A 143,135-nucleotide genomic window follows, 5' to 3' on the forward strand; every position below is an offset into this window, starting at 1 on the left:
TATGGATTAAAAGTGGTAAAGGTAAAATATATTTTCAAGTAAATCACTTCCTGACAAGTGTGCATTGAAATAAAGGATTCAAAGAAATGTGTGGGTGACACCTAATGGACAAGACGGGAATTACACTCATACTCCATAATGGCAGATCCCACTCAGCCTCAGGTTTCTCAGAATGTAAAGCATTTCTACTTTGTTAAAAAAAAGTGTTTGTGGTGGAGAATGTGACAACATTGATGACAAACCGCAAACTATTTGAACTGCTTTTATTACCTTAGGTTATAGGATGACCTAATGGTGAATAAGAATACACTTTGTGGTTTAATTGTTCAAAACAAAAACAAAAACAAAACAAAAAAAAGACCTGACCCAAACTATTAACTTACATATGTACAGGTACTTATCAAAATCTCCCAAGATATTCATAATTCAAGAAGCAAAATATATACCAGAGGTGGAAAATCTTCACTGTCTCAGCATCATTTCCATGATCTACTACATGCTGGTGGACAGAATATAAATTTTCACATGACTTCAAAAAACTACAGGGATACTGTGCATAGCCATAGAGACATCGATGATAAATAATGGCATATGAAGAGTTAGCTGACAGTGAACTCATCTCTTATCCTAGTGCATCAAATCCATCACCCTTGTGGCAGGATATAACAGAAGACCAACAAACTACACATGACTTTACATATCACAGAATGAAAACATACATTCGAGCTGTTGTCACTGCTGTGATGGACAGTGAGTCTGATCACAAGGGTCGGGACACTCTGCCTCTACAGGCAGGTGGCTGGCGGGGATGCCTACTGGCGGACGGACCTTTCTTATCGGGCTGAAGCTGCGTGGAGATGAACCAGGGGAGTGAGCAGGTGAGCGGAGGGGGCGTGGGGGAGGACCTGGAAGGGGTTGTGGGAGCGGCTGTGCCAGGGGAGAGGGGCTGCGGGGGTATCTGCGAGGGGTAGACCAGATGGGTCGCTCAGTTCTGTTGGAGGAGGGGGGAAGCACTGGAGCATAGGTAGCAGGGATACTCATTTCTGATTGGATGGTGGCATTGCCAGAACATTCTTCTAACCGCTCCAGAGTCTCCTGAAACAAGACGAAGATACATGTGTTACAATCACCATCAGGTGTGGTGTTTAATCGATGATTCTCATTTTAAAGGAATACTTCACCCGCAAAATGACAATGTGTATCAATTACACACCCCGTATAAAGCTCAATTCATGAAGAAAACTTTTCTCGCATGCCTCCATGGTGAGCAAACAACCCAAAAACTAAAAAAAGTTCTTGACGAACTCAAGTCATAGGGGATTGTGTTTGACTCTTTCAAAACATCCATTTTTAATTCCCTCACACAACTCATGCAGGATAATCCGAGTCTCATTTAGTGCACTCAGTACTTTCCAAATACAGGCATTTCCACTAAATCATTACTATTTAAAATACTTCCACATAAATAGTCTCACACACTAACAAGTAGCACGCCTGGGCAAGCATATGTGTTTGAACTCTGCCAATGGAATGCATGAGCAGAGATCAAATGCAAGTGTTTTACCTAAATAGTGAGGCTTTAGTGAAAATGCATGAGTTTAGGAAGTACTGAGCATAGGACTTGATAAATGAGTCTTGAATTGTACTGTTGTGAGAGAGTTCTCACTTCCAACTCGTCAAATACTGCCGCTTTGTTTGTGGACGCTGGCGTCAGACACAGACGCACAGGGGCACCCTTCGCGGTGGTATGATACCCACAGGGCAATAGTAGTTTTTAATGCAGGTAATATAAAAAGTGCTATGTGTTTCCTGTGTGATAGTAAGCCAAACCATGATGTTGTTTTCTAAACCTAACCACAAGCCTACATGCTTTTTGCCTAAAGCTATGAAAATAAGCCTAAAAACAAAGTGTTGTACCTATGTTCAAAGTTGATTTTGAAAAAACACTGTATGCATGTAACTAGCAGAAACTGTACATTTCCTGTGAAAATGAAAGTGTATCTTGAAAAGACACAATACATTAAACAAGCGTAAATTGGGGGCGTTGGTGGCTTAGTGGTAGAGCAGGTGCCCCATGTATAAGGCTGTTGCCGCAGCGGCCCGGGTTTGACTCCAGCCTGTGGCCCTTTGCTGCATGTCTCTCCCTCTCTCTCTCTCTCCCCCTTTCACACTTCACTATCCTATCAATTAAAGGCAAAAAAAATACCCTAAAAAATATCTAAAAAACAAAAAAACAAACAAGCGTAAATTGACACATCCAAAATAGATGCAGGAGGGTACCCTGCACACCATATTTTGGTGGCTAAGTCTCCTGACAAAACAGCGGTATTCAATAAGTTGGGATGAGAACATTTGGAAAGTTTGTACACAGATGTTTTGATATAGTTTTGCTGTCGTTAAACACGGTTGCCTAAGACTTCAACACATCAAGATTTTTCTCAGTTTTTGGATTTTTCGTTGACCGGAGGCATGCATGAAAAACTAGTTTTCTTCACAAACTGAAGATAACAGGGGCTGAGTACTTGATATACAAGTGATCATTTTGTGTGTGAAGCATTACTACAGTACTAACAACAGCAACCACACCAAAAAACAATCAAACAAACAAACAAAAAAATTCACTGGGGCTCTATGAATGGTAATGCTCATCTGTCGTCAGTCCAAAAATGATAAGAAATTGCCTTGAAATTTTATAGTCAGATATCCCTGATGATCCCCTGACTTTTCCTCAAGCACAACTAGCATGTTGACATTTCTGCCTTATAGAAAATATTCTGACAAATGTTTTTGGATGGATTAGCACAAAATATTTGCAAACATTTGTTGTTTTCAGAGGATGAATCCCAATTACTTCAGTGATCCCCTGAGTTTTCTCTCGTACCATCATGAGATTGACATTTGTGTTATTTAGTGAAGCGTCTCAGAGCTGCTGACATGGCTACAGACTATCATTTTGTTTCATGGTAAAGCTGTCAGTGGCTCACACAGATTCTAATTGGAAATTCTGGAAATAAAAAGACTGACTTACATCTTCATTGAGAACATAAAGAGGCATGGGACTCCTCCGACCAAGTGTAGTTGGTTTGGGAACAACATCAACTGCAAAACATGTATATATTTATTTGGTTGACTTTCTGCTGAGAAGTTAACTTTAGTGTTGTGTGCGTTTAACACGGAATACAAACTGTAACGGTGTACACATTTAAAGATGATCAGCTGCAACTGTTGCTCACCATCGTGGCCATTTTCACTCTGCTCCAAATAGATGGGAGCTCTTTGGGGGACGGGTCGATGCTTCTTTCTACAGCAGGAAAAAAAACCACTATCAAAACTTTGCAGCTAAACTGTATTTCACATGAACTACAGTTCACTGTTTTTATCACTTTTTCACCAAATGTCCAGAGTACAGTAACACTGCTGAGCTGCTTGAGAGTCTTGTCACATCCTCAAGGGCAATATCAAAGCCAATGAGAGAGGGAGGGAGAGAGAGTGGAAGCAACAGAAGAGGGAAAAGAGGGCAGAGAAGAAAGAGTAGCTCTCACTTGGATGGTTTCCAACAGGCACACACTGTCACCAGGGTGATGAGGAGGAATATGCCCCCGGTGGACAGGATGATGTATAGCGAGCTCCGTCCTAAACCAGAGTGATACACAGAGGCAGACAAAGACACAGAAAGAGAGCAAGAAAGAAAAAGATGGAGAAGTTTGTGTCAGTAACAGCAGGGCAGTCTAATTTCCCTTTAACTGAACCACTGACTTGTACCTTTGCTCCACATTCAACTTCAAAACTTCAATCGATTTCTGCTTTCCTCTTTGACAGTGGAAAAGTACACTTTGCAGGAGGAGATAAAGTTGTGAAATAAATGTGTTAATTTGGAACATCCTCTTTTCTTTCAAACTTCAAGCCTGGCCAGGATTCGGAGCACGCAGAACATTTTTTTTTTCATGTTGCTTGCCAAGTCTTTTGAGTGTGCTGGCATGAATAAGGAGCAGTGAAGTAGCACATTAGGGTAGTCACTTTGAGACTTTATGTCGCACCGCTATGCATGCAGGGGGAATAGAGAGCAGTTTCAGGGGCCTGTAGCTGTCTCCTCATGCAACACATCATAGTGCAGCAATAATGAAGTCAGGATTACTGAGGTCCACTGAGGCAAAGCGTTCTCCCTCCCCACCTGCCTTCCTTTTCTGCTCCCTCCTCATAAATAACTGTCCATTCATTGGATTAGAGTGCCTCTCCCTCTCTCTCGCAGCCTGACATGTGGCCCTGCGTTGGCGCCCAGTAACAGTCACTCGGGGCCAAGTCTGCTGCGCTCACAGCCTGGATTTGCTCTTGTTGTAAACAACATTGTTAGAGAGAAAGGCATGCATGTGTACAGGTCAGCGTGAGATGATAATTGCTTCTGATAGCTGCTGAAAATGGATGTTTGTTGAACAATTAGCTAAAGTATACAGTTCCCACATTCATTTTCATATCGCCATTACACCTAGAAACCAGTGTTGGAATGTAACTAAGTACATTTGCTGGACTGTGCTTATTAAATATAGCTTTGAGGTACTTGTACAATATGATATATAACAATCTAACACTGAGAGGTCCTGAGAGGCAAGTGAGAAAAAATATTCTGGTGATCCATTTACTAAGTCTGATCCAAGCTGATTTCGCTCTTCCTGTGACTTAAGAGCAGGTGAAAAAAATGTTTTTGTCGTGACAATCTCTCTAAGTTGTTTCGTTTCATCTGTGAAACAGGTGGGAGAAAAGTTCTGCCAGGTGAAAAAAAAGTTCTGCCAGGATTATCTGTGGCTTGCTCTATCATTTTCAGACGCACTGACTGTGAAACCCATTTTTAAACAGTTTGATACACTGTTGGGAAGAAAATTTGAACTCAAATATTAAGCAAACTACATAATGAGAAAAAGACCATTAAAGTTTGCATCAGCTGGCTGCAAAGATATGTGACAGATTCCTTGTGCCCTTCAAACTGGGAGTGGATGCTGTACTCCACAGGCTGTCCCGGGTGAAAAATACACGTGCATACAAGTTTATTAGATTATGTTTTTTATTTCATTCACTCATGTTGTTTCCTGTTTTACTTTGAAACTCACATCTCCTCTTGTTTCAGATCACTTCACTTCCTGTCCCTGTGTGTTTTCCCTTCCTTTTGATGGCTTCACCTGTGTGTAATTGTAATTGTAATTGTATGAGTATTTAGTGTGTGTCTTGTTTTCTCTCAGTGCTTTGCATGTCTAGCACTCCAGCCTTTAGTTTCCCTGTGTCCTTTTCATGGTTTTTCGATTTAGCCTGTAGATTGACTGCCTCTGCCCAGTGGCGTAAGGTAGTTGGGCCTCAGTGCACGCTATTTTGAGGGGCCCTATTACGCCCTAGTTACAAGTTATGAAGCACACACACACACACACACACACACACACACACACACACAGAGAGAGTTTTAGGTGTATATATATTTTAGCAACAGTGCGCTTTTATGTTACATCCACTTGCAGATACTTGATATTGGACACATTAACATACATATTACACAGCAATCATCATTACATATCTGTTTAAGACAAATCTACAAAAGAAAATAGGAAATTATTAGTTTAACTTGATAGTTTTTTATTGATAAATTATAGTTTTTTAGTTTTTTATGTAGAATAAGTTTATAATATGTTATAGATTGACATTGCTTTACAAAACCAGAAAACCATGATGGAGATGGGTTTGCCTTAATTAGGGCATGAATGGAAAATAGCACCATTTTTGTTTTAATGTGAGTTTTTCTTTGAACACGGCCTTATTTCCAGGTGGCAGTCGGGCCCCTCCACCCCATTGGCCCCAGTGCAACCGCACTGCCTGCAATGTCTATATTTCCACCCTTGCCTCTGCCTCATCCCTATTGGATTTGTTTGCCTCCACCGATAGTCCTTCTGTGTACTGAACCTACCGTTTGACCAGGAAAGACTGTGTCCAGAGTCGTGCGCTTGAGTCCACTCTCTCCTGGCTCACCAGTTGTTGAAGCTTGGCGACACTTGCATTTCAGGTAACAAAAACAAGCATACCCAAAAACATTGTGCAGAAGGACGAAAAACTGTTCCTTTGATCGGGGGACCGTTACGAACTAAAGGAATGGACACATATTTAGACTTTATTATTGCCACAGTATGGAGTCACCACTATTTTTCTACCACTCATGTTCACCACGCTGGTAAATCATCCGCCAAAGCTTTTTTTTCTCACCTGTTTTCATGGATTTATCAAAAAAAAGAAAACAGAGAAATTAGAAAGACTATCTTGGCAAAACCAGTTCTGTAGTCATTAACACAGTAGGGAACATAATTTGGAAGAGACTTAGAAATTTAATCACCAGAATTTTTTTCTCACCTTGAATTCAGAACTTTTACTTGTAGTGAAGCTTGTGCTACTTTTACTTAACTAAAGGGTCTGAATACTTTTTTCCACCCGTCTGATGTTACTATACCATCATCTCTTCATCCTGTATGTAAACATGTATAACTTGAGGTCCTACCGGTGTAACATGCCACCTACTGTAGACAGTGAGCCTGACAGGCATGCTCTTCATGCTGCTGATGGGGTTCTCCACTGTGCAGACGTATATGTCATCATCTGACATCACAACGCGTGAGATGGTCAGCACCTTTTGGTCATGTGAAAGCAGCAGGCGTGTGTCATTGGTCAGCACCTTGCCTCCCTTCAGCCAACCGTAGATGGGCTTTGTGCCGTTATCGTGGGAGCAGTGAAGGTTAAAGTGCTCGCTGTACTCCAGGACAGACGAGGCCATCATCTGGATGTAAGGTCTGGACGTGGGGACTGAGGAGGGCGACAGGACAAAGACACGGGGGGTCTTGAGAGTGAATATTCGAAGACATGAGTGGATGGTTGATCTTTAGTTATGTAAGAACGTGATAAGTGTCTTAAAAAGAACAACACCAACACTGTGAATCACGTTCTGAATAGCTAAACTCCAGTATTACAATGACACTCTCTGGGGCATGATAATGTTTTTTTAATTTGTATTTAACTCCTCTTCAGTTTTCTGCTCTAAAATGCTCATATATTTTTGAATATGAGAGAACCCAGCTCTTTTAAAGGAAGATAATTCGGCATACCGTCCACAGTGAGCTCAATGTAGTGCTCTCCAGTGAAGGTGTCATCTGTGATGGAGATCTCGACTTCGTACGCCCCTTCGTCTGACAGCTGCAGGTTGTGAAGCAGCAGCGACCCATTCTCAAACACCAGGATACGGTTGCGGTACTCTGGCCTCAGGTTCCCTATGATGTCCGTTCCTATGGACTGCACAACGGTGATGGGTTTCTCTTTGTCCCTCTTCAGCTGCCACTTAATCACAGGCTTGTCGGAGCTGCTGCTGGAGTAGCTGACTGACAAGAGGGCCTCTTTGCCCACCGTGCCCCTCACCACCTGGGTTTGGCTGGTCACATTCACCCCTGACACCTCACCTGGAAATAAAGGCAAAGAGATGGGAGTGAGGTCATCAGCTGAGGAGAAGGTGGAGGGAAATACAAGAGGTTGTTTGAGGACAGTGTAGACAAAGGACAGTCACTTTGCAGCCTTTAATTCACCGCTGGCGAGCAGAAATCAGAGGAATCAACTATTCACACATGGTGAAATAATAGAGGACTTATGCAAAAACACACTAATTACTACTACACTAATCACTACAATTACTGCAAGGAAAAACAAATGAAAAATCAGGGCAGCAAAGGGGGATACAATGGCCCTGTACAATAACACAGTACAATTAGGCAGAGTAAATATAATATTAGGTAGGCCTGCTTTCATTTTACTTGAATATTCCTATTATTAGACATCATACTTTCCACCAGTGTTGCATGCAATAAAAATGTGCACTTTTTACTATGTTGTCAGAGTTTGAACTCCCCATCAGTCTGCTGGTTTAACCGTTGTAGGTAGTCAAACCATTAAAATTAATCTTACTTGATGATGCATCCACAATGAGTCAACTGTTCTTAATTGTTAATTGCTGATTTACTTCACTGGTTTTGCCAGGATTATCTGTGACTTGTTCTATCATTTTCAGCCACACTGACTGTGAAACACATTTTTAAACAGTTTTATACACTGCTGGGAAGAAAATTTGAGCTCCAGATATTAAGCAAACTACATAATGACTGTCACCAAACTTTACTTTTGAGAAAAAGCCCTTCAGAAAGTCACAAAGATATGTGACCCTTCAATTGTACTTGATTGTTAATTGCTGATTTACTTCACTTGTCATTTTTTGACAAAATCAAAACACTCATGACACAATGTTAAGATGTAAGATGGACTAACACATGATATCTGGCGGTAAAAAAAGAGTCTGCACACCAAGGTCCAATGCAATCATCCTATATTTTCATATATATCACATCACATCACATCATGCCAACACTACTTTTCCGGCACTTTTTCCACCACTGCTGAAGACTTAATGCTGTATAAGACACAGTTATTTTCAAAGGTGAACTCTGCAAATCTAATCCAATAAACCTTTTGACAAATTCAGCAAATATCTCCTCATGTGCTGAAAAAAATGGTGTTCGTCTGCCCTAGTTTCGTAAATAGGTGACAAACAAAGTAGCTGGGACCAAGCTACACACCACTATGCCGGCTACAGTCTCTCTTCAGTGTGCTCACCCACAAGAAATGTAGCTACACCATGATAGTCATGAAAGGTAGATAACATCAGAGATATTACCAAAGCCTGTGAAATCACTCAGAATCACTGACTCCACCTTTAAAGGTCCCATGTGCAGGATTTAGGGGGATGTGTGGGCAGAAATAGAATATAATATAATAAGTATGTTTTCTTTTGTGTATATTCACCTGAAAATTACAGTTGCTGAGTTTTTGTTACCTCAGAATGAGACGTTTATATCTACATAGAGAGCAGGTCCTTATTCATGGACACTGCCATGCTGCAGCACCATGTTTCTAAGGTAGGCCAGAATGGACAACCCCAATACTGGCTCTAGATAGAACCATTAAGCCACCGTAGTTACCAGCCCCCTCTGTGGCGAGTTGGAAAACACATATTTTTAAAATGAAAATGCTTAATTCAGTGTTTTCACTGGTTTAAATCACCAGGACAAATTTGTTTTGGAAAAGAAGAGACCTCTGCAGGTAATTTGGCTTTTGGTAAAAACCTCCTGAGCATCTGGATCTCAAGTTATCAGAGAAAAAAGGTGAGCATACAATCGCAGGTGCAAGGCTAACGGCCTGTCCTTGATGTGCTGAACAGCATAGGAGAAACACTAATACTGCTTTATTCAGTGCTTTTACCAGTTTAAATCACCTGGTCTGTTCGTTTTGGAGAGAAGGACATCTTTGCAGATAATGCAGCTCACAGTAAAAACCTCCTGAATGTCTGGATCGAAAAAAAGGTGAGCGCACACATTGGCCGGTGCTGGGCTACAGGCCTGTCTGTGACATGCTAAACAGTGTAAAACAAACACTGATTTGTAATGTAAAACTGCTTTATTTATTAGTTTTACTGGTTTAAATCACCTGGTCTATTTGTTTTAAAGAGGAACAGACCTCTGAGGATAATTTGGTGCTTGGTGAAAACCTCCTGAACAATTAAGACTGAAGGACTCCTCAGCTAGAGATCACACTTGGCACATGGGAGTTTCAGCTAGTTGCAATTTGCAATCCTTACCCCTAGATGGCACTAAATCCTACACACTGCTCCTTTAATTACCACCTTCTATGTAAAATCCACTGTTAACCAATTTTACACTCATGTAGCATGTTGGCACTAAAACATCTAAGAAATTTCAGATTTTTATTTTAAGAAGAGGCGTACAAGTTAAAATGTTTTAATACCTTTATGCTTTCACGAATGGCCTCCATTCTTTAAGCTTTTGCCCAAGATGTTTGGCTGCCGACTTGATGAATAGAAATTCTTTGCATTTCTCCCTTCAAACAGCCGTTAGTCAGCTTACTGTACGCTACACACGCCAACAAACTCATACGCACACATGTTGCTTTTCACTAATCACTTATCTGTTGCTCAGAAACTCCCCCCAGGAATTCCTCATGTGACCCCTCGCAGCGAACAAGCAATGCACTAATTTTGATTTGTGTTCCCCAATTATCCTCCGCCTCCCACAGGGATACGAGGAAAAGGTATTACAGTGCAAGCCACATTTCATCCTTTATGGACGAGCCCTGTCTTGGAAACCAAACACAGCGAAGCTTTTATGTTCACAATGGAGATTCCTATAACTCAGCTGTGTCGGGACACATGGAGGTCTAAACATTGGCTGCGGGCCTGCGAGGGGGCATCCTACTGTTATAGGGCCTCAGTGATGGAAAGATCAACCTAGGAGAGAGGGAGGAGAGTGAGAGTCGGCACTGTTCACTTTTCTTTGCAGTGAGGCAGTTAGCAGGGCATCGCCTCATTGCCGTGGTAACCATTTAGTGCGCCTGACAGGGGTTGCCAAGGCGATAAGACAAAGGGCATGATTGTTGGAACTAGTTTCCTCCCTTGAAAAGAGTGAGAGAGCGTTAGAGAGGGAGAGAAAGAGAAAGTCTTTGTCACTGGTGAAGTTGGAGATAGACACAGGATCCAGTGATCCTACCAAAACTGGCCTGGTTGGGTAAACTGGGCCCGTGGTACGGTCATGCAATTAAATCACACATTTTTGCCATTCTTTTACCCCTGATCTGAACTCGTCTAAAGCTTCCCACACTCCAAATAAAAAGTAGGCCCTGCCCTTTTCACCAGCTCTGCACAAAACGTGATATCATCACACTTAACCTACACATCCCCTTCTTACACATCTACAATAGACACTCCAGGCTCCTTTGAGCATGTGATGAGGGCCCAAATGAGAGCACCAACCATGAACGAATCCATTGTGCCGCCAGCCCGGGGAACACAAGTACAAGAGGCAACATCAGCGATTAACTTAACCTGGATTAACGTTGTTTCAAAAGAAGCATGAATGTGAGTTTTGATCTGATTTTTAGAAACCCAAAGACTGGAAAACAAGACAATTCTAAAAAGATGATAATTAAAATAATAATGAGCACAGGCAGGGTTTCTTTGCTTTTTAATAAACTGTCACAAGTTAATAAAAATCCACTTGCTGTATCATGTGAATCGTAGCCCAGTGCCCAGGACATTCTTTGTCCTCTAATCTGTGGAAAGCCTGACAAATGTTTGATCTTACCTGTGAAGAGAAGGAGGAGGAGGCCAAAGAGCGTCAGTAGCGGAGGAATGTCAGTAAAACTGTCGCCTGTAGAGGAGGTCTTCCTCTCCACCTTCATCTTGTGTCCTGGGCAGAGTCTTTCTCCCACTTAGTGAGCATGGTTTATCCACCCTGGGCACGTCTCTGCGGCTCAACACTCTCTCCACTGCCTGCCTGCCTGCAACACTGGCCTCTGCCTGGTCACACTGAGCCCCACTCTCCTCACAGCACCCCAGTCACAGCCAACAACAGCCAACTGTGCATGTGTGTATGTGTGTGTGTGTTAGTGTGACACAGAGACATAGTGTAGATGAGCTCCTCTCTTCCACTCTGCGTTTCCCTTTCAGTATGGAGCTCAAAGAAGATAGTGTTTGTGTATTTAGGCGGTTATTTATCTTAATGTATGTGTGTGTTATTCTTTAAAGCTTCCTGTGGAAAAAAAGTGCTGCTTTTTTTCCCACACTTTAAGTAAACCATTAAGGGGTCGAATTCAAAATTGAGTTCAGCGACTTTGCAAGAATTCTTGCCTGGAAGAACAACAACTGTACTCCAGCTCTGAGAGGAGAACACTTAAAGCTCTGAAATGTCTGAGTTTGAAAAACAACTCACTTCCCCCCTCTCTGGCCCACTTATCGTCACATTGTGCAAACTCCTCTCTGGACCAGAGCCTCACAATAAACTCACAATTTGTCACTTGGCAACCGGCCTTGTTGTTGACCCACAAGCTCATGCAGCCTCAAAGCATTTCTGCTGCTAGTCCCTATAGCACCTGTCAAGTGTATGAACATGGATCTTTACCTGGAAATGTGAGCTATGTATAATAAGAGCAACAAAATATGAAACAAAAAAAAAAGAGTTGTTGTACCTACTCTGCCCTCTAGGTGGTGTTGCAGCTACATTAAGGCAGGGAATTGAAGTCAATGCTGCCATCAGCAGTGTTGGCCATGTTTTGACTTTGAAGTTGTGGCTTGTTTACATCATTTTTGCTCTTTTATTTGTCATTTAAAAGCCCAATACACATGTGGGAAGCAAAAAAGTAGTGCACCACATGGGTCAAAAGGCGTAAGTAAAAGAAGACGACAATGCCAAAAGCTCAAAAAGTAAAAATACAATAGATTTAAATGCATTAGATCCACCTTCTGGCTGCCAATCTACCATTTAGTTTTAATTTTCTTGCAAACTTGACTGTCACTTTTTATTATATCCAACATAATGCCATGTAAATCCCCATATGTTACATCACTCATTCCCCACTCTGTTTTGGAGATTAACGCTTGTATGCATTGATGAGTCAATTGCATTATAAGTCATCTCCCTCACTTTAGAAAAGTCTTTTGTTTCAAAGTGAGGGTTTTTTTTTTCCCGAGCATTTTGTTTGACAACAAAAGGAGGTTTTATGCAGAGGAGGAAGCTGAAACGCGAAAGCTCCAGGAATGTGGGAACAGCTGCTGCTCACCACCACTCTCCCAGGGCTCAGACTACTGTGTAGTGGGCCATCAAAGCCGAACCTCTCCCCTCCACCTCTGCCCTCGATAAAAGCAGCATCTCCCTCTTCCTCTCATCTTCTAACGCGCTCTGAATCAAGGGGGACTCTTTCCACTCAATACAGGAAGAGAGCGGGAGCACAGACAGGGCCTGTGTGTGTCTCACTAAGTTTCGGGTGTATGTGTTATGACAGAAACCATTATCAAGTTTGATCCACAACAAGACTAATGTCACTCTGTGTGACTCAGACGTACAGATATCACATCATGATGCTGGTAACACATCTACTGACTGTGATTCCTACATGTTTTAACCAATAAGGAACAATCAGGTGTTGATCATGCAGCTGTGGCATTCAAGTCCTCTCATTACTGATAAGTTATGTAACCTCCTTAGTATTAAAGATACTGTTACTCCTAAAATGGCGAGGCCACTGGCATAACCACTGGAAAGCAGAAAATTGCGCCCCCTGCTGTTTGTCCTGACTTATTCATCTCTAATTATCACCCAGGAGACCAGAAAGATCTTTTCTCTCTGACAAGCTGTCTGAGAAAGAGCACAAACCAACCAAGCAGATCTTTCACATGATTTACTCCTAAAATAGTCCACGTTCGGCTTAAGTTGTAAAAGGGACAGAACCATTATTCTTTGCTTTACCATGTGCTTTACAAACTCGCACTCCTTCACATGACTCACATTAGAACCTATTAAGACCCAAAGTAACACAATTTTCAAACTCTTTTTTTTTTTTTAAACCTGTCTTTTCCTTCACTCCCAGAATTCAATCTACAGCACAAAGTGGGTGTTGTGCTATGTTTGGAGGTGTGCAGGTTATTGATTGTTCACCCACAGTCATTAAAGAGACAGGAGAACGTGGCCATGGCACCTCTGGGACTGAGTAAGAGAAAAGAGAGAAGCGGTCCATATAAAACCCGTAGAGGATGCTTATGTGAGCGTGGTGGAGGAGGATTGTCAGGCTGAGAAGGAAGCGCTTTGCACTCTGGCACTGCAAAACCACTGAGAGCAAGACTCATGTTGGTTGTTCCATCTCTGCAGCTGGTGACACAATCAACAACGCCTGTGTATATGTGTGCGCACGAGAGGGAGAATGAGTGACTTGAGTGGGATCTGCATACTAAAGTATGGGTTGTGTTTTTCCTGTGTGAGGATGCATGTGCAGTTTGACTTTGTGCAGAGTGCTGTATGGCTCAGATGTGTGTAGGTGGGCTGAGTGGGAGCACTGGGAGACTGAAGATGCTCTAGTCTGTTTCTCATAAAGCGCACAAGACTGCCTGGGCAAATGAAGCTAAAATTGTGTTGTTCTTTTGTGATTGAAACAACCTTATTGCAATAAAGGTGGACCAAAACAGTATTGCAACAGGCGCACACATCACTCAGTGGTGGAGTTGATTATAACAACACAACTGTGGATGGGATAAAAACATTTGTAGCTGAATGCATCCAGGCTTCGCAACTGCATACAATCTAATTATTTAAATGGCTCTATTTATTAGCTATTATTATGAGTAAAAACCTGATTAATTTGTCTCGTATAATTGACACTTGTAAAATAGGAAATGCACTGTTTCATGCTATGAACTATTCATGAGATTCCTTGTGCAAGAGGCCACACGGGAGACAAAACATTGCTCCAGCTTCGTGGAAACTGCTCCCTCCAATTAGCAGCCTCACTTATGTTGCAGTGACACACGAGAAAAGAGCAGCTTTGGCTGCTGTGATGTCGTAGGAAAAATTTCAAATTTAGCACTGAAGAATAGGGACGGATGTGACAGATGGCATGAAAGGTACTGTTTGAAACAAGCAGGTACTTAACCTGAATTAATGAAGTTTAAAACAGACATTTCACTGTATATTTAAGGTGGATTTATTAGTGTAATGACATGACTCTACAGCAAAGTTCAGCAAGGTACTATTCAGTTCGTTTTAAAGCATGACGGCTCTGCAAACTCTGACAATGGAATTTCACACACCTGATTTAACATACGTCAAAGAAGTCAAACCCACCAACACAACAGAGCATATTGAAGCAATGTCTCATAAAGTAATGTTGTACCAAATGCATCTGGAAAAAAGTGTAATTACTGCATGCTTACTGTTCTGGAAGATCAGATTTATAGAAAATGCTTGAAAAGGTGAAAAGAGAACCTATCGAGGCGACTGCAATCTGAATTAAGTAACTTAGAATAAATAGAACATACATAGCTATTTCTCCTTTAGTGTTTTAATCGTTTTTATAAGCAAGTCAAATCTGTAAATGTTGGTCAAGATACAAGCACATCATCAACAATGCAAAATAACAAATAGTTCAAGCCACTGAATACGCAAAGTCTAACGCTGATGCATACAAGGTCTATACACAGATGGTATGAACTGATCCATCCAAAATAAGCCCCGTTTAGCATTTAGAGGACATTCATTTTCACATTCACAGATCATCATCTAAAAACTAGCACACTACCAGAAGTTTCACAAGTACATGCAGTGAGTTGCAAATTCTGGGTCAAAGACATCCGTACTGATGAGACTGCTGAAGAAGCAGAGAAGGAGTGTTAAAGTTCACAAAATTCACATAACACACCCTCAAAACTGTCGGTTCATTTTCTACTGCTAATTTGTGTCGGAAAAAAGAAAATGACTCCTGGGGTAAAAAGGTGTGCCTGAAAGCCAGCCCAGCCAGCTTATGCCAGCCATCTCTCGCTACCTTGCTTCCCCTCTTTCTCTTCATCCAGGTCAGGACAGGGGCGTCACTGCTCTGGCACAGATGTGTCGTCTCTCTCTACTGCCCCCGATCCTCCTGTCTCTAAAAACAGAAACAGGCAAGGCGTAGTTAAACACTGCGGAGCCTGGAAAAAACAAAAAAAACAGTTTCTGCACACATGCTTGTCGTCAAGGTTAAAGGCTCTAAAGCATAGTCACAAACTGTAAGGTTACTGGTGGGTGGATCTATTATAAAAACACACTTGAAAAAAACTTTGAGCTGCTGCTTGAGTGGAATTGATTTTCAAAGGAAACTTTCCATTACAATCTGTTTGTAGAATTAATGTTTAGGTTTTTAGGTATTAAGCAACGCTAAGAACCTGACTGACATTACCGTTAAGCTCATAAACCCAGTACTGCTGTGAAAAGGGGGTCTCCCCCAGTGGGAGGGAATGCATGGTTCCAGTCCGACAGGTCCATTAATTCTGCTTGGCCCTCTGAAGCATATACTGTACCTGAAGCACCTGGAGCTATAAATACATCTCCTACATAAGGATGCAACCAGCAACTGGGTTAGGGAGAATCATTGACGAACATCCCTTGTGTCAGCCACACCCCCAAAGAAAATGCTGCTTTGTCTTTTAGGAAAGGTGAAATCTTGAGCTCTGGTTTCAAAAAAATTATCTGAGTGGACTTCTGAGTTACATTTCATACTGTTTCAGAGTGTGATTGTTTTCTTTTGTTCTTTTAGAGCTAAAAATAAGCGGTAAAATTAAATCTGAGTGCAACCTTCGCTTGAGTTGAAACACTGGATGCCCTCAGGAGAAAACAGTGAAACACATTTGGACTAAAAACACTGAATATACTGGATATAAATACATGTTTACCATTGTGAGAATGTAAGTTGACATTTTCCAGGTGACAAACATCTTTCCTCTCCAGCAATTTAACAGCGCAGCCACAAGCAGATTCATTTATAACCCCTTTAACGGAATAAGTAATTGAAAGATTCAATCATGTGTTGCTGGAGACCCTACGGGGTAATTAAATGAGTCACGCAGTTATGTATTGCATTAATCACACTTGGGATAACCCATAAGGGGCTCTAATAGGTGTATTTAATTATGTATAGCTTTTAAATGGTTTCTTCTCCCCGTGTGTATGATGGTAAATCAGTTTGTGTTCCTGCATTATGTGTTTGGCTCTGAGAAAAGGTCACAAATTGACCCTGTGACATCTTATCTCAAGATTCAACCAACAACATGATCATCAGACTAAGCTAACTTAAATTGCTTTAACGCTAAGTCTGTTTATGATCAAATAAGCAACTTAAACTTACCTTCCGTCACCTACTGTAGTTCAAGCTCCTGAGGGGAGCCGCTGCTACCGTCCTTACAGTCACTAGCCATAATGCCCCCTTTAACGGCATTATGTGACCTACTCTTACCCCGTGGTTCTACACTACTGACCTGTGTCCCCCTGGCTGCCGTTGAGCACATCCCCAGTGCTGCTCACCTCCTCCCCTTCCGCTTTGTCCTCCGGCTTCATCTTCTTACGGGTCATATGCCCACGGAAGCCAGCCTGGATCTTGGCAGCAGCCCTGTTGGCCTCGGGGTCATCCAGGGGGATATCCATGATGTCCTCCTCCTCCTGGGGTCGGCTGCACTCCTCCTGCAGAGAGGACCAGAGAGTAGTAGTCTGTCACAGAAGGGTAGCATATTACATGATCATCTGAGGGTGTTTTTTTTTATTGGAACATTGGTGAAAGAATCTAATCCTCAACAGATTGCAACAGCATATTTTGTTAACTGTATACGCTACAACACTATCTTTCAGACAGCGAGGGATGTGCGCTTGTTGCAAAGTGGCTCACCCTTATTACATGACTTCAATGGGGCTCTCAGGAGGTCACTAACCCACATTGCCACCTTTTTTCTCTCCCCTTCTCTTCTTGTCATATAATACACTGATGTCTGAGTCAGTCTATTTTGTAATGAATCATCATTGTCTGCTGTTTTTTTTCTTTTGCCATGGAAAAGATTTTTTTAAAATGGCATTAAACTGCTCACTGAGCAGACATATGAATTCCCAAGTGAAGTAACAGCCAATGATTTTACGATCATTAGTCGTTTATCACACAAAATAAACCAATCTGCGATTTTTTTTGGTGAGAAACAATGCTGGTGTGAAAGACTGCTCCATGTGTGATATTTCATTTGTAGCCAGTTCTTCTTGTTTCAGATAGACCGCAGGTATGGTTAAAAAGGTTTCTTTCAAGGGAAAAATAACTTTTGTCTCTGGGCAAAAAAAAGATGAACCAGCGAAAAAGTGGCTTTAGTCAAAACCAGGAGCTCACTCGGCGACTGAAAGTACAGCATCCACTGTCCCAAAGGAAACATGGGGTGGGCGGAAGAGAAATTCTGGCTTGTCATAAAGTGTCAGTGGAATAGCGCCAAGGCTGTCGACAAGTTATGTAAACACCAATTCAAATTCTGTGTCGAACACATATCAGCTACACCCCGTGCTTTGCTTATAGAAACAGATTGACATTTCACACAAAGGCAGCCCACAGAATGAGCCCACTGTCATCCCACTGCCTTGGTAAAGCAGTGCATCATGTCTCCAGTGAAACCCCTCCAGTGTAGGAGTGTGACCACCCACCTGTTCAGCCAGCATTCATTAGCCTCTCTGTCTGACTGCTCACTGAGCAGCCAGAATCCAGTTTTTTTGTTTTTTTTCAGCAGCGGCAGCAGCAACAGCAGAGATGCAGGACTGCTGCACTGGATTTTGCTGGCTACACACCTTCTCAGGGGGTTTATTGTTTTTATTGCATCAGGGATCCTTAAACTTGATCTGACACAAATTGATTTGAGATATTCTGATGCAAACCTGAAGTAATATGATGCACCTATGATGAAAATAGCTTCAAATGGTGTAAAATAGGACTTTATGTGGTGAATTTTGTGTCAAAAATTTACAATTTGTGAGTCAGAATTATTCAAATGGTTACTAATATATATTTTACTCTACTAAAAGGACAAAAACAAACACACACACGGCAGTATGCAGTTTGAAGGCAACTAAACACTTGTAAATACCATTAATATCCTGCAAACTGTGTCACCCAATTCTCCAAACTGATTTGTGATCACAAATATAAGAAGAATGTATTGAAAAAGTTAATGTGAAGCTTCTACTTACATTGTGACAGTCCATGTCTTACTCTCAGAGATGCCTTCAGTCTTCAGGTGAGCTGACCTAGTATGACTTGTACGCCTCGATTTTCTATGTGAACCAAGCAAAGCTCTCTTTAAATGAGTCTCCGGTATAATACAGATGCCTCACTGGCTCTTACTAACAATCACTGTATGTTCAGTAACACCCGCTCACGCACGGAGTGAGAGAGAGACATACAGTCACAGAGAGAGGAAGAGAGAAAGAGGGAGGGAGGGAAAGAGAGACCTCCTACAAACATGACAGCATGTGTTCCATCTTTTCAGTCCCATTAAGGCTGCTCACCTACTGTGTTCATATTACTGTTAAAGAGCTTAACCAGACTTCAATGTTCACCGGGCATCACCTAAAGACTTCAGAAAAGTCACTGAAACAGCCTAAAAATGTGCGCAGTTTCAGCGCTTCAAAGTTTGACACAAGCAAAAATGACAAGCTGATACAGCCTGGATAAAGTATAGGGAACCACAAAGTGACTGCCGTGTGCCGAGCATCATGAAAAAATCACAAGTTTCAGTGTTACAACAACTAACTCCACAAATAAACACAAATGACCAACATAGAAATACTATGTAAAAGACAGATGGTCGTAAAACAATAATTGCTGACTTTCAAATTCCACTAATAGCGAGGAAATAAAACCGTGTAAGCATCTTGGACTGTTTTACACTAGGAGGTGTTATAAATTTATTAGAGGCAGAGTGAGCTAACAACCCTCTCCATCCCTCTGATCCCAGCTGGTATGGCCGCCCACACTCCTCTGCCAGCCTCAGAGACAAGACGGAGAGGGAGAGAAACAGAAAACATCCATTTATCTGAGTTATGTATCTGACATTAACGCTCTCCTGCTGGTTTCCCGACCAGTCGAACAATATGTTAAGTTATCCTCACGCCTGATTTCACAAAGCTGACTTGCTTTATCAATCAATGCACTGTTAATTTGAAGGAACGAGCACCACTGTCTAATTAAATTAGCTGTAATCAGTCATGGTGGTAAGTCTGCTCATATTAGTCAAATCATTAGTGTATCTAACATCGTCTGTATTCTGCTGAGATGACAGGAGTGTGGGAACATCATTTAGGGCACTTGTAAACAGTGAGTTAAAGGCTTAGAAATTAAAATAAAAGACCAGACAAGGCATCTGCAGCTGGGTCACTGTTAGAATAGATGGCCTATATATTGTACAGTTATGTGGTAGCTTGGTTTCAGCTGAAATAACTTCCGCCACGAAGCAAGAGCACACCGAATAGCTCCACTGTATGTAAAAATACAGAAAGTGCTGTTTTAATGTTTAATCAGTCAGCAACTGCTATTAAAGGTAGATTACTGATACAGATGGTGCCTAGCAACTATCAGCATCACCATCTCCTATTAATTCCATGACGACACTAAGAGAGAGCAGGATGGTGAGGGGTTACCATGGAAACATTCTCAGTAACCCTTCCTACACTCCCCTCCCTATGTGTTTGGAGCCCTGTTGGTCCAGACAAATCAGACAGGGCTAACTGTGACAGCAGTAAAAATGTTAAAGGCCTTAATTCGCAAGACGAATCGTCCGGTCGGTCTTTTATGATGATGGATTACTCAATCAAGTTTCAATCTGTGGAGGCTGCGGTGGCTCCCAAGAGGAGAGTGGATCTGGCACTAACAAAGCCACAGTATTACAGTTTTATGAGCACGCGGCACAGCAAAGGCCTCAAACAGCATCTTCACACGCTTGTATGTGATCACAGACACAGATTATGGTGAAGTTGGAGAGGGAAACTAGAATTTCTGCACATTTCCCTCTCGATGACATCCTACTACTGTAAGTGGAGAGCGGATGTGTGTGTGTGTGTCCATTCCTCCAATCCACATTCCTCCAGTCCCTCCTAACTTGCCCTAAAAAGGGTTCAGGGGGTTGTCCACTGCAAAATTTGCCGTCTTTTTTTTTTTTTTTTTTTAATTTTTTTTATTTTATTTTTTTTTTTTTCTATTTTATCTCAATTTTTTTTTTATGTTAAAGGAACAGTATGTAAGATTTAGGCTGGTTTATTGGCATCTAGTGGCGAGGACTGCAAATTGCAACCAGCTGAAACTTCTTCCAGTTAGAATTCCTTCAGAGATTTTTAACAGGAGCTGAAATATTCGAAGAAGTCTCCTCCTCTCCCAAACAAAATAAAGCAGTTTCACATTACAAATCACTGTTTCTCCTACACTGCTCAGCATGTTGCAGATAGGCCACTAGCCCAGCACCTGCTAATGCGTGCTCACCTATCTTCTCTGATAATGTGTCCTAATGTGAGAGGTCACCGCCTCGCCAAAACAAACGGACCCACGTAATCCAGTAACAGCAACTGAGTAAGTGTGTTTTTCCAACGATGTCTGGCATGTTGGAGACGGGACGCTAGCCCAGCACCTGCTTATGTCCGCTTCCTTTTTCTTATAACTTAAGATTCAGACGCTCACAAGGTTTTCACCATGAGCTAAATTATCGGCAGAGGTCTCTCCCTCTCCAAAACAAACGAACCTGGTGATTTAAACTGGTAATAACACAGAATAAAGCAGTTTCACCTTCAAAGAATCTGCGTTCTTCTGACCCTCTGGTCATGGAGGGGCTGCTAACTACAGTGGCTAACAGGGAAACTTGAGTGGCCCCATCTAGAGCCACTGTTTGGTTTGTCTGTTCTGGGCTATTGTAGAAACATGGGGGTGCAACATAGTGATCTCTGTGGACGAGGACCTGCTCCCAATGTAGATATAAATGGCTCATTGTTATTTTCACGTGATTATACACAACAGTAAACATACTTATTATATTAAATTCCATTTCTTCCAATATAACCCCCTAAATCCTAAATATAACATAAATACTCTGCAGTTTTACTTTTGAATCCTTTGTTTTTAAAATCTCCTTCATTTCAACATCCGGGAATACTGTCACCCTTTATCTACCGGATAAACGACAGGAGAAGAGCAAAAAAACTACTTTTACTTTTTGTACTAAGGGTTTGCATAATGCCTAAAAAGAAGTGCAAACTTCTGTTGGCAAGTATTAATGCTGCCACACATAAGAGATTGGCATACAGTTGCGAATCTTCAGAAAAGTCAGTGCTGAGCATACATTGGTGACCTTAAGATACAACTATGACTGCATGATGTTGTTAGAGTTGAGTATACAGATCTTCGGATATGTGCCATGCACCTTTGGTCATGTCCCTTCAAAATCCATTCATCTAATGCTCAGAGGTCTGCCCTTTCCATGGGATATTTTTAAGGTGTGTGGCCAGAGGGTGAAGGAGAGTCATGGAAGACTGGGGATGAAAGCAAAGGAGAGGGCTGGGGTACCTGGGCAAAACTCTCAAGGGTCAGGGGAGGTTCAAGGACGTAGGCTGCAATGCCCAAAGGGCACTCTGCTCTAGTTCAAAGTTTATCAGAGCAACCACCATCCAGAAAATAAACTATTCTGGGGATATTTTCAATCACCTACCCCCAGAGACTCCAAGGGGCGGAAAAAAATGAGGGCCACTGTTGATCAGACTCGTCCTTGAAGGGTTTATTTATATAGGCTACCTGTGACAGGAATGGGAGCAGAGCAGACTGTCGCTGAAGACACCCCTGTCTGAAAGTGTACGAACATTTATTCTCAGCCTGCGTGTACAAGTGGAGGAGATGTGGTGAGCTGTTATATTCAAATCAAGTTATGGCTATAAATGGTAAAATATCAGGGCTATTTTTCCATTGGAAAAATGTCCATCTCTTGTGTGGGGTATATAAATGTGTGATTGCTGTTTTGATAAGAAGCATCAAACTTTACCTTGTCAACACTCTTGTTTTCAGGCTCTGTGGAGTCCATTTCAGGCCCAAGAGACACGTCTTCTCCTTGTTGGTCTGCTGCCAGCTGATCTTCATGTTGAGTGTGCCCGATGCTGCCCTCTTCACCCATTGCATCATTCTTCTCTCGTACATCAGAATCAATCTGTCCTTCTTCAACAAGTTCATCTGCTTCTGAACTTCTCTCCTTTGATGTGACCTCTTTTTCTACCACTGTCTCCTCCAGCTGTGACTCTACAAGTGTTCTCTGACTCTCCTCGATCTCCCCTGATAGATGTTGTGCACTTGCCTCTAAAGTTTCACTCTCCGCCTCCGTCCTGGCAGTTGATATATTTGACTGGAAAACTTGCGATGAAGGATTATCCGCACCACCACCATCAATCTCTTGATCCTGCACTTTGCTATAACCTTTTGTGTGGATGTCCTTTTTGTCTTCTCCAGCCACGTCTGTTGTCTCATCTCCTTTAATGTCAGGATCGTTTGACTTTGCCTCTTTTTCAGGATCCTCACTCCGGTGAAATTCGCCTTCACTTATCTTCTCACTATCTTCATTTTTATGATCGGTTTCATCCTCTGGGTTTCCTTCGTCTGCCTCGGTGGTGGGCTGATGTGACGAGCCGATGGTTTTAACACCTTCATGCTTCTCATCATCATCACTATCATTTACATTAGAATCATTTGAATCCACCTTCTCCTTCATTTTATCAGACGCCTCTTGCTGAGTCTGCATTTCCTCCAATTCTTTTTCAACTCCCATCATTTCAGGTTCACTTTGGTCTTGTGTGCTAGATATATTTTGGTCTGTTGCCTCTTCGGACTCTTCCTCCAGTTGCGTTTCTAATATCGTAGACTGTAAGCCCTCTTCCTCTGGCTGTTTCTCCTCAACCTCTTCAATCTGCTGAGCCTCTGGAATGTCTTCAAAGCTAATCTCAACCAAGGAATCTTCCATTGGTATAGCATTGCTGTTAAAACCACCCTTTATATGAGCTAAACTTTCATGTATTCCTCCAGAAGAAGCCTCAATCTCTGTTCCTTCCTCCTCCTTTGTTTCTGCTTCATCTTCTGCTTCACGTTGATTGCCCTCTAGGGTTTTAGATTGAAACGATGAGCGTACAACTGCTTCCTCAGGTTTGGGTGTTGAGGTGTCCTCTTCAGTGAGCTGTGTATCATCTTCAGCAGTAGCTTCTTCCATTGTTACCTGTGTTCCTCCAAGCTCTGTAGCACACACATCCACATCTGCTAGTCCAGAATATGGAGGGACCTCCACTGGTTTGTCATTGTCAATGTTTTCCTCTCCTTCTGAATCTTCAATCTCCTCATCTACAACTGCAAACTCTTTTTTATCACCTCCTACATCTTGTGCCATCCCTAACTCCTGAGCACACACATCTACATTAGAAATCCCTCTGAATGATGATAAGTCAGTGGGCTCTAACTCAGATTGAGGTTTATCTCGGTCTGAAGCAGAGCTGCTATCATTTCCATTAGCTGCCCTGTCAACTTGATCAAGTTCAGTTATTATTGGGTCTCTCTCCTCCTCTGTCACGCTCAGATCATCTGGCTGCACATCTTGGAGCCTGTTGACTGATTCCTCTTCTGAAGGCCCCTTTTCCACAACCTGTTCCTCTGTAATATCGTGTTTTCTTTCTTCGCCCATGCTTTCGCTTAAATCAGCCTCTTCAGAGACATTGGGTTGTGTGGTGGAAGCATGTGAGGCCTCTGCTGAATGACTGTGTTCGTCGTCAGTTTGGGACTCGTCAGATTTTTCTCTAAAAAATACCAATCAAAGTGAAAGACTTGGTGAGAAATGAGTGATACTTCTTTAAAACATTACAGAGTCATATTGCCTCATCTGTGACTGTCACTGGTGGTCCCTTGTCTTCCACACCTGCCCCCTCTTCTCACTCTTGACACTTCAAACCTCAAAGCGCTTGCCATATTGAGCTGGTGTTTTGTACTAGTTCCAGGCTTCTACTGTACAATGTATTTTTGCTCTAGAGGTTATTATTATTATTATTACTACTAATAATAAAAATTATTATTGTTGTAGTTAAATTATAGTGCTTATATGAGTTGATTACTTTCATTATGTTTATTTTTTTATTATTATTATATCTTATTTATCTTATCTTATTTATTATTGTTATATTTCTATTATATTTATGATATATTTCAAATTATTTTTATTTATTTGTTTTATTTATATTTATTACATTTTTTATACTTTTTTCATGCCTTTATTATTTTTTTCTATTCTATATTATGCTTCTATAATTATGTTTCTTGTTTCTTTTGCAATACTTGCCTTTATTTCATTTCCTCTCACTATGTTTATGTTATGCACCAATACACCAGAGCAATAAACTGGATTCTGATGTCTGAAAAGCTGAAGCGGGACATACGGCTATCTCATTCAGGACAAAAAGCAAAAAAACATAACTACACAATACCTCACACAGCAACTTCAGAAAAATGAAAAATACAGTAGTTTATTCTCATTTCTACGTCACTTCTCACTTCACTTGTTACTATTCTGTCCTTCCATGTCCGTCCTCTCCCTCTCTGATCCTCCTGGCTGCTGATAGCACATAAAGTGAGACTCACTTGGAGCTGGTCTCCTCTGCAGCAGGCTCTTCTTTAACACTAACCTGTTAGGAGAAAAAACAAAACAACAACAAGGATTAAATGGTGAATAATTAGAGAGACATAGATAAACAGAGTTAAGATTTATAGGTATGCTGAGAGTGGTGTCTTTGGTGAAGTACCTCAGTTGCCTTAAACGCATGGTTGTTGTAGAATCTGTCTTCCAGTTTAGCAGCCCACTCAGCAGGGTCCATGCCACTCTCTACAGGAAAACACAGACTCAGTTATTTGTCAGCAGTTAATGGTACTTGTCTCACATATAAAGTTGGAGTTACCTTCTCTTTTTCTGAGAAGAGCCTCGAAGTACTGAGCCGCATATTTCGGGATGTCTTCAGGCTGGTCTCGCAGGATTTCCCTGGTAAGCCCCTCCAGGATGGTACCAAATCCTCGAGGGACCCGCAGGTGAGTGTTGGAGAAAGGCACCGACATGTTTAAGGATACACTGGGAGGGTAACTTCTGTGACACTGAGGGAAAACGGACTGCAGAAGAAGAAGGCGAAGTTCTCCTCTGTTATTTACTTTCTGCCGGGTGCTTACACTGGAAGTTTTCACGGAATATGAGTTAACGTTAACTTAACGTTTGTAGTTAGCTAACTATGCTAATTAGCCAGTCGTCACACACCACTTAAACTGCTTAAATATATATTTAGCATATTTCAAAATGTCCACACATTAGTATGTTACTTTAAATGTCTTGCAATTCGTGCCTACCTTTATGTTTCTTCTGAATGTTTTAGCTGTCAGCTACTCTGTTTTGTTGATAAACGTTTCTAGGCAACGGCTCTAACTACGGATACTGACAAGGCTCAAGTGTAACAAAACTCACAAGACAGACTGGCTTTATTGGATTTTTATTGCAAGTCCATTATAAACACAGAGTAAGTCACAAAACAACACAAGAAGTACACATAAAATAGCATTACTTAAAAAATATGACTTGTATTAGCATGAACATCAAATACCAGATGTGTGTACATATATATACATCTTCTTCCCCTCCTCTCCTCTCCTCTCCTCTCCCAGCAGCAGCTGTCCTCAGTCAGGCATATGTGATGACTGCATACTCAGAGTTGGTGCTCATCTTGCGGCTGACCTGCTGGGGGACATGCAGTCTGTCAGCTGAGCGGGAGGCCTGCAGGTGAGACCTTGAATCATCTCCCCACCACTGGAGGAGAAGCAGAGAAAAACTCATGGACTGGCTAAGACTCTTGGGGACCTTCACCTAGTTAGTTTTATACTAAAATATACCCCTTATGTGGTGACAGCATCACATTTATTCTACTCTGTGCAACCACTTGTTCTACTACAACACAATTTGTCATTAGGTGTACTTTTTAAACTTGTAATCAACAGACCAACAGTGAAATCAGTGATGATAATGTAAAATTCAAACAATATATCCATTCAGTTGCCATTTTATTATGCGCATTAAGCTATTTCAACACATTTGCAATAAATCTTAACTACACTTGCATTTTTGCCAAAACCTTAATATTTAAAATTGAACTAAAAGTGAAACTTATTTATGCTCTCTTCAAAGCCAGAATCCAATATTGTTGTTTTTTATCAAAGCGGAAAATGCATAGGCTTCGAGCATACGACTGCATAAATGACACTTGGATTATACTGCACTAGTTGTGTGAGAGTTTGTAGACATATATTTAGATATAGTTTTGCTGTTAAATGTGGTCCCGAGCAAGTATGTTTGCTTTTTCCGTGAAGGCATGCGAGAAATCAGTGTCTTCTTCATGAATTCCAGGTTAACACAGCGTGACTAACTGGTATACAAATTGGAATTTTTGTGCGTAAAATATTCCTTTAATTCTATGCATACTGATATAAATGCCTCATAAATGGGCAACCTGTATGGTTATTTATACAGCTCCATATTTAAACAACTAACATACACTTAGATAGTGTTAAAATTGCAATTGCAATAAAAAGTGAGCACACCACATTTAAAAGTTTCTTGCTTGGCAACCTCATAATAACTAACACTCAGTATGCACAGTAGCTCCTTACTTGAGCTGTCTATGAAGCCTAGCAAAGTAGCTGGTCATTTATATAAGCTGATATATTCTGGGTATGCACTGTGTTTCCTTGTGCACCAATTACAGTAAACTATAAGTGATCACCACAACATCATTTACTTACTTTACATAGATTTATGTACATCATTTAAGATTGCTTATAGAACAGAGAAGAATAAACACTCAGTAAGATAAATAGAGACAAACATATTGACCCTGAAGTGTCCTCTCTCACCTCATTTTGATCTCCAGGAGTCAAGTAGCCGACCTGAGTGAGCTCTGGTGTACTGACACCTCGGACCGTGATCATTATGTCGGCATATGGGACCTCAGTGTCACTCTCGTTGTCTGGGTGAAAGAAATTATTCACTACGTTAGTCTTTGTATTATAGAAAGTCACTTAGAAAACAACTGTGATGACACTGCTGATCCAGAGATCAACTTACCTGGTGTAGGGATCCTCAAAGTCACTCTTTCACTTTGTGTCACTGACCCTGGGGAATATGACGGGTATGAATGGCAGGGCTGCAGTTTTCAGAGGTTAAAGTGAATTTTATTTTTTATATTATAAAGTGTTTACCCTTCACTGGCAAGAGGACAGCGTGAGGAGATAGTGGTGAGCTGAAATTGTAAAGGATAAAGAAATAAACGAAGTTGCACAATCATATATTTTAAAAGGTAACTGAACACAGATTTACACAAATAGATAATAAATCTTAAATTGTACTCACCCAGACCTGGACACAACAGGCTCCCCTGAAATGTATGACATTATTAACACAATAATATAGAGATCAAAATGTGTGTATTTTCATATTCAGAAATGTATGTTCAAAATGTAATATTTAGTAATCACCTTTATCGTTCCAGCTCAGTCTGTTCCAGTTCAGACACAGGTAAACGGCCAATGCTGCAAGCACCATGGCCACAGCGACGGTAACTGTTGCTAAAACCTTTATTCCTGTAAATTCTTCTGTCAGCATGGACAAGCAACAGTGTTAACACGGATTGTATTGAACTGAAAGGGCAACTTTTGCCTTTCAGTTTCAAATATAGATGTACATAATTATATAAAGTGCAATCATACATTATCTACATCAGTAAACTTAATGCATTGCTTCAAAGAGCCGTCTTACCTCCACTTGAATCGTTCGGCTTAACAGGGAGAGACGCTGAGAAATGTAGATGTAATATTTATAAATACAAGCAATGTGTGAATAAATAATGTATAGTTACAATCATAGAATATTTTATATCAGACATTTGAATATAATTAATTCAACATTTTAAAGTCCTCACCATTTTTAGTCCCAGTCTTTGGGGTAACTGTCCAGTTTGGAGCACTTGTGTGAGCTGAAACAAAACAAACCATCAAAATGAATTTATTTCCGCTTTGTAATATTTATAATCATCCCTTTATTAAAGACTGACTGAAGATATATGTATAGCCTATATACCCTGAAGCTGCAGTAAAACAACCAGCTCTGTTTTTTGTGGAACGTGAGGGTCATCTGTATCTTGTGTGTAGCAAGTGTAGTTCTTCTTGAGATCTTCAGTGGACACATTTGATAAATGAAGGGACACTGTGCAAAAGTTGCTTTTGCTAAGTGTCCCGTGACAGCCAGAGTTGTCTGATGCTTTACTCCAACAGCCGCGAACAAATCCGATGGAGCAATTGTAGGTGCAGTTTAATGTGAGAGAGTCCCCTAATGCGACAGCCAAGACATCAAAAGGCGTCTTCAGATAAAAGGAGCTCACAAAATCTGCAAAAAGAGAGGACATATTATTGACTTTACAGAAAAAAACTATTGAATCAAATACCGAGCACATTTTTTTAGATGAAAAGTGAATACATGCACATATAGTTAACACACTTAATTGCTAAAGTAGATATACATACCCGGTGTCACCCAAACAAAGAGCAGAGTGAAGTACACTGAGATCATCATGGTTGTTCTGATTCCTGCTGCCTCAGAACAAAACATGCAATCAAATAGCTTGTGCTCACACAGTTTGGTGATGCTTGCACCTGCAGAACAATACCGAAATACCAACACATATGCTTCAACCCTCGGGTAAGGGTACAGGAAGTGGTAAACAACAGGATCCAGAGCTGTGTAAAAATAATTCATAATTTTCCATTTATTGCACCTGACTTCCTGCAAAGGAAAAAAAAACTAATCTTCAACATGATAAAACAAAAATCCCGCTCTAACATATGTAAATAAACAAAATTTCACTTTTGCATTAAAAGTGCAAAGAATGCATTTTAGCAGCTGTCTTAAAAAAGAAGAAAACACACATGATAATGTGGTTTGCACAGACTGTAGCTTATCTGCAGATGCACCATTGCAGCTGCAGTGCCTGACATTCATACTCCACCAACATTAAATAATTTATTTTCAAATCCTCACACTCTGAAGACAAAGGGGATCTTTTGTGATACGGCTTTTCAACATTGGCGTGTGAATCCATTTAATTGATTCCAGAAATCCATCTGCTTTTTCATATCAGCCCCATATTTTCCTCTCTTTATAACCCCTAAATTAATTACACAGGTGACATAAATAATTGAAGTGATCCACTAACAGAGACAATATCTAGGTTAGCCTTTGCACATGCTCATGCATTATGAAAGTGGAAGGTACAGTTACAGAACACCATCGCACACCATTATCAGCTAGAGCAATCACATGGGACTCACATTTCGTGCTCTTGTTTCACTTTCAGTGACTGAGGGCCTCTCACTTTCATGCCTTTAAACAATCAGTCCTGTAGACTCAGGCTAAACAGGCTTGAATGATAATACACAAAAAATGAAACAGTGGATTTGATTAGAGATTCAGTGATAATGTGCTTGTGGAAAATGATGCACCTGTTCTGTTTTTCGGCTTCATGGATTTTTCTGCTGCTGGCACAATGTGGACTCCCCTCAGGTAAGAGCAATAATTATTTTGTTTTTTTACACTATATTTAAAAAATGCTATTTTAACAAGGAAGGTTGACAAACATATTAACTAATAACAGACTTCTACATCCTTCCTGGTATTAATTTATGTGTATAAGAATCATCTGAAGGGAGTGCAGACCTCCCCCTCAGCGAAGAGACTGACTTTGATCAGTGTCCAGAGGGAAAATACTTCTCCCACCAGCTTTGTCTGGAGTGTCCATCTGGTCATTTGTAAGTCATCAACCACCTCTGAACCTGTATACTCGTACTATGTACACAACGAAATACACCAATAAGACCTTAACATAAGGAGACATTTTTGCTCCTCTTAAGGAGATTCAATATATGAAATATGTCACTACTACTGAGAGATTTAACTGTAACACATATATATAATAAATGGACATATTTCTGTTTTCTAGTTGTCCTGGCAGTGTATCTGCACCTCATAGATGTCCAGCAGGAACATTCAACCTCTACACAGGGAAAAGCAGCATCAGTGCCTGCAAGGTAAGAGACAGCTGTGGATTAAAACCCATCATCATATGTCAAAGTTTTTTTTTTCTGCCCTCCTTTGAAAGCCAAAAAAATTGCATCTTGCACTTGATAGTTTTTCTAGCAGTAGATATAAATTAAAGACCTTTTTTCACAGCAATCATTTTGACTTGTCATAGCAGGGAAAGCTAAGGAAGTATTTTATATATTTATTTGTTCAACTAGAAAAATCAGCAACTTAAGTTACAGACAGATAACACAGAAAACAAAACACAGAATAAAAATGTGCAGCTCTAAAACATGCAATATAATCACAAAATAAAATTACTACAAAGAAAAGCCAAAAAGTGTGTTAATGTATACTAGAAGTGAACCATAAAAACACAAGAAAGGGCACTACACATGCTTACAAAGACCAACTAAGACACACTATGACACTGACATATAGAAGATTGTGTACAAAAATGCTGCAACAGTGCTTTGAAACAGCCGAGAGGAACCAAAGACTGCAGCTCAGCTTGCAGAAAATCCCACATATAAGGAACTGCATACCGAAATGCACGCTTGCTAAACTTTGTAAGTACCAGCAGTTACTGAAATGAAATTGATAAATAGTTGAATCTGTGATTGACAAGTCAAAATGTTTGCTGTGTATATTGACTTTTTTCTCATCATGTGTTTCTAAATCCGAAATACTTCACATATTGTCTTTGTTCTGTATGTTGTAGCCTTGTTTTCCAGGTCTGATCAGCTCAGAGGACAGAGCGGACTGCAGGCTGTGTCCTGCAGGTTTCTCATGTGATCCACCCAATGGGACCCTGTCTTTATGCCCCCCAGGACAATATTCTCCCGAGGGTGCCCTACAGTGTCTCACCTGCCCTGTAGATTCTATCTGCACCTCTGGATTTCCTGTTAAAGTAACTATTACAGCATACTATTTCAATTCAAATCCTTCGTCCTGTTGTATCTGAGAGAGAAGAACCGGTAGTAAATGGTTTGTAAAGTGTGCTCTAAAAATTGGAATTAATCTAAGTCGTATGCTTTTTCTCCTTGCTCCTTTATTCATCTCTTATATGTGCTTAAAGTGTGGACCTGGCAAGGAGCCCAACGTAAATCACACTGTGTGTAATGACTGTCCCCCGGGCTCCTACTCCACCGTGTGTACTATTCAGTGTGTGCAGTGTCCAGCAGGTAGTGCACTAATATTGATCTAATCTTAATTTGTGATTTAAAAGGTTCCACAGCCTTAGAAATGTGTCTTCTGCCTGTTACAGGAAGTTACTGTCCAGATAGTGGGATGTCACAGCCGCTCCCCTGTCCTCCCAGTTGGTCTTCCACACCTGGGCAGACTCACTGCCGTAGCTGCAATGATACGTCTTTGCTGTGTGGGGGAGCTGCGGCCCCCCGCTGGAGCCAGCCAGTCCACAGGTCCAGTCCAATCACCTGTCGACCAGGAACTTACAAAGACACGAGGGACGAGTCAGCATGTGTGGTCTGTCCAACAGGTCAGTGTTTATCACTGCGTACTGACATTTATGTTACAGTTTCCATTCCTCCTAGAGGAAGCCTAAAATGTATTTGTACACGTTTTTCTTGGCTCCAGGTTATTACTGTGTGGGAGGTGTAGCTCTACCATGTCCTGCAGGGACTTTTGGTCTTAAAGAAGGTTTGCAGAGGCTGAGAGACTGCACAATCTGTCCTGCAGGTAAAGACTGATAGTGCCAAACCTTCTAAATGGATTCTTTTCACAGCGTTAACTTTGGCTTGTCGAGGCAGGACAAACAAGGGTGTAAATAATAACATTGACAATGACCTGATTTCAATAAGTGTTCCAGTGCACCATGTCAGCGAGTGAGTGAGCAAGAACAATATCAGCAGAACTGGCTCACCTAAATGGAACAGAGCCATCACTGATGTTATAAAATCCACCTGTGCATTTCCTGCTTTGACACATTAAAATGTCTGCCATGTGCGTATGTGTGTAACAGAAGGTATACTTATACACTTATTTACTCAGTAACAGTTTCCAGGCCAATTTTACTCAACTAGTTGTTTTGCATGACTTTACCATACATACATACATACATATCCTGTAAGAAAAACAAAAATCATTCTTATGAACTTGTCTATAAATACATTTCTCTAGGGTTTTACTGTCTGGAAGGCAGCTCACGAAGACCCACCTCCCAGTTCCTGTGTCCGCAAGGCTATTACTGTGAAGAGGGCACCGCCACCCCTCATGGGTCACCTTGCCCTGCTGGCACAGCGGGGGAACAACTGGGTCAGACAAGTAGGGCAGCCTGCAAGAGATGCAGAGAAGGACGCTTCTGTCCTGCAGGTAAGTCTTAGCACTAATACACTGACATCAATGGAGCAACAAAATACTGAAAAATAGGTGTCACAGTAGGTAACTATAGCTATACTTGAAGGCAGAACAAAGTATGTGATGCATATGTGTGTGCATGCGTGTGTGACAGGCTCATCTGGTCCTGGTTTGCCCTGTGCTCGTGGGAGATACTGTCCTGCTGGCAGCTTGGAAGAAGTCATATGCCCCCGAGGCACCTTCACCCCCCATCAAGGAGCAATAAGTGAATTTATAAGCCTCATAATGACTGTTTTATACTCACCACTTATTCAGTAATATTTCAGTCTCACAGTTATTGATTTCTCCCCCCTGCATACTGAGTACGAGGCTCTGTCTTGGGTGCTTTAGTGAAATTATTATCTGAGAAAAGCCCTGCAGTCCCTCAGCAGCTCAGCTTACACCAGTGTGGTGCTATAGCAGCCTATCATAGCAAAACTCTGTAATTATATAAAGATATAGGTGTTGTTTCACTCCCATGATGAACCAGGATATGTGGACGAGAAATTGCAACAGATGGATGCCAAGAGGGCAAAGAGAGAGAGTGTTTAATTTAGCAATGAAAAAACACAACTGTTGGTGGCAAGCTGAAGCTGTGAGTCCAGTAAAAAAATAAGGGATGACTGTTAAGGGAAATCCAACAATGTGCTACATTAACAGGGCCTATAAAATAAGGGGTTGATTGCAAATATATTAAAAGATATCCTAATAAAGTCGACCAGCAGCTTGTTGTAAACCTAAATTAATCTTGTAACTATTCCCTCCAGGTGTGAAGGACTGTCTCAAATGTCCGGCTGGTTTTTACTGTCCTGAGGGGACAAGCGACCCTGTGCCCTGTCCACCAGGCTCCTTTAACCCCTTAGAGGGTCAGGATGAGTTGGCCGATTGCAGGGAGTGCTATGCAGGGAAGGCCTGCACACAGGTGGCTCTGAGAGCCCCAGATGTGGACTGCATGCAAGGGTGAGTAACCTCTACAGATTCAAGATAAGGTTTCCTGTGAAGCATGTTCCAGTGATACAATAAACTTGTGTTCTTTAGTACTGCATGTCTGATTTGAAGGAGTAAAAACTTGCCACTTTGTTGCCTTTGCCTGAATCCGATAAGGTTTGTGTGTCCGCCTGGTTCCTCAAAACCCAACGCTCCGACCAGTGCCTGCCCACCGGGGACACTGAGCAATCGCACTGACCTCACTGACCGCTCACAGTGTCAGCGGTGCCCAGCTCGATACGCCTGTCTTCGAGGTGCCATTTGTCTTTCACACATATGCATGTTCACTTGGCCTTTAAAAGTACTATTTAATATTTTATAGTTTCAGAAGAAATGAATGTAGTCACCTATGCCAAATTGTGCTAGACTTAAAGTGTGCATTAAGAATAGAATATACAAACTTCTGAGCTTACTTAACTACTAGAAAAATTAAATTAACAACTGCCTCATCCATGATGATAAATTCTTTGCAAGTTTTCCCACATTAATGCTTCTATTATTTATCCTTTATCAGGCACTGGTGGTATCCAGAGACCTCCTCTCTCCTGCTTTGCGGGGCATTATTGCCCCCCCGGCACTATGTTCCCCACCCAGTATAAATGTCCTGTGGGGACATGGAGTGGTCACAGTGGATTGGAGGCTGAAAGTGAGTGCCGGCCATGCCCACAGGGCTGGTACTGTTTGGCTGGATCTGGAGCTCCGTCAGGTCGATGCAGCTCTGGACACTACTGTCCTGAAGGTACAGCTGAGCGTGACATAATATAGGTATAATCTAAATTAAATTAATAAATGTGTTTACTGCTGTAGTTTAAAGATCTAACACACAAAAGTATCTTTAAATGAATTATGTTTTGCTTTTAAAAATACAGCTTTCTGTATGAAATCGATTTCATAAAATAAGATGTGATTTCTCCTCTAGAGCTGTAATTGTGAGTCATTCATGTGGATATAACTATTTCGATGTTGCATCACCAGGGACTGCATATGGCACCCAGTTCCCTTGCCCTGCAGGCACCTTCAGCATCCAAATAGGTAACAGATACAGAGAAGACTGCCTGATTTGCCCTAAAGGCTCATTCTGTCAAAAAGGCACCTCCAAACCTTCACCCTGCCCACCGTAAGCAGCCTATGTGCTTTGGACGGATGCTATATGGGTTAAAATGAAGGATTAAGCTGATGTAATAAGTATGATTTAGTATATCCACTCTGTCCTGTCTTTCTCCAGCTCCACATTTCGCCATCTGAAAGGAGGTCGGAGGCTGGAGGACTGCTCCGCTTGCCCTGCTGGCTATTTTTGTCCCCACTCAGCCACTGTCAACCCCAGAGTGTGCGGAGCAGGCAGCTACTCTGTAAGGCCCTATCTATAACAGAGTCCACTGTGACTGGCCAAGTGACTGAACCAGTGGAAACCAGAGCTGGTCTATTAGTCTCGTCCCTCCATGAACTGTTCTGATTGTCCTATTTTTAGATTAGCATTTTCCGCCCACAGTGATCATCTTAGATTACTCACCACGTCTGTACATCTGTAAATGTCAGCAAGAGGAGCAGTTAAAGTCAAATTTTATTATAGTTCATCTTCTGCTCTCAATATTGAAGAAATATCAGTGTGCTATTCCAGCATCTTGCGAGTTCGATCGTACTCTCCCTTGTGTTTTCAGTCCGTATTTTGCTCTGTCCCTCCCCCATATGTGTTGATATCTTTAACTTCAACTCTGAATCTTTCTTCACGTTCTCTTGTGTGTAGGATGAGGGCTCTGTGGAGTGTTCTCCATGCCTGCAGGGCCACTACTGCAGTAATGAGACCACTAGCGAGGAAGCCATGTTAAGCATCATGGTGTGCCCCCCAGGCTTTCTCTGCTCCCAGGGTTTGGCTCGAGACCCCCAGCGCTCAGCCACCCTCTGTCCTCGAGGCTTCTACTGCCCTGGAGGAGGCATTGTGAGTGAAAGAGCGATGTCTACAGCAGGGGATTTATTGTTTTTTAATTAATATGTCTGATTTTCAAATGTCTGGAGCATTACACTACCTACAAATGTTATTCTCCTCATAGGATCCCAACCCTGTACCGTGCCCCAATGGTACGTACAGTGAAATTCCTGGTCTGCGTGATGCCAGTGAGTGTGTCCAGTGTCCGCAGGGGAAGTACTGTTACTCCCAGGAGCCTCATCTGCAGCCTATTACCAGGCCTGTAAGACACCGAATGAATTAGATATACAGTACTCAAGATTCAATAGAGTGTCCTATTACAATTTTCTCTCCCTAATCAATTTTATCATGGAGTTAGGATTGCACTTCCACCATAAATGACACAGTTATTATGTATGCTGTGATATTTCAGACAGGTGTGTGTCCTCATGGGCACTATTGCCCCGCAGGGACTGGCTACCCGTACACCTACCCCTGTCAGGCTGGCCAATACAGGAACAACACACTTGGTCACAGTGGAGAGGCATGTGTTTCATGTCCATCCAGGCATTTCTGCGACAGACTGGGAACTGACATGCCTTTAGTCTGCCCTCAGGTAGGAATATCCAGCATTTTGCATGTGTGAGACAGTGTAACCTGCCTCTAAATGTGCACTCTGCAACTCTAATCCAATATACTTTTTGTCAAATTGAGCAAATATATCCTCAAGGTCCCCTCGCTGTCTATTCTGTGCGTGCGCTGAAAAAAATCTGATCTTCATACACGGCTCTGGCTCTGTAAACAGCAAACAAAAGTGGCTTGGACAGAGTTACACAACACTATTTCTCTGTGCTCGTGCACAGGACAGGGGAAAGGCCGTGGATGTATAAAGAGAAAGGCAGTGGGATGAGAGGGATGGTGAAACAGAACTTCTGAAGGAGCACTGATCTGATGGGAGGGGTGTATTTGTTTTTTTGTTGAGTTCAGATATCAACAATCTTTCTCCAGAGTGGCTGACTCCACCTTGAAGTGCCAACGTGCTATGTCTCTCTGTCTGTCACTCTATTTTAGGGCTTTTACTGTCCGGACGGCACTTCTACTCCTGAGCCTTGTCCTGAAGGAACCTACAGCTCACGATCAGCTCTCAGTGATGGGTCTCAGTGCTCCCCTTGTGGCGGAGGCCGGTACTGCACCGGTGTGGGACTCTCAGAGCCCTCTGGAAGCTGCAAGGAGCGCTTCTACTGTCGAGAGGGAGCCAAGTCTGCAGTACGAAAATGCTGTTTAAATCATTTATGAAATAGTAGTTGCCAGTCTTTAATGCTTTATTCTTGTCTTTATACTTGACTATTTCTATAAATGACTTAACTACAGTTTTTTTCTCATTACATGTATGTACTATGACAATGTCCAGGCTCCTGCAGATGGGCCGACAGGAGGTTTGTGTCCAGTAGGAAGTTACTGTCCTCCAGCTTCGTCCTCTCCCCTCCCTTGCCCCCCTGGCACCTTCAGCAACAGCTCTGGCCTCAGCAGACATGAGGAGTGTGTCAGCTGTCCACCAGGGTAACGCCACCCATATTCACTTGCTTTACTATCTCATGACATGATTATGTGATATGCAGCCCCACACAGCAGTTGCACCCGTGGAGTTCTGACAACATCACTGCAGATTTGTAAAAGAAAATCTGCCGAATCCATTTGGGTCTGATGATGTGATCAATATGTTTCTCTTCTTGTCAGTTTGTATTGTTCAGGTTCCAACAACACCTCACCTTCAGGTCCTTGCTTTCCTGGTTTCTACTGTACCGGCGGCTCAGCTTCGCCTGTTCAGAATGAAGCAGAGGAGGGTTATTACACCCTGGAGGGGGCAGCCAGGCCACAGCCATGTCCTCTTGGCACTTTCCAGCCGGTAGGAAGTAATGCATACAGAACTCTGAGTGCTGTTACACTGAAAGTGTCCTGTTAAAGTTAGATAATGAGATAAAAAAAAAAAAAAAAGAAATCAAGGTTATTCCCTTGTCTGTAAATCCTCCACAGCATCGAGGTGCACAGTCATGTGTGGAGTGTCAGGGAGGCAGACTGTGTAACCGGACACGCTTGTCCCAGCCAGCGCTGTGTCCCACAGGACACTACTGTCCTCCGGGGTCCTCTGTTGCTCGACCCTGTCCTCCAGTCAGTATCTGTGTGTTAGCATGTGTTAAGTGTGGTGTTTGTGTGTGAATGTGGGTGCGTCTATTTTGCTCCTTACCCAGCTTTCTTCTCATCTCTGTCTTCTTAGTCAGTCATGTTTGCTGTATCTCGGTCTGCTGCACTTAAAGGAATGCTTCACCCACAAAATGATCATTTGCATATCAATTAGTCATGCATATTGATTCACTGATTGATTGGGGATCATGTTTAAGGAAGCAAAACTGTATCCACACATCTGTTAATAAACTCTCACACAACTTGTGCAGTATAATCCTGGTCTCATTTATCCAGTCATATAAATGACATGGATGCTTCACACACCTCAGCACAGAAGATCTATACAATCAGCACAGTTGCAAGTTGGGCGACTATTTCCCCTTCTGTTCCTGAGATATGACCCTGAGTAATGGCCAGGAAAGTGTTTTATGCGGAACATTATGATGTCACAGTGAAGCTGACCTTTGACCTTTTGTATATAAATGTCATCACTTCATTATTGTATTCTATTAAGCATTTGTGTGAAGTTTTGTCATAATTAGCATATGAATTTTTGAGTTATGGCCAAAAACACATTTTGTGAGGCGACACTGACCTTGACCTTTGACCCCAAAATTCTAATCAGTTTATTCTTTAGTGCAAGTGGATTTTCGCGTCAAGTTTAAAGAAATTCCATATGGACTATATGTACGTAGGCATAAAAAAAAACAAACAAATCTTGCTGGGATCTAGAGGGCATATATATCTTAGGTTACACATAATTCATATGCAAATGATCATTTTGTGAGTGAGGTATTCCTTTAAGCTTCATGCACCTTTCATTTCAACTGATATGACTGATATTGTAAAATTATACTGTCTAATTATTCAGGGCTCTTACTCTGACCAGCCTGGTGGCGACGCTGTGCAGCACTGTCGTCCATGCGAGGCTGGTTGGTACTGCAGCCGAGCCGGTCTCTCTAAGCCTCAGGGTCTCTGTGACCCGGGACACTACTGCACCTCTGGAGCCTCCACTGCCTCTCCAGTAAGACGTGATGATTAATGACTTTGATAACTTGGCTTCCAGCAGCTTATCTGAGGAAGAACTGCTGTCTTAGTAAGAAGTAGTAGTATGGAATTGGAAGAGAAATGTAATTACAGAAAGGCATTTTAAGAAGTAGTTTTAAACACTTGGTACACACAGTATTACAGAACATAACTACTCTTACTGCAGTCTCCTTTACTAGATGTAGAGTGCCTCTGCCTAAGTTGTGCATAGAGAGTGAGAGAATTAATAAAATTAAGTGTTAAAAGGAATTTAATTGACTACTATGTTTTCTATTTTGTCTTACCAAACTAATTTTCTGTTCACTCCATAGATGTTTCAAATAAATGTAACAAGAAACCAGACCTGCCTTTCATATTTACCATGTTGATCTCTGAGTGATATACAATGAGAGAAGTGTTTGACATCTTGTCTGCTATGTGCTTGTTGATTATTTTTGCTTATAAAATGGTTTAGCTCAAGTGAGAGCTTGAATAGAAAAGCTGGAAATAAGCTGGTCTTTAAAATGAATATTTCTCTTCCCTCTCTGAAATAAAGCTGTGCAGCTGATTTGATGGCAGCTATTAATTTCCCACACACTTTGACTGCTAAAGTGTTTTCTGTCATTTGATATGCATATGAATCTAGAGGCATGTGAAGTTCAGGTTTGCATTAGGCAAATAAATAATGTTTTTCAGCAGTGTTTTTTGGATAAGCTGCTGATAGTGCGTGGGAAATGAGTGACAGCTACCAAATCAAACTGCCCACAGCTTTTAACTTTTAAAGTTCTAACTATAACTGGAAGAGAAAAATGATCAAACTTTATCATATTCTGATGATTACGCCGATATTCCCACAGGTGGCTGTGGCCTCTGGCGGTGTATGTCCTGCAGGGTATGTCTGTCCACATGGGACTATGTACCCCCAGCAGCACCCGTGCCCTGTGGGGACCTGGAGCAGCACTGTGGGAGCCCAAAACCTTTCATCATGCTGGCCCTGCCCTCCAGGACTCTACTGCAACAGTACTGGACTCAGCCAGCCCTCAGGAATCTGTGATGCAGGTATGGAAATTAATTATCCAGTACAACAGGGTGTGAGAAGCAATTTGATGTTTCAAAACATACGTCACATGAAAAAAAAGTACAGAAGTCAGTGCTTAATAACATGTAGGCATTTGAGATGAAGTGTTTTTTATATTTGTCCTCTGACCATTTTATGGGTAGGTGAAGCTGCTTGTCCTTCTTTCTTACTTTATGTTCATAGTTTTTATATATATATATATTTTGATTTATAGGCTATTACTGTTCAGGAGGAGCTGCGTCTTCAGTGCCCTCAGATGGTGTGACTGGAGACATTTGTCCAGTTGGACAGTACTGTCCCATGGGCTCAGCTTCTCCTGTCCTCTGCCCTGATGGGACGTACTCGAACACTACAGGTATAGAAAATAGAACTGCACGACATATCAAGTACAGTGATACCCTCTTGTAGTGATCATGTGTGTACAGATCAAATTAATTACAATAGGTTTTTTTTATGTCAGAATTATCATGCATATGCTACCACTTAACATCTGTTATTCTCTTTGCATGGGAGGCGAACTGGTGAGGGTCTACTAAAATGTAAAGTTAAGATGTATCCACTGCACCTGACAGATTAGAGCACATGACTCTGACTAGGGTGCAGAGAGGCGGAGGAGGAAGGGCAGATAACAGCCATGCAGGGGGAGACTTTAAGATCACTGTGACAAAGCTCAGGAAGCTGATGGAGCTTCTGGGGGAACAATGCCCTCAGAAGCTCCATCAGCTACGCTGACACAGAAGGGCTCTACCAGAGACTACTGTCCAACACCACTGATGGTCTCAGTGGGGATCTGGCAGACCTGGAGTGTTGGCGCTAAATGTTCAGCCAAATCTTCATCACCCCTAAAGAAGCCTAAGACTCTCCTGGAGCTTGTGTGGGAGGCCCACCAGGATGTCACACTCTTGGAAACAAAAATCTCCCTCGGCCTCTCTTTCTGCCAACCTCTTGTAAAGGAAATTGAGTCATGTGGGAATGTGGTGGGGTCTGCAGAGGATGAGGGCAAGGACGGTGCTGGTTGGATCGAGGGTGCCGCTATCGTGCTGTCTGTTGTGTGTGTCGTCCTGGTGAGGGCGTTTAACGACTGGTCCAGAAAGAAGCAGTTCCAGGGTCTACGGAGTTGGATCGAACAATAATAGAAGTTCACTGTTGTGTGTAATGGGAATGTCATCCAGATCCCTGGAGCTGACATGGTGGTGGGGGACATGGCCCTGGTCAAATACAGGGACCTGCTGTCAGCTGATGGTATTTTGGTTCAAGGCAACAATCTCAAGATAGATGAGAGCTGTCTTACAGGAAAATCTGACCACGTACGCAAGTCTGTGGTTAAGGACCCTATGCTGCTGTCAGGTACCCATGTGGTGGAGTGCTCAGACAGGATGCTGGTGGCAGCTGTGGATGTCAACTCACAGATGGGCATCATCTTTACCCTGCTGTGTGCTGGAGAGGTGGTGGAAGATGGGGAGGAGTAGAAAGGAAAACAACCTGATGGAGCTGTGGGGAACAATCAGAACAAAGCCAAGAAGCAGAACGGGGGTGTTGCCCCTGACCAGTGCAGAAGGGGGTTATGTAAGGACAGAGAGAAGATGACCAACGTTTCAATGACAGAGAGGTGTTGCATTTGTTGTTGAAGGTCGCACGTGGTTGCCAAAGTGTGCTCCAGTCTACATCCAGTACTCAGAGTCAGTGTGCTGGTGGTATCTGTCCCAGAAGGTTTACCTCTTGCTGTCGCCATCTCTCTGGCTTACTCTGTCAAGAAACCAACAACCTTGTACACCACCTGGATGTGTGCGAGACCATTGGCAATGCCACGGCCATCTGCTCTGACAAGACTGGCACCCTCACCACCAACTGCATGACTGTGGTGCAGACTTACATCAGTGACATGCACCACAGTGTGATCCAAGACAAATGCCCATATGTAGCCCACCCACTCAAGTCCAATTATGTCACAGAGTCATCTTGCATACACTATCACTTTACATCTGTTAATCTCTTTGCATGGGAGGTGAATTGGCAAGAGGATAAATGTAAAATTAGGGCATATGACTCTGACTAACATGCAGAGAGGCCTAGTTAGCTTATTAGCAATACTGTTATTGTGAGCTCAAACCTTCCATGCATTTATATTTATATATAATCAACTACAACCAACTCATTTGCCACTTTACCACACATATTTCAACATATGAATAAGTATTAAACCAAAAGGATTACATGAAATAACAATCAAAGTGTTTATTACAAACCATGTGAGTCACACCAGAAAATAAACCCAAAATACCCAGGATTTTATAATCAAGGAAAACACTGTCTGTACTTGCTGTTCCTTTAATTAAGAAAGCTGTTGGTAGCCGTCTTTGCAAACCTCCCTGTCCAGACGTGATCTGTGCGTTGGAGATGCCTCGTCCTGAGTACCTCTACTGCAGCAGCATGTGTGGCAGCATCTGACACACACTACCCAAAAATTCATAAAAATAATGAACCTTCTGGCCTTTTATCATGAATGTCCGTATCAGAACAGTTCACATGATCCACACTCACGCAGGCACATGGTGACAAAGGATTTCCTGCACGCAGTCAGTTGGTGCGTCTCAAAATCAAGGCTGCGTCCTTGGTACGACAGGTCCTTCCATGTCGGGTACTACAGAGGCTAGGAAAGACTCCTTCCTAGCATTTGGTGAACGCACATTGGAACCGGCTAGTGAGTGCCCAGGTGTGTGCATCACTGAAGAGGCCCTGCCTTCAATTATGGTAAATCAGGCACAAAGAATTGTGGGCACTTCAGGCCTGCTGAGGATACACATGTGTCCCTGAAAATTCTCTCAAGGAAGGAGTTGGTCCTCGGTAGAATTCAAAGAATCCTTGACATTAGAACATTGGAGCAGTCCTTCGGCATTGGGGAAGTTCTTTGGCAGGATTTGATCACGCAGCCTCCTTGAAGCACACTTGCACAAATAGGAATGTACTGATTGGTTATCCAGAGCACCACACTCTCTGGGTACTAGTTGTGTAGAAACAGAATGCTTTGTTTCTTCGAACAACACTGCTGTAGTAGAACGTCAGATTGGATTTAGGTATGCACCCCTAGTCTCTCTCCTCCAAGCTAGCCAGGGAGATAGCCAATTAGCAACAGTCCACACTTGGCTAGGGTGTTTGTGCTAGTTTAAAAGAATTACTCACTGAAAACAACACACTCTTTCCTTCTCTTTAACAGGTTACATGCTGGTAAAAAAAAATCTTAACAGTCATATAGCAGATTGTACTGAACTTAGAACTAGCGCTTACATCTTTGTACTTCCACCAGCTCCTTCACCCTATGTTTGCGCTCCATCTAGTCCCACCTCCTCTCAGAACCCAGTAGGTTCATCTGTGATGGCACTGATTGGCTTATAACAAATTCACACCAGGCCACCCAATGCACCTGGTAACAAAAAGGATCTGAGGCGTTCAAGGTCTTCTCAAAATTGGACATCGGACATTAAACATCTTACCAAACTTTACCAAACTTACTTTTTTTTTTTTTGCAAAATCCTTTATTTGACTGGGGTGTTTATCTGACTAAACTACAAATCTCTAAATATTCAAGTTATTACACACCAGTCATAATTGAGCTGGAGCCTGTTTCAAGGTATAGGCCAGCTATGTTTTTGTAAACAGAAATACATATAAAAAAAACAATATGTAAACAAAGTTATATTGACTACATAAATATAAAGCAATGGGGGGCATTACCTGGGGGTTACGTGGTTGACAGCTTCAAACACAGGTGCTTTTCATGTGCACACTTGTTTTCTGTCTCCATTAGCAGCCATTTCTTGTTATTTGACTGGTTACAAGCGAGCCTGAACAGCAAGCTTCACATCTCATTGGCTCATTTTTGGCAGTTTGTCATAAGCTTCGAGGACACTATGTTTTTTATTTGGAGAAAATGACTTTTTCCGGGCAAAGTGTCATGGGAGTAAAATGTTGGGATAAAATGGGATAAAATGTTGTTGTTTTTTTTTTTTTCCCACATATATTGACATGTAGAAAAAGACTCAAAATGAACACTGTAAGTGAACTAATTGATTACTATAAGTAAATTATTTAAACAGCATTTGTATCAGAAGAAGTGGTTGTTTATAGTAACCTGTGCAGGTTCCACTGTATCACGTTTTGAAATACATGTGTTATTGTTCCTCCTTTGGATAAAGGAGCAGAGGTGTGCGATGACTGCCTGTCAGGGACCTACTGTCTGTCAGGAGAAGGTGTCCAGCTCTGTCCAGCAGGACACTACTGTCTCGGTGGCGGTGTTGAGGGTATCCTGCCCTGCCCTCCTGGCACATACAGTCCTCACTTTGGCCTCAGCCAAGTGGAGCAGTGCCTCATTTGTCCAGCAGGTGAGAGTATTGTCACATGGTTGTCTTCACTGCTCTGCAAGACACTGGTTAGTCTTTCATTTAATGTTAAGTGAGCTGAATTGGCTTTTAATGTACCAACACCTTCATTTGCTAGATGTGTTGGAACTAATTGATTCAGATAAAAGGCAATAATAGAATATTTTAGCACGTTAAATTATCTAGAGGAGGGATATTGTTTTATGAAGTGATGGGACACCTTGAGGATTTCCATGCTTTATTATTACTGCAGTGGTGTTTTTAATTCTTCATGCTGTGTTAACAGGGCTTTACTGTGAGGACTGGGGTCTGTTTGAGCCTACTGGACCCTGTCAAGCTGGTTATTACTGCATAGCAGGTACACTACATGCATGATGGACAATGGCAATATTACCATTTATCATTGCAACCTAACCTAAAGCCCTGCTGCTGTACCAGTGTGTGTGGCAAAACTGAATTGGACACTAAATCTGTCTTAAATGTGCAACTTCCCAAGGTGTGAACTTTCAGAACCCAGATGGTAACTTTAGCACTGGAGTGGGAGGAGCATGTCCAAAAGGGAACTACTGTCCTGAGGGCACCAGTCTCCCGCTGCCCTGTCCACCAGGAACCTACTCTAACAGGTTAGTGGACCCAGATGTCACACACACTTGTGCAGTTTTGTTTTGCCATTTAACTGTGTTTGTGTGTGCATGTGTTTACACGTGTGTGCTTGCAGTCTTTATCTGACAGACATCACTGGCTGTAGGCCATGTCAAGCGGGTCAGTTCTGCAGCACTGCAGGCCTCGCTCGTCCATCTGGACTGTGTCAGGCAGGATATTACTGTCCAGGGGAAGACACTACAGCTACAGGTAGAGCAGCAAAATTATGAGTTTTTATTTTATTCATGAGAATTTTGTTTGTGCTTGTTGAATAATTTCTACACCATTCCATCTTGTCTGCAGGATTAACCTAGCTGAACCAGCTTCAAACATCAATACAATGATCCCTCTGTTCGTTAATTAATATTTAATTATGTGTGTAGTTCATGCATGACATAAAATAGTGGAGAACAGAGCTAATATATAATGTGCAGAGACAAATCTTATGAATAAGCATCAGAGAGAAGAGAGACAAATGTTGATAAATGCAGGAAATCTGAATGTGCGAGGGTGTTTTGTTGAACGAATGATTACTGAATTAATAAGGGTTTATCACATGATTCATCACATTAAGGGCTCAGCAATCATAATCTCAGTAATTCAGCACATCTAATTGGTTTTTCCTCTGCAGGCTCAGGAGGAGGTCTTTGCCCACCAGCTCATTACTGCCCTGAGGGTAGTGCGAGCCCAGTGCCCTGCCCAGCTGGGGCCTACACCAACCTCACGGGCCAGTCAGTGTGTTTCCGCTGCCCTGCTGGCTACTACTGTCCAGAGAGGACTGGCAACTTCACCAAGTTCCCCTGCCCCCCTGGCTTCTACTGCCCTGATGGTAGACTCACCCAAAACACTATCAATCATATTTATTTTTGTTTTGTTTATTTGACAATTCATTTTAAAAAGACAGATACGTGGCTGCAAGACTAGAGTACATGCATGATTAAAAGAACATCAAGGATGACAAAAGAAAAGGCACATGACTTATTTTCATTGTGGTCCTTATTGTAGTTAGAGCTCAGAAAGGTGCGTGCGTGTACATGTGTGTCGAGATAGTGGTGCACACAAGGGCTTAGGTTTTGTTTAACAGCGGGGAGGTTCTCAGCCAGACAGTCTCTTTTCTGGCTGTCTTTTATGTATTAATTTTGCTGTGAATGTCTTTAATATTGTCAACATAAAAATCCTCTGCTACTTTTATGTTTTTATTGCGGGTGGAGAGGTGGGGAAACAATGCACACTTTCTAAATATTTGGGCAGACGTGCCTCCTGCCCCCCGCCCAGATTTACACTTACAGAAGTAGGGCATTCATGGCATATAATGGTACACAAAACATTAGTATAGATGTAATCAGCATGATGTCGCACGAACAAAAAAATGTAATCACTTCCTGGTTGAAAACTGGGGATTGATTTCAGTTGCGGACATATGTAATATTGGCAAACTTGTAGAAACCAAATCTATCGGCACAGAAGCCAAGCAATGCACTGCTATGTACAGGCACTGCAGCAAAACATGTTTTAGCCACCTAAAAAGACACATCTTAAAGTAGGTCAGGTAAAGTGCATGCTATATTTGGAATATTTTCACTGCTCCACCTTGCATACAAACTGATTAAGGCAGCAGTAGATCAGCAACTCTCATGTTCTGTGCAGTAAAATTACTATTTTGTTTCAATGGGGTCCGGTGGCTTTGAGATTAGAGCTTCATTCATTCATTCATTCATTCATCTTCTAACCGCTTCATCCTCTTGAGGGTCGCCCCCTATCGCAGCTGACATCGGGCGAGAGGCAGGGTACACCCTGGACAGGTCACCAGACTATTGCAGGGCTGACACATAGAGACAAACAACCATTCACGCTCACATTCACACCTACGGACAATTTAGAGTTACCAATTAACCTGCATGTCTTTGGACTGTGGGAGGAAGCCGGAGTGCCCGGAGAGAACCCACGCCGACACGGGGAGAACGTGCAAACTCCGCACAGAAGGGCTCCCACGCCCGGGATCGAACCGGCAACCCTCTTGCTGTGAGGCGAGAGTGCTAACCACCACACCACCGTGCCGCCCGATTAGAGTTTCAGTTCCATTCAATTTTTTTAGGTGGACCTTTTTTTAGGTGGTTAAAAACTAACTAATTGTGGCAGCGTTGCTTGGTGTGGTTACATTGTATGTACATGATACAGGGAATTTTCTTCCTGTAAGTCATTGTAAACAAACATTGTGATTAAGCCCATATGGAAAATAATCACAGTGGCATCAACAGGCATTATGTAAATAATAGGCTTAAGTGCACAATTGCTATTGTACTAGAACTGGTCTGTTACATGAGTTATATACGACTGCCTACACAAATGTCTTTGCAGGAGTAGGTTGCATTTCTTCATTAATTTATTGTCAGTAGTAACACTGTTTTAGAAGCTTCTTGTTATAATTAAAGGCTGTTTCTGCTTTGATCAATGGCTCCCCTTAGCTTTTACAATACAAGTAAAAATGCAGTGTACTTTAAACACCGACATTGCATGTAGCAATTTCTAATAATGTTGCATTATGTGCATAGGTACAAGGCATGCCACCCAGTTCCCCTGTCCTCGTGGATACTACAACCCCGAGCCCATGACTCAGAGTCTGGACAGCTGCCTGCCTTGTCCTCCAGGACACTACTGTGAGAAGGAGAGGCTGACAAAAGTGTCTGGAAAGTGCAAGGCTGGTCAGTAATGGCGTCTTTGTTTTTTTTCTTCCCAAGACACAATCACAGCCACACAGCGTGGCTTCTCAGTGTCAGGACTTTGTCCTCTGTGCCAGCCTTTTTGTCTCTAGGGGTCGGCGAGCCAGTCTAAAGCAGTCTGAAAGACTTGAGGGCAGGGAAGGAAGAGTGCACATAAAGCACGAAACATCACAACTCGACAGCAGCCACATCAGTCATTATTTTACTTCTCCCCTCTTTACAGTTTCACTCTTGCGTTCTGGCAGTAGCAGCAGCTTTTAGATAATTCCCTGTATATTATTTATTTATATACAAACAGCCTGGCTCCATATGCCAGCCAGCTAATGCACACAAGTCTCAGGCAGATATTAGAACAGTGGCTCCCTGGTTTATTAAGCCTGCTTTTTTTCACATTAATGACTCATCTCTTTCACCTTGCTCTTCGCTGCTCTTGTCTCTTTTCACCTTGTGCTGAGAAAGTCATCATGTGAGTGTGTCTCACTGATTCTATTTTGTGTCAGCAGCAGCAGAGTTTGTGTGTCACAGGGACAGATAGCAGTCACAACATCAGTACATCATCTTCATTGTCTCCCACTCTGTCTCTTGCTGCGTCTGTTCCTTTCAGGTTGGTTCTGTGTGTCAGCAGCATGGAACTCCCAGCCTTTTGACCTGGACAATTACACAAATGCCAACTGTCTTTGTCCAGCTACGTCCACAGGGGGGCGCTGCCAGGTGGGCTTTTACTGTCCCTTAGGTAGCTCAGAGCCGGTGCCATGTCCACCTGGAGCCTTCTGCAATATCTCAGGTATCATAAAACACACAGTAAGATAAACTAAAATGTCATTAAATGTCATCCATCAAGAGAAAAGTTTGATTAAATACCAAAGTGAATGATAAAATAACAATCTGATAACAAACAACAAATTAAAAATCAAAAAGATGGTAGTAATATACACAGACAGCTCAGATAAAATCAGGGCATGCTTTCCAATAAAAGTACCTCAAAGAAAACACTGACTTTAACAGCCTCATTTCCTCGAGCAGGTCGTTCCAGGACATCAGGGTCCTGATTGCAAAAGCTCCGTCCCCCGTTAATCAAAAGGCAGCCTGCAAAAAGTGCTATTTGACATTTACAGATCTATTATGATGAAACATACACTAACTTACGTATGTTGAAAAATGTCCTGCAATATGTGCAACATGTAATTGAAAGACAGAAAGGCACATTTTCTGTGATGAATTACATTACATTGTCTTACCCATCAACAAAAATATTGGTATATTTTACAATATATTTTGAACACATTTTTCCAAATTTTACACCAACTATTACAAACAGATTAAAATATACATGTATTTCTGTGATGTGATGATAGAGATCGAAGTGTTTTTTGAGGTGGAACTATGGGTTTGGATTTCCTTTTTGTTAGTACAGATATTGCTCACACATTGGGTTCACACATTGTTTTCAAGGGGGACAGAAAGAGTTATTTGTTGCCTTATTTTAGCAGTGACATTACTTTTTCCTGTAGTGTTTAACAACCAATCAAAGTGCTTGATGCAAAGAAAACAAAGACCAACTGATTTTATTAAGTTATTTTGAGAAAAGATGGGTAAAAGGCAACTTAGACGTCAAATTTTAAGGTATATAAAATACACATAACAAGTGTACTTATGTTGCTCCACAGGTTTAGCTCTGCCAATGGGCCCCTGCCTCCCTGGGTATTACTGTACAGGAGGAGCCACTGAGGCCAGACCAACAGATGGAGCAACAGGCAGCATCTGTCCACCTGGGACATACTGTGGTAAGCCCTGCTTTACTGCATTAGAACAGTCTTATCACTAACTTGCCAACAAAGTTTTTAAGCCTATGAATAAAGGAACGTCAAGTGCTTGGTGAAATGGACAGTGCATGGTGTCCACAGATGTTTGGCATAATGCTTAATTTTGATATTTATATTTATGAAGAAAAAACGTACTTATCCATAACATGCACCATATATGAGCTGTTGGTGTCATGGTGCATCATAGATGAATAATAATCAGAAAAGTCTTTGGCATTGATTGAAATTGGGTTTTTTTTATAGCAAAAAGGTCCCAGCCTTTAACATTGGGGTTTTGTTATGCTTCTCCAATCTCTTCCCACAGCCCAAAGACATGCAAATTAGGTGGACTAGAGACTCTAAAGTAGCTGTGGCGATGACTCAGGTAGACAGGACACACTAAATTAGCCATGGATATAAGTGTGAGTCATCTTGTGTCTATTTTTGTTATCTTGCCGATAAACTGTTGACCTGTGTAGGGTGTCTCCACACTTTCTGCTTGATGTGTCCTGGGAGAAAGCTTTTGTGCCCTACAGCCCAGTATAGGTATTGGCATGTAAATGTAATAAGTGAATGGCTGAATGAATGACTGCTTTCTCTCTACAGTTGAGGGCTCAGGAGAGCCAGAGTTGTGTCCAGCGGGTACTTTCTCCAAAGTGCCAGGTCTGACTAGTGAAGCTGGCTGTCAGCCTTGTACTGCAGGTTTCTACTGCAAAGAAGCAGGTCTCAAGGCACCGACTGGACCCTGCAGCCAAGGTCAGTCCATAAAGTTAGAGGTTCAGTGTGCAGGATTTAGGAAGATATATTGGCAGAAATTAAATATAATAAGTATGTTTTATTTAATGTATAATCGCTTGAAATAAGAATTGTTGTGTTTTCGTTACCTTGGAATGACACGTTTATATCTACATTGGAAGTGGGTCTTTGTCCACGGAGATCACCGTGTTGCAGCACTATGTTTCTACGGTAGTCCAGAACAGACAAACCAAACACTGGCTCTAGATGGGCCCTTTAGCTGTCAGCCACTATAGTTCATTTGAAGCTGCTTTATTCAGTGCTTTTACCAGTTTAAGTCACAGTGTCTGTTTGTTTTGGAGAGGAAGAGACCTCTGTGGATAACTCAGCTCCTAGTAAAAACCCCCTGAACATCTGGGTCAGAAATAAGGTGAGCACATATTAGCAGATACTGGGCAAGCAGCCCACCTGCGATGTGCCAGACAGAGTAGGACAAACACTGATTTGTAACTTGTTTGTAACCACGTGGTCTGTTTGTTTTGGAGAAGAAGACACCTCTGCAGGTACTTCACCGCCCCTAGAGAAGTTTCAGCAGGTTGCAGTCTGTAATCCTCCCCACTAGATGCCACTAATTCCCCCTAAATCCTACACACTGTTCCTGCCAGTACATTTTTGGTAGTTGCCTGTTTCATCAAGACATGTGTATTTGACACATTCTTTGTTCTGCTCCAACCCAGTTTCCATTCTTTCACACTGTACTGGTGTCTCTTGTCACCTTGACAGGCTATTGGTGCCCGCCTGGTCAGACTGTGCCTACAGCTCTGCCATGTCCTCAAGGTCACTTTTGCCCACAGGGTAGTGCAGCTCCAGAACCCTGTCCATCAGGAACCTATCAGGACAGAGAGAAACAGGCAGCTTGCACTGTCTGTGAGGCAGGTAGGAGCCCCGTTTACTCTAGCATAGCATATTTAGTCCTTTTCTTTTTTAAACACTTGTTCAGCCTTGTGCCATTTCTGTGTTGCTAAACAGGATGTAATGAAAACAGCTCTTAACCCCCCCCCCCCCAGCAAGTGTTTTATTTATCAAGGTTGACAGCTTGTTCACATGCATCTGTTCCATTTATTATACTGCTATTTGTAAGCTGGTCAAAAGAACTATTCTATAAATATATCAAGTCCTCAGTTCTTTCACACACTGGCAGTGCTAATTTAAAGCTATGCATTTCTCTTCTTCCAAGGTTACTACTGTGATTCGACACCAACCAATGTCTCTTTTCTGAGGCCTTGCCCTAAAGGACACTACTGCCCTGCAGGTACAGCCCTGCCCAACCAACATCCCTGCCCCATAGGCTCCTTCAACCCGAGACAGCGCACTACCAGCCTCACAGGCTGCATGCCATGTGTTGCTGGACGGTACTGTCCTTCTGTGGGACTGTCAGAGCCAGCAGGTGGGAGAGAGTATTCTTCATTTGTTTTCCTTTTCTTTTTCCAAACACACTTTTTTGGACAGTAATTTTGTCATGAATCAGTTCAGGAAGGACCCAAATGCAGAGCAATAGGCAGGTTTGAGGTTTAATAAAAGCAAGCTCTAATAAAGCTGATAAAAAACATCCAAAACAGGCAGGTAACTGAAAGTCCAAATGGAAGAAGAACCAAAACTAAAACAGAACACCAACCAGGATAATACAATGAACTGGGGTTAAAAAAAAATCCAAACTGAATAAGCATGAAACAGAGCAGGAAACAACAGCAAGAACATGGGGATGAATGCAGACAAACTGACAAGGAACAAAGGGAAACACACGGGTATATATATATATATATATATATATACACACACACACACAGAAAACTAATCACAAGAACGAGATACAGCTGGAGTCGGAGGACAGAGTCTTAAGGAGGGAAATGGGGATTGGCTGACAACAGGGGTGTGGTGGGGAACACCAGGGTGGAGCAAACAAGACTAATACAGAACAGGTGTGAAGGGAAGACTCTGGGAACAGGGAGGGACTCACAAGATTGGTGGAAGATTGGTGTGACAGAAAACAGGCGGGAAAACACACAATGACTGGAAGTAAAACCAGACATGACACGTGAGGAGAGAATCTACAAAATTAAACAGGAAACAGATGAATGAATAACATAAAAGAAGGAAAAACACAAACAGAAACCTCAAAACAAAGTCCACACGATACTGGAATATAAACAAAAACCCAGCATCATGACAAATTTGTGTCTCTGTCCCTTACGGTTTTCTGCTTCTTTCTGTACCTTTGCTTTTCTTTTTTGAGCCCCTTATTTTTGATGAGGCATTTTGTCATAACTAGTGAGGCTGCAGTTTGCTTTACATCTTTACATTAGTGGCACATGTGTGTTCTTCCCATCTGACTCCTGCTGATGAGAAAATGGTGTGAATTTCGATAGCACCATTTTCACAATAGCAGCACTTCATCACATATTGACGTTTGGGTCATGGACTTTCCACGTCCACATACGATGTGCAAGGTACCCTGGGTGAGTTGGTTGTTGACGTTCTTGGACACTGTGTCAATTTCTGCCTGTTACATGCATTGTCTTCTTTCAAGATACACTTCTGTTTTCACAGGAAATTTAACGTTTACATACAGTCTCTTTCAAAATAAACACACTACATCGGTACAGCACCGCAAATTGATTTTTTTTCCTTCAACAACAAACACACGTGGTTAGATTTAGGAAAAAAGAACAGGGTTTGGCTTTAGAATCTTATGGGACACAAATGCAGCTCTCTCAGGTGAAAGACGAGGTTTGTTGGACCCATACACCACTCCTCCCTCTGCCCAACTCGGACTTTTGCCACCTTAACTTTCATCCTTGTCTCGCTTTGACAGTGATATAGATCAGTAAGTAAATTGTTTTACCCATTTAAGGGTCAACCATAGACCTCTGTAGCCTCCCCCCAGGACTTGGGCCAGAGTCTGGGCCAGAGTTTGTACACCCCTGACAGAGGCCTGGGCAGCTGGTATTGCTGCATATATGATGATGGAAAAACCATTAATTAAAAAGAAAATATTCAATGATTGTGCCTGATGTGGAAATTAATATTCAAAATTTTTCATGTATGTCCAAACTGTACTTGAAACAATTTATTGTATTTCCAACAAATGATCTTCCTGGGTCACCTTTTGTTATTCATTATGTGTTGTTATAAGCTATTTCAGGGGTTTCTGTATGGTTTGCAATGGGCTTCCCCAGTTTTGAATATTTAAATGTGCAGTTTTTAACACTGGAGCTGGTAGGTTTGGATTTAATTGTATTTGCCAAGGTTTGAGATATTGCTGTTAAAACCAGATATTGTACTCTTTAGCTTGTGCTGTGGAGCCGAAGCTGTATCTGATTACTTTGACCCTTTATGTATTGTGATATTTGTCTTTCTACAGGACCATGCAACGCTGGTTATTGGTGCAGAGAGGGAGCATCCTCTCCCAGCCCACTTGACGGATTCTCTGGTTCCCTGTGTCCACCTGGTCAATACTGCCCCTCAGGTTACTGGCTCGTCCTCCTTAAATAAACAATCAGCCAGCAGCTGCTTCAGTGCCACTATAGTTTTAATGCCTGAAATGTATCAAGTTGCAGGGGGTCCACATTTTCCACAAATAGTGGTTTTAATAATAATCATAATCCAACGCTGATGCAGCTTGTTTTATAGGCTAATGTAACCAAATTTATACTGTGTGAGGCTATTAACATTCTACCCCATTATATTCCAGGGCTACAATGTTTTATTCATGCTAATTACCATTTGGTGGCCTATGGGGAGTGCTGACAACATTTATCTCGTAACTTCTGATACAGTTTTCTTCAAATTAATTTGTACACTTGTTCTCTCTGACCTGGGGCACTGACCCATGCTTTAAAATTGCTACTGTAGGGTAAACTCTGCCTTTCTTTTGGGTAGCTTGATTGTCTCACTTATTTAGTTGCGCTAAACTTCTGCTTACAGTGGTCACAGTATATTGCATCGATGAACCCAATAACTGCATTGTTCCTGCTATTTTTAGTAGTTTTCTGCATACTCCTCTGTTTACCAGAGTTGAATTGTGAGTTGGTGTTTGTGATGTCTTCACAGGCACCACAGCTCCCATGGCATGCCCTGAAGGAAGCTGGTCAAACAGCTCAGGCTTGCGTAACCAGGAGGACTGCAAACCCTGTCTGGGGGGATTTTACTGCGACTCTGCCGGCCTTACTAAACCTAGTGGACCCTGCAGTGGGGGGTACACCAGACTCCAATGACCTTAATAAATATTGTCCTTTGTTGTTATATAAAATGTACACAAAATTGTGGTTTCAACCTGCTTTAGCGTTTTCCTGCTCTGATATTTTGTATGCAGATATTACTGTGTGAAGGGAGCCATCACTTCCACCCCTACTAATGGAATTACAGGGGGACCTTGTCCTGAGGGTTACTACTGCCCAGAGGGAGCTGTTCAACCTGTGCCCTGTGATCCGGGGACATATGTTGCTGTTACACATGCTACTCAGTGTGAGCCCTGTGTGCCAGGCTGGTACTGTGTGTCTGGCTCGCTGTACTTATGTCCTGCAGGTGTGTGGCTTGCTGTTTTGTGTGCCCTTAAAACCTTAAAAGTATATTGTCAGTTTTATGCTAATGAATTAAATATAAATGATCAAGCAAAATATTCACCAAAGAACTGAAACAAACAATGACTCGTGATAAAAGCTTATATATTTTTGAATCCTTCATATTTATGCATTTCCTTGTGTCTGCTCTGCGGCCTGCAGGCTTTTACTGCCCTGAAGGGACTGGATTCAACTTGAGAGGCTGTCCAGAGGGAACTTACGGTCCTGATCCTGGCTACTGGTCTGTCACTCAGTGCAAGCAGTGTGACGGCGGTCATTACTGCTCTTCCAGAAATGGCACAGCTGTCACTGGACCATGTCAGGAAGGATATTACTGCTCATACGGAAACACTTCTCCACAACCTTTCTCAGAGGCTGCAGGTAAACAAACATCTTTATCATGTACTTTAGGAAATGCAGTATAATATAGTCAGTTAATACCACATTTAGTTAAGTTGTCAGCCTTGTAATTATCTGAGGCAGTGGTTCTCCATCAGTATTTCTATTTTGAGACGGTTGACAAACAGCAGCGTTGTTCTCTGTGTCTCTCACCAGAAGAGGGAGGGCCATGTCCTGCTGGTCATTACTGCCCCCAGGCCACCGTCCATCCTCTGCCCTGTCCACGTGGAATGTTCTCTAATCTCACCAAATTAGTCTCCAAGGTCGCTTTGACTCAGTATCACACTCAAATGTCTCCTTGACCGATGACTGAACGAGTCTTTCTCCTCAAAGTTACAGCACGATGTCATTTTGCTTGGAAATGTCAAATTTTGTTTAGTAATTTTCCAAACATCCAACCACTAAATATTCTTATAACATTTTGTGATTCATGAGACTCAAATTATATAATCATATGAATATAAATGCAGACAAAATATGGTATATATTCATTCAGATCGAAGCAACAGCCGGTCATATAACTGGCTTGGCCCTGTTTGTCTTGATTGACCGACCAAGATTTAATGAAAAGCAACTTCATGAAATAAAATGTTTCACAGTCCTGCTACAGTACACCATCCCTTTACAGTATATCCAGTAACTTACATTGCTTTCTCTGTCTTTCATTGTGACAGCCAATCGATATCTAATCCCAAATCAATGCTGCAATGGGGCACTCTCTCTTTTTCCATTTTCTCACAGCTCCCCCTCCTCCTCTCTGTTTCTCACTCTTCCTCCGTCTCTTTTTGTCTCTCTTATTTCCTCTCTTAGGAGGATTGCCAGCCGTGTCTCCCTGGTTACTACTGTGATGCTGCGGGGCTCTCAGCACCTTCAGGACAATGCTGGGAGGGTTTCTTCTGTCTTGGTGGTTCAGACCGCCCTGACCCTCCTTTGAGAGACAGCCAGGGAGGACCGTGCCCGAAAGGTGATGAGATCTCTCAGAATCTTTATCTCGTTTATAAAGCATCAAAAGAAGATGCATGAAAAAAAAAAAAAAAACACGGGGATAGTGTAATCACGTTGCTACTTTTTATACAGGAAACGGCAGCAAAAAGGTTTGCAAAGCATTATATGGAATACAAAAGAAAATGTGAAGCACACACTTAAATTGAATATTCACATAAGCCCAGAGCTAGCTTGGTGGAAAGGTAAATAAAACCTTCTTTCTATTTAATAGGGCTAAACATAAGTAGCTGCTCTGTTGACACTGGAAATCGAGCTCTGTTCCCTGTGGATGTCTCTGTGTGCATTTGAGTGTGCGTCTCTTCCATGACTCTTGCCTTCACACAACCAGGTTATTACTGTTCTGAGGGCTCTGTGGCTCCTCAGCAGTGCCCCGCGGGAACCATCAGTACAGAAGATGGCAGAGCCAGTTGCAGCACCTGTCCCCAGGGGTAAACTCGCTTATCAACCGCACACAGTCACTTTACACCGTAAACATGTAGACACATATAAGCAAAGTAAGTGAATATACATACAGCACATGTTGAAATTTGCCCCCTGGCTTTGCATACATAAAGTATATACACACACAGACATGCATATTGATGCCTCATGGCCACCATCAGCAGCCAAGCACTAAATTATTCCATCCTTGTTTTGTCTGGATAGTTTTTATTGTCCTGGCAGACGTAATGGCTCCCTGTCGAGGACTTATGAGTGTCCAGTGGGTCATTACTGCCCGTCTGGGACCTGGTCCAAACATCAGTACCCGTGTCCAGCTGGATCTCTCAACCCCCACACTCGCATGGCACAACCCAAGGACTGCATGCCCTGCCCTCCAGGTCACACTCCATTTACTGCTAATAATCATGAGTTTCCTTAAGGTCACTTACTTAACTCAGAGTTTAGTGCGACCTTGATTGTAAATGGTAATTAAACACTACATTAACAAAATAAGTGAACTTCAAACAGCAGCTGTAATCACAAGCAGCAAAATCATCAAACAAATGCAACACCACAGCTGGGATTAATATAATATGCAGTGCTTGTTCTACATTTTCTGTTTTGCAGGGTAATTCAGGGTAATTAACCATTCCACTCAGTTTCACTCTTTATTTCCATCAAACTAGGCTCCTTCTGTGCGTCCCCTGGGAAGGGTGTTGCGTCAGGCCAGTGTGGTGCAGGGTACTACTGCCTCTCTGGGGCCTGGTCGCCCACACCAGAGGATGGAGGGATGACAGGTGACAGATGTCCTGAAGGTCATTACTGTCCCGAGGGCTCCTCAGCACCACTGCCCTGTCCCGTTGGACACTACAGCAACAAAACCAGAAACAGTTATTTCTCTGACTGCCTGCCTTGTCCTCCAGGTTGGAATGAATTTACGTTGCGCACATTATAGTTTAATTGTGTCTTTTATCTGCCGGAAGATAAAGCTTTCATTACATAACTTGATTTATTGGGGGATAATCCCTTCACACAGTGTGCGCAGCTGCTCAGCAGTGTTCCCTTTTGTTTTGTAGGTTTCCTGTGTGTCACCAGAGGGCTCTCTTTCCCTTCTCATATATGTCCAGCTGGCTCTTACTGCCCAGGCAGAGGAAACAGCAGCCTGCAGGCCTCTATACCCTGCTCACCTGGAAACATGTGCCCACCTGGGTCTGATAGACAGGTGCCCTGCATGCCGGGGACCTACCAGGATTTACCTGGGCAGGTAATGGGGATGATATGATGATATATCCCACAGTCCCACAGGCAACATGCAGAATGAATGCAATTAGAATAACCTGCAGTAACTGGACTGCAAAATATGTTTAACTATAAAACTGTATCTAAAAGAGCACTATTGACTCACTGTATTAGACCTGTAAATCATGGGTTAGTTAAGCCTCTCCTGAAAGCATTGTCAACATCTGTGTGCACTGAATATTGTTCATAGTTTCGCTTTTATCATCTCCGACACAAGGATTGAAATGTCTGTTGATATTCATGAACATCTGTAGTCATAATTTTGTATTTGTACTGTGCAGAAAAGAATTATGTGCGTAATGTACCCCTCCACAGGCAGAGTGTGTTAAATGTCCAGCAGGATTTTATTGTGCTGGCTCGGTGGATGCTGACACAGGGCATGTGTCTGGTACTCACACTCCCACGCTGTGTCCTAAAGGACACTACTGCCCACCAGGTAGGATACGATAGTGCAGCTTTTCTAACACATTCATGACAAATGAAAACTGTTACTAGATCGTGTTATCAGATATATGGGACACAAGTGATGCTGCAGGCTCAGTGAGGTTGATTAACTGGCTAAAAATGTGTTGTGTTACACACACAACATTGTTGAAAATTGCTCTTGTTTTGTGTGTACTCCTGATTAAGTGGCTGTAACAGTAAATGGCTTCCCAATTATGCAAATGGCCATTATAGAGCATAATCAAGATAAGGACGGCCTTCACAAACTGTTCTGTGATGTTTAGTCCGGGACCATCTGTAGATATTATACGCTATTTATCTACAGGAACGCAGGCTGGTGTAGCATTCCCATGCCCAGCTGGTGCCTTCAGCAGGCAGATGGGGTTGTCCAATAAGTCGGGCTGTGAGCTCTGCCCTCCAGGGAGATATTGCAGTTCCTCTGGACTGGCTGCTCCCACTGGGGCCTGCGCTCCTGGGTAAACATGAGCAAGCTGAACACATACTTCATCATGTTCACAGATAGACTATAAAAGACATGACACCCTGTTTCTGTTTAATTCTGCCTCTCTGGTCTATAATTAAACCTCCCTTATGCTCTGTCCTCCTCTGTTTTTCTCATCTATCACTTTCTGCATCCCATATCCCCGTCCTCATTGTCTCTGTCTTCATCATCTTGCTGCCCCTAGTTACCTCTGTATCCAAGGTTCTGTTTCTGCCCAGCCAGAGGAGGGCCCAACAGGAGGCCGCTGCTCTGCAGGGTCCTATTGCCCTGAGGGTACCAGTTATATGGTTCCCTGCCCTGCAGGCACCTTCAGCTCCATAGACGGTGACAGAAAACACTATATAATTACGCATTGTTGGTGACATTTGAACATAATGGACTTTAGTGTGAAGTATAGTGTGACATTTTGTAATCAGTGAAAGAATTTCCCACCCTCCTTCATCAGAAGACAATTACTGAAAACACTTCAAGTGGAATTATTTCACTTGACCCAAACTGTCATTTTCATCATTCAGACAAAACATATGAACTGTATTATTGTTGTTCCAGGTGCAGTTTCTGTAGAAGTATGTCAGTCCTGTTTGCCCGGCCATTACTGCGCTGAGGTTGGCATCTCCTCCCCATCTGGGCTCTGCAACCCAGGCTTCTACTGCCGAGAGGGATCCAGAATGGCCACACCTTTGGGAAACACCACAGGTAACAGGCTGATTCTTGTCATGCTTTATGTAGTGTTAAATAAATGCAGGGCAGTATGCACAACTGGTTATTCTGGAAATAGTATTCGTAATATAAAAAAGGGTCATCTTCAATGAACTTGAAAAATACTGTGCCGTGCAGCATTTCCTCTCAATGCTCTTCTATTTTTATTTAACATTTCCATGACCTTTGACTCCACAGTGCGGCAGAGGTCTCCACAGAACATTTACCAATGCCCACTGCTTCATCTCAGTAGTATTTCTCTCCCTGGGATTGAGGAAAATGGCCCTGGCCTTTTGGTTCACTCACTAACCTAATGAGTAATGACATCCAATAAAGGTCTATTGTTTCAGTTACAGGAGATACCACATCACCATCCCCACTTCCTGGCGATTCAACCCTGGGTCAGTTCCATGGTGGTGTGTGTCCTGCAGGCCACTATTGTCCTAAAGGGAGTGCAAAGCCAAGGCCCTGTCCTCCAGGTAGAAAACCAACACATCCATATAAGTTTCCTTCCATTTCACTGAGTGAGCCATGTGTCGGACCTCTTTCTTTTTATAGCACTGCCTCCAAAGGTAGAATACAGTGCCACTAAGCCCCCAGAGATATAATGTAATGGCTCAATGTATCCAGAACTTTAGAGGAGGTTGTAAAACCTAATGGGAGCCCAATAAAACTGTCATAATGGTCAGCTAGCTACTTAACCAAGTGAAAAAATGGAGCCATCTACAGTGTGCATATATGACACTATTATGCCATGCTATTTCCCTTTCTCCCTTTATATGTGCGTGTAAGAGAGAGAGAGAGAGAGAGAGAGAGAGAGAGAGAGAGAGAGAGATAAAAGAAGTAGAGTGGAAGTTATTTTTACCCACATGATAATTTGTCTCCTCCATGTTAGGCACTTTCTTGGGGAGGTCTGCGGCGGAGTCGGAGGCTGACTGTGAAGCTTGTTACCCAGGTTTTTACTGCCCCTCGTGGGCTCAGACCTCTGCTGACCTTCTCTGTCCCCTGGGGTGGTACTGTCCAACAGGATCAGTGTCTGGACATCAGCCAGGTACAGTGCACATCATCAGGGGTCAGCTCAGGTTTAAACATGGTAGTCTTTGCACCTCATAGTTTTCTTGTATTTTATTATTAACACAATGCCTGATCACGTACAGTAAGTGTGGTTTACGAATAGTTATGCTCACATGAAAAGGTTGGCTCAGGGGACCAAGCTTTTCTGACTTTACTCACTGTAAAAAGTAGTGTCACATATGAATGATGGATGGACAAAATACTGTACGCAAAAATGATTGTACTTTGAAGTAACATGAATCAAATCACAACTGTGATATCAGGTTACATTTTATCCTGTGAAATCCATGTATCTCAGAAACATTGGCCTGGAAAAAACACTTGTGACAAAGCATTTTCTGTTAATCCGTTAGTCTTACTATATAATGACGAAAACTCTGTCTGTCTGTGGGTGTGTGTGTGTGTGTGGGCGTGTCTGTTCCATGTTTTTCTCCTCACTGACAATGGGAGGATGCGAATGAGGCAATATTACATCAATGGGCCAAAGGTGGGACGCTATAGCAACCAATTGAAATTGCAAACTTTGAATGGGCATATCTCTTGCCCCGTATTTCGTAGAGACATGAATCTTTGCACAGAGCTGCCTCTCCTCATGAGGAACAAATTTGCCTCACAAACCCATGACTTCCGGTTATATAGATTTTCCGCCATTTTGATTTTTTTGAAAAACACTTAAAATCGATCTCTTCCTAGAAATTTTGACCGATCAGCATGAAACTCGGTGAACATAATCTAGGGACCAATATCTAAAGTTCCCTCTTGGCAAAAGTTGGAAAACTTACTAAAACTGAGCTTCTATAAGGCAATGAATATTGCGGAGGGCGTGGCTCATCACATAAAGGTGTATAACCTCTCAAGGGTTTCACTGATCACCTCGCAACTTTGTAGGCATATAACCACACATAATCTGAGGGGACCCCTCCATTATTGACCCCATCAAACAAAATGGGGGCGCCAGAGAGCTAATTTCTTATCTAGCCCTAACCGCCATATCGATTTTTACTAAACTTGGTAGATATGTAGAACAGGACGCCTCAAGGAAACTGGAGAAATTTAACTCTAATTGGCAACTGGGTGGCGCTATAACAACAGAAAAATGCTTAAAAATGGCTAAAATGCGACTGATTGCTGTGGCTCCCCCTGTGGCTGGATGTTGTTTTTTTCCCCTAATTTTTGGTATGACTAAGTCATGGTATGGTATGCTGTACATAATCATGGGAACTGTCAGTGTGTGATTCTGTCAGTCAGTCAGTCAGTCATTCTACCAGTGTGCCCCACTTTTAAGTCAGTACAACACATAAACACTTTAATTGTCTGCCTTTCAACGTGCTACCTCAACTACTAATGTACAGTTTTAGCCCACTAACTATCCCACTATTGGCAATGGTACTGCTGTTCTTTCAATAAAGCAATCGTACTATCAAATTCACAAAAACTCTGTCTGAATACATTGCTCTTCTTAATGGGTTCAGTTGACTATTTAATCTGCAGTTTCCTATGACCTGCATCCCAAACACACACCATGTGAAACTGTACGTGGGCAACTGTGCAGTCAATGGGTATGGACTGTTGAAGTTGGACAGTTGAAAAATAAAAATGACAAACATTGAAGATGCATGGTTTCCATTGGATAGCAACTATCCTCTCTTCTCGTTTGTCCTTTTGTACCTGTTTGATTTCTTTCCTCACCTCCTTTCCTTGTGTCTTAGTCCCTCTCACCTAAGATGCAAGGGGAGGAGGCAAGGAAAAGACACGAGGAGAGAGGAGCTGAAGCAACAGGCATTTCACAAAATGAAACATCCTGTTTTCAGAGCTGTCATTTTAAAGCAACGTCAATTGAATATGACGTGTGGCACAGCTGCATCATCTGCCAATTGTTTTGTTATAGCTGTATTTTCATATCTCTGTAAGATGAGTAGAACACTGAACACTTAAATATTTACTTTGAATTCAGTTAACAACATGGCAGCTGTTTGTCACGCCTCTTTTATACGTCACGGGTGCCAAAAAGACTTACGCAAAGGACACAGCTGTGTATCCTTGTTCATAGCTCCTCTGGCAAGCCTCCCCTTCCCTCCCCTCGCTCCTCTCTCTTCAAGGTGCATGTTAAGATTTTAGACATCCATCAAGGTGGCACGCTGAGATTGATATCCAGATCGCAGGCAGGAGGACGCAGCTATGAGGAGACAAGCAGGCACAAAGTAGAGAAATGAGAGGAGCCCTATGTCCTATCTCTGTTGTCATCTTGTCACTGCCCTTCCTTTGTGATGATGCAGTTAGTTTGAACATAACTTACAAGAAAGTTGTCTTTGACATATTACTCTAACTGTAATAGGTTACTTTAAAGTGTCTTCCATGAGGTGTTTGCATTGTTTATGTCTGCTCTCTAAACGTAGCCGTTCTGTAGCAGGTTTAGTAACTGATTCTGTGGCTATGTAGCAGAACTCATCAATTACCTAACATGTCGTACTCTATATTTACCATGGAGGTGATTCTATGTCTCCGATGTGCTATCCTTCACCTCTTATGTTACTCGCACACCGAGATATTCTTTGAAAGGCATCCTCGACCCCCTTTTTCCTTTCATTGAGAAGAGGTTTCGCTAATTTGAGCATGAAATGGCCCAGAACCTATAAAGAGTCTTCAGCTCGTTGCTGTCAGAGTCAGGGCACCTGCTGCTGCTAAGCCTGCTTTCGCTTCTCTTTGCTTCCCACGGGATTTTCATACAGGACGAACACTGCTAAGAGTCACTCTGTTCTTCATTACTTTGTTTCCATGGTACCGCACTGGGCATGATGAAATACAGCAACCATGCTTTCTTTCATGGACAATTGCCACATAAATGTATTTTAAAAGGGACAGTTCACCCAAAATAAAAAATGCATATTTTTCCTTATCCTGGGTTTATACTACACGTTATTAGCCTGATTATAGCCTGACACAGTGTCGTATGGTATTGGCTTGGATCGCGAACGATGCACGATAATACATTGTTACATCTAGTGTAGCATGTCATAGTAGACAACAACTGACGCTATGTCTGGGATGCCTCGCGACATCCTGACAGAGAGTTTAGCATGTTTGACTTTCTTTCTGTCATTCACGACTTCTCTCATCACGGCTGTCATTTTCACCAATAGAAACGAGCGATCTGCTGTGGTGGACAACTGTATGACGCAGCGTTTTTGATATATCCTCCAGGGATGTTCTCACGAGAGAGTAAAAAGGAAAACTGATGGCATTAAACAGCAGAGGCACTTAAGCAACTACTGCCATTAGCATCAGGCTAGCAAAGAATTTAATTTCTTCAAAATGAAGAGGGATGTTAAATAATGAAATTAAAAAATAGTGGCAGGGCTTTTACTTACCACAACTGCAGAGGCTACCAGCTTCATGTGAAACGGGCCTTTATTCATTATTCTCTCTGTATTTTTATGTTTTTACTTTTGATGTGCTCCCGTTTGCCCTGTTAGCGTTAATGTACCGCACCGTCATTTCAAACTCAACACTTCCTGTACCAATTTAAAATTAAAAGCCCCTTATAATTTCAGCTGGGAGATTCCCTTTATTTTCTAAACAGGCTTTTATTGTGAAACATTTACAGGAACTTGTTGTGGAGGATTCAGTGACTTGTATGTTTGCATGAGGTAATTCAAATGTAGCTCCTGCCATCTGGTGGCACTTTTTTACGTTACTACTATAGGAGCCAAATATGTTATTGGGAGGTTTTGCGTTTAACTGTGTAATTCACTGTGTGGGCATTGGGGGGCACTGTACTGTACCTGGTGAGTTCAGGTATTTAGGATGTGACCTCACTATGGTCAGCAGGTGTAATAAAAGACACAGGTGTTTGGCCCGGAAGGGCAAATGGTTTTTGACCGCAATGGCGTGGAACGCTACAGTTTTGTTTGTTTTGTACTGAATGATAAATGTGGATGTCTTAGATGGACTTTGCCATACACACGTGGAATAAATATTACGGTGATGCAACCCAAGAAGCTTCATGGACTCTGATTTAGCATTTGGATGGGAAGGTAGCGTAGCGTGTCCAGCAACAGGCGCGTCAACCAAGGTCAAATACCTCAGTAGCTAGTAGTAGACTTAGCTCCTTTAACAACTACAACAACATTTCGGCTGGCACGTGAACAGACACAGTCACTGAAATAATAGAGATAGTAATAGAAATAGGACAAGAATAACCTGATGACATCACACACGTCGTGAAAGACGACCAGGGATGATTGGTCGTGGACCATCGTGTAGTCTGTCATGCCTGTTGGCACAATTTTATGGCCCCACAATCGACATAGTGACTGCCGAAAAAGACAAAAATGTCGTCTAGTGTGAACCTATCATTACCTGTACCTTACCTGTAGTGCTATTTTTCAGTTTAGATTGTTTTGGTGTGAGTTGCTGAGTGTTGGAGATATCAGCCGTAGAGGTGTCTGCCTCCTCTCCAATATAATGGAAGTACTCGAACTAAACCAGTGTGACCCGGCAGAAGGAAGTGTGCATCTACTCACAGATGGGAGCGCGAGATGTAAACATTACTGGCATACTCCTTGGCTGAGCTGTAAGATTAGTTAGCTTAGTGGTGCGAGGTGAGGTAGCAGTAGATGCTTCCCTCTGCCCAGTGGGTGATACGATTGGCTGGTGTAGTTTGGTAGAGAGAGAAAAAAAATAGATGGTGCATGAAACTGCTCACAACAAAGTTTGTAGATTATTTTGAGTAACTGGGTCATGGTTATTGTTTTTTTTTTTGTTTATTTTTTTTTGGCTCCACGAGCACCACAAGCTGAATGCCATCTAATTACATTATGTTGGAGAGCAGGCAGACAGCTCTATGGCCAGCACCTCCAACACTCAACTTACACCAGAACAATCTAGACTGATTAATAGCACTACAGGTAAGAGGAAAAATATGTGTTTTTGATATTTGGGTGATCTGTCACTTTAAATTATATATCATATTAGTACAATATTCTTTATTCACATCACTCTTGTTCTCGTTGTAAACAGGGAGGGATCAGATGACAGTTTGATCTTTTCTTTATCTGATTGTGTTGCAGAATATCAGTGCCCACCTGGCCATATGTGCCCAGGTGGTAGTGCTGAGCCGGCCATCTGCAGCCCTGGCACTTTTCAGTCTTCATCTGGGCAGTCCACTTGTACCACCTGCGCACCAGGTAATTAAAAAAACTTACAGATGCACTCAGATGGAAAAACTGTACACAAAGAACCAAAGGTGAACCGGAGCTAACAATGATATGCACCACCATGGCCAGGTTTCTACTGTTTGGAGGGTTCATCTGTGCCATCTCCATGTCCGATGGGCAGTGTCAGTCCGTCAGCTGGCAGGATGTCCCTGACTGACTGCTCCCCCTGCCCCTCTGGCTCTTTCTGTAACAGCAGTGCCCTGACAGAGCCGTCTGGACCCTGCAGCCCAGGTCTGACAGTCCAGCGTCACCATGGCAAATGGTGTCAGAGAACTGAGGGTCTTTTCCTGTATTTCCTGTATTTCTGCACAGTATCAAGCCACAGTTTCTCCGTGAATGCTGCAGTGTTTTCAGTGAGGTGTCTAAATGCATTGTCTACCACAGGACATTTTTGCTCCCTGGGGTCCAATGAGCCTTCCCCTGTCTCCCAGCCTTACGGAGATGTTTGTCCCATGGGACACTTCTGTCCTCAGGGTAGTGGTTCACCCAAAGCCTGTCCTGTTGGCAGCTTCCTCCCAGAGCCTGGAGCCCCCTCCCTCTCTCACTGCCGCCGTTGCCCCCCAGGGAAATACTGCCTCAGTCCTGGAGGGTCACAGCCCACAGGTAGGGGATTTCACTACATTTCCCTTAAGTCAAGACCCCCACATCACTGATGTGGACAGTGATTTGGGGGAAACAAAATGATAATTGTGGTTACCAGCTAAGATCACATGTAATAGGATAGATAATCATTCGATGGTTGTTTTCTGTTACCTCCTTGTGTTAGGCCTGTGCTTTGCAGGTTTTTTCTGTTCAGGAGGTGCGGAGAGCCCCACACCTCGAGCGAACTCCTCTTTGTTCAGCTGTCTTTGTGAAATACTGGAGGTTTATACAACAAAGACAGACGCCGGCCTCTGGATTCACTATCTGTCCTGCTTCAATAATTCCAGTAATTCTGGTAAAATATGGGTTTCTTCAGTTTGTAATAGCACAATAAATGCTGCCTTTGAAAGGGCATTACATCAATTTCTTTAAACTATTCAACAAGAGTGCAAAGCCGTATGTGTTGTGATAAATGTCCCACAAGGCAGCAGCTTTTCAGCTTGACCTTCCCCTCAAGTATTCTACAATTAATCATTGCCTTAGAGTGTAACGTTGTGAAAAGATGTTGTTCTCTTTGCAGTCTAAACTGTTAAATCACCATTCAAAAAGAGTGGCTCCTCTTTGGTTTGCTCCCTGTGAGACAGAGATATTAACTCCGACATCGTTCATGCTTTATCTGCCATGTTCTATTACAGGGAGGGACGCTGGCTGGATCGAAGGGGTAACACCGCCACGGGCAGATTCAAACCATATTGTGACTCACTCACCGCCACATCTCAAGAGTCCACATTTTGACTGCTCCACCTACAGAGGAGATATATGCCCTAAGGGTGGGTAAATCCTGACAGTGAACTTGCGTGAGCTGGATGTGATACTTTGTTCATTCCCTCAGGCACACATGTTATCTTCCAGTCCCACTGACTGAAACTGCTGTGACATATGACTGATGTCATCTGATCTGTCCAGTCTGTGCAGCACATCCCATCTTTAATGCCATTTTATCTTGGTTTTCTTTGAACACTCTGTAATGTTAAATCACAACAAGGTGGTTTGAAGGATGAATGCCCACTTTTTTTGTCATGCATAATTCTATTTAAAAAGCCAAGAATTAGGAAGAGGCTTTGTCAGGTACGCCCAATTGCATAATTATCTTTGCAGTACAGTAACTCACTACAGTACCTCCTGCAAATGAACCTCATTCCTTTATCACTGTAAAATCTGACAAGCTGATCTTACATTAATGTACTTGAATTAAAAGCCTCGTCCCAAATAAACACCCAGTCCCTTTTACCAGGCCAGTGTGGCTACACATTTAGACTAATAAAGGCCTGTCTCACATAGACACCTGGTCTGGTTGCCAAGCAGTTCATTTTCATAGAAGTTCTTTAAGTGTACAAAACAGGTTGTTGGCTACCCACTTGAGCTAACCTTAGTTAGCTGTTTAGATCGTGTATGCAAATATACATTTTTTAAACTTTTGTCAATATGCAGATGCTACACATTGTTAGCTCAGTTAGATTCTCCACATTCCTCCATCATTCAGTTAATTTTACTGAAGTCATGAGCACTAGAGAAGACTACCAGCATGATGAAAAAAGTAATGGTGACTCCCTTCCTCAGAAGCTGTCATAAAGTCAGAATATATGTCCAGTCCTCCATTACCTTGTTAGTTGTTCATGTTCCTTTAGTCTGTAAGGGTCCTCAGATCAAATCAAAAGAAGGTTTTTCATAAAAATGAATCCAAGCTGTGATTATTGTTTTAACAGGACAAAGTGTTGTTGTGTCAGAGTGCCAGGTGCTGTAATCCTCCAGTGTCATAATGCTCTCTCTGTGATGCCCTGTCTGTTGGAGTGAGATCAAATGAATGATTTGTTATTGAAATATTATTCAAAGTCTTATTTTAAGTAATATCCATGCTGATTCAAATAAACAGTTTGATTATATTTCCCATCTTTGCTGAGCAACAGTTTTGTGTGAAAGGAATTAAAGGCCTGTCCCATATACAGTAGGCGCCTGTCCCAAATATAGACCTGTTGAGTTCAGTGATTTAAGCAAATAAAAGCCTGGGAAACTTAAAAATGACAGCAGAATTAACTTGGTCTTTCTAATTGTTAGCAACGTAAGTAAACCATGTTAGTCTGACTTAACATACACATTTAATTGACTAGTTTACAACCAGTAGATATAATGCACAATGTTACCACCTACAGTGCTGCTTTGTTATTCACAGTTCAAAGCATAATAATAATATGCAGATTTTGATGAAATTCTTCATACAGCTTGTACGTTGGCTAAAGCTTGATTAAATATGGGTATTTGTGATAAAACTGTGCCATGGAGCCCTGATGAAATCTTAAGTAAAGTCAGGGAGAAAGATTTAGTCTGCATTACTTAGTTCGAAGATTATTTTAAAAGGTTAGATGCGTACTTAAATGCTAAGAATGGCATTTTGTTAAGATAAAAACTAATCCTTCAAAGTAACCATTTTTTGCTGTGCTTACTTTATCTAAGGCAATCAGTATACTAAATTTTACTGAGCAAACACAACTTTTCAGTGACGTCAGACTAATTTGGTCTACTTAAAGAGGCAACAGATAGGATTTTTTTTTTTTTTTTTTTTTTTTAGCTTGGCGTCACCAAGCGTCAGCGGTGTTGCTCGCACTGACGCAACGACCACACTGACCGTGGGGATCAGAGATAATCAATAATATGACTCTATTAGACTCTCTAAATTAAATAAAATGTAGGCTGTAAAGCCACCAGTATACCTCTATGTATATGTAGAATGAGAAGGTGTGTGGGCACTAAAGAGACCGAGCAACAATTATCAGATTTATCTGAAGAAAAAACAAATAGTAATGCAAATAATTATACCAGAACGCAAAGTACCAGCACAGCTCACAGTAAATTATACCAATATGTACAGTACCAGTATAAACAACTCACAGTAAATTAAATGAATATGCACAGTATCAGTACAAACAACAGTAGACACAGTGGAATTATGCCAATATGCACATGTAAACAGTCCCGATTCTAGAATAAACGGTACCATATGGAAACGATGCCGCCGGTTGGAGCTCAAATTGAATGGGAAACAAAGTTCAGTGTTCACAGCTGGGCGTAACTTAGCTGGGCGATGTCCATCGATAGCTGCCTCCATGAGAAGAGAACAGGAGGAAGGGAGGGGGGTATCACTGTCTGAGGGCTGCCGTAGAATGGCAACATGGATGTCAGCCAACCAACACTCGCTACCCGGTCCCTGGTTGCGGCGATTTGTGATGCTGGCCAGCTAGGAGTTAACTAGCAGCCAGTACAGTACAGTCCTCTCTGGTCTAGCTAACATTTAGCCTTATGTCGAATCAAAAACTAAAAGTTCGGGAGCTGGGCCAGAAAGCTCGCGACCTCATTCCTTTCTTCTCGAATGGACTTTCGTTGTTTTCTATTAGATATCAAAAAACTCAAATACTCAGAGGTAAAAAAAAAATCACTGGAGACACGTAGAATCAGATCCAACCGAGTTTTATTGTGCACGCAGGCATCAGCACAACACAACTCAGAGAGTCAAACTCCGGAGCAAGACTGAAATTTCTTTGTTTGCGCACTCGTTTTTATTGTGAAGATTTTCTGCTGAGTCGTCTCTTTCTTAATCCTTCCCACTTGGCTCTGATCGTAACGATGTCACATTTCTGCTGAGTTTCCACTTTTTTCCTTTCATCCTACCACCATAACGGTGTCTTATTTCTGCTGAGTCTTCACTTTTTCTCCTTTCATCCTAAATCCCGCCTCTTTACTTGTACTCATAATGTTTTCCTGGACAATCTAAGACCGCCTCCTCTTACCAGGGTCATATCATGACAAGCTGTAATTCCCCAACTTTCCACCAGTGTTTCTGAGCCCATCCTCATGCTATTTTTAGAAATGATGCCTAGGTACTTCTCCACCACAATACTTAAGTGCTCAGTGAGTGTATGTGTGTCATAAGAATACATGAAATAATAAACCAGTGTGTGATTTGTCAGTTGCACAGAGTACATTGCTTCAACACGTATCTTTAAAGGTCATCTTAAAGGTACAGTATAAACACTTCAGTAAACATTACACTACACTTACTTAGACTTACTGATCCATTAGAAAGAAAGCTAGCTGGACATCGGTTTTTAAGCCTCTTTGGTCACGGAGCTCCCTCCATCTCTTGAACGCCTGACTGAGGTTTACTCTTGTTTTTCCTCTTCTTTTATCACTCCACTTTTTGCTCTTCTTCGCCTCCTCACACAACAGAGGAGCTCGTTCTCTTTTGCCGTTTTTCATTTGACTCCAAACTTTGTCCGTCTGCCATTGTGCTTGTGACTCAACTATCTCATGCCCAACTCCTCATAAGGACCAGCTCCAGTCTCTGATTGGCTGCCCAACCAGTTTCGCAATACATGATGCGTTTCCTGCCGTAAAATTCTCCGCGAAATTTCAGCACCGGTGGCAGAAGCTTATTACAAAGATTGCAAAGCCACTAAGTAACCTATGTAAACGCTGATAGTCTTATTTTACTGTGGCCACTACCCTGTGCAACCCACATTATTTTCATAATGATATATTTAGGAAAAGATGCTATCTGTTCCCTCTTTAAGTTGCCAATACCTAAAAAGAGCAAATTAATTTCACCTATCATTTTCAGGTTCCAACAACTTCACAAAATTGAGTATATACAACTAAATTTGAAATATACTTAAAAGTTCGCTGACGAAGAAAAAGATACATTCTACTAATCACCAAGGGGGGATTATTTATATACACACAGGCCCAAAATACATACACATGCACAAAGAGGACTTATACATGTTTTAATTGGCGAGATGTCAGAGCGGGGGGTGAGGGGGCTGCCTTGCAGGTGCCCCAAGGTGTTGGGGGTTCCCTATTGTTTGGAGCACCTCTGGTGTGCAGGAGGCAAACTGGCACCTCTTCAGCTGCCAGTCCACGCTCCTTACTTGGTCCGTACGAGGACTTGAAGTGATGACCCTCCGGTTCCCAAGCCAAATACTTATGGCCTGAGCTACTGCCGCTCAAACGTTAGATAGAAAATAAACATAACTTAAGACTAATGGTCATATTTACTAACCTTTTTCAAGGCAAACAGTGCCCCAGATTTTTTTTAATTGAGTTCAGCCAGATTTTACAGTGATATGAAGACCTTAAAGTTGACATGCTGGAATGTGACTTTCTTCTTGAGGAGATAGTTATATAGTGGTTTGCAAGAAAAACAGCTGCACTGAAATAACAGCTAATGTCAGACCAGCAAGGAACAGATTAAATCCTTGGAGCAAAGTAATTACTCCCCCCTGGAACATTTAAAAATGTGTTGGGTTAACTGTAAATAGGAGAGGCAGAATATATGGGTGTGGGAATGATGGAATTTGAGAAAATCCTCATTCTCCAGAGGGAGTGTTGCACAAAAACAGTAATCCTCCTGATTGGACTTTTGGTCTTGCTGAAGTTGATTTATATCAGTAATGTTTTCGTGGCTATTTTTCAGGTTTTTATTGCCCATTAGGCTCTGCCTACCCTCAGCCCTGTGAGGCTGGCTCTTACTGTAACCAGACTGGTCTAGATGCCCCGGCAGGACCCTGTGCTGCAGGGTATCACTGCCCCTCAGGCTCTTTAAACCCACACGCCACCCCTTGCCCCAAAGGACACTACTGCCCCCCTGGAACTCCTCTTCCTCTACCCTGCCCTGTTGGAACCATAAAAAGTGAGCTTTTGCTTTTTTGTTAAATAGCTTTAATTGTTAGATTACTTGATTTAATTGTCAAAAGAAAACTGTTTGCTAGATTTCATATTTATTTATGAAAAGAGAGACACTTCATGATAAGTCAGTTATCCCCTGCCCTTTTTCGGTCATGAATTAATGACGGATGAGTAACGAGACATAATACTAAACTGAGAAATACAACACCTAATCCTCTTTGTTGCACACGTCAGTTTTTCTTGCTAATGTCCTTACATGAACCGGTGTCTATCTTTGCAGCTCAGTGGTGCAGAAGAATATCTTGCATAGAAGCCTTTTTTCTCCCCCATGGGTGCCTATGAATAATTTCAGTCAAAGTGGTTTAATCGTGTAATTGTATTGTTGTCTCGCGGCGGACAATTCGAATCCTATTAAAATGTGCTGTAGCTCCTTTGTATGGTTATGAATTAGAAACTGATGAGGGAATAGGTACTGTACTTTGCATTGAATTAACAGTCTTATCTATTTTAATGCGTTCATTACGTCACTTTTGTGTGCAAGTAAACACGGATGCATAGATGAAACACCAGTTAATTTAAGACGTTTTTAAGAAGTCAATTTATGACCTAATCTCCAGTTTATATGTATGTTGTGTGATATCCATCAGGGTCCCTCGGTGGGTCAGCAGTCGAAACTTGCCAGCAGTGTCCTCCAGGTCACTACTGCCACCAAAGAGGAAAAGCCGAGCCAAGTGGCCACTGCGCAGAAGGCTACTACTGTCCTAAGGGACAGAGCTCTGAGAGACCACAACAACATGTCTGCTCAGTGGGACATTATTGTGAGAAGGTCATCCATCCAGTATTAGTCTTCAAGCTATTGTCTGTCATCATCGCTGAATGTTGTATGTGATGTCTCTGCATGAGTCTTCCCCCTCAGCTGAGGTTTTCATTCTGTCTTGACAAGTGAATTACTGCATATTTAAAGTCAATTGATGTTTCCTCTCTGTTTTTTCCTGTCTGTCTCACTCCTCTTCCTGTGCTGTCTGTCTCAGTCCTCACTGTTATTGTTGCGCTATAATTATGCCCGATGATGCCTGTTATTCCCCAGATATAAATTCTAATAAAATCAATGTAATGGTTGCTCCAGGGTAGTGCCAGACAGACTGCCTGCCTCCCAGGCAGCTACCAGCACAGACAAGGCCAAGGCAGCTGTCAGACATGTCCTGCTGGTTTCTATTGTCGAGATCAAGGTGACGTTGAAGGGTCGACAAATTGTTGGATGACATAAGCATTTTTAGCAGCTGAGAACTTAAGTGTAGTTAACATTAACATTTAGATTTAACCAGAGAATTCTTTGTCATTTTGTTGTACTTTAGGAATGACTCTCCCACTCCCATGTGAGAAAGGATCTTATTGTCCCAGTGGATCAGCAGATCCACATCCCTGTCCAGCAGGCACCTATGGAAACATATCAGGACTGGTTGAAGAACGGCAGTGCTCACTGTGTGACCCTGGGATGTACTGCAAAGGAACAGGTACATTGCATTCACCTCTCATGTCCTTTATTTGTTGTGTATCTTGCAGACAGCTCCAGTGTAAATTTAGTGATGCTTTAAAAAACAATTATAGGTAAATGGCTGCTCTGATATTAGGGTGATAAAAACCTTGCTTGAATGATATTTATATACAGGAAGGACGTTCCCCAGTGGGCTGTGTGCTGCAGGCTTTGTTTGTGTTGGCGGAGCATCTGAACCTTCAGCACAAGACAGTCTGACTGGGTTTCCATGCCCTCCTGGCTTCTTCTGCTCTGTGGGGACTTCTGTACCAAAACCATGCCCAAAAGGAACATTCAGGTGCAATATGTCTACATACTTAATAATCTACCCATATGGGAGGGATATTTATGATATCCATGATGATATTTAGGATGATGAACTCTGAAACTACACTAATACTACAGTATTACAGTATATGGTGACTAAACATTCCTCTGTATGTATTTAGTAGCTTACTTTAGTAAAATGAATAAATGCTGAGAATAAAATGTTGGCAGTGTATGTTCCTGCAAACTGAGAATATGTTAAACGTGTACATTTCATATGAATGATGGAGCTCAGATTACATGTGTATGAGCTGAGCTTCTCATCAGGAGGGGCAGGGAAAAGTGACACACACATGAGAAGGGTGCCAAGCAGCAGAGAGCAGCCGACCACTGTTTGAGACAAACAAAAGCAGGTCTTTTTTAACAATGGTTTAGGACATGTTCAGCTGTGTTTGTCCCAACAAGGGCAACTATTTTTTGACCAGAGTTTAGGACATTTCTAGGCATGTCTTTAGTGCCTAAAGCGGGTATATTTTATGACAGTTTTGGACACATCCAGCCATGATTAAAGCAACGACAGCAGGTATTTTTTAACAAGAGTTAGGGACATATTCAGGTGTGTTTCTAGTGACCAAAGTGAGTATCTTTAATGACAGTTATGGACATGTCCAGCAATATTTGTAGTGAAGACAGTGGGTATTTTTAACATAAGTTGGGGACATATTCAGGTGTTTTTGTAGTGACCAAAGAGGGTATATTTTATGACAGTTTTGGACATGTCCAGCATTTGTAGTGAAGACAGTGGGTATTTTTTAATAAGAGTTATGGACATTTCCAAGTGTGTTTGTAGTGACCAAAGCAGATATATTTTATGACAGTTTTGGACATGTACAGCTATGATTGTAGTGACAACAGCAGGTATTTTTAATATAAGTTGGGGACATATTCAGGTGTGTTTGTAGTGATCAAAGAAGGTATATTTTATGACAGTGTTGGACATGACCAACCACGTTTGTAGTGACAGAAGTGGGTATTTTTTTAACAAGAGTTCAGGACATTTCCAGGTGTTTGTAGTGGCCATTACAGGTATTTTTAGCCAAAACATGATGTTTTCCTAACCCCTAACATGGTGAGTTTTTTTGAAACGTACAGTGCTGACCTTTATTCTGGCAGCTGGGTTGTATCTAGTAGTAATATGTGAAATTTTGGAGATGTAATCAAATCCACTGACACTGAAGATGAATAGGAAATGTTATCTGAAGTGTTATCCTTGAAAATTGTTTGAGGTGCTGGCATAGAGAGCTGTGCTTTCTGTGATATGTTACTGAGCATTTTTTATCCAATTGCATGAAATCACTTGACTACTGCTGTGGTTGATAATTAGCATGCATCCTCTGACAGTGAGCACAGTGGGCTCGTGGATGAGTCTCAGTGCCGTAGCTGCAGTCCTGGCTTCTACTGTTCAGAGACCGGCCTCTCTGCAGTCTCTGGACCCTGCCTGCCAGGTCAGAAATAAGACGGAAAATGTTGGTGTGATGCAATTTCTTGCTTGATATCAAAGTGTAGCATTTCACTGAAGTGTTTCTCCCCAGGTTTCTACTGTTTAGAGGGATCCCAGACTGCTACTCCAATGTCAAGTATATCTGGAGGTGTTTGCCCAGCAGGCCACTACTGTGTCGAGGGCAGCAGTGTACCCTCACCCTGCCCAGCGGGCTCTTACCAGAATGAGACTGGAGGAAAAGGCAAAGACTACTGCAAAACATGCCCTCTTGGTAAACAAGGAGTTACACTGTTTGAACATACCTCTGCAAAACTGACTTTTATTTGTACTGTACAAAGCCCCTCACCCTCTCTGAAGATGTCATTGTTTGAATGTCTTTGCCAGGCTGGTTCCAGGATTTATCAGGCCAGAAAGAGTGTAATCCCTGTCCTCCTGGGTTCCACTGCCAGTCCCTGAGTCCTAGCTCCTCCAGGGGAAGCTCCACTGGAGTCTCCAGCCCTCTGCCATGCCCAGCTGGCTACATCTGCCCCAGGGAGAGTCCAGACAGTCAGCCTCTTCCCTGCCCCAAAGGCACCTACAGTCCCAGCAACGGCCTCACCACCACAGGTAGAAACCCAGAACCTTTGTGGGTCAATGACTTGTTAAGGCAGATGTTGTGGCATAATTCTTGAGGGCTTCAGTCAAATCTGAATTTTCTTTAGACAGAAAAAAATTTCAGGCAAGGTAATTAGACCAGTCAGCCCGTTGTCATGCAAGAGTCGTCGAATACCCCCCTTTGTCAATGATTTTGGGGTCAGACACTCGACACCAAAAGCCACCTTTCTTGGCAGTATGATCAACGGTTGGGCGGTATCAGTATCTAACATGGCTGGACGTAATCTTCCGCGTTGGTATGATATGCTGCCGGTCGGCCGGGATGGCACCTGTTGCATTGGTAGAGGATGTCAGGTTGCCGGTAACAATGAAATTTAAGGAGCTGGATAGTCCCTCTATAGAGTGGATGGATCCAACATGCCCCAGACTTTCACACAGGAGCCTGGTGTTTACTTCCTGAATGCTAAACCAAGAATCTGTTTTTTCTAAACCCAACCATGTGCTTTTGTTGACGTCAACAGCAGACGCAGAAGGGTATCCAAACCACAGGATGAGATGTAAACAGTCCTTTAAGTGCGAGCGCGTACCTAGAGAATACACTTGCCGATGTTGATCCAGTGGAGTTTTCTGGTGGGCTCTCTCCTTTGGAGGGTGATCCAGGGTACACATCTTCAGTAGTATATCCCAGATCTCATCGGGTGTTTACTAGACACCCTCGACTGAGGAAGGCCCTACATGGGGGGGGGGGGGTGGTGATCAAGTCCCCGCAATGTGTCTCCCAGATAACCCTCTCAAACGGGGGCCCAGCAGGAGTCTTGCCTCTTCATCCACAGCCACTGGCTGCTTCTCTCAGCTGCCTCTGACACTGCCTTAATAGCTTGGCGCAAGCTCTGGCCTTGAAGGGCCACTGACAAAGCGGTCATTTGTGATGACTTGGGATGAGAACGTGTCGGACTAGTCTACAATGAAATAAAACTTTTCAACATTTCAAGTCTTGCAAAACAATTTCTTTATTTCTTGAAATGCACTTTTAACAGCCGTCTCAGAGACATACCCTGTAGGTAGCTTGTTTTGCTGTTTGGACTGAAGTCAAAGCTGTCAATCTTTATTGGCAGGTGAGTGCCTTGTCTGTCCAGTGGGTCAGTTTTGTGGGTCTGAAGGTTTGGTGAGGCCTTCAGGATCGTGTGCTGCTGGGTTTCTTTGTCTGATGGGTGCCACAGTGCCGAACCCAACTGACAACAGAACTGGCTCTCTCTGTCCACCTGGGATGTTCTGCCAACAGGGACTGACAGCAGGTAGGTGGGATAAAAGACACCTAAAATAACAGTTTGCATTTCTCAGTACGTTTTTATATTTAATGCAAATTTCTCCTGAATCTTGGAATTTTAATGACAATATCCTCCATTTGAATGTGTTGCTTCAAATTATGTGCCCTAGGGGAATGCTGGGCAGGGTTTTACTGTGACCGGGGCTCGAGCAGAGCCGATGATGCTTTGTGCCCAGCTGGTTTCTTCTGCCCCAGAGGCACAACAGTCCCAGTTCCTTGTCCTGCGGGGACATATAGCTCTGAAACAGGCAACACACATCAAGACAACTGCACCACCTGTACGCCTGGGTACTACTGTCAAGGTGGGAAACATGGATTGTCTTAGAGGAGCAATATTCATACAGAGAAGAATCCACGCACTGGGGGCTAGAGATTGTAATTCATTTTCCAGCAGTAGTCACAATAGATTAGCATGCAGTGCAGCCATGTTTTAACAAGGGCCACAGCTAAGATCAGAGACGTGTTTAAAGGACACAAATCATTGGCTAGCCAGCTGCCAAATGAGCCCATATGTTCACTTTTTAATGAAAGTGACAAATTCTCACCCAGTCTATGGGGATTGTCCACAGCCACTCTGTGAGACACATTAAGTAGTTTTACTTTTCGGAGCAGAGCTAATGCATCTTGAGGACAGCTAATGGATGTTACACCTTAATTTATCTCAGCTAATCTACGTAAATGTTGACTGATTGTCAGCGTCAGAGTCTGTTTCTTTAATTGTCCAGCTGTATCTTCAAAGTCAATAATGTTCGACATTCCAAGTTTCAAAACACTGTTTATTTTATTGGTCTCATCTGATAATATCTGTGTTCATTAATTCTTCTTGGTGTGGCTCAGTTGAAGGAACTGTACAGCCTGCACTGTGTCCCGTTGGATACTACTGTCCTCCAGGATTGACTCTGGGACTGGAGTTCCCTTGTCCAACTGGCACTGTGCAGAGCCAGCTGGGAGCCTCCAATCCTGATGCCTGCCTGCTCTGTCCTGCTGGTGTGGAAAGGATTAGTATTTTGTTCTAGATCATAACCTGACCCCTCATTCATTTAATATAATTTTACGTCACTCTCTTTCAAATCTTTATGATGATTCATGTATTCCGTCGGTGTTTCCTGCAGGAATGTTCTGCTCTCAGCCTGGTCTGTCCCAGCCATCAGGACTCTGTGAGGCAGGATACTACTGTCCTGCTGGATCAACCAGCCCCAACTCTACCGAGTATCAGGTGTTGTTCTTGTTCTCTGTTGCTTTAGTTGGTCTGTAACCTGGTAATGCTGGTCAGTGATGATTCTGGTGACATTGTGACTTTCATCCAACGAAACTTCGTATGAAAGTTTCCACGTCCAGAAGGAATAAAATCAAAATCTGATCAGTAGTTTGACTGAGCACATTAATCCTCCCTGTTTCCCCTGTTTTACCCATTTTTCTGTCATTATCTCTCCTCTAGCAGCACCATTAGCTGAAAATGTCAACTTTGTACACAAGCTATAAAAAATGGCCCCATTTGCATTTAATTAGCTACGCTTATTGATGGTTGCTTGATGATAAATCACTCTGCCTCCAGCAGTACCATCATGCCTAAATTTTCACTGGCACACGAGAAATATTTAAATCCAACAGTGAGCTTACCAAGACTGTCACTGGACACATTTCTGCTCTCCATTTTGGTCCCTCCATAAGCTTTCCTTAATATCATGGGCAAAAATGGCCCACACAACATATTGCACACAACAAATTAAATCAAATATTGCCATATTGCTGAGCACATTCATACTTTTACTTAAGTTCTGTGTTCATTTAAGTACTTTTGCATTGTGAGGTGTACTAAACATTTCAGCCTCTAGAGAGGGCATTAGTCTGGCACATTAGAAGACATTAAGATGCATGCAGGCAGTTCATACTTATGTATATGTATTTAGTAATATGTATATGTTCTTAGGAAGTCATGCCATTAAGAATACAAATGTTATTTGTGTTGTAATGTTTTAATTTTTTCTCCTTTTAAGGGGAATTCTACCAGAAGTAACCTTTGCCCCTCTGGTCACTACTGCCCATCTGGCACTGGCTATCCACTCCCCTGCCCCACGGGTTCTCTTTCCATCTCCCAAGGACTGAGGGGTGTGGATGAATGTGCACCCTGCCCCCCTGGACTGTTTTGCGACAGGCCTGCTTTAGCACGGCTCTCAGATATTCTCCCATGTAATGCTGGGTAAAAACTTCCGCTCTTTGCTTTCCTTTTTTGTTTTTCATATAAGGTATCATTCTCATTGTTTGCTTGGCAGTTTTAAGCTGACCTGGAAAGAGAGTGGTCGAGAAAATTGTCATGCTTTCATACAGTTTCCCTTCTTTTGTATGCTTCTGAGCCATTGCTGGAGGCATTATGTTTTTGGGGTGTCTGTCTGTCCCATTTTTGTGAACATGATATCTCAAGGACGGCTTGAGGAAAGTTCTTAACATTTGACATTAATGTCTACTTGGACTCAACGATATGTTTTTGGTCATCACTCAAGAATTCATATGGTAATTGTGACCGAATTCACACAAATGCCTAATAGAATATAATGATGGAGTGAGGTGAAGACATTTGATATCCAAAGGGTCAAGGGTCAATGTCACTGTGACATCATAATCTGTAAAAACACTTTTCTGGCCTTTTTTAATGTTATAACTCAGGAACAGAATGGGAGACTGAATTTGGATACTGAATCTGTGACACTGATTGTGGGGGTCCACCTAGGTTGAAGATGTGTCTGAAGCATCCACATTTTAGAATTTGTCGCTACTTTGCATTCATATTTGAAGCATTGTCAGCTATCATGGTTACATACGAGTCTGGACAGACATGGAAGGAAACTAAAACTGCAACTTGACTGGTAAGCGGAGGCATACAACTGCAAGGTGGTAGCTCTAGGTCGATTTTATTTTTTAGAAAAAGGAAATTTATGGATCTCAGTCTCTCTCCTGCTTTCACTCTCGTCCTAATGTCGACTGCAAAGTGGTCTCACCTCGTCCTCTGAAAGTATATTTGGATTTATGTGTAGGATTTATACAGGGATTAAAGGGACCAGACCAATATCCCAGCAAGATATCCGGTGTTCTAAAATCAATTGCGAGCCAGCATACACAAAATCAGACGGATAATTGAGGGCAGCAGATGGCTTTTACATGAGAGTCTGTTGAGCCTCAGCAGGAGAGGGAGCAGGTGTCTTCAGCAGAATAAGATCCCCACTCGAAACACTTTGCTATCTGTTGCATTGGGTTGCAAATGTGCCCCGCAATAAATAGTCAGAGATAAAACCCACTTTAAAGCACCTGTAGCACTTCACCGTGTCTGCTGCTGTTTATTTCTATTCCGTTTATCAGCGGTAAATGAGACGGTCTGAGAGGAATTTGAACTGGGGGGAAGCAGAATTAAAGTTCAGTGCAGTTCAAAGACATTGTGTCCATAACGTGCCCATGCAGCAGAGGGCCATAGGCTGGAATTAAACCCATGGATAGTGTGGCAAGCACATTGCCTTTGTATATGGGATGCCTGCTCTACCCACTAAGCCACTGAAAGCCTATATTTCTGAGTCATTAGAACTTAATAATTATAATTATATGACAGTAATGGTAACTGCATTAGCATTAAAAATACTGCGGAGTGCATTTCAAATGATTTAGATTGTCAGTACTGGTAGATTGGAGTGTTGCCCATTGAAATTGTGCCTCATTAAAGTAAAGTTTGGGGCACATCCTGAGGGCTGTGCTCTACCACGTTACATTACACATTAAATACCACTGCAAAAATGACAACTTCTCCCAAGTTTGGAGAGTATATTGCCTGACTGACAGATTTTTCAACATTGCTAATGGCAGCTTGTGGCGATACTTGTGACATCAAGATTGTTTTCCCTGTTTATGCCTACAGGTATGTGTGCTTGGGTGGCAGCTCCAGTTCCACCCCGTCTGATGGTTCCCATGGCTACATCTGCCCCGCTGGCCATAGCTGTCCTGTTGGCTCAGCAAGTGAGGTGCCCTGTGAGCCAGGCACTTACAGTCCTGCCCCTGGAGCAGCCCACTGTATAACATGCCCCAAAGGGACCATGTGCTCCTCCACAGCTACTCGAGAGCCCTCTATCTGCCCAGCTGGTGAGGACGGTGAAAATAAACTTTAAATCTACAGCAGCAATACTGTCCAGTGGTCAAGTTCTGGTGTACTGATGAACCAATATTTGATAAGTGCTCTCTTCCTAGGTCATTTTTGTCCTGCTGGGACAGCCCTGCCTGAGCTCTGCCCTTTAGGGACTTTCAGCAACCAGACAGGAGCCTTTTCTCCCTCTGTGTGCACACCGTGTCCCTCTGGACTGTACTGTGGCTCATACGGAGTGTCAAAACCACAAGGTGACCACACACAAAGGCCCTGTGTAAGCCTGGTATTAACATGTGTCTCGGATGATCCAATTACAAGTGGACAGCTATGAGTTCTGTTCACACCTCACTCAGATCTCACTTACCCACTCTATATGCACATAAACATGTATATCATCTACATTGGCAAAGACTGAACATGTTGTTGTTTTGACTGGCAAGAGCAAGCAGCAACCTCCAGGGCTGTAAAATGAAGCCAAAACATAACTGCAGTTCTTTGAATGGCTACTTGAGGCTGGCTCCAGAAGCGAGTCAGTCCCCATAGACCTCCATGTTCAAGTGCCCAAATTTTCAGCAGAAATAAACATGTTTACAGCCTGGTACAATGTTTTGATCTTTGTAGATGATTTCAACATTCATGACAACTGTACAGGCATGAATTTTTATATAATTCACCCATTTACATTTTATTAGGGCTTAAAATTCTGCATTTTTAAGGGCTTGAGTGACAGGCTGTCAGCGAGGCGATGCTACAGTCTATGAGTCAGATCCATCCCTTACTCCTTCACCACTCTGCCCACTTCCAAGTATGGACACCCCTGGCTCCAAAAAACAAGATGGCGACAGCCGAAATTCCAAACTTGAGGCTTCATAATGGGAATCCTTGAACCCGTAGGTGAAGTCACGGCTGCTCAGACCAACCAGCCTGTGGTCCTAGTGATCAGATTTTAAAACACAATGGGGACACATTAGTGAACTCACTTCAAGCTGTCCACTTGTGACCTGATCATCCAAAACACATGGAGACAAGATATTTGATGACACATTATTTAAGCATTTCTTAAATAATATGCACACCCTTATTATACAAGTTAAACTACTCAGTAACAAAGGAACAGATTGATTCTGTCCTTGTGTTTTTGTCCAGGTCCTTGTTTGCCGGGTTATTTCTGCCAAGGTGGAGCCATGGAGCCAACACCGCAGCGCACCGACAACTCCTCCAGGAATGGCCCTTGCCCCGTGGGCCACTACTGTCCAGCAGGGTGCCTCTCCCCACTTCCATGCCCTCTTGGCAGTATTCGCAACACCATCGGTACACATAGTGTTTACACTCATCATGAAATGGCATTTTAAGCTGCAACCTGCAGTTCTATACTTGGCTGACTGGTTGGTTCACAAAATTTTCCCCACCCTTTGGCATCTGAAGAGGTCAGGTGTTTATGTGTGTGAGGATGTCATGCCAGTGGTAGTGTGGAAAGATTAGACAGGTAATTGACTGTTCACTTGACAAAAATGTGCGAATGCATGCCCATATGTGGTTGCAGCTATTGCAAATCCACGCTTGTTTTCCGTTAGAGTCCCACCATTGTGTGATGGATTGAATAATTTGATATCCATATCATCTTTTTAATTAGGAGCTAGCATTTGCATTTGAAAGAGGTCCTAATGGGATCTTTTGTTGTCGGCTTGTCTGATCTGCATCACTGTTATCTGTTGTCATAGGAGGGGTGTCCATGGAGAGCTGCTCTGCCTGTCCTGCTGGTCACTACTGCTCCACCGAGGGTCTGGCCGACCCCAGTGGCCCCTGTGCTGCTGGTTTCTTCTGCCCTTTTGATTTCTCTTCAACCACTCCATATGCCTTCCTTTGTCCCAAGGTATGGGTTTTCCATATACAATTTAATTACTTTTTTTTCTCTATATTATCTCTCTTCCACTGATTTCCCTTCTCTGTCCTTCCCTTTTCCATTCAAACTATTGTTTTCTTAGCAGTATCTCTCCTGGAGAAGCTTGTGCCATATTGATTATTATTAATGTCCTGCTGCATTGAGTCACATCCTCTTTGTCATTTTCATTGTCTCCAAGGGCCACTACTGTCCACAAGGCTCTGCCATGGCCCTGCCTTGTCCTACAGGAGAGTACCAGCCGAACCCAGGCTCAGATAGCTGCATCCCATGCCGACCTGGGTTCTACTGTGAGGAGGCCATAGTGGGAGAGCCATGGCCATGCCCACCACACTCATTCTGCCCTGCAGGTATTCTAAAAGGACAATTCTGACTACAGGGGTACATTTAATTTATGTGTAACCTGAAAAGCCATCCCCAAGAACACAAAAAATGTCTGTCATTCTTGTGTTCTACTCCAAAAACATATTCCTTTGTAATAATCACCATGCAATTAATCACACTGTCAGTCTCCACTGTGTTGCATCTTTTTTTTCCCAGGCACAATGGTGCCTCAGCCCTGTCCTAATGGGACATACACTCATTCAAAGCAAGGAGGGCTACAGGATGAGAGAGAGTGTTTACCCTGCCCTCCGGGGAAGTTCTGCAGGTACACAGGATACATCACAGCTCCTGCGTGTGCATGCATAAGCTCTCGAATGTGCACTTGTCTCACATTCACAAACATCCAGAAACACACGCACACATAGGAACACACAAATGGCTACACGCACATCCCGCACAGACACATGCTCGAGGCAAACATTCATCTCTGCCCTGATTATACTCACAATTAGCACAATGCAGGAGTATATCATGTTCAGGAGTCACGGTTCACTCAACAGTCAAATTAACACCTTAATATGCATAAATATAATGAATGTAGATATGGCGGGTGAAAATGTTAGAAACAATGTAATTACCACTCTGTGTATCTAATGAAGCATACGCTGTAGTGTCTTTGAATTGTCTTTGTGTGTATACGTGTTTCTGCGTGAGTTTAAACTAACCCTGTGTATATGTTCTTCAGAGCTGGTAAGATCCAGGGTTTGTGCGCGGCGGGTTATCTTTGCCTTTCTGGGAGTGCCGATTTCACCCCTCAGGGACCAGTGTCTAATCTGACCCAGTGCCAGTGGGGCATGCAGTGTGCTGGACCATGTCCGCCAGGTACAATACATCAATTATTTAACAAACAAACGAACAAAAACACTTTCATTTTTATGTTTTTTGTTGGTGTCATACTTATCATACATTCTTTGACATGTGAGATTAGTTTTCCAACTTTTTAACTTAGAGATTTAATCATTTTACTCTTTAAATATTTAGAATTAATTGCTAATGCCTGCAAGTTTTTTTTATTCCAGGTTTCTACTGTCCTGAGGGCGCAGAGGAGGCTGAATTGTGTCCTGCAAACACCATGAGGAGCTCCCCAGGAGCTGCCAGCCTTCAGGACTGTCTACCCTGCCCACCTCAGTATTGGTGTAAACCTGGTATGAGCTTCTCTTTATGTCTGAGTGTTTCTGTAGCTAGTGTAATCCATTTTTCAGATTAAAAATGCAGGATGGAGTTTTAATTATGAAGAGGCCTTTTTTGACAAATTGGTTTTGAGAAGTGATGAAAAGGAATGGCAGAGTTTGAGACATTGATTCCGGCAATCAAAGCAGCTCTGACAGTAATTAACACTGGTCATTTCTATTTTTGGTCAAGAAGACGGTTTTCAATTCTGATGCTTGGGAAGCAGCATAGTGTTTGCTTGCTGTCCTACATGATAGTTAATTGCAGCCACTGTGTGTCTCATGTGTAAACTGAGTTATAAGTGGGTTCCAGCAGGATCTTTGGATTACAGTTACAACCACAGGCTGTGAATTGGAAAGAGCCCTGCCTTAAAAAAAATACAACAGAGGATGGGATAATGAAGGGTGCACAGGTTTGAAGTGTAGCCAGGGGCGAGTACTTGATGAGCCTTAAAAGCGATCAATAAAGTATTGAACAGGATTCCTTGACTGATCGGCAAAACCATAACATATATGGCGTAAAATAACCTCACCATGACAAATCCGAAACTTTTCTTTTCCTTCCTAAATGTTGGCGTGTGTGTGTTTGCAGGAGACCCAGTCCTTCATCTGTGTCCGGTTGCTCATTACTGCGATGGTCTGCCTGGCAGTGACTTTAACGGAGGGACAGGACCCAGGCCATGTCCGCTGTACACCTATCGAGATTCCCCTGGAGCGGGCAGCAAGGGTGACTGCCTGCCCTGCCCTCCTGGTTCACACTGTAACAGCACAGGTCTGACATACTGCACCCCACGCAACAGGCTACAACCACTCATTAAGAATATAAACTTAACACATATGTCACAGATTCCTTCATTTTCCATTACGGGGGATTTTTTCTCTATTCTCATTCATTCATTCACTACATCCTGTGCCTGCAGTATAATGAAGTGTAAAATACACCTTGGTAGTCCTCTCTCTGGTGGGTTGAATTTACATTTGTAAGGACAGATCAAAGAAAATTACCTCTCAAGGTTGTATTAATTTCAGTATGTACCTACATTATTATATTATATTATGTGCCTGAGCCTCTGCCTGAGATAAGAGTGAAGGAGGTATAATGTGACTGAACACACTGAATTTAAAACTTGTTATATCTGAGGCTATAGTAATGATTTAGTAATGGATTTATATATAAAAAAATTCAATCTTCTTCAAAAATGCTTGACATTATTCAAAATATAATCCACATTGTTACTTTATCTAGAATAGTGGTTGATTCCCAGTATGTGGTCTCCTTCCCTCTTCTCCCTCTGGCTCTTTGTAGCCATAAAAAAGGCTTCTTAAATTGTGGGTTGTAACGTTGGAGTCACTTTCATGAGCTTATTAGTTCCGCTTTTATTCATTTAAGGTCCTGCTCAATGTGTGTGGACGATGATGCAGCAAATTTATTTCTATTTTGCTCATAGCATGTGAAATGATGAGCAGTTTTCAGAAAAGTGTTATTTTCCAGGACTTTCGGACTACTCCAGCAGTCCTTGCCCACCTGGTTTCTGGTGCAGTGGGTCTGGACCCCCCATCCTCTGCCCTGCAGGCACCAAGAGGCCTCTTCCTGGAGCTGCTGCACCCAGCCAGTGTGAGCCGTGTGCAGGTGGGACCTTCTGCCCAGACCCGCGGGCCACAGGGAAGCCTAATGAGGAGGGGATCCCCTGCAGGGCCTCCTATCAATGTCCCATGGGTAGGTTTATTGATACAGTGTATAATGTTGGCATTGTGTGTAATATTCTGTTTGCAATAATTCTGAGTCTTTCATTTTAATAAGCACCTTTCTCCCTAAAGACAGTAAAGAGGTACTGCAGTAATGAATTTTTGGTCGTAATCCAGGTGCAGTCTCAGAGAGGCTGTGCAGAGCTGGCTCATACTGTGGACCTCAGACTGCCGAGCCTCAAGTCTGTCCTGAAGGGTATTTCTGTCCGGAGGGATCTCAATCCTACCAGACCCCCAAACAACTGTGAGTGCATAAAAGGTCCAATACTCTGACACCTGGAATGCAAACACACGTTTGTAAAATTGACATGGACATGTAACTGAAAAGCTTAATAAATTTTGCCTGATCGTACACCATGTGGGTAAAAGCTTTATAAATAACCCTGTTACTATGCCCCACAGCTGTCTATTTCCCTACTACTGCCCAGCCAACAGCTCTGCCATGAAGTCCTGTGAAGGGGGCTCCATGCCTGTGAATACCAGTGGGCTCAGAGGATCCAAAAACAGCTGCTGTAGTGTGTGTGAGGGAGGCACCTATCGTCCGTACCTTTCCCCCATCCCACATTGCCTTTCATGTCTGCCAGGTTACTTTTGCCCCCCAGGTACCTTACTCACCACCGTAAATCATCCCAGATATCAATGTATGTGTGTTGTTATGATAGGCAAACTCTGAGTAAAGTGTGACTTTATTATAATTCAACAGGTGCAGACCACTACAAGAGTTTCCCTTGCCCTCTTGGGTATGTTTGTCCCATGGGGTCCACCCAACCAATACCATGCCCCCCTGGCTCCTTCGGTAATCTTACTAATGTTAAGACAATGGATGACTGTCATCCATGTCCAGCGGGCACCTTCAACCACCTGCCTGCTCAAAAGGCCTGCTTTCCCTGTGGCAGCTCCTCCACCTCACCAGCAGGTTAGATCCAATCAGGTGCTTAGTCTTAGTTTGTCTTTCCACTGTCCAACAATCATCAGGTCTGGTTTGGTTGAAATAAATCCTTGATTCGCCCAGTTGGATGTGAAAATATACTGACTCTATACGTGCTAAAATAACTGTTTATTTGAATGTGGTGGTTGACGACAGTGATTTTGAGGCTGTTTCTAACTAACAAAAAGGATTCTATTTTTGAACAAAAAGGTTTATCTCTATAGGGATCCTTTCCATAATGTTGGCAGACACTTAAAATAACAATTTGAGCCTGTCAGTGGCAAAAGCAAGCACTTTTTGTGGATGTAAATTGATGGTGCACAAATGCCCCATGTAATTACATTGCAGCCTGTTTTGCCACTGCCAGCTGCAGCACTATTGCTCCATAAGAGAACAATCTAAAAAATCACTGTCTCTGTTAGTCACTTTGACATGAAAGCATGGGAAAATAGGGTCCTGGTTGAAAAACACTAGAGCTACCCTTTAAGTTAATTTACAATTTAAAAAGTGTTTTTCATCTGCGTGTGTCACACTTGTTTCCTCAGGTTCTTCTTCTTGTACCTGTATTGGTAAGAATCGTGCATTCCAGCACTCGGATGGTTCATGTTTGTGCAGAACTGGTTTCATCTTCTACAATGAACTGGATTTCAAAAGCTCTACTTCTGACAGTGAACTGGACTGCCAGCCTGAGGTCAGTAGCATAATCAGTTCCTGTATCAAAATTCCAGTGATTCACATCTTTGGGCAATTCATCCAAATATATTCACTTCCATCCAAAATGCTTTTTTTCAGAGTTTAAATTTGCCATGTCTTCCTTTCAACATTTTTTAGGGAAATGCAGTTGAAAGTTTGGGTTGATTGAAAGTCTGCCAGACAGATCTGTCCTTGTGTAGTTGTATTGACTGGAAAAATGCTGAGCTTCAAAGACAAATTGTGAATGGAGAGTTGCTAAGCACCCTGCTGTCAAGTGTCTTCTATTGAAGTCCTCTGGTGTTGACTACCACAAATGAATTATCAGCCTGTGGAAATCACTGCCTCGATGTTGAGCATTGATTGTGCCTTGAAATTATTTTTTTCAGAGGTAACACTGTGAGATGGGGAAAATACTCTTCTACTGGTTTTCAGCCATGAATGATGTAACGACCAGCAAGGTCAATGTGTTTGAAGTCCTTTTAGATGTCTGTACATGCAGTGTGTTTGTGTATGTGTGTGTGCTTCAGGCAAACAGACGGTGTGCCACAGGACAGGTACGTCTGGCAGCATCCAGAGAGTGTGTGTCACCTTCCATCCACTCCTGTAATATCACCTGTGGGCAACATGGAGGAAGTCTGGATGTGGAGATGGGCATGTGAATATCTTTTATACTTTTCAATTCAACGTGGTCCTTCAAAATACCTTGCAGAATCAATTACTACACCTAAAAATCACCATGTAGAAACTACTAAAGGTAGATGTAATAAAGAATGCACTACCTCGTATTGGTAAATAGTCTGATATGCTGTCTTTCTGTCTCTTGTCTCTCATCTGCCTATTCCTGATGCCCCAGCTGCCAGTGTGAGCGATACGTGTCCGCTGAAGAGCTTTGCAACACTTCCTGCCTTTCCAGACTACCCCAGCTGTCTGCCCAGATCTCGCAAGATGGACACCTGCTGCTCAGCCTTAAAGAAAGAGACAAGATGGTCTGGGCCAGAGTAAGAGAGTGGTGACAGGGCTATTGGCAAACTGATGATTGGCTATACCTTACAAGATAATGGGTTTCTTATTTACCTTTTACTCATGTATTGCACTAAATGTGTGTTTGAATGAAAGGAAGGGATTTTTGGAAGCTGCTGCAACCAGATAAGAATAAGCACAAATCTTATATTCGTGTGTACTGATGCAGCCAAAAAACTTTTTCGGTCTGTAGGGTAGCTAGATGGGTTAGTTGGCGGAAAGCTTGCTGAGGGATTTATCACGGTCTTGGCCAGGCTGAGTCTCAGCAGGACACCTGGAAAAGTGTTGCAGCTGCACATTCGGTGATATCATTGCATTACAGCGAAGGGAAAATGATAAAGAACGCCTTTCTCCATGCAGGAAAATGGATTTAGCAAACAAAATATCTACTTGGTCTCATAATTTAAGGTAGTTTCATTGCCTATGAATGTAAATGTTTTGTGTGCACTGGGTTGAGACCTGTTTAGAGATATTTGGCGGCCATGAATTGTATAATTTTTAAACAGCTGTCTGTGAAATATCATTTAATCACAATAGTATTTTCTCCAGTAGAAGAGCCTTATCTACACTTGAAAGGTATACTATGCAGGATTGTTGGTTTCTTTTGTAAAAATGAAAGTGAAAACCAACTCCAGATTTACTCTCCTTTATTGGTTGCATTGCTATATTTGCATTTTTTAGGTGCTGTGTCCCCTTGGATGAATCTGCTTACAGTCTGACACCTGGTCACTGCTTTATCATAAAGCAGAGATAAATTCAGCCATTATTTTTACCATAATCTTCATGTCTAGCCATTGAAACAAAAGTTAAATATGTAACGTACAACTATTTAAAACAGACATTAAAGCACATCAAACAATGAACACAATATGACATAAATATTCTTATTGGTTTTCCAATGAAATGCAAATGGATGCCTCATCAGTTTAATGAGAGAAGACATCTCCAAATCACTTATCGATATCTTGTCATCTTATTTCTTGAATTTATGTAGTAGTAGCAGTTCTTATTGAGCTTGTGTCTGTTTACTTCCAGACTGTAATGAATGTTTTAGGACCAGATATCCATGCGACGAGTATTGGTAAAATCCATTTGGTCCAGTTCGATCCTGATGGGGTGTTTGGTTGGATTCCCACACAGACAGAGCTCATCAATCAGTTTCTGACAGGTGCCTGGTTTTGTAATAATTTTAACCAAACCATTTAATGTCTGTATTCAGCATCATTTAAAGGAACAAAGTGATCGTCTAAACCCTGAGCACAGATTTACCTTTATTCAGGACCAGTGGAACTCCTGAATACAAGACCCAGAAAGAAGAGAGACACAGGACATGATGAGGATGATGATGATGCCAACCTAGCTGTCCTTCCTCGTATCCCCAACCCCATCGCCTGTCTGTCCTCTGGTGACATGCTCATTTTCCATCTCACCATCAACCACACTGGTACCGAATTTGTTTACCTTCGTGTTAGTTTTTACATCATGACAGTGGGATTTCCTTTTGCTTTAAACACATCTTGCAGTAACTTTCTTTTTATCCCGAAGACCGCCATCTCAGCCACTTCCCAGTGTACCAGAAGGACCACCTGTTTAACAGTAATCCCAGCTGGGACTTTGGTGCCTTCAGACGTCTGCAGATACTCATGAAGCAGACAAACTTCAACTCCACCAGGTATAGTTGAATCTGTAGGTAGGAGCCTCAAGCGTTGATTATCTGAAATCTAATTTTGTGACCAAATCCCCTCTATACCACAAGCTTTTCTCTGCCCCTCTCCTTTTCTCAGGTTTGCCCATATGTTTTTAGAGACAGGGAAGTATGTATTTGTTGACAGCGCTGTCCCAGAGTGGAGCATTGTGGTTGTGGTCAGTGAGGAGGGGACAGAGTGTGACCCTCGGGCCTCCGTCTTCCAGCCCATGACCCCGGCACAGCTGGTTAAGTACGGTATTGTCAAGCAGCACAGACTCAACCTTCTACCTGACTGGGGAGTGATAGCAGGTGTGTATCCTTACTGTTCACTATTAATGCTGACTCAACATTTTATCATGCAGGTGCCTGGCTGTAATGAGTTTGCTTGTTATTTTATCATGACACTGACTGTGTGTAGGGATCCTGAGTCTGCTGCTGGTTGTTGTTGTGGTGTTGACCACCACAGTGCTAGTTCTGCGACCGGGCAAAACAAAACTTGTCTCCCAGTGGAGGACTAAGCCAAAGTGGCGCAGCCTCGGGAAGCCCTTCTGTCCAGCGGATTGTGTTTGCAGTGGAAACAGGTCTGTTGGCTTGACACCAGAAGTGATGGTGTGTGTATTTTATCCTGGACACTGATGTTGGGTTTCCTTGTAGCACATATGCTACTATGTCCTGTATGTACCCTTAATGATATATTCTGTCTCATTTATCAGGTCAACCTCTCTATATAAACCATGTAAAATGCATAACCTATGTTATGCGCGTGGCTTTGTATTTGTGTTTTAGCATAGCTGTCCCAAGCCCAGGTGGCTTCCTGGGCAGTAGGGGTGTAGGAGAGGGAGCAGAAGCTGAGGAGCCCGCTATTTCAAAAGGAGGTAAGCTCACTGTTTATTATTCTGTGCTTAAGCAGGTATAATATTTACCATGTTCACCGTCTTAGTTTAGTTTCACTGTATGCTGAAGTTTGCCAAGTAGCACTAATCACAAAGAAGGGCTGAGGCTGCATGGGAATGTCATTGACTTCACTGGTGTTCAGTCACAAAGCAAAGTGCTGGACAAATTCCTGTCTGTTTCAGTCTGGATCAAGGTAGTAGACATACCAAACCCCTGACAACCCATCATTGCCATCCATAGAGCAGGCCCATAGGTAATGTGCCAGGCTTTAAAGCCAATTTTCATAGTGGCCAAACAGTGTAATTACATCTGTCACGTGCTGCCATTTGGCCCAAAAAGACTTTTTCCCATTGCCTTAAATGGGCAAAGACATGTCTGTAAATCAGTGGTTAATTTGTTTTGAGTGTCACAACCCCCACAAAATGACTCATTTCATTATCAGAATTTGATCCATTCAGTCTGATAACATTTGGAAAGTGTAGAAGAACTGCAGTAATGAATCATTTTATCCCCATTCAAGTTAGCAGAGTGCTAAGTGCTTGGCAGGCAGAAGTCTCTAGTGTGCCTGCTCTAAGGGCTTACAGAGTACAGAAGCAGTGCTGATAGTCCAGGTAACTTTATATGTGGCAGTTGAACTTTTTTGGCTTCATCAGAATAAACAGTCTCCAAGGCTGTATCGAATTCTCTTTATGCATCCATGCTATAGAGCCGCGCTGCCAGCAGGGCTAAAAGAATACACAGTATATGTGATTAACTCATCCATTTTTATGTTTTTCTGCTTCTGTTTAATAACCTGGCCATAAATCAGTCTTTGCAAATGTTCCCAGAAAAGTCTTCACAATGCCTTTTGACTGGTTTTCAATATATTTGCCATTGTTTTTATCTGCTCTGTGGTAATGCTTGAAATACCTTAGATATAGAGTTGGCTGTAATGTTTCTCACTTAGTGCCCATTGCATTATTCATGCGACTTGATAGGGTGTTTAAATGCCCAATGGCCGAGTCATTATGAAACCATCACGCATGACTAGGTTGCAGTTAACAGCCCTTTCCCCATTTGATTGATGATAAAGAAAATAATGGCCAATATCACACTTAAATGACTTGTGCTGTTATCTCTGGCTCTCTAGTTTAGCCTCTGCAATTTAAATTCAAGTACTTATCATCCATTGCATGCTCCATCTGGACTGTCTAGAAAGCTAGAGAGGCTCCACTGAATTGTTATGGCGCCCAGTTAAGGAAGCTTTTGATTTCAAGGTGCAGCCATTCATCAGGAGAGTATCTTGGATGAGACTTTTTTCCTTTTCTTTTATTATTGACATTTACTGCTCTCGTTTAGGAAGTCTGTCAGGGCGCTGTGATTTGGAGGAGTTAAATGTGAAGACTTTGTACGACAAACTAGAGGATCAGAACCTGCACATAGCCTCACAACTGGCTCGACACCGCAAAGACACACAGGAGTTTTACAGAAATATTTGTCAGCAGACTGAAACACTCAAGGTGAGTTTTATAATGGTGGAGTTAAGGCATCAAATAATTATTTCAAGAAAGAATCGACTATTAAAATATGTAATATTCAAGACTCAAGTGCCACAAAATGCAATTAAAATCGTATATTTTATTTCAGAATGTCTTCGACAGTATGGATCACAAAAAACTGAGTCTTCTTAAGGAGCTGCTCGTCCACAGTGCAATGAGAGATAAACCATCTAACAGCAGTGCAGGAGGCAGAGATACACAAGGTAAAACTTAATGATGGGAACAGATTTCGTTAGAGAAACTTTTCAAAGCAATAGTCAATGGGCAAAGAAAAAAATCTTCTTTTGAAGAAACAAGACAAACTTGTCTAATCATTAAACCAAGATGATAAAAGGAATACCTTGTACTTTATTGTTGAGAGTTAGATGAGAGGATTTATACCTCTTTCTCTGTCTATTAAAAATGTAAAGCTACTGTTAAGCTTAGCATAGCACAAAGAACCAAAGCATAAAAATAACAAAATAGTGCAAAAACAAAATTGTGGTTTCATGGTGGGTTATGTGTTGATTAAAGCTGAGGAAGTGGTTTTATTTTATTTTTTGTGGGTTTTTGGCATCATTGGGCAAAAAAAAAAAAATCCATAAGTACCTTTTAGCATATTATAATTCAAGTGGTGTGAGAGAAAACTACACTTCCGCAGAGGCTGAAAACTTTGGCATCCTTAATTAAATGTTTTTCTTTAAACTCTGTCTTGCATGCCACTGCACACCCCCATCACCCCAGCTGAGGCCTCTATAGCATTACTCGGCGCTGTGCTCAGGTCAGTGGAAGCTCTCTTATGCAGGCTGACAGGAGAGGCTTGGCAGAACCAGGATTTGCCTGGTCCCCTGTACTGTCTCAGCGGCCCTCATGATGCCAGAGAATGTGAGCCGCAAGCAGGATACACACAGCCCGGTGACACCAACATGTGCTATACACAGGTACTGTAGTGGCATTCATTGTGTTTGTAGCATAGACTGTGTATAAAGATGGCTGGCGTGTCTCCATTTACCACCCACTGTACAGAAGTGAAGCTAAAATAGCAGCAAAAAAAAAGCAGCTGCCATCTTGTTCTGGTGACATCATTTGGAGCCAGAGTCTGAGCAGTAGCAATAAACCAATTATGAGCAGCACCACTGAATGCAAGCCCACCAGTTGGCTCACACGGGTGTCAATCTTGTTGTAAACTCCCTGTTTTATAGCATTAAATAACTAATTAAAACCAAACTTATCAGAAAAATGAACACTCAAACATACAGCAGCATGACTGAAAACATCTTTGGAAAATTTTTTATTTGGTGTGCTCTTTCAGTTTTCAGTTTCAGTTTGGCCCATGTCCCATCCATGGACATAGAGGGGGCGGGCTTTATGACCTGTACTGCAACCAGCCACCAGGGGGTGACTGAGATGTTTTGGCTTCACTTTTGGGGAGCTGTCTTTGTCTATCTTTATATACAGTCTGTGGTTTGAAGCATATCTTGACATAATTAATTGGACAATAATTTTGTCTTTTATGTACACAGTTTTCATCAATGAATATGACCAAAGCAGAGCCAGGTAAGGAACAATCTAGACCAAGGTTTATTGAATTTTTTGAGACATTCAGGATGTAATTCACCCCAGTGAGATGATCCTGTCTTTGGCAGTCCATTCACAGAGCACAGCTCCTTGTCTAAGCGACCACGACCTGTCCAAGCTGGTCAGCATATCACCTCTATTCAAGACGCTGCAGGAGATCCAACAGTCTTTACAGAGCCTTAACACAGCTGAGTCTAGTCAGCCTCTCCACAATGGTACAGAAGCATGATGACAGAAGGCCTAAGAAAGATAAATTAAACTCATAATTAATGTGACATAAAATTATGGTAAATATGAAAACTAAAATGCAGCATTTTCCCTCCGTTTTAGCAGCTCCAGAGCGTTCTGTCCAGGATAACCATGATGGGCAACTTATCCCAACTGCATTGGATAACCTCTCACCTCAGCACTCTGCCGTTTTCCTGTTTGGCTGCCAGGTGATGCAGTCACTTGCAAACTGCCCGCTGTTCCCCTCTGTGCTGCTGCTGCTGGCCAAGTCAATCCCTGTTTCTTCGTCTCCCTCTAACAAGGATATGCTGGCACATTGCTCACGGGACTTTTATTTCGATGCATCTAATCAAATCCTTTATCTGTCAGAGGCAAAGCTTCAGCACGTGGGACATTTCATCGCGACTATTCTGCAGTCCATGGCCTACATAGCATCAGGTAATCAGATAGTATAGAAGAGAGTCCGAAGAGCCAGTCTTGTGTCATTGTTTGGCAACAGTTCATGTAATACAGCACACTAGCTTTGGCAATCATCCTTAAAAAGCACAAAGTATGTAATCTTCTTTGGAAACAATATGATATTTGTTTTTCTTTTTTTATCCAGGATCCAAACCCCAGAGCTTTATGCAAGCTCTCCACGAGGCCATTTCAGCTTTAAGCCTTCAGCTGTTCAACTTCTCTTTCAAATGGAACACAGCGGAGGTGAGTAAGTGCTATTTAGGCCTCACACATCATCCGTCATACTGCGTGGAGAGGCTACAGATCACTGTTTTATGCTTTCTGTTCCAGTCAAAATTCAACGCTTCAGATGGGCAGCATGGGGCATTGGTTGAGGAATTTCTCAACATTACAGTTCCCACTGAAGCGCAGTTCTCTCAGCAGCTATTAGCAAGCAGGTTGGTGACAAAAAGAAGACCTTCAGCAGAGTTTATAATGTTCCTTTTAAACAAAATTATGTATTTTAACACTTTTCTGCCTGTTTTCCAATTTAGACTTCAGAAATACAAATATTTCAAATTAGAACAGCTCATCACAAACCTCAAACAGAGTTCAACTGGGGGTGCAGACACAGGTAAGACAACTGATTGAACCCTAGCCCCTTAGTTTGACACTATGCATCTATCACTGCAATGGCAATGGCACGAGACATGCATCAACAACAAACAAAAAGTGATTGAAAATATCACCATTTAGAGACTGGATAATTGCTAAATTACTTAATTTAGGAAAAATAAACATGATATTTATGACATCCATAGTCAGAATACCAAATAAAATACCTTGGCGCACAGCCTCTTGACTTTCAATCAATGGAAAACATATCAAGGTCTGAACAGCAGTCTTGCACACTGTTTTTTTATGTGGTGATGATGGGTTTAATGCTTTCAGAATACAATTTCCTGCCATGGAGCCATTAATCCATAACCGCAGGCTATCTAGTGAAACCCATAACGTTCCCATATTATATAAATATATACTAATAAACACATTTAATTGTGATTTTAGATTGAAGTCAGACACTTTTCTATTCCTCCCCATTCACAAAGCCTGAACATCATTAAACCATTATCGGAAGTCCTGAAAAGAAAAAGAGTGAAGTTGATTTTCACTTCCATCAACTAAAGAGCTTTTGTTCCAGAAGAATGGACCAGTAAGTCAACACAAACAGTTCATGACTTTAATGGCAGCATGCCAATAAGCACTGAAGCTATTCTGAAGGCAATAAGAGGCTGTGCTTCTCCTAGATACACAATAATCATATACTAAGTGTTTCAGTTGTGTGTTAATAGATCAATGCAGATTCCACTAAGACATTACCAGTGCGATGTGAAAATGTTGTGCGGAAATATGGAATATTCGCCTGTGGATTTCCCGTGACAACTATGCACACAGGGTCTGGTGCAAATTATCGTCAAGAAAAAAAAGTTTCCTCCTAAATAGTGCCTTTGTCCACTCCACACAACAAAAACAGAACAGACACACAATTTCATCCGGAAATTAAACGCCCATTGCTTCCAAGTTCCATTTTTCTCTGAAAAATACACTCTCCTTGCAGTTTCAAAGATTAATGGCCCGGAACTACACCTCTTGGTAACTTACCGACTACACCATTTGGTCCATTTGTCAGATCTCCGTTCTGACAAATGGACTTGCACTTGTATAGCACTTCTCTAGTGTTTTCCAACCACTCAAAGTGCTTTTTACGCTATGAGTCACATTCACAAATTCACATACTGGTGGCCGAGGCTACCGTTCACAGCTTTAACACAATCAATGGAACCAATGGAACAGCCATCGGGAGCAATATGGGGTTCAGTATTCAGTATTTAGTTTTTTGATTGATTGATTGATTGATTGATTGATTGATTGATTGATTGATTGAGTATCTTGCCCAAGGATACTTTGACATGTGGACTGGAGGAGCAAGAAATATGAGTAGCTTGTTCTTCTTAGGGCCCTCACTACCATTGTTATATCACTACTGCGTGGAACATTACATAATGCCAACCAGGGAAGAAGGATTGTTTGATTAAGGTCCAACAGGCTAGCACCCACTGGTCCGATGACATCATTCTGCATAATTACCAGCCATGTGCTTCTGTTTGTTTGAGACCATTACCAACTTATAACATTTCTTGAACAACATACAACTAGCAAGTGCATATCAGCTACATTAGCATCTTCACTGTATCTCAGCTAAGCAGAAACCAAATTGATAAGACATTTACCATTTTAATTACAAGCTAACTGAGCTAGAGGTATGGCAGTAGTTGGAACAAAGGATTTTATTGGTCAAACATATACAGGGGTGTGCAAGCATTCATAAGAACCCACAAAATACGTTTTGAAGAATCAAATATCTTCGTAAGTGCTTTATCGTAGGCGACTGGACTTGCTTGCGTTTCTTGAAGATGTTTCGCCTCTCATCCAAGAAGCTTCTTCAGTTCTGGAAGAACTGAACGCAAGAACGCAACCAAGCCCAGTTGCCTACGATATAGCACTTACGATTACCATGACCTGGACGACTGAGAATCTTCACTGACAATCAAATATCTTGTTTACTTTCTGCAGGCTTACCACCAAAAGGGACACCGATGCAGGTACCACTCCGCTACAAATCATAGACTATCTTGAAACTGTAGAGAACAGTAACTGTTCCTCAGCACCACACGTGACTTTACCATTTCCTTTATCACAGATGTCCTGCATAGAAGAAGAAATTGACCGCATGAATGAGTCTTTCTTGCAGCTGAGCGTGCAGCTACAGAAGAGAGCTCAAATGAGCACATGGCTAAAGGAGAGAGAGAACAGTGCTGGCGACCGTTCTGCGGTAATTATATAGAATACTATACATTTCATGTATGAGGACATAATCCAGAAAACTAATCTGCATGATAATTTAATTTTGTGATGTGAGGGGCTTAGAGAATAATCTGTTAATAGTTCATTTCTGACATTTTTACTTCCTCACTACTCACTGTAGCATTTCATACATATTACATACATACTGTAGGTGGCATAGTATTACATTAATAAATTTAGTTGACTCATTCAAGCATCATGCTGTGTTCATGTTCATTTGCTCCTGTTCAGCCCTGACTAAAAAGAAAAATGTATGAATCATTATGCATGAATATATGTGCCTGTATTTGCATATTTGCTTCATTAGTTATGACTACGTGCATGGATTCATTGATATATTTTACCACAAATCATGGATAATGTATTCTCTGTGATATATCCCCATGCAGAGGGCAACACCTACAAGCATGCAGAGCCTGAGTCGTAATGGAACAGTCCTGCTGGAACTGAAGAGACGCTATGTATCACAGCGCCTCAATGAGCTCCAAATCACATTAGGCCACATCAGACAGAGCCGGCAGCATGACAACAAGTCAAAAGACGGGACAAGAAGCAGTATGAAATCAGACAGCAGCACCACTCAGCAGGGGCAGAAGGAGCGTTATCCTGGCATGGAAGGCTACAGCCCTGCTGACGGCCAGCGGCAGGACAGTATTCTTGCTAGTAAGAGTCACAGCCAACAAAGAGTAGAGAGCAGAGGTCTCGGTAACTATAAACTGGAGAGTCATATTTCTGACCAGCAGAGGAGTGACACTGTCCAGAGCAACAACCCTGACACATTGCAGGATTGCCAGATGCTGGAGAGCCAAGACTGCTTGCATCACAGCGTCCCAGGAAAACAGGAGCTGAGCAGTCAGATCAAAATACAAAATACAACTGGGCATACAGCTATTGATGACATGTGGGAACAGAAACTGGATCAGAATGTGGATCAATGCTGAGAAATGTGTTCTGCAAAATAGCTCTATTATCTGTGCACTGTATAATATTCTTCCGTGTTTGTTGAAGGATGTTCTGACTGACCTCTGTCTTAACTCGCACCAGCTTTAAAACAATTAAGATGTGTCCTTTTTAATTATCTGTGATCCTGAACAAAATTATTCTCTGGCAACAAGCAGCTGTGTGACACAATCTGTCATGTTGTCCAAATAGTTTCTCAGTCAGGAGTTAATAAAGGCCTTTTAAGACAGGTCCTGGTCATTACCATATTCTAATTAAGACAGTAAACTTCTGCTAAATGAACACAAGGTGATACTTATGCTCCCGTGTTCCTGCCCGCAGCAACCTCTCGCTCTTGTAGAGGTGACGACCCACAACATGTCTTCATGAATATTTCATGTTAAACTACAATTCTCTCACCTTTCTTCTGTTTCACAGACATGCAGGTCCTCTAACTGTTCCTCTCTAAGCCCTTTTTTTTATTGCAGTGAGCTTTGACTATAACCAACAGCTCACCCAAGTGAAACTAAAAGTAGCAACTAAACTTTAAATCTTGTTAGAGAAGTCTGTGCTGCACTACTACTGCCTTCCTCTGGTTCGATAGTTTATCCGACGCAAGGGGTTCTGGTTCTTATAATAGAAAGTGAGTATTCCTACAGGGGGCTGTGAGCCAAATCAGAAGGTCAGATGGAACAAGTCTTCACTTACTATCAGTGTTAGCTTAGAGCTCTGTGCCAAGTCCCCCAGGTTGAATCTGGCAGTGCCCCGTAGCAGTGTGTACGTGTGTGTGTGTGCGTATGAGGGGTGTGGTTCAGTGGCTCCCTGAGATTATGTGCCTTATCAGTTAGATTAGCTGCTACGTGCCGCTGATCTGGCCTGTGTGTGTCTGCCTCACTGTGGGACATGGCATCATATAACTCCAGGCTGAGCTGCTCTGGAGCCGTGTGTGTGTGTGTGTGTGTGTGTGTGTGTGTGCGTGTGTGTGTGCGTGTGTGCGCGCATCTTTCTGTGGCGATGTGCAATGGTACATTATGCTTGCTCTAGTTGTTTACATCAACAAGGGTTATTTTTAGTAGGATTGTATTTGTGTGTTGTTTGTGTGATTATATGCATAGATATGTTTATGTATGATGTATAAAATTACATACGAAATGCAGCTGTTGGGAATATTTAATAAAAACAAAATGCTTACATCTGAAAAGAGTGAACTGTTTGGAAGAATCAAAAAGGTCTGTGTTTACTTCCATCTGTTTGTTGCCATTTTAACAGGGAAAAGAGCCACAAAACAACATTGAAATCAAACCTGAGATCACACACAAAATCCCATGCCATGTGTGTGTATATATATATGAATATTCATTTCACAACCGCAAGTTGTCTTCAGTGTTGTTTCTGTGAATTTGGCAGTACATCCAACCAGCTTCACCACCGCAGACCAATGTAAACCAGGTTTGCACAACTGAAGAATTTCTGCAAAATCATCTGAGGGAAGCTCATCTACATGCTCGTCATCCCCAACAGGGTCTTGACCTGACAGCAGTTCATCGCCATTGAGTGGAAAACTGCTCAGCTTCGATGGCGTCTGGCACTGTAGAGAAGCGTACTCTCCACGGATGAATCCCAGTTTACACGGTGTTGGACAGATGGCAGACGGCGCGTGTGGCGTCATGAGGGCAAGTGGTTTGCAAATGCCGGCACTGTGAGCAGAGGGGTTATGGAATGGGCTGGCGTGAGCTATGGACAACAAACACAGGTGCATTTTATTGACTGCAGTTTGGATGCACAGCGATATTGCAACGAGATCCTGAGACCCATCATCATGCCATCATCCGTTGCCATGACCTCATGTTGCAGCCGTGACAATGCACGGCACCATGTTGCAAAGATCTTTACGCAATTCCTGGAAGCTGAAAACATCCTGTTTCTTGTATGACATGCATACTCACCAGACATTTCACCCACTGAGGCTGATTCTCTGGATGAGTGTGTGTGACAGCATGTTCCAATTCCTGCCAATATCCAGCAACTTCACACAGCCATTGAAGAGAAGTGGGTCAACATCCCAAAGGCCATAATCAACAAGCTGATGGACTCTATGTGAAGGAGATGTGTCGCGCTGCATGGGGCATATGGTGGTCACAGGGGATACTGGCTGCTTCTCTGGAGTATCTGTGACCAAAAAAAATGCATTTCTGTAACACAAGTCATGTTAAATCCTAATAAATGTATTTTTTGTCATGATAAAGCAGCACATTTTAGAGCAATGCTTCCCAACTGGTGGGTCACGGTCCAAAAGTGGGTCATGGGTCCATTCTGAATGGACCACAAGTGACTCATGAACATGTCAAGTTTGTGAAAAATGCATTTTATTTTTTGAAGTAGTGATTTTCCTCACAAGCTTTTGTTTTGAAGTGTCATTTCCTGTTGTAGAGTGATTGACTGACAGACTTAACAGAGACAGCAAACTGGCTCGATGACATGGCCAAGCACAAATATGTGTGGACTTTGAACCAATGACAAAGGAGAAATCTGGACCCTGTGGCTGGACCAGTTGGGAACCACAGTTTTAGAGCATCCTTTTATCGTAACCATCCCAAGGAAAACCTGTGTAGTCAAAATGCTGAATAACAAGCATGTTGATATGCCACACCTGTCAGGTGGATGGATCATCTTGGAAGAGGAGAGGTGCTTATGAACACGAACAAGTTTGAGACCTAAATTTGAGAGAAATGATTCTTTTGTCTGCATAAAAACTTAGATCTTTAACTGTAACCTGTAAAAAATGGGCAATTTTTGTTCAGAGTGCATATGTATTTACATATTCAGCAACTCACCCTTGTTAGACTCAAGAATTTTGTTTTTCATTGAATATTTCTGAACACTGACAGACTTCTTCTGATATAATTTAAATATTTTTAACTGCAAAATCTAGTGCTGGCTGTACAGATACAGATGGATCGAGAATGAATATGATAGATGTTCAGAGTGATGAGTGAAGTCCTCCTTACATTGACTTAACAACTTACATCAAATTCAAGCATTAAGAGGTTTTCCTAGCAAGCTGCACATGAGATTTACATCTCAATTTCCAACGTGTTTCATCCATGGCTGTCTGCTGTAATCATGTTATAATCTTGAAATCCTTCCAAATCCCTAGAAATCTGCCCTCTGCAGTGCATCCTCGAAGGGGCTCTGCACACACACACGTACACATACACACACAGGCACATGTATGTAGTACATACATGAGCAAACACATACTCTTTCTGACCTACTTCTTTATACACTCAAGTATTCATTTCCGTATGTAGAGTGCTGGTTAATGCTGTCCTCTTGCTCTCCTGTTATGGAGTTGGTGCTCTCTTATTCGGTTCACTTCAGCTCCAAACACAGATGAGCACTTGAAGAGTGAAAACACACTTTTTATTCACCATTTTCTTTGAATTGCTTTTCTTTTTGTGGGTGCTTGTAAAAATAAAAAAAAGAGAGAGAGAGAGCTGGCTTTGAGGCTTCCTGTTGTCTTCCTGAGTCTGCGGTCTGTCGCCTAGCAGGCCTGCTGTAGTCACCATGGTACTGCATTACGGTTGCTATGGTTTCCTTATCTGCAGGATGTGGTTCAACCAGGCCTGCCATATTTAGTCTGCTCCTCAGAGTGCCGGCCTACTGCTGATGCTGACAGCAACACAAGAGTGCACTCAGCTGCCTCTTTGCCGTTCTTTTTTACATTAAAATCTGCTCCAGCAACTGAGCAACTGTTGATTGACTCTGTCAACACTTCTCAGCGTTGTACAGCTCCAACACAGTCCTCACTCTGATTTTGATGTGTACAGATAGACACAGAAAAAGAAACTGTGGTGGTGGTGTTGTATAGAGATGCTGAAATTCTTCTCAGGCATAATCCTCTGATTACTCCAGATACAATGGCTGCAAGATTAAATACTGTGATGTTACAGTGAGATTATTGTGGATCTCTCAGGGTGCTGTATCACTGGTTCATTTTTCAGTTTTTTTTTCTGTGTTCTTTCACAGAGTTGACAGGTCACATCAAACATCACAGTAATCCTGCTTTCTTTGTGGGTGTCTCAGAAAGATTAGGGATGAGAAAACACTTGGGATGGACAGAATTGTAGAGTGTGACAAAATCATCAGATGTATCATCATAATATACACATAATATATATATATATATATATATATATATATATAAATATATAGTAGATGACTGTATGTTATGTAATAAAAAAGTAGTGAACTGAGCGTCGGTGGCTTAGTGGATAGAGCAGGCGCCCCATGTACAAGGCTGTTGCCGCGGTGGCCTTGGTTCGAATCCAGCCTGTGGCCCTTTGCTGCATGTCATCCCCTCTCTCTCTCTCTCTCTCTCTCTCTCTCCCCCTTTCACTCTTAGCTGCCCTGTCCATTTAAGGCAAAATGGCCAAAAAAATATCTTAAAAAAAAAAGTAGTGAACAAATCAAACATTAAACTAAAAGATGTTACCATATAATCAGTAGGCCTAATATGTAAGAGGTTTTCTTTGTAATGAAGCACAGCCCTTTCACAAGCCTCTTCATACAGAAGGGAATACAATACATATTAAAGTGGGTAATAGATCAGATAGATTTTCCACATGAAACTGTGGGGCAATCGATACTGATAATCACACTGGATGTGCTGCAGGAATAGAAAAAGACATGAAAAAGAGCAGGCTGTTCTCTTTGGATTCAGTCTAGTGGCCATTTTATTGCATCCTCATCGCAACTCTCAGCCTTTACCAGAGAGCCACATCACTGCAGCTTTCAGCGAGAGACACAGATGTGATATAATTACAACGTTCAGCAGTCACTTCACTCCTCTTCTGGGGCAGGCTGTGTTGGCGTGATGGGCAGGAGTAAGGTTTCAGTCCTTTCCTACCTGAGCCAGTGAATCATTTCTTCTCTCCCCTTCATATTCTGCGTTATTGTTCATCCATTAAATGATTAGAGAGAAAGGGAAGGCAGATGTTTCCGGTGCACAGTTGTGCAGCATGGACAAGTTTGTGCCCAAATATAGACAGAAAAGGTCAGGCCCTTTTGAAGCTAAACTCTAGAGGATAGAAGATCGTTTGATTTGTAGGGCTGTGTGTCCTGCACGGTACTTTATCAGCTTCATTGCTGCAGTGGACAAAGATACAGATCAGCCTGTGGATGTGCTTATCATGAAGCCAGGGTAGAAATCCTGACATGTATGACACTATTTCATGCTTCTATATGCTTGCATCCTGTGCAGAGTATGTGGACAGTCCATACTGACTTAGATTTCAGCTACAGCAGCATCATTAAAGTCTTGAAATCAGGTTGTGAATTGTGGTTTTGGTGTCCCATCCTAAGATTTTCCGTGGCCCCATCTGGCCACCATGGTGAAAGATTTCTCCGGGCACCACTGCTCGGACTATGGCGACATTACAAAGACTTGGGAAGTAGAAGGAATGCACCTACTTTAACAAATGAAAAGAGCTCCTCTAGCAGCTGCTAAACATGATTATGTAACACATGCAAAGCCATTTTTTTCCTTGTTGTTGCTCCTAGGCTTTAATACAGCTGATTTACATTTGGTTTCTATAGCCTGTGCTCACGTGATGAAAGGACATATTATGGTTTGTTTGTTTAGCTCCTGCAGTCAAAAGCAAACGCAAACAGGCTGGCGTGATGAGTCGGTTAGGCCGACCCAAGTGACAATAATATGGCCATGCACATTGTAGTGTAGGAGGGAGTGACTCACGCATGCGTATCGAAGCCTCCGCTCTCCCAGCGTTAAGTGACTGCTGAAAAACAAAGGCAGCGAGCCGCGGTTGGGAAATGTCATCAGTCATCCTTAATGGAGGAAATAGACTTGAAACAGTTGTTCTTTGAAGGGTGAAATAAGAGAACTGTTATCACTGCTGTGGCTGTTTGTGTGTGAGAGCAGATCCCGCAACTGCAAGTGACTAAATCGGCTTTTGAGAATCCACAGGTTCCTCTTCTTCGCTGCTTTTCTTTTTTTATTGTCTCTCTGGATGGATTTGGACTGAATGACAGCAGCAGCAGCAGCAGCAGGAGTGGTGTATCGCTACAGTAGCTGTCTCGCATCACGGACTTGTTTACTGCACCGAGTGGAGTGAATAATGAAGTTAGTGCTTCCCTAGATAGATGATGAACAGCGAGTCAGGGGGTTGTTGGAAGACTCAGATTCAGACGTAGAGATTGCAGCGCATCGTTTCCACAACTCTTTTACACCTTTTGTGTTTTGACACCCTGCCTCTGGGGCTGAGCTGACAGCCTGGTTTTGGATTTTCAGTCGTGAGGAGGGAAGTTACCTGCGCGCTCATCTGCCGAGGAGAGGCGCTGTCTGTGGTGCTGAAGTCATTTCAACAACTCCTGCTGTCTCACTCCTGGCCTCCTTAAGGGATTCTCCAGGAAGTAGCGTCAAGAAGGGACACTGTCCATCCGCAGCTCCAGACAGAGCCTAATATGGTAACTCACACCAGAGTTCATCTGCAAACTTTGGCACTTTTGGTTTTTGTTGGTAAGTATCACTCTAAGTACTTTACAAGTTCTCCAGTCTTTCTGGCCTGTGGGCTACAAACACTCTTATTCAGTAGAGCAAGACAGTGTGCATCCAACTTGTTGCACCTGTTACTCAGAGATTGTTACACTCACACCTGCCCCTGCAAACAACAACAGGTAGGAACTATAATTACCCTGAGGCTAAGGACATGCAATAACATTTTACACATTACAATTTTAAAGCATAATAGTAGTTAAAGTGCTGCTACTGCTGATGGAATAATTACTTATACTGTATGTAATATTGCAATTTAATAATGCAAGTCCAAAATAACAATGTGGAATTATTCCTACTAATATTGCATTTAGTTTTATTTAATGTTTACTTGATAAGGACAAATACAGTATGTATAGAAAATCACACAACAGTTAATGTAGCTAATGCTAATTTCCAACAAGCATGAAGCATGATCACAGACAAGGTAAAACAAAGTTGTGCTACATTTTGTTGGCCCTATAGGAACAGCAGTATGCACATACTCATATATACAGTATAAACACATATAGACCTACACATATATATGGTAGCTGATGAGGGTTGTGTACAGCTTGGTAGTAGGTTACCAAGGAGGAAGTGGATTTACTCGCACATATATTCCAGTAGATGTTTGGCTTATAGGTGGGTGTTCTGTAAATGGCTAGAAAAGTATACCCTGTTTGCCCTCCAGTACATCCGTACATACCACCCCAACATATGACATGATTGACTGGCTTCTAAAGATGGACTAAATGTGACCGTATCCTGTAAGAGCATTAATTAGTATGGTTAACTTAAGTAACTGAAGTAATCCAAAAATATAATATGTACAGTAACTAAGGTTAGAGTAAGTATATCTGTGCAACATATTCAAATATCTTGTTTTTATCCACAATATTTTTGATGTCTGACAACATGAAACACAACATTTTACTTTCACAAAATATACAATAGAAGTTTATATACAATTATGCATTTTCACAAAACAAAAAAGACAAAATAAAATAACCAAACTGACTCAAAACAAGAATGTCCCTCCTGTTTTAACAATTTATGTTTGCTTCTTATCTGTACAAAAATCTTGTTTGACTGTGTCTTATTCCATCAGATTCTCAGTTGCATAGATGCGCAGATGAGTAATCAGAGGCCTTACTAATAGTTTGTGAACCCTCCAACTGCCTGTGAACTCAAAACCCACTTCCAGAGCAGTCCGAGTGACATGTGCACAGTTTAACGCCGCCCAGTGCTGTCAGTATTAAGTGAAATAAATCGATCCATTCAACAGAGGACAGCTAGGTTAAGCTCTCCCCCCTTTCTTGTCCTTTCTCTAGTTTCCTCTCTCTCTGTTGTCTCACTGTTCCTCTGCCCTCCTTTCATGTGTTTGTATGAGCCCTCAGTAAAAAAAAAAAGATGAGATGGAATCGATGTTGTCACTGTCTGCCCAAGGGGGCTTTGGGTTATATAAGAGCACTGGAGCCAACACGGCAACAGTCACACAAAGACATCCATGTGGCGAGCTCACTGAGAACACTGCCCCACTTCATCCCGCAAGAAATCTCTGTGTTCATAACGCCCAGCTCTTCCCCTCCATGTTTTCACCCACTTCCTGCCTTCCTGTAATCATCCCATCTCCTGTAATGCATTTACTCATCAATCGATTCTTTCTCTTCTTCCTGCTTGCTCACAATATTCTGCTGTCCTCCTCCTACACTACCCACAGTTCCTGCATCCAACCCTCCCTCCCTTTTCTTCCTCCTTCTAGAAGCTAATACTAATGGGCAGAGGCCATCATTAGTGCTTACTGGCCCAGATGATCTTAGATTTGCTATCAGTATTGTGACTCAAGTCTCTCCAGTGCTTACGGAGGTGTATAATTGAATTCGTGGCTTTTTAACGCTTATTGAGTTTTGTGTCTGGCTCAGCGTTGGATTGAGTGTAAGCACAGAGAGCTGATGACCTCAATTAGAAAGACTGGGCTATATGTTTATTGCTGTAGTTAAAATCTGCACCTGTCACTGTGGTGTGGGTAGTTGCGTTCTCACAGTCATTGAATAAAGTCTTAAAAATATCAATGTGCAATCCCCCCTTTAGACTTTGTACATGATGATTTGTAGCTATATCTTGGACTTTTATTTTGAAATGCTCTTGTATTTACACTGGGCGAACTCTGAGGCAACCTGTTTGGTTCAGCAGATATTGAAAAGCTCTCTGAAAAACTACTGCTGTGTATAGTTTATACACTAACTGAACTTAACACTTAAAGGGTAACTTTGGTATTCTTCAGCATGGACCTTATTTTCCATGTTTTTGTTTCTAATGACTAATAGAGACAAGAATTTCCAAAATGGGCCCAGTATTGAGCTAGTAGGCTGCAGCCAGTAGCGGTGAAACAGGCTTCAGTGTAACCACTTGGGGCATTTGTGCACATCCACTAAAATCACTTATATTTGTCACAGACAGGCTCACATTGTTTTTGCAAGTGTCTGACAATATTATGTAAAGGACATTCCAGAGATAGACCTTTTTGTTAAATAGTAAGATCCTTTTTGTTTAACCACAAACAGCCCGGAAGTTGCTATCGCCAAACCCACCAGACTCCATTTTGAATAAACACTGTATAATTGTAAAACGACTTTATTCAAAGCTGACAAAAACAAAATAAAACTTACAACAGCTGTCTTGGTTTGTAGCTCCACTGTTCCAAGAATCACCAGCCCTGGTTTGGTTGAAATGCAACCATGATTCACCCAGTTAGATATCCCAAAATTATTAATTATTTAATGGAGTCTGGTGGGTTTGGTGGTGGCGTTTTGGGAGCTGTTTCAAGTTAAACAGACACTGATAATCTCAGCCTGTCAGTGGCAAAAATTTGCACTTTAAGTGGACGTTCATTAACAGTGCACAAATGCCTTGAATAGTTACATTACAGCTTGTTTCACTGCTGCTGCCTGCGACCCTTTTGCTCAATACAGGACCAATTCAAAAACTGTTGTTCCCATTAGTCATCCAAGTTGAAGGATACATACATTACCATTAAAAAATGTCCTACCAAAAACATTTTAAGACATTTAGAAATACTCTGCTTTTAATAATAATAATAATAATTAGCATCTCTTATAGTTTAGCTACAAAAAAATTAGATAAAATTGCTTGATAAAATTACATGCATTACTTCCCCCTTACTGAAAAAGATAAAATCCATAAATATGCAAATACTGTTGTATTTCAAAAGTTAAACAAGATGTCTCCTACTTTAATGAAAAGTCCATTCTTTGCGTTTGTGTACTGGAGGTTTTAAGTTTTCAGGTGATACCTGTATATTAGTTGCATACTGGACCAGGACTGGCTTCCTAACTAGTTGTGATTATCTTTTACTTAAACTTAGATTTGCATGAGCACAGATACACTTTCTCCCTTCAGCAGTTGAATGTAAAAATAGCCTCTAGTGTAAGATTCCCAAATGCATGACAAAGAGGCAATAGAGTTGCAGGGAAAGACAGCTTTACTAATCAGTTCAGGCAGAGTCAAAACCAGGAAATCAGTCCAATTCACAAAGAACAGGCAGGCAGGGTCAAAAACAGGTCATCCAGCAAAAAAGGGAAAGCATGCTGGACAGCTTGGCAGAAACACAAGACAATCTGGACAGGGGAAAATGGACTGATATATATACTGAAGGACTAATGGGAGAATGAGCCACAGGTGTGGAGATGGGCGGGGAAAACCAGGTGCAGGTAATTAGCAGATTGAACAGGCTGAGAGGGAGGCGTGATCTGAAATGACAGGAGAGTTAGTGATGAAACTCTTAGTTTGATGAAAACAAACTAAGAGTTGGGATTCCTGACATCTATTTTCAAACTTTGCACATACATCACTCTCACAGTGAAGGTCAAACATCCAAGAGAAGCTAACAACAGGCAAAACATATTTTCAAGTGAAGGAGGACTTTAAACTAGGACATTTTTACTGAGTGTTCTGAACTTTTCCATGCTCCTCCAGTCCGCCTGAGCTGGCCAGTATGTGTCGAAGTCCCGTCGGAGACTGACGCAGTCCTGGGGAAACCCATGAAGTTGACTTGCATCTCCTGTATGAAGAGGGAGGAGATTGAAGCAAAGACTCGTGTGGATTGGTTCTTCACGCCAGATAAAGATAATGACAAAGATCAAGACAACCTGCCTGAGAAAATTCATGTAGGTCACTGCTACAGTAGTCTATATGATATGTGTCATATACTATATATATATATAAATATTAAACATGCCTGCGTGCCTCTCCTCTTTCCTAGATATACAAGTATGATGTTGACACTCCATCTGACTCTGATGGACCATTTAAGAACCGTCTGACCTGGAATGGGAGCCAGGACTTGCAAGATATCTCCATTCAAATCACCAATGTCACCTTTAACGACAGCGGCACCTATGAGTGCCAAATATATCGCGAGTTTAAGTTTGACTTCTTCACTCCCTCGATCACAGCCCTCAAGAAAATCGAGCTGAAGGTGAAACAACAAGGTGCGGCTAATAGTTTTCCACTTCTTCCTATGTTATTCCACTATGTTCAGTGCTCAGGTTAAGCAAAATTTCTCGGGTGTCATATCAGTGTTAAGTCCAGTTATGGTTCTGTGTTGAGTCGAATCAGTTTAGCAGGGTAATTTCAGAGCTACGCATGAGGTCATTCAGACCACAGACTTGTGTTTGCCGTTAAGTGCTTTGCAGTCAGTGGCATGCCACTGTGATGTTACCAAAAATAGACATCAGTCCCAATAGATCTTCAGCTCAAATCTGATACCTCAATCAATTTATTTATTGCATCACAAATTTGTTTAAGTCAAGATTTTAGAATAAAAAAATAAAAAATAAATACTTTTACAGCCCTAAAATAAATGTATAAGTCATATTTGGCCTTAATATAAACATAAGTTATCATAAAGCCAACACTGGTGCTCAGAATATCTAATTAATCTGTATATAATATATTTTCCTTCAGGCTTTACAATATCACCAATATTATCAGAACTGAGATATGTTTAATCAAAGAAATTGCTTTGCAGATGCAGGACAACACAACTGATAATTTCACTGCACATTTTAAAACTGAATGGCCCAGATATAATATTAAATATAATAATAATGCAGCTGCACGCAGTGTATGCTGGAGAGGTTCAGCTCAGGCGTGTTAATTCCCAATCCCTCCTGGTAGAAACACAAGTCTGTGCCGTGTTGACTTCTGCGTACTGGGTGTTCTCTTTGTGCTGTACATGCCCCTCCTTCGATGTTGCATAAAGTGTTTATCTGACTGCTTTAAGTGGGTTTTTGCATTTTATTATATATTTCCAGCCCGTTGTTTTCACTAAGTGATGCATCAGTGTGAGGGCACTCTGCCACTAACAACACCACTTTCCTTCTCTCCCTTTTGTTGCCACTGTACTGAAGAGGAATAATTGTATGTCTTGTTTTGTCTGCCTTTTATTGTTCATCAAAGCTTTCTTCTGTTGTCATGAAGGGGTTAATTCAAACCAACTACTTTGCTATCTATAATAAGGGGTAATGTATTCTGCTTCCCGAATGCTTGGCTTGCTGAATGTGTCATTTCCCACCTTGATCGAATATACAATACAACATGTATATTTGGGACTACTTAACTCTCCCCATTTCTTTAACTCTGCATTATTTAAAGCTGCTTGCATGTGGTATATAGTTCACTATCAGAGGCATTTAAAGATAAGCCAGGCTAGTTGTAACCCAGTGTTTGATCTGTACCTGGAAAAAAGAAGAGACCAAATTGGATGCGATTATCCTCCGAAGTGCAACTTTCCAAAATATACTACAGTCTGATCTTTTACACATATTCAACAGCCTCTCCTTCACATCTCAAACAACTGTGCAACCAAATTTCACAAAGCCGTCAGCCAGTGTACTCTGCATTACAGCTGGGGAATCATGTTACAGTAATGATGTCCACAGTATAGAATGGATTAGCTCACAGCAAATGTATCTGTGCTTTCCCATCTAAAGGATTATATTACACTAATAGCCTGTATTTGCAGAGACAGCAGAGGCAAATCAGTGAAAGCTGTCAACGGTCTGGTCAGCAGGCTTTCTGGAATTTGGTACACACTGACCGAAACAGTGGTTCACAGTGGCTCATTATGAAACATATTAAAGGATAGGTTCACATTTTTCTCAAGTCAGGTGCACATATGCACAGTGAAACAGTTTTTGCTTTCTGCAATGATTCCTCCTGTTCATACCGGCCATTAGAAGATCCCTTTCTAATGTGTATTCGGTGTAAGTGATGGAGAAATTCCACATTCCTCTATCTGCAAAATATATAACAAAGTAAAGTTAATAGCAAGCTTCAGCCTGAGGGAATTCTCGGTAACACTTTACTTGAAGATATCTGCATAAGGGTGACATGACACTGTCGTAACTATGACATGACATTGTCATGAACTTGTCATAAACATTATGTACGTCATGAACGTTTATGACTGCTGTAATTAAATGTCATTTGGTTTTTTTAATGACAAGTTGACATTGTTTGGGTTGTCTTGATTATGACAACTTGACATTAATCAAAGTGACATTACCAGAAGTTGTCTTTGTCATGACAAGTTGACATTAAGTTTGTTTGGGATGTCCTTATAATGACAACATAACAACTTGACATTAACAAAAAAATGCACCTCTTTTTGTGTTTATGACAAGGCGACATAGTGATTATTAATGTTATGACAAAGACATCTTCTGGTAATGTCATCCTGGTTAATGTCAACTTGTCATAATAAGGACATCCCAAACAAACTTAATGTCAACTTGTCATGACAAAGACAACTTCTGGTAATGCCACTTTGATTAATGTCAAGTTGTCATAATCAAGACAACCCAAACAATGTCAACTTGTCATTACAAAAACCAAATGACACTTAATGATAGCAGTCATAAACATTTATGACATGTACATAATGTTCATGACAGGTTCATGACTGTTTGATGTCATAGATATGACAGTGTCATGTCACTCAAGTAAAGTATTACCGAATTCTCTACTAAAAAGAGTGTAACTTTGGCAGTTTGATCTGATGGACTCAAACTGCTGAAGCCTCATATTATTTCAGATAAAGAAGGACTGTGGATTTTGACACTGAAAGCACTGTTTCACTTTTCATATGGGCATTTAAGTATTGTTCTAAGACAGACTTGAAATGATGTGAACATATCCCCTTCAATAAAATGTACATACAGTCTTACATTTGTATACGTAGAACCAAAATATGATATGATGGAGATTAATGCCCTGAGAACCACTGTGACTTTGCATATCCATCTTATGTCATATTTAAAGGTAGCCTGTGGAGTTTCCGACCACTAGCAGCACATTGGAGCAATTGTTTCACAAGTGGGTCCCTGTTTTTTTTGTCTTGTGGATGCACACATGCATGCACATGCACCCTGCAGTTGGTTTAACGCTATTCTACTGACCAACAGTTGTTGGTTGCACCAACAAATACAGCAAATCAGCAAAATTATTTCTGCAAATATTTTTTTAAGGAGGGAAGTGAACATATTAGTTAGACCTAAAGGATCCACACCACGCCTTCTGATATGAAAAACGCTGAATTTAAACTTTTTTTTTCTCACAAGAAAACTCCACAGGGCACCTTTGACTTCCCAGGCGCTATAATCATTGTACTCCAGGTAGGGTCATAATGTTCTGTATGCATTACAGTTAGTAATCATTTATAAAGTGTGTCTTCGAACAGGATGCATATCAGGAAATATAACCTTGCTTTGCTTAAAGGGACAGTTCACCCCAAAAGTAAAAACAAGTGTTTTTCCTCTTACCTGTAGTGCTATTTATCAGTCCAGATTGTTTTGGTGTGAGTTGCTGAGTGTTAGAGATATAGGCTGCAGAGATGTCTGCCTTCTCTCCAGTCCTCAAAGCACCAAAAGACCAAAATCAAAAAGTTTCATGTAGGAACTATTTTCTATGTACCGAACTACACCCTCCAACCGCATTATCACACAGAAGGAACTGTGCATCTACTCATCGGCGAGAGGCTCATGGCACATGAAACTGCTCACAACAAGGTCCAGTGAGTATTTTAAGTAATTGGGTCATGATTTCTGGAAAGAGACATTGCTGTTGAGTGTTTCAAATGTATTTTTGGCGCTTTGTGCACCACAAGCTGAGTGCCATCTAGTTCTATTATATTAAAGAGAAAGCAAACATCTCCAACACTCAGAAACTCACCCCAAAACAATCTAAATTGATAAACAGCTTTACAGATGAGACGAAAAACATGTATTTTTGATTTTGGGGTGACCTGTCCCTTAAAAGTCCAGATGCACAGTAATAAGTTGAGCACGGATTGAGTTGGACTTCAGTGGAATGTAAATGAACTGTTGAACCATAGAAATATTATCCTGACTGACAGTTTGACTGGGGGTCAGCAGTGCTTGCACATACACGAATCAGCTTAGTATACTTCCTTAAACCAGTGAATAAATTCTCAACAGACACAGACACCCAAAGGAAAGATGCATACTGAATAATACATTTTCCTTGTTATTGTTTGTGCTCCACAGCCGCCGATGACCCCACAGCGCTTTACTCTGAGATCATGATGTATGTGCTGTTGGTGTTCTTGACCTTCTGGCTGCTGGTAGAAATGGTCTACTGCTACAGGAAGATCTCCAAGTCTGATGAGCAGGCACAGGACACAGCGTGAGTCTCACACAGACACAAATGTACGGATGTAAACACAAATTAGTGTATGTTGGGTACGATGGGGAGCAGCTAATTAAAACACTGTGTGTCCTGTGAACAAACGTGCTGTCAAAATGTCCACATACGTATCTGTACTTTCTCTTTTCTATGACTCACTACATAGCAAGACAGTGTTTATATTATGCATCACCAAGACAGTGTGTGCCAAAAAAGTGTTACCTGCGTATGCCTGGGTGTCTGGTTGGTACAAAATAGTGATTTAGGGACACGTCGGAATGAGAGATTTAGGAGGCAATCAAGAGGCAGAGAGTGTAGGACAGACAGGAAGGGGAAGAGTCAGACAGACAAACAGACAGAAAGTTAATTGTGTCTCCGCTGCATCAGTTTGTTACCCTCCTGCAACAGTAATTTGTCTTTTCACTTAGACTACTTGACAGGCCTGAATAATTCCAAGCACTGCTGACTGCTCTTTTTTTTCTAAACAACCTTTTTAAATCAGTGTTGGATTTGCAGCTCCAACAGAAATCCACTTTCTGCGTCACCTTTTCAGCTCTGAAAAAAAAAGACCCAAATGTGCCTGTACAGTCAGCTCCCTCCGGATTGTCATGGGGTTGACGAGGCCAGTCGATCCAGGTTGACAGCTTTTGAACGGGCAATTTATGTCGGGGAAACACAACAATCAGAGATGACGCAGAGCACATGTGCTGATCCAGATATTGTGGTTTTTGCAGACAATTAAGCCTGATTCCAAATCTGACTCCTGCGGTGACGCATAAGGCCCAGAAGAGTAAATATACAGTGGGTGCACACAACAAAGCAAAAAACCTTGTAAACACTTTATTTTACAGTTTACAGTTCTATAATACGGTATCCATTTCCTTAAATGTGTGGAAGAACTGTGTTTTTTGGTATTAACTCCTGGGAATAATAGGAGTGTCCTGAAAGAAAAGCACCATATATGCATTTATTATTCAAAACTTCATTGTCCATGTAGCTTGAATTGTAAACCTGGCCACTCTAGGTTACACTAGCTTGTGGCAACTAATTGTAATTATAAAATTAACACTCTTATCACTAAAAATAGAGAAAATAAAGGCAGAAAATGAGAGTTGCAGACCTGTAAAATCAAACAAAATTACAAAAATAAAATGCAACTGTATCACAAACAATGGCCTCAAAACCACTGAGTGAACTTTGTGTCCAGCTGCCCAAATGATAAGATGTGCTGCTTTTCTTTGTCAGATACGCTAAATTGAATATTGTTACAGTTTTGATTGCTGAAGAGCCAAAATGAGTGATTTGAAGATGCCATCTTGGGCTCGAGGGTATTGTAAACCAACCTGGTCTCACTCAGAAATCGTCGAAATCTGGCGCTTGGGCAGTGACTTGCTGCTTCAGACCATGGCGACAAAGGCCGTCCTTTATTGTCGGTATGATGCACAGCCGGTTGGCATTATAGTTTAATGGTGCTCGGCGGCATTAGGGGGAAACGCTGCAGGACAAGAACGAAAGTCAAGGCAGCTTTCACAGCCTTAACTTTCACTGACTGTCACCCGGAAGAGCGGTGTTTGTAGGATTACAAGTACCATAAGATTGTAAAGCCAAACCCTGCTCTTATTCCTAAACCTAACCACGTGTGTATTTGTTGCCTAAACCCAACCTAGGATGGTATGTCTGTTGATGAATTGTTTGTTGTCATTGTGGCTGTCAAAGCATTTATGGCACAGTTGCTGAGTCCAAGACAAATTTCCCTTAGTGGGACAATAAAGTATATCGTATTGTATCGCATTGTATCGTATCGTATCATATCGTATAACCATGTGTGTTAGTTGTTGGTGGAAAAAAAAACATCAATTTGTGTTGTTTTACTAACAAAGTGCTTTTATTTTGAAAGAAACTGTATGTAAATGGTGAATTTCCTGTGAACAGTACATGTAACAGGCAGAACTTGACACAACCAACGCAGTCAGGGTACCTTGCACGTTGGAAGATACATGACCAAATGTTGATATGCGATGAGTTCACAGTGAGAATGTGTTGTGTAAAAAGCATTTTATGGACGAAATAGTTAATCAAAAAGATAATCTGTAACTCAATCAATCAATAATAATGATAATCAGTAGTTGCAGCCCTCACAACGCCCGTATCAACTAAATAGATTAATGGACTGCATGGTATATTTTCCCAATAATATGTTAAATAACTCATGTTTTGTGGATAAAACATTTTAAGAACTCAGCAAGCAACATAAAATAAAACTTTCTGCATTTCTGATCAGTTTGAAAAACTAAAAAAAAGCCTCAGAAAGTCAAATAAGTCCTTTTAAAAAGCAGTAAATAAAGGCCATGGTGGGTAATGTGTAGTTAGATGCAACACTTAGTGGCACATTAAGCACTTGGAGTGTTAATGTGTTTTAAAGTAGAAATCAGCCTTCAGCATTTAAGTACAGTTTATTGATCCATGAACAAATCAGGAATGCACACTTATTTAAGCATCAAGTGATCGAATGTGCTTAACTCCCTAAATTTTATCAGCTCCTGCAGCTGAAAGAGTTAATGGGTTGTGCCTGCCTCACAGCCATTATTGACCTGTATGACATCACACCCCTCAGCAAGAAGCTACACCCACTCAAAGAAGCTGTTTTGTGGTCGGCTTCTTAGCTGCCTGGGCTTAATGGATGTGCATCTCAGCCAGAACATTCTGAGGTGATGCATTAGTGGCTCAGATCATATTAGTCATGTTACTGAGGGAAAAGAGGGAGTGCAGCAGCAATAGAGATAAACTGTCAAAGAGATGCAAAATGAGGCTGTGTTTGAGATGCATAGAATCAAAAAACTCTTTTCTCTATTATGAATTTTGCTTTGTCTACAGCTACTGTGCAGCTCTGTTCAAATGGGTGCATATTAAGTGAAGGTATTGTGGTTTTTAGCGATGTGAAAGTTTGCTTTTGAATACTGCATGAGGGTGTCATGCCTTCCTGATGCGCAGCCTGTACAACAGCTCCCCACTGCTCACATTACAGTGATGGTTTTTATCTTTTAAAACTAATTTCCTCTGGGGGTGTATATTGCTGTTGTAATATGAATAAGGAACAAATGTGAATCCACAAAAGCCTCACAGAGCCAAATGAAGGGAAATCAGTCATTTTCCACTGTAGTCAATGCTGTGTCAACCTTAACCAGCAATATGCTGGGGTATAGAACAGCCCAGTCGCCAGAAGAAAATATTGGCATTGTACCTTCCTACATACCGTTCCTACGTTTCATATGTATCATAACAACATTTCTAAAGTGGCATAGCTCAGATTAAAATGTTTATGAGCTGATATTGTCACTGGAAGGTGAAGAGAATGATGGTGTGACATCACTAAAAACTTTAGGTTACTTTCGTAACCCCGGTTCTCAGAGTAGCATGAGTGAGATGTCTCACCAGACAGCTCTTCTTGCTTTGGCGAAGCGAGAGGAGGTATTTTGAAAAATGCTGCATCGTAGCACAGGCTATTTAATGATAGGTGGATCCACCTGACGCTAACGTCGCAATCACCAGCCAATCAGGACTGGTGTAATGAGATGAATTCTGAGGAATACGCAGGGAGGCGTATCCCATAGTGAGACATCCAAACGAATGCTATGAATTAGAACCACTGTTCAAGAACAACAAATCAGCCTGGTTTCACTCTCAGCTTGTCAAATACAGATGCTTGGTTTTGTCCTTTGGCATCAGATACCATCACAAAAGGACACCGTTTAGCGGCAGTATGAGACGCACCAGGCGATGGCATTCTTTGACGCTCCTATTAACTGCCGCAGTATAGAGTGAGGACGTTGGCACAGGGCCAGTGGGAGGAAAGGTGGATGTGTCAAACAAATTAGACATTCTACTTGAAGACATCTATTCATGTCCTGTGTGAAACCAAAAGTCAGTGGAGCTAATGTAAAGACAGCTCTATTTAGAGCATTTTGTACCCCGCTATATACTGCCCATATGTGGCCCTCCTATACGAAGAGCAACATGCAAAGACTTAATGTGGCCTATAATGATGAGACTGCAATGAAACTGCTTATTAAACTTCCATGATGGTGTAGCGCCAGCCAGATGATTGTTAATGTTGGTGTGTCTACCTGCCCTGCCTTAATATGAAACCTTATATATCGATATACGTGCAGGCTCTCTGTCTCAGAAAATGGTATCATCCAGGCCTTGGGCAAGCATTTAATGAGTGGAAGCTGTACATTTCTTGTCAAAATGGAAGTTTAAGACATAATGCATATCATGAATGTAAACACGCTGTCCCTGGAAGTCCAAAACTGAAGCTGGAGGGGCACCTAGCACGTCGAAGTTTGACATGTATTGCCCCTGACAAAGTGTCGGTATTTCAAGAGTTGGGAGTGAGAATGTGCTGAACAAACAACAAAACTGGTTGTTTTTTTAGCAAGACATTGGCAGCATTTCCAGCCATGATTGTGTTACCATAACTGAGTATTTTAAGCCAAAACATGAGCTTTTCCTGAGAGTACATTTTTGAATTCACCTGAACCACCTACATATGTTTCATACCTGTGGTTTACAGAGATGTACAATGCTAACATTTATTCTGGCAATTGGTTTGGGTAGAAAGGGACCTACCACCAGGTCTTAGACACTCCTCTGTTTCTCTACCAATCTGCCTGCAGGACAAACTACCTAGCCATTCCCTCTGAGCAGAAAGACAACCCAGCCGCTCCTGTTACCGAATAAAAGTGGTTGTCAGTGATACGGTATTTTACATGTGACCCCGATCAGTAAAACCATCCCCCCTTTCTTTCAACTCATTGTTTGTACCTTTATTACTAAGAAACTGTGCAGCTCTGTATTGGAGTCCTGTCTCTTCAACACCCCCTGTGTCTCCTCTTGCTTGTTCCCTTCAAAAGGGCTTTCATTCCTTCCATTTTCGGAAATGTCGCCTGATCACAAGTCCTCCATTCGTACTCACTCTCCATTCACTGTACGGTATTTCATTCGACAGTTCAGTATGAGCATGACAATTTTAAGTAGATGCAATTCAAAGGCAGTCCCCTTAGGCACTTATCTGCATAGTGAAGATGGTATATTATAGCAATATAAATATGTACGGCATTTGCATGTTTATGAAGTAGGGCTCCTGAGTTGTAACAATCCTCAAGGACACAGTTGTTTATGTGGATTAGATTATGGTGAGTTTGTATGTTGTTTAATATTGCAGACATGACACTGCTTATTTAGCATATAAATCAATCCATGTTGAATTAGATTAAACATGCTCTTTGCTCTTTTTAGGTATTAACCAATCATGACGGGACTCCGGTGTCAGGTGACAGAAACAGGCATAGAGTCCACAACCTCATCTATGCCACTATGAAGGTATCATTACCCCCGACAGCCTTGGGGATCCCGCCAACCGACCTCCCCTGTGTATCGACTGTGTTTGTGTGAAGAACCAGTCATAAATGTCCAAGTGCTCAATTTTTCTTCTCCTTTTCCTCTCAGTTGTTTATTTATTTTTTTTACCTTCATGCCCAGCATCTCAAATGAAGCGCTTTCACAAATAGAGCAGTGTCCATCACATATAACCACATAAATACCAGCCATGCTTCATTTCGACCTGCCAGTGCGTAGAGTTACTAAATATTTTCTTAGTAGTTAGTGGTGCCTCTGTGATTTATAACCCATAAACAGAAACAATTCAGTGAAAGAAGCTGTCCTACTGCTGTCATGGCTGTTATATACAACTCATATAATAGTATTTGCTCAGCTCATGTTGTTTTATTACAATTTTATAGACGGCGCTTAGATTTCGGGTCACACTTTTATTTATATTGGCCAATATCTTTTTGATGTCTTTTTCAGGAAAATGGATTGCATAGCTTTTATACTGTGTGGATGTGCATTTCTCCTTATGTTGCTGTGTGCATCAGTGAAACCACAATGTAATGAAAATATAAAGACAAGTAATATTGCATTGCAACTGTACGTCACTCTATTTGAGTTGATCTGAATTCATTTGGAGGTCTTTTTTCTAGTCTTTCATCAATGTTTACAACATTCAATAGATTCTTCTGCATACAGTTACTTGCTACTATCTTTGACTGTTGCCGGTGTTCTACAGAAGCATTGCTATTGAGACTAACTGTGTGCCTATTTCTATAGTACAACACTGTAGAAATGTATATATTTCCTGATACAATCGCCGTTCTCTGTCCATTACAGATATGTATGAGTGAGCTGCTTGTGAACTATTAAATTCAATGCATTCCTCAGTCTGTGTTGAAGCTCCTCTGTTTACTGAAATGTTCGTACCTCTGTGTAATTGTGAGCACAAATGCCAATGAAATGCACTGAGATGGGTCCACTTGGATGTTGAGAGGAATGTGCAGTATTGACTTTCAGCAGCCTCTGTCTTATGTTTTCCTTATTATCTGTGACTGTGGTGCTGCTGAAAGGAGAAACGCAGGCTCTAAATCAACCAGAATAAGGGCCTCTGCTTTTTGCAGCTCTCATTAACAGTGCAGAAATGCAGCTCACAAAGAAGACTTTCGATTTGTTTCTACTTTAAGTGTATTTTAAATGTCAGTCATACAGAGCTGAGATGTAGTGCTGTACTCTCTTAAATAAAGGTGCTAACCAGAATCATACAGGGTTCTTTAGCCTTTGGCCTAAAATCCAACATAAAGGGGGTTTCTATCTGGAACAGGGGTGTCAAACATACGACCCAAGGGTCAGAGGGTCCAATTCGGCCCACCAAATGACTTTGCACACCTAATATTGAAGCAGTTGGGAAGTCTAAGAGGTGCAGCTTTCAAGACTTAGACTTAGACTTAGACTTCTTTAATGTCCATCAGACTTTACATAAAATGGATATTTGTCTTTGACAGTGGCATAAAAAACACACAACACAGATGACACTATGCACAATATATACATATAAATAAGAATAACCTCTCAAGAGCAAGTTGAATGAGTTTCCTACTTCATATAAAATGCTGCTTCAAAGGCTTTTCCACCCTGACCAGAATACAGTTCTCTAAAAAAACATACTTATTGTGGTCATATTTAAAGATATTGAACATTGTGCAAAATATTGTCAACCAGCAGCTTCAGTACAAAAGAATCTGTATCAGACTTATATTTTAAAACACTTTTGGTGGAACCCTACAGCTAAGGTACGGCCAGAACTTTAGATATGTAAATGGTTGTGCCAGCATTACTGCAAAAAAGTGGAGATATATGAAAAAATGTAATGACAGCGAGCAGTAAACTGACTGAATGTGGAAAAAACATTCATATTGCTGAAATGGCTTTTTTTTTTTAGATACTTCATAATCTGAAATGAAATGGGGTTTTTTTTTAAATGTACTTCTTTACACTAAAAGAAAATGAAAAATGTGAAGGTTGTTATTATATCCAGGTTATTCTTCAGTGGTTTTACTGGTCCAGCCCACTTGAGATCAAATACGGCTGAATGAGGCCCATGAACTAAAATGAGTTTGATAGCCCTGATCTAGAACTCTTCTAAGGATGCTGGCAAGAACCCACCCAGAGTTTTCTACCTGGAACCCTTTTATATGCCAAAAGTGTAATCTAGAACCAAACCAGGTGGGCTCTTAAGATAGGAACTGAATATGTTACCCATAGATTTATCTCCTACTGCTCCTGGTTTTAGTGTAACAGGTAAGCCTGGGGCCAAGGGAACCATGTCCAGCAGCCTTAGGCCAGAGCTGATGTGGTCCAACCCAGCCTACAGCCCCGATGGTTCACAATCATGATTTTAGGGGATGAAGCTTTTGTTAAATTACTACTGCAGCCTTTACTATTTCAATGACTCAGTAGGTTGACAACCAAAAGTCAGTTCCAGATTAGAACCAAATACAAAATGCAGAGTACTGGGTACCCATTAAAAAATGATGATAAATAAAAAAGAATTCTGGCAGACCATGTGGTATTGTGTGGCATGAAATGATGGTGAGGATATCAACAATGGCAGTAACCAGTGCTTAATTTGAGCCGGAACATAATGGAACGCATACCAGGATCTTTTCAGAAAAGGCCCTGGTGCGTTCCGGAACTAATTTGCATGGACTTGCACTTTTCACATCTAATAACTACATACAGTATTGGCTGATGTCACTAGTGCTGCAGGGTGGAGTACCATAGTACTACGGTGCCTCACGTACCACTACTGTGGGCTAAGTTCAAAGTCCAGTCGCAAGAGGGTGAGTGTCCATGTGCCGTCCAATGGCGCGCGCTGGTCAATAACGGTGCACGCTGGCCACCTGGCACTCAATATGCTGCTGCAGTGGTTTGTTTTCCAGACATGTGAGTATCTTTGAGCAGTGAAAGTTATTCTTTGTTTCTTTTTACTTGTCGGCAGTGATTTGTTTTCCACAGAGCTCTACGTGCGAGCATTTTACTCACATTTGCGACTAAAAATAGTTTTGTGCCAGCTAAATAAATCATTTAGCACGCTGTGCTAGTACAGATTTCAACCAGCAGCAGAAACGAAAGGCGAACCCTGCTGGTTGTGGGTTGAACGGGGGTCACAGACAGGAATACGGCGGCTCCGCGGCACAAGATAACGGCTTACCGGCAACAGAGAAGTCCGACTCCAGGTCCAGTAGCCTAATTTCCTCTTTCGTTGGCGTCATGACTGCCCAGTAGTACCTGGACAACCGAGATGTGGCGGCACACAGGTATGTGACGTGTCAGAGGAGAAACAAGCCGTTCACATTTCTCTCTTTGTGGCAGGTAACAGTCCACAAACCTCACCGCACTTTAGGGACTGTTCTTTACTTATGAAGGGACTGTTCTTTACTTGTCAGGGGAGGAGGGTGGCTGGTTGATTTTTATTTTATTTTTTTATTTTATTTTGATCCCCCCCCCCCCCATGTTAATCACTTATTGATGCTGTTTTTGAACTATGAATAAGTCAATATGTAATTTATTCCATTGAAATATCATTGATGTATTATAGAAAAGTGATTTATCTTTTTATAAATGACAAAAGGCACATCTGCCTCATTTTCGCTGTGGTATTGTGATACTACTCAGAACAGTGATACTTTCACTGGTATCGTACAGTGGGTCCAAATTTTGGTACCGTGACAACACTAGATGTCACAACCATTCCATTCGGAGTTGCGCAGTGAGGCGGCTCGGGTGCTGCTTAAAAAAGTGTTCCCCACTTTTGGGAGTTGGGGAACACTGCTCTCTCAGAGGCCCAAAGTGTTCCCCTACTTCTAATTTTACAAACTAAGCACTGGCAGTAACATTAATCAATTAAGGGGATACCAAACACATGTAAAAAACAAACAAAACAAAATACCATTTGAAACATAAATGGACATTTGAGTATTTGAGGATAAGGATCCCCCATGCTTTCAACAATCCTTGAAGGACCCACTCTTCCAAGAGAGGTTCTTCAGATGAAGAGTTCTTATGGAAATCCTCTGCTGCTTTCAAATTGAACTTGTGTTTACGACACAACCCCTATTTGAAAGCAACATTAGTCTTACAACGAACCCTTCCTTTAAAAAAGAGTTCTCCAGAAGCAAATGGTTCTGCTAGAGCCTCAGCCCTTCAGGAAGAACCCTTTGAGCACCCTTATTTCTAAGTGTGTATGGCAGAGAGCATTATCCAGTGGGAGCAAGGCTGGTCCAGATAAGCACAGCCACAAAGGTTGTGGAAGAAAAAGAAAGATGACAAAAGGTGAAGGCAAGAAGAGAAAAAGGGAAAAAGACTTGCAGTTACGGAGAGACGTGATGTACATTGCTCTTTTAGCTAGCCGTGACCCACAGCAGTGACAGATATAGCAGCAGCTGTTGTTATAGCAACCCAGGCATGCCTGTAGCAAGGCAGATTGCCTGGCAAAGATATTACCATGTGATGGTTGAGACAGATTCATTTATGCACAGCTATAAAAAAATTTTTAACACACTTAATTACTTACAATGCACAAACTATACATAGCAGCCATCCAGCATGCTCTGCTATACAAGGCTTGACAGACAAAAGAAATGCCTCCACAAACCTCGCAAGGTCAGGTATATTGTCTGACTGGCAAATAGGTAAAAAGTGCAACCTTTATCCATCTCTCAAGTTCACATAGATTGGTTATTGATTGTGCGACACATCCCATAAACTGGGAAACAATACGGCGCTATGGGTTTGAGATGCTTCGTGAAAGTGCAATTCTGTAACCCTCCCCCCTCTTCTCTCTCTTTGTGTCTCTGGCCCTCTCCCTGCCTCTCCGTGTCTCTCCTCCTTCCCTCTCTATTGTTACAATGTGCCTCCCTGAGGATACAACCCAGTAATATGGCCCACATCCTCCTAATATACGTTTCAATTAAACCACCAGGCCCCAAACTGCCTCGGTGCTCTGGTAAGCATTTCAAGTCACATCACACCAAGAATGCGGATTAGCAATGACAATAAACACTCTTAATTTGGAGCTAATTTTCTCTGCCCATAAATGGGAACAGCTAATCGTGTGAAGTGTCACTAATGACAGAAAGGGATTAAGTGGCTCAATTTCCCACTGAAAAAGCAGCCCGCACATACAGTAGCCTACAACACTGCTTTCCTTAAACACATGGGCCTAAAGTCAGTGTATTTAAAGTGTAGCCATCACTTTCTCACATTGAGCCTTAGAATGACCAAAAGAGTTGCAGCTATTTTTCATTTTGCCATCAAAAAATATGATCTTAAATCATCATTTCTATTATCAGCAGTGCACAATGCATGTCCAGCTATGAAGGGTCTTTGTCTCCCCCTAGTGTAAAGCACATTATGTCATCAAATGTTGACATGTAATCAAAGACAACTTATTAATGTCAAACTCTTTGCCTCACACCCAAAAGAAAAAAACCCCACACTGTTACACAATTGTTTGATGAGGGAAGCATTTTTTTATTTGCACATTGATGATGATGAGGGTATTTTACAATAATTTCTTATATTTATGTCATTGATTTATTGAGCCCGTCTGTTTGGACGGAGGGTTGATCAGCGACACTGTCTGTGGCCTGATTGGGAATGATGCAGCAGGCTCTATACTGCCAGACATTGCAGTCACCCAGAAACACAGGTTATTGATTGTTGTGGATCAATACTCACTTTGCCAGAGCTGAGTTCTATCTGTTTAAACATTAAAGAGTTATGATTGATGGGAACATATTGATAAAATATAAAGTGAGTCATTATTATGCGTTGGTTTTCCACTTTCTAACTGAGTGTAACCTGTTTACCATGAAACCCGCTTTTCCCTTAATATCCTCTCCTCTCCCCACCCCTCTCCTCCTGAGGGGTCCTTCCTCGATGTGCCACTGGTCTCTAAAGGGATTTTCAAAGCAGTGTACCAGACCAAGCTGGCCCTAAGAAGGTGTTTCCACAGTAATTCTCCTGCCTGCCGCTTTCCGTTTCTCTTAGCAGCTGAAGACAGATGTGCACATTTTAAATGGAGGCACAGAAATTGAATCATTTCTTCCATGGAGGCTTTTCTGAGATAACCATGGGCAGTTCAGTCATAATTCTAAATCTCTGTATAACGTATACGTCAGGGCAGGACTGTTGACTTTGCTATGTAAAGAAAAATCCCACACCTTATTAATTCATTTCTGGAATGTCCATGTTCCAGCGTGATTACAGACTTCAGGCCAGGGAGAGATGAGAGATATTTTTGGATTGCAAACAATCTCTATTTTAGCAGACATAAATTAAAGTGGAATTCAGAGTGTTGGACCAAAGAGAGAGTGAAAGTCAGGCTGTGTCTTCTGATCAGGCTGGCTTAATAATAAATCAGTTATAATTAGACTCACCTTTTGAGAACAAATGACGTGACTGAGAAAACAATATGGTTTATTTGAAAGGTAAGCCAATTTAGAAATGTAACAGATCATTGCAGAGTGGTGTCATATGTTGATAAAGGATAAATATCTCGACAGATACACCCCATTAAACATCAATGATGAATTTAGCAAATATGTACAGTCCAAATACACTGCTCAAAAAATTAAGGAAACACCTAATTGTCACAGTGTAACGCCAAGTCAGTTCAACTTCAGGGATATCAATTTGTCTATTTGAGAAGCACAAGTGATTGTGACTCAGTTTTAGCTGCTTTGGTGCAAATGAAAGTGACAACAGGTGCAAGACAACCCCCAAAAAGGGAATGGTTTTACATCTCTCCTTATCCTTCCTGACTGATTCATCTCTAGTTTTGTGTTCTGCTAGTGTCCCTGCTAGTAGCATGAGGCAGTACCTGCAGCCCAATCAGGTTGGACAGGTAGTCCAGCTCCTCCAGGATGGCACATCCATACGTGCTGTGGCCCCCAGCGCAGTCTCAAGAGCATGGAGGAGATACCAGGAGACCGGCAGTTACATGAGGAGAGCCAGACAGGGTCGTCATCAATCTAGCAGGAGTGGTATCTGCTCCTTTGTGTGAGGAGGAACAGGAGGAGCACTGCCAGAGCCCTACAAAATGACCTCCAGCATGATACCGGTGTGCATGTTTCTGACCAAACTGTCAGAAACAGACTCCATGAGGGTGGCATGAGGGCTTCACTTCCTCTAGTGGGAGCTGTGCTCACAGCCCAGCACCGTGCAGTTCGACTGGCATTCGCCAGAGAACACCAGATTTGGCAGGTCTGCCATTGGTGCCCCGTTCTCTTCACAGATGAGAGCAGGTTCACACTGAGCATGTGGGGACAGGTGTGAAAGAGGAGACGGCGTGGTGAACATTATGCTGCCTGTAACACCATCCAGCATGACTGGTTTGGCAGTGGGTAAATGAATGATGGTCTGGAAAGACATATCCTTAGAGGGTCACACAGACCTTGTCATTACCAGCGGTACCCTGATTGCTGTTAGGTACCTGGATAAAATTATTAGAGCGGTTGTCCGACCTTATGCTGGTGCAGTGAGCCCTGGGTTCCTCCTGATGCAGGACAGTGCCTGGCCTTTGTGACCAGAGTGTGGGCAATTTCTGGACGATGAAGGCATTGATGCCACTGACTGGTCCAATCGAGCACAGATGGGATGTTATGTATAGGTGCCTGCCTCTGACTGTCCTGTTTCACTTGCTCCCTGGTAAACCACTCAGCCTTCCATCCCCAACCAAGAGCCTTCATGCTCCTGGTTTTTGTTTGCCTTTCCCCCTGGCTGTGTGGAGAGACTGCCAGTCAGCTCTACTTTGTGAGTTTACCTGTTCTGCTGCCTGTGATTTCCTGTGCTGCAGATTACCTTGCCGCGTGGCTGCACCTTCTGCCTTTGTGTGTGTGCCGTAGCATCCACTCATTGTCACTGCTCGTTCCAACCAACCTACAGTCCGCTTCTCACATGTTTGGTGGCTTTCCTTGTGTGTTCACAGGTTTCTGACCCTCAGCTAATCTGACTTTGCCTCCAGTCTGCTCCCTCATGGTAAGGCTGCACACGTTTGAACTGTTTGTTGTTTGTGTGCATCCAGCGGACACCAGTGACTCACCTGCTCTCTGCTTTGGAGCGCTACGCTGAGTGACTTTATACTGAACACATGTCTTGGAAGGCTTCATGTTGTTTCACCTGCCTTCTCATTCTGTGTTTGACGAGCAAAATATTAAAGGTCATTACAAACTCTCCTGTCTGCCTGTGGGGCTGCAAGTGGGTTCAAACCACTGGCCTAGCTTATCCAGCAACCAAAAGCTGAACTATAGCGTGTTAATCAGTGGTGGTAGCCAGATTTTGTTACCTTCAGACAGAGCCAGACTGGCTGTTTCCGAGAGTGGAATCGATCTTTGTCTGAAAAACATATTGTCCGAAATATCAAACTAATCCTTCAATTTATGTATAACAAGACAAAGAAACAATAACTACTACTACCATGAGTGTATTACCAATCAGGCATACCAGGCCCAGGGGCTGAAGGGCTCAGGGGTCCCTGAGTCAGAGCTTCTGCCTTAAGTCACTTTTATTAATGTTGCATTTCTTGTCAAAGCGCTCAGTCATTCATGTCAATAGCGGAGCCCCAAAGGTCAAAAAAACATGAAAGAATAGAGAAAACATTCACTTTGAAGATGTCACAAGAGAGAAACCATCTTCATACATTTGAAGTGAGTGTAAATCCCCTTACTTTATTTATAGGACTTGAACTCTGTAGAGGGAAACAACAGCATGTTGTACCTGCTTACTGGGAGATGTAGGGGAGGTCTTTTACATGCAGGGATGGGACTCTTGTTCTAGATAGCTCTCCAAAAATGAGAGAAAAAACCCCCCACCTGATTACAAGTTTTGCTTTTGAACAATGCACACTGTCAGCACAGTTCTACTAATGTGCGGCTGTGATTCTAAATGGCAACAGCCCACTATTATTTGGTCAATATTTGATTAGAGGTTTACCTTTCCCCTCTGACTCATACATTCTTCAAAGTCAGTGCCCATTATGGAAACAGAAACCTGCTTGCACAACACATCACTCAACTGTTCATAGTGTCTTTGTCAGCTGTTAAATTGCACCTGGACAACTTTGAAGCACCTCTGAAGAACCTTTCCATTTAAGTTTTGCATAATCTGTCTTGGGACAGCACAGCCCCCGTGAATTATTCCTGAGTGTCTGTATAATTATATCAACCTTGCTGCTACAGAGTTGTTATCATCCCCCTGTGGTGTCATTGGCATAAAGGAGAGCAAAGCGGTAGATGTGTTTGACAAATAGGAAGCATCTCCCAACTGCTGAATGAGAAGCCTATATTCTCAGGAACATTCATTTACTGTCATGTAATCCATCAAAGCTCTCTCTTAACACAAGTGGTCTGTTGGGTATTTCAGTTTCCTCACTTCTTGGCTCTAGCAGTAGATTTTTTTATTGTGCACATATCTCACTTTGGTCCTCTTGCCGTTACACACGTGTGATATTTGTAGTGACATATTCCTCAGATCTGTCACGTGTTTTCTAATCTGTTTTTTTTTTCTCATAGCCACAAAGCTTATTTGCTTTATTTGATTCTTCTTTAAATTCAACACATACACGGATATAGCAACAGATGCAACAGAGCTAAGTGGATGTCGAATCAACAATAAACCATATGGAAGGCTGTTGCTGTCAGCCTCAGTGTCATCATCGACATTTCATACACATGGATCATACTTCTGCTCACCTACTGCGTGCATTAAAGAATGCAGCTACGTGTTTATTTTCTCAATCTCTTTAGTCAAATGGTGTAGCCGATATGGGATGCATCCCTTATCTGTAGTGTGTGCTCCCAAATAAATCACCGATCTCAAGCCTTTGCGTCGTCTTTGTTGTTGTCACTCAGGGCTGATACTGCGAGAAAAAAGGAAAAAAAAAAAGCGAGAGATAACATATCCAAATCCCCAGCTGTTTAAAACCCCTAATCAAAACTGAATCCATGAATTAAACAGGAACCCTTTCACCGTATACCTTCACCTTTCCTCTCTCCCATCCATCTCTCCTATCCATCATCCCATCCTCCATTTCATTCACCCGCATTTCAAACAAGAGGCATCTTTGATTAGCGAGACAAAGAGGATGCCTTAAATAAAAAGACCATTTACAAGTCAGACTCGGAAGCGAGGCAGTGACTGGGCCCTGCTTTCTAATTTGTGATGAGAGGATGGAGCTGGCCCGTTGCACAATGACGTCGCAGCTCCATTGTTAGTGAAATGAACACCTGGCTGCCGGAGAAGTGCTAAATCACGGCTGTGTGTTCAGACACACCTGAGGCCCTCCACACAAAATGACACAAAGCAGAACATTACAACGCAGGCTGGCTGAATTCAAAGGTAACTGTGCCTGAGATGCGGGGTCTTTATCTAATCAATCAACAACTGGCTGGTTGATTACATGAAAATACACTGCGTGTTTCTATATCAACTGAAACATTGTTTTCTTGAAGAAGAGGTGAAATAAAAATGGGGGAGAGGGAAATTAGCCCTGTGGATTTCTGAAGATTTCTATATGTGCCGTGGAGTCAGAAGTTGATAGCGGGGAAAGAGTAGCCTTTAAAAAAGTGCTGGACCTCTGACAAGCTTGGTGCTTTATTACTATTGTGCAGCAGCCAAGGCAGAGGTTGACTGATGTGCTCTTTGACACTAGTAGTTAGAGAGAGCCCCATTATCTGAAAGATGTTGTTTCCTCAAGACAGATAACAAATGGACATTCTTCACCCAAGTATACTCACATGCATGCCTCAATCAAGGGCAATCATTAGGAATTATAACTCAAGTCTCACAACCACTGACATATTACTATTGCTTGGGATCAAAACCCAGTTAATTAAACTTTAATTCCCTCTCACCTCAGCAGCTGGTTCAATAGGAGGACAAAGTTTGAGATGGGCAGTGACAAATAACAGCTGCTCTTCTCTGCTGCTATCTCACGCACATCGGGGCACCCTTATTTCAGCCATAAATCCCTAGTCTGTAAAGGTACTCAAGTGAAAGCTCCTTTCCACATATCCTTTGGGGTCAATTAAGGCAGGGTGCACAAGACATGGGAAGTTTTATCCACAGCTATAATCTCTAATATAACCAGGTTATTTCCTGTGAGTTAATATTATTTACATAATTCACGATGTGGCATTTGTACTTTGATTAAGCCTTCAAGCTTATCTGGCAGAGATGAATGTAAACATCCTCTGTGACTTTAGTAATTTGGAGCACCAGCTAATGAACACATAGGATCAATAGCAAAACCACACACCATAGCACGTTACTGAAGACTTCCTTTCACATCCCCATAGTGGACAACTATCAGTGGGAACAGCTGAGCTTATGTGATGCTACCCCATGCTGGAAACAGGAGAAATTGTTACTGAGACAAAGGAAGTTACACCAGTGGGTAGAGGGGGATGCTGAACAAAAGGTCCATCCTCATCTTGTATTGGTACAACATCCAAAGCAAAATCATCAAGCTAAATCAAATTGGGCTGTGCAGCAGAGGATAGTTTGGTGTTGAATGGCCAGGGAATGGAGTTGTCTATGCAACCTGTTCTTAATTTTTAAAGTCAGGAGGTAAGCTCATTGTTACCACACTGTGCTGTAGCTTTGCTCCAGGACCCAACCCTGCGTGACCCAATGCAACATCAGACTGGCAATTCTGGCAAATGCCTAAAAAACCCAGAAAGACCTGCCAGCTGAGGCCTACTTAATGTTGGAACAGCCAGTCTGATAAGAGGAAACACTTGCCCAAAATTGTCAGTGTCCTACCGTAAGGCAGGTGCTGTGGTACTAGCCATCATCACCTCCCCTCACCCGTTCAAATGGATCGGTCCATATAATGTCAGAGGTCAAACAGGAGGGGTCAAGAGGGAAATAAAAGAAATCAAGACAGAAACAGAGGAGTAAGTGGAATGGAAATACAAATTAGATGGATACAGGACGAAAAGGCCAGACACAAACAGAAAATAAGTAGCACTGAGCACGCGGCTGACACCAGCTGAGTAATGTTGCCCAGGGGCAAGCAGAGGAGGTTGCTGTCTGCTGCTGAGAATGAGCAACATGACACCTTCTCAGCAGGTGATATCACTAGTGCTAGGCTAGCTCGTGTAGTGACAGTTAATGGAACTGGCCAGTTAGCAGCAGTACTGCCAATGCTGTACCACCCAGGTAGCTTAAAGGGAAATTTCAGTTTATTTCAACCCGTCTCCTATCGTCCTAAATTTGTTTCAAGTCACTAGTGACATAGAAATAATAGTTAACATGTTAGCCGTTAGCCTAGATACAGCCATAGTGTCACACCTGTTAAAACGTAATTGAACGGTCATCCTTTCAAGTGCAAAGTTAGTCCACTAAACAAGCTTTTTCTCCACAAAGACCGCCTCATATCGTTAGGATAAATGTCAGAGAACATATAGAAAACGACATGTAAATGTGTTGTCTTACCTTACCGGTGTGCTGCCATGTTTGTTGTTTACCATTTAGCTAAGGCTGCAACTGGTCCCATTCCTTGCAACAGAGGTATTCCTCTTCTGTGGGCATTGGGGTAAAGCATTCACAGGTAACGTTACACCACCAATCTCCAGAGCTAAAGCCTTGCAGCAGCCATTCCTCCTCTGTCGTCCTCTACCTGTTGTGCCTCCTTCTCTCTCCTCCTCCGTTCTTCAATTTCATGAAGCTCTTCATCAGTGTATTCTGGCTCAAATAAATGTGAGCCATGTGTTGTAAATGTCTTATCTTTGTGATTTTAAAATAAGTGTGGGAAATACACAGATCAACTGTTTATGATTCATTCATTCATTCATCTTCTAACCGCTTCATCCTGTTGAGGGTCGCGGGGGGGCTGGAGCCTATCCCAGCTGACATCGGGTGAGAGGCAGGGTACACCCTGGACAGGTCGCCAGACTATCACAGGGCTGACACATAGAGACAAACAACCATTCACACCTACGGACAATTTAGAGTTATCAATTAACCTAGTCCCCAATCTGCATGTCTTTGGACTGTGGAAGGAAGCCGGAGTGCCCGGAGAGAACCCACGCTGACACGGGGAGAACATGCAAACTCCGCACAGAAGGGCTCCCACGCCCGGGATCGAACCAGCAACCCTCTTGCTGTGAGGCGAGAGTGCTAACCACCACATCACCGTGCCGCCCACTATTTATGATTATTTATTGAATATTTCGAACAATTGAAATCAAAGCACACAACGCATGAAATTAAAACATCTTTCGAAAAAGGTCACATTTTAGTTTTAATGTAAAAAGCAAGTTCCCTGAAAACATAGAAAATAATCTCGCAATATAGCCATTAAAAAAATTAATAATAATAATAATAAAAAAATTATAAAAGCAATAATAATAATAATAATAATAATAAAATTACAAAATAACATAATGTTTGTAAATTTGTAAATAACTTAGTGTTATCGAGGGCTACTTTGTGGTGGCACTTGTTGGTGGGCTCTCAGTCTTTTTCTTTTTATGAGCTCTGCTCTGTTCATATTCGGTAACATGATTGTGCTCCAAGTGCTGAAACAGATTAGTGGTGTTACCTTTGGTAGTTTTTTTCACAGTGTTTAAATTTGATTTCTTTCTGTTCGATGACATCTTCACAAAAGCCAAAGTGTGTCCAAACGACAGACACGGCATTTCTCTTTGGGTCAAGTTGCTGAGTTGGCTTGGTGGAGGGACGGGGCGGGGCCACGGGACCACACACAACAGTATATTTTTAAGCAGACAGTACATGAACACACACACAGTGTGGAAAGTATTAACAAAATTTAAAAAATGATAATAATTACAGACATGGGCAAGATAAAGTCGGTTAGAGGTTCTGAATGTCGGTTTCGGTTAATTTTTTATTAATTGCCCAGCCCTAGGTCATAGTATGTAACAAAAAATTAAACCTTCACTTAATGATGTAGATCAATAAAAAGACAGAGATTACCACGGTTATTTCAATTTATTCCAAGTGGATGAACTAATATCTGCCTCAAATATCATGGGAATCTATCAGTTTTCAAGACCTCTTATCAGGGGAAAAGTCAGGGGATCACTGAAGTCATTACAATTCACATTCGCATCCATAAAGCATGAATGTTGGTACGAAATTTAGTGACAAACCGTCTAGTAGATATGGGAATATTTCAATGGATACAGTGATTGATTTACCTGTTGGTGGAGCCAGATGAAACGTCAAGAAAGTCTGTAGGATTCACCCTATGGGGATCATGAATGTCTATAAAACATTTCACAGCAATCTATCTAAAGGGATGGAGAGGAAAGGATCCTAACACTAATACTTACCGTGAGGCTAAAAATACATACATGCATATATATGAGGCCAACAAGCCAGATTCAATATAAAGGACAGACAAAAGGAATCTCTCCTCCCTGTGCACTACATTTTCTCCAGCAGCACCTTCCTGTTGCAGCTCTCAGTGGTGTGGATCAAATTTACCTCCCCTAGTGAATCTGACCTACACTGCACCTTAAAAAAATCACTTAACCAAGTGAATTTGATCTAGGTTGAATTGGATCGGGTTACGTGTTGTGCAACTGTGGAAACCAGCGAGGAAAAGGTGTGATTGAGTACTAGAATAGACCTTGACTGAGGTGAGGCTTTTCCAATAACGGTAAACAAATTGCTTCTCAGCAGCTGTCCGGAACCAATTAACCTGTGGACACTCACGAGTAATTTCATACTAAAACTGACAGTTTGAATTGATGGCATGAAAACAAAAGCTTTACCTATAAGCGCTAGGCGAGGAGAAAAACAAACAGTATTATATCTTATGAGAACTGTAAATACTCACCATATCACAGAGCCAAAGTGAATTCTTAGATAAGGGACGTCAAATTGTGACTAATGGGATACATGGCAGCAGCAGTTCCGGGTCTCTGTTGCCTCTCTTGATTTTAAGCTCCATTTTGACAAATAAAGAAGGAAAACATTACCCTTATTCACTATCATTATATGCAGCCAGCTGACGAATACGGAAGAAATTGAGCTGATTAGCCATTCAACCTTGACTCAGTGCAAAACTGGTACAGAAATTGCATTTATCTTAGGTTTTGTTTTTATTCTAAAAGAGCAATTCATTTCCTAAAGGTTCCTAATGGCACAGATAAGTCTGTCTCTGTTCAGTCACTGTGACTGATCTATACAGAGAGACAGAACAGAAGCTTACAGTCCAAACAAGGCACTTTGGACAAATTAGTTTTCCAGGTATCGCAGTTGTATTTATGGTTTCTGGTACATTTTTCAAATAAAACGTTTTTTTCTTGTACATGTAAAAGGCTACCTCGATTGTGGAAGATGGAAGCATGCGCATACACACACACACACATGGGCGCGCACACACAAACACGTCACATTTTTTGTCCGGCAGTAAATTAATTTCCTGGGGGGAAAAAAGAAAGAGTTATGCGGGAGCTTTTCTTGTTTCAATCTTGTCATAACAGGCAGACTGAATATATTAGTCTCCCCCAGTCACATAATGAATTATACTATGTACTTTTTTCTCCTTACTGGGAAGCCAGAAGATAAACCAAAATACTTCAAAGAAAAAAAAATGAAGAAGCAGACATGTGTGTCACTGAACTGAGCTGAATACCTTTCAGGACACACTTTGTGGTCGGTTTGCCAGTGATTTCTTGCTCATCAGGAGTAAAGTTACAGCCAACACAGTCACTGTCCACTAATATTGTGCATGTTTCTGTGTGCTCATATATTACAACTACTGAATTCAGACTGAATGACAATTGGTCACTTGGCATATGCTACTTTATATTCATACAAAGAACAAAAACACCTCTGGGTGAACTGTGGCTGCTCTTTTAAAACCACACACAAGGCTTTCATCCTCACACAGCCCTCTTGCTGCGAGTGGTGACATCTACTTTTCAATGACACACTTGAAACACTTGCACATTCACTGAACCATTTATACTCTAAATACGATGTTTAAATATCACCAACATGGAAAATGAACGGCTCCGAGGGATGTTTATCTTGTATGAGTTTGTGCAAATACTGGGGAACTGAAAAATGGGGTTCACTGTGGACATTGTGGGATGCGTGAAACTAACAAAAACAGCATACAGATGAATAGAAATAGGATGGAAATGTATAAGCCTGAGATTTTTTGATATTAAAACAGGAATATGGAAATTAAACAGGAATAGCTTGGTGAGAAGTCACAAGGCTGGTTGGCTGTGTTTTTTAATAGACCTGTCTGATTGCTAACAGCTCCGCAGAATCAACAGTGGGGGCTGGTGGTTGCCTTAATGTTGGAGAACAAGACTGAGCAGCAGAGGAGCTGTGCATGGGTTCAAAATCACTGATGCTTGAGAGGAATCAGTGGGGAGGGGGTAAGGTGATGCTTATCATTCTCCTGTCGCCAAGCAACAAATGTGCCCATGAGCAAAGCATCTTACATCTAACTCCAGCTGCTTAAGTGGAGCCATTCAGCAGCTAGACTGCAATTGTGCCAAAAAAAGCAGCAGAATCTCACTGATGTAAACGCCCCCAAAACATTGAAAGCATATGCATGTTACCTTCAGTTATTCTCCTGTCTGTTTTTTGTTTCTTTAATTTGCTCTGAGGGGGGATCTTACCTGCACCACACTGTAATCCGAGGATTAGGCAACACAATGCTACACAGGGTTTGTGCAGTTCTGTATATGATACTGAGACTGTATGATTCCACTTGCCACATATCCAGATGTGTACGGTTACTAGCTCGTCATTGTCCTCTCTCAATGGGTAAATTACGTTGGTGGCTGTGAAACATCTGCACACACGTTAGCATTGCGTAACAAGTGAATGTAATGCATTCTACAGCTGGACATATTACACTTGACATCTTCAGGCCAGTCAGATTGCGTGATGAATGACCAAGACGGTTGCAGCAAGGGGAAAAAAAGGACAACATGAGCTGCTGATTCTGCAAAGAGAGTCTGAGGTAAATATGTTTCTAAGCGCAGCAGCAGTGTCACGCCAGCTTGCCGGTGTATTTTGCAACATGTCATGTCTTATTCAGATAGACATACAGCATAGCAGCAGTCAGACTGTGGGAGCTTGATTGAAAAGTACTGACACCGTAAGAATTTTGATGAAGTCTCTTTGGTCGCAGAGGCTTTAAATTGGCCAGCAGCTGGCCTGTCTCTCAGTGTGATATAGAACCCTCATTTGTGATGTGAAAGATTTTACCATGTTTCTCTTTGATTGATGTAGAATATGTAGAAGCTCTGTTCTCCTGTGGGTCACTGTCATGAAAAACATCATAAAAGCTGTGAAATTAGAAAAGAGATGAGGCAAAAAAAAAAAAAATCAGACTTGCTAGTCTTGATTGGGGCCTTGTGAGGTGTTCAGGTGCTGTGTTTGTTTTCTTTGATTATGACCAGATACCCACTGTCTGATAGCTCCTATGGTCTGATCTGGCCATAATACAATATCTTTATTATTTGTTTATGTAAAGTATGCCCAAGCAGCAACTTCAGAGGCTGAAAAATAAAGCCAGCGTGTAAGTGCCAAAAACTGCAGTTCCCCAAATGGCCACTTGAGGCTGGCTCCAGAAGCAAGTCAATCCCCATCTAGACCAAAAATGCCCAACTTTACAGCAGAAATAAACATGTTTACAGCCTGGTACAGAAACAGTTTTGATCTCAATAGCTACTTTCAACTTTCATGACAACTGTATGTTTACATTTTATTAAGGCTTAAAGTTACGCATATTTAAGGGTGGGGCTGTCTGAGGGACCAGCTGTCAGATCCACCGCTCATTCCTCCACACCTTCACCCTCTCGTCCAAATATGTTCTCTTCCAGCTACAAGAGAACACATACAGAGATAGCACTGGCGATCTGAACCCGTCAGTGCAGAAAAAAGCACTTTTAATGTGCAAACTTATACGGGACGCATTTGCCCCCATTATCGTTTTAGCTCGTTTCGTGGCTGCCGGCTACATCCGCCTCCCTTAATACTGAACCAGTTTTAGAAAGAGTTGTACCTATGAATCATACGCACACATACACATGGGGAAATAGGGCCCAGGTTGAAAAATACCTAAGTTATCCTTTAAGAAGCTGGCCATTTAAAATGTATTATTTTCTTTCATTTAGCCATTGTCTAAGTCTTATTTTCAAGAAAGCAGCCTGCTGTCAAAACAAAAACTTTGCAGACAAGTGCATGAAGTACAGCTCTTCACTTAAACCACCTCAAAGTCCATTATAATAGTTCCCACTCACAGATTTTAAAATATTCTTGCAGTGGGAGTTAGAAAGAGAGAGCCATACCACTAACATGAAAACATCCAATCTAATTGAGTGTAACTTTAAACTAAGGGTACTGGCACCTCACAGCATCTGAACTCATTAGCTGGGGAACATGCGGTACTTAAAAGTTTTGGCATGAGGAGAGAAGGACGGAGTACTAATGAAGAGCCATAGGAGGCAGATACCTACATTATATACTGCTGATTCAGTGTCCTTAAAGTTTCTATTTTGTATGTGAAATAAGCCACTGTTGCTTTATTTTTCTCACAGTCTGTCCCATCTGATAACTCATGGGTGCACAAAACGATTCTTTCTGCTGCTGTAGTTGGCCACTAGACTTGATCAGATGATTGTAAAGCAGTTGTTAATTCAGTAGTATTAATTTTGTTCCACCTTGAGGTTTCTCGTATGTCCTACTTACGCTGCTCAGCTACCATAATAAACTTGTGCAAATGGGGTGCTCTGCTCATATGGATGTTGCCCTTGAATTTAACACACACACACACACACACACACACACACTCCTGCCACTTCTTGGCTATATGATAAGATGTTAATTGATTGTGATGGTTGTGAAGGTCCCACTGAGTGACAGTCAATAACACATTAAATGCCTTGGACTTCTGTCACCAGTCTTTCCAGCAGATGCTGGCCAGCATACGCACACATCAAATACACACTCATATATCGCCACGCATACCCACGCAAATCAAAGGGCAGTATCACAGAGGGACAGAGAATGCAGGCAATGCCACAGACGCTCTGCTATGCCAAATCTGGTTGTGCCTGTGAGGCAGTGCTCTGTACATACATCTCCCTTTTGAGGCTGCATCAATAAATATTTCAAATCTACTCACTGAACCTGCTACAGAAATACAAAACACAAACTTGTTTACACACATAAGCAATGATATTTTTGGGGGGGCGGTGGGGCGGGGGTGGCTGAAAAAAAATCCCTGCAAAGTGTCATGGTACTTGATTGCAACTGAATAAATGCCTGAATAAAAAATGCATGTTTAAATGCATAGATTTTTTTTTTAAAACTGTATTCCCTTCAGCCCTTGAGACAGCAGGGTACTTCAGATCTTTCCTTTGTGGTGTCATTTCGTATTATTCATGGCTTCCCCCCAGCTTCCATATGCGTCTCTTTTTCATTTCTCCCTTTGGCACCTTGCCAGTCCCATCTTCTTATCTCTTCTTTCTCTTCTCCTCCACTTTCTGCATCCTTTCCCCCATCCTCCTCCTGCCTCACAGCATTCATGTGGCAGCGGCAGAGCCATGGCCGTCCAATGCTATTGTGCTTCAATCAAAAAAGGACTTATTAACACTAGGCTGCAAGGACGCTCCTGATGGGATACTTCTCTGAGTTCTCCAAATGGGCGCGTTGAATTCAGTGCCATGTAAAACTGCTGACACAGAATGATCATATGTAAGAATCTCATGTCGAATTTAGAGTAAAGAGAGTGCAGTGCTGTAGAGATGGTGCGAAGACAGAAGGAAGAGGAGGGAGGGAGACAAATGCAAGACACAAAAGGATGACTTTCTGCTCAGAGATAACAGTGACAGTGTAGGTACCACATGATAAAATGAGAGAGAGGAAAGAGAGATCAAAAGAAAGAGATGGAGGGTGAGAAAGAGGGACACGGCATGACAATTTTGAAGATGACAGGCTCCATGGACGAATACAAGCAGTACATAGGTTGCCTAAGGATGTGTGTGTGGAGTCAGAGGAGACAGCACTTGGGCACACCAACACACCCTGGGCAAGGAGACCTCTTGCCTGGTCCAGACTCCTTATGTAAATACAGATCACAGCTTCTCAGTGTTTTGGGGTGATGAATAATTCGAAAAATGCAGATGAGGAGAGTTTTAATTTGCACCGTAAATTCTTGGTGCTGAAGGCAGCGAATGAGCGCAGTTCCAAGCCTGGACATGAAAGGAGCCAGAGCTGAAAAGAGCAATGTTGTAATGTAAGCAGGTAAGTCTAAACTGGAGTGTGCAGCCATTACACTGTCATGAAAATCAATGCATGGCCTTTGACACGGACTGTGCATGCTTCAGTTACACTCCCTGTGATGTAGGTGGAATGTGCTGCGTGAACTGTTTCCGAGGGATTGTGTTTTGGGATGTGGTTCATTTCTCCATCTCTCATGCATTTGTTGTTTGCTGACACAGTCATAGAGGTCTGTGCTCCCAGGCCTTTCTCTTCATCATTTTTCCTGGAGTAATGTAGAATGAGGCCAGTTTCGGTCACAGTGCCTGGCTTTGATAATTGCAGGCATAAATTAAAACATTTTCTCAAATAACATCCAACACAGAGCTCCACCGTGACCTTCACCTCCAAATAAAATATTTAGCTGGAGCAGTGGATCTACTAATTAGAGAAGGCCATGTGGTCAGGTGACTGTGCCCAGCGGTAAAGGGCAAAGGCTCTTCATGTGAGAGATAGATGGCAATGGACCAAATAGAACAGGAAGCTGCGCTCCATCAAAGGTGCTTTTAAACAGCCTCAAAGCATCCTTACCAAAAAGCACAGATGGAGCCACTGAAAATCTTGGGGTGAAAACTCATGTCAATATGGAGAGTTAAGGGAGAGCATGCTGATATACTTTATCTCAAGGAGAGAGTTCAAGGGGCCCCTTTGAAAATGCCCATGGCAGTTGTTTCCTTGGTAAAATTTAGCAGATCTTTGGAGCGTTAATGAGCCCCCTTTCTGACAAGGGGGCTAAGCTGACATACACTCACAGGCCACCTGTTCAACTACTTGTTACACAAATAGCTAATCAGCCAATCACGTGGCAGGAACTCAGTGCATTTATGCATGTAGACATGGTCAAGTTGATCTGCTAAAGTTCAAACTGAGCATCAGCATGGCGAAGAAAGGTGATTTAAGTGACTTTGATCGTGCCATGGTTGTTGGTGCCAGACGGGCTGGTCTGAGTATTTCAGAACCTGCTGATCTAGGATGGTCCAAGAAGAGAAAATATCTAGTGAGCGGCATTTCTCTGGGTGAAAATGCCTTGTTGATGCCAGAGGTCAGAGGAGAATGGCCAGACTGGTTCAAGATGATAGAAAGGCAACAATAACTCAAATAACCACTCGTTACAACCAAGGTCTGCAGAAGACCTTCTCTGAACCAACAACACGTCCAACCCTGAAGCAGATGGGCTACAGCAGCAGAAGACCACACCAGGTGCCACTCCTGTCAGCTAACAACAGGAAACTGAGGCTACAGTTCACACAGGCTCACCAAAACTGGACAATAGAAGATTGGAAAAACGTGTCCTGGTCTGATGAGTCTGGATTTCTGCTGCCACATTCAGATGGTAGGGTCAGAATTTGGTGTGAACAACATGAAAGCATGGATCCGTCCTGCCTTGTATCAATGGTTCAGGCTGGTGGTGGTGGTGGTGGTGTAATGGTGTGGGGGATATTTTCTTGGCACACTTTGGGCCCCTTAGTACCAACTGAGCATGGTTTAAACACCACAGCCTACCTGAGTATTGTTTCTGACCGTGTCCATCCCTTTATGACCACAGTGTACCCATCTTCTGATGGCTACTTCCAGCAGGATAACGCACCATGTCACAAAGCTCAGATAAGGTTTCTTGAACATGACAATGAGTTCACTGTACTCCAATGGCCTCCACAGTCACCAGATCTCAATCCAATAGAGCACCTTTGGGATGTGGTGGAACAGGAGATTTGCATCATGGATGTGCAGCTAATAATTCTGCAGCAACTGTGTGATGCTATCATGTCAGTATGGACCAAAATCTCTGAGGAATGTTTCTAGCATTTTGTTCAACCTATGTCATCAAGAATTAAAAAGGGCCTCAACCCGGTACTAGCAAGGTGTACCTAATAAAGTGGCCGGTGAGCGTATGGTTGAACCAGTGGAGGTTGTCTAGTTTCACAAGATACTACGACCTTCGTGCTAGCTTAAAAAAACGAGTGTCTTAAAAAACAGTCTCTTAAAGACAGTAATATTGGCCTCAGGTAGCCAGTGCGGGGTCCAGCAATTGTATCATCTTAGGAACGCCACTGTCCTTACAGATAAGGCACATCTTCTGTATTTAACACATGCAGAAATAGGTTTTATCAGCAGTCAACTGGATAAATAAAACCTGGATTATATTGCACAAGTTTTGTAAGAGTTTTTAAACATATGTTTAGATGTAGTTGCCTATGACTTTAACTGTGGACACGTGAGAAAATAAAGTTCTCTTCCCAAATTAAAAGTAACATGGGATGAGTAATTGATATACAAATTATTATTTGAGGGGTGAAGTATTTCTTTAACACCGCACATGTTAGTGGTGAG

General features: G+C 42.1%; 7 protein-coding genes and 1 pseudogene across 16 annotated transcripts; 5 read left to right on the plus strand and 3 right to left on the minus strand.

The window, feature by feature from the left end:
* Nucleotides 1-322: 322 nt before the first annotated feature.
* Nucleotides 323-11,428, minus strand: hepacama (hepatic and glial cell adhesion molecule a). The gene is made up of 7 exons (XM_049577059.1): nt 11,217-11,428; nt 7,128-7,475; nt 6,547-6,828; nt 3,543-3,633; nt 3,234-3,301; nt 3,029-3,099; nt 323-1,095 (listed from the first exon to the last, which is right to left on the minus strand). The coding sequence occupies exons 1-7, from the start codon at nt 11,311-11,313 to the stop codon at nt 733-735; spliced, it is 1,320 nt and encodes a 439-aa protein (XP_049433016.1). The 5' UTR covers nt 11,314-11,428; the 3' UTR covers nt 323-732.
* Nucleotides 11,429-14,588: 3,160 nt separating this feature from the next.
* spa17 (sperm autoantigenic protein 17) lies at nt 14,589-25,914 on the minus strand. Of its 6 annotated transcripts, none has more exons than XM_049577052.1 (7): nt 25,837-25,914; nt 25,401-25,605; nt 25,248-25,327; nt 25,087-25,130; nt 22,466-24,251; nt 16,907-17,108; nt 14,589-15,540 (listed from the first exon to the last, which is right to left on the minus strand). In XM_049577052.1, the coding sequence occupies exons 2-7, from the start codon at nt 25,552-25,554 to the stop codon at nt 15,485-15,487; spliced, it is 2,322 nt and encodes a 773-aa protein (XP_049433009.1). In that variant the 5' UTR covers nt 25,555-25,605; nt 25,837-25,914; the 3' UTR covers nt 14,589-15,484. The 6 variants fall into 6 exon arrangements, with proteins under 6 accessions (XP_049433009.1, XP_049433010.1, XP_049433011.1 ...); XM_049577053.1 differs by having other exon boundaries at nt 25,401-25,663; nt 25,837-25,883; XM_049577054.1 differs by having other exon boundaries at nt 16,953-17,108; nt 25,401-25,840.
* Nucleotides 25,915-25,956: 42 nt separating this feature from the next.
* LOC125889242 (uncharacterized) lies at nt 25,957-29,183 on the minus strand. 4 transcript variants are annotated; one of them, XM_049577063.1, is made up of 10 exons: nt 29,056-29,183; nt 28,613-28,918; nt 28,455-28,508; nt 28,292-28,327; nt 28,012-28,128; nt 27,887-27,911; nt 27,736-27,776; nt 27,602-27,649; nt 27,391-27,503; nt 25,957-26,218 (listed from the first exon to the last, which is right to left on the minus strand). In XM_049577063.1, the coding sequence occupies exons 1-10, from the start codon at nt 29,138-29,140 to the stop codon at nt 26,165-26,167; spliced, it is 879 nt and encodes a 292-aa protein (XP_049433020.1). In that variant the 5' UTR covers nt 29,141-29,183; the 3' UTR covers nt 25,957-26,164. The 4 variants fall into 4 exon arrangements, with proteins under 4 accessions (XP_049433020.1, XP_049433019.1, XP_049433018.1 ...); XM_049577062.1 differs by having other exon boundaries at nt 25,957-26,221; XM_049577061.1 differs by having other exon boundaries at nt 25,962-26,290; nt 28,012-28,125.
* A 6,597-nt stretch (nt 29,184-35,780) lies between these two features.
* On the plus strand, nt 35,781-37,416 carry LOC125888524 (signal peptide, CUB and EGF-like domain-containing protein 3). The gene is made up of 5 exons (XM_049575907.1): nt 35,781-35,885; nt 35,998-36,135; nt 36,286-36,468; nt 36,924-37,118; nt 37,264-37,416. Exons 1-5 carry the CDS (start codon nt 35,781-35,783, stop codon nt 37,414-37,416), a joined length of 774 nt encoding a protein of 257 aa, XP_049431864.1.
* A 259-nt stretch (nt 37,417-37,675) lies between these two features.
* On the plus strand, nt 37,676-40,488 carry LOC125888319 (uncharacterized). The gene is made up of 5 exons (XM_049575585.1): nt 37,676-37,758; nt 37,887-38,021; nt 38,908-39,060; nt 39,920-40,121; nt 40,355-40,488. Exons 1-5 carry the CDS (start codon nt 37,682-37,684, stop codon nt 40,403-40,405), a joined length of 618 nt encoding a protein of 205 aa, XP_049431542.1. The 5' UTR covers nt 37,676-37,681; the 3' UTR covers nt 40,406-40,488.
* A 234-nt stretch (nt 40,489-40,722) lies between these two features.
* Nucleotides 40,723-41,768, plus strand: LOC125888525 (plasma membrane calcium-transporting ATPase 3-like; annotated as a pseudogene).
* Nucleotides 41,769-42,771: 1,003 nt separating this feature from the next.
* Nucleotides 42,772-101,527, plus strand: si:ch211-286b4.4 (zonadhesin). The gene is made up of 80 exons (XM_049575908.1): nt 42,772-42,778; nt 44,334-44,519; nt 44,803-44,874; nt 45,013-45,139; nt 45,235-45,368; nt 45,790-45,987; nt 47,711-47,860; nt 48,483-48,662; nt 49,546-49,662; nt 50,287-50,436; nt 51,199-51,351; nt 51,653-51,862; nt 53,837-53,941; nt 54,526-54,670; nt 54,788-54,999; nt 55,197-55,415; nt 55,590-55,696; nt 56,244-56,397; nt 56,767-56,866; nt 57,084-57,256; nt 57,545-57,781; nt 57,935-58,122; nt 58,473-58,593; nt 58,927-59,077; nt 59,288-59,427; nt 59,653-59,799; nt 60,153-60,281; nt 60,698-60,853; nt 65,946-66,062; nt 66,162-66,323; nt 66,477-66,695; nt 66,859-67,029; nt 67,370-67,504; nt 72,202-72,417; nt 73,061-73,239; nt 73,540-73,642; nt 73,769-73,927; nt 74,083-74,245; nt 75,616-75,719; nt 75,807-75,986; nt 76,100-76,321; nt 77,425-77,604; nt 77,747-77,938; nt 78,474-78,623; nt 78,749-78,852; nt 79,634-79,836; nt 81,538-81,758; nt 81,864-82,010; nt 82,906-83,070; nt 83,481-83,632; nt 83,841-84,009; nt 84,200-84,308; nt 84,729-84,865; nt 85,063-85,188; nt 85,805-85,984; nt 86,705-86,929; nt 87,076-87,202; nt 87,361-87,560; nt 87,662-87,874; nt 88,432-88,577; nt 89,107-89,234; nt 89,433-89,577; nt 90,635-90,767; nt 90,879-91,043; nt 91,145-91,271; nt 91,384-91,595; nt 91,705-91,867; nt 92,073-92,161; nt 93,519-93,679; nt 93,807-93,921; nt 94,442-94,638; nt 95,221-95,254; nt 95,344-95,490; nt 95,606-95,941; nt 96,108-96,205; nt 96,293-96,399; nt 96,496-96,575; nt 98,576-98,604; nt 98,703-98,834; nt 99,256-101,527. The coding sequence occupies exons 1-80, from the start codon at nt 42,772-42,774 to the stop codon at nt 99,805-99,807; spliced, it is 12,594 nt and encodes a 4,197-aa protein (XP_049431865.1). The 3' UTR covers nt 99,808-101,527.
* A 4,025-nt stretch (nt 101,528-105,552) lies between these two features.
* scn3b (sodium channel, voltage-gated, type III, beta) lies at nt 105,553-121,439 on the plus strand. 2 transcript variants are annotated; one of them, XM_049575583.1, is made up of 6 exons: nt 105,553-106,343; nt 110,358-110,548; nt 110,644-110,872; nt 114,950-115,088; nt 119,765-119,848; nt 120,387-121,439. In XM_049575583.1, exons 1-5 carry the CDS (start codon nt 106,289-106,291, stop codon nt 119,826-119,828), a joined length of 678 nt encoding a protein of 225 aa, XP_049431540.1. In that variant the 5' UTR covers nt 105,553-106,288; the 3' UTR covers nt 119,829-119,848; nt 120,387-121,439. The 2 variants fall into 2 exon arrangements, with proteins under 2 accessions (XP_049431540.1, XP_049431541.1); XM_049575584.1 differs by lacking the exon at nt 119,765-119,848 and having other exon boundaries at nt 120,387-121,436.
* Nucleotides 121,440-143,135: the final 21,696 nt, after the last annotated feature.

Source organism: Epinephelus fuscoguttatus, linkage group LG5 (genome assembly GCF_011397635.1).
Source record: "Epinephelus fuscoguttatus linkage group LG5, E.fuscoguttatus.final_Chr_v1".
NCBI lineage: Eukaryota > Metazoa > Chordata > Actinopteri > Perciformes > Serranidae > Epinephelus > Epinephelus fuscoguttatus.

Bases quoted from the DNA above. Each gene is read 5' to 3' on its own strand.
- spa17 (XM_049577052.1), bottom strand. From the start codon at position 25,554: ATGTCGGTGCCTTTCTCCAACACTCACCTGCGGGTCCCTCGAGGATTT. The intron at 24,252-25,086 runs GTGAGTCTCACT...GGTATTTTTTAG, and splicing joins GCAGAGGAGACCAGCTCCAA to AGAAAAATCTGACGAGTCCC. The intron at 15,541-16,906 runs GTCAGTAGTGTA...TTCTGTTTTTAG, and splicing joins CGGCAGCCAGGGGGACACAG to AGACAGGAGGATCGGGGGCA.
- LOC125888524 (XM_049575907.1), top strand. From the start codon at position 35,781: ATGGTGTGCCCCCCAGGCTTTCTCTGCTCCCAGGGTTTGGCTCGAGAC. The intron at 35,886-35,997 runs GTGAGTGAAAGA...TTCTCCTCATAG, and splicing joins ACTGCCCTGGAGGAGGCATT to GATCCCAACCCTGTACCGTG. The intron at 37,119-37,263 runs GTACGAAAATGC...GACAATGTCCAG, and splicing joins GAGAGGGAGCCAAGTCTGCA to GCTCCTGCAGATGGGCCGAC.
- hepacama (XM_049577059.1), bottom strand. From the start codon at position 11,313: ATGAAGGTGGAGAGGAAGACCTCCTCTACAGGCGACAGTTTTACTGAC. The intron at 7,476-11,216 runs GTAAGATCAAAC...CTTTATTTCCAG, and splicing joins CCTCCTCCTTCTCTTCACAG to GTGAGGTGTCAGGGGTGAAT. The intron at 3,100-3,233 runs GTGAGCAACAGT...CATGTTTTGCAG, and splicing joins GAGTGAAAATGGCCACGATG to TTGATGTTGTTCCCAAACCA.
- LOC125889242 (XM_049577060.1), bottom strand. From the start codon at position 29,140: ATGTTTTGTTCTGAGGCAGCAGGAATCAGAACAACCATGATGATCTCA. The intron at 28,919-29,055 runs GTATGTATATCT...CTCTTTTTGCAG, and splicing joins CTTTGTTTGGGTGACACCGG to ATTTTGTGAGCTCCTTTTAT. The intron at 27,777-27,886 runs GTGAGTACAATT...TTACAATTTCAG, and splicing joins CCTGTTGTGTCCAGGTCTGG to CTCACCACTATCTCCTCACG.
- LOC125888319 (XM_049575585.1), top strand. From the start codon at position 37,682: ATGAAGCAGAGGAGGGTTATTACACCCTGGAGGGGGCAGCCAGGCCAC. The intron at 37,759-37,886 runs GTAGGAAGTAAT...AATCCTCCACAG, and splicing joins CTCTTGGCACTTTCCAGCCG to CATCGAGGTGCACAGTCATG. The intron at 40,122-40,354 runs GTATGGAAATTA...TTTGATTTATAG, and splicing joins CTCAGGAATCTGTGATGCAG to GCTATTACTGTTCAGGAGGA.
- si:ch211-286b4.4 (XM_049575908.1), top strand. The intron at 59,800-60,152 runs GTAACAGGCTGA...CTATTGTTTCAG, and splicing joins ACCTTTGGGAAACACCACAG to TTACAGGAGATACCACATCA. The intron at 79,837-81,537 runs GTAAAAACTTCC...TTATGCCTACAG, and splicing joins ATTCTCCCATGTAATGCTGG to GTATGTGTGCTTGGGTGGCA.
- scn3b (XM_049575583.1), top strand. From the start codon at position 106,289: ATGGTAACTCACACCAGAGTTCATCTGCAAACTTTGGCACTTTTGGTT. The intron at 106,344-110,357 runs GTAAGTATCACT...ATGCTCCTCCAG, and splicing joins GGCACTTTTGGTTTTTGTTG to TCCGCCTGAGCTGGCCAGTA. The intron at 115,089-119,764 runs GTGAGTCTCACA...ATCTGCCTGCAG, and splicing joins GAGCAGGCACAGGACACAGC to GACAAACTACCTAGCCATTC.